The sequence below is a fragment of the Hypomesus nipponensis genome, chromosome 3 (genome assembly GCF_054491055.1).
Source record: "Hypomesus nipponensis isolate SF chromosome 3, ASM5449105v1, whole genome shotgun sequence".
Lineage (NCBI taxonomy): Eukaryota > Metazoa > Chordata > Actinopteri > Osmeriformes > Osmeridae > Hypomesus > Hypomesus nipponensis.
In genome coordinates, this window is record NC_140363.1 from 16,706,923 (window position 1) to 16,845,964 (window position 139,042).

The window sequence follows — 139,042 nt, forward strand, 5'->3', positions numbered from 1 at the left end:
TTCACATGTTCTCTAGCAGACCTCTGGTACAAAAGCACCCTTCCATTTCTCCAGCCTGAGTCCTACAGCCCTTTCCTGTGAATATTGATGCTCCGTGTATTTTTAATCTCTGTTAGCTTGACGTGAGAGTGGGTTTTCTGTTGGCTTGACGTGATACTGGGTTCTCCTCACATGTTGTCCTGCTTCCTCTCAGCTTCCTCATAAAGGATCCATGAGCTCTGGAGGGGGGGGGGGGGTGGAGAGCCCAATATGTCTCAGCAAAGAGGGGGGGAGCACACTTAAATATGAAGTGCTACACCAGCTTAGACTAGCAGGGCACTTTGTCGAGGGGAAGGGGTGGGAGGGGAAGGGGGTATAGTCAGGAACATCTCTCAAGGCTTCTGTTGACGTCGTCTTGAATGACCTGACATGTAACTTTTGCCCAGGATCTGCTTTTGTAATGAAACTCCCATCCCGTTTTCGCGGAGTAGCATCAATAAGTAAGCTCTCTCTCTCGCTCCATCCTTCTCTCCTCCCATCCCTCCTTCTCTCCTCACCCTCCCATCCCCCCGACCTCCAGGCTGAGAACTTGCTCCTGGACGCCGACATGAACATCAAGATCGCCGACTTTGGCTTCAGCAATGAGTTCACGATGGGCAGCAAGCTGGACACGTTCTGCGGCTCTCCCCCCTACGCTGCCCCGGAGCTCTTCCAGGGGAAGAAGTACGACGGGCCTGAGGTGGACGTGTGGAGCCTGGGGGTCATCCTCTACACGTTGGTCAGCGGCTCCCTGCCCTTCGACGGGCAGAACCTCAAGGTACGCCAGCAGACGGGCCGGAAGCTTCCTTCCTCTGAAGATCCGCCTGTGGGTCACCACACCCAGTCACCAGTCCATAAGGGACACTGGTGGTGTTGAAACGCGTGCTGACTGTGCTCCGGTGTGATTGGACAGGAGCTTAGGGAGCGGGTCCTGAGGGGGAAGTACCGCATCCCCTTCTACATGTCCACCGACTGTGAGAACCTGCTGAAGCGCTTCCTGGTCCTCAACCCGGCTAAAAGGGGGACTCTCGAGGTGAGGGAGGACGCCGAAAACGTAAATATACCTCCAGCTTCTTACCCACTCTTCATCATGTGACCACGCGCCCACCTCTTCCCCCACCCCCACCCCTCTCATGCCTCCGCCCTGCACCTACCCCTCTCCCTTCTTCCTCTTCGCTGTTGTGACCATGAATAATTCACCCCCACAATCTTGTTTTTCCTTTCATGTTCTCTGGGTTTATCCAGGCAGACAAGGGAAAAGAGGGCTCCGTCCCCCAGTCTACTGCATCAGCCTCGGCTGTTCTGCTGGCCACGTGCTGCTCTGTCACCCCCTCAGAGACTACAGGTCTAACCTCATCCCAACTGACGCTAACTGATCCTAACCCTTTCCTGTCCTCCAGCAAATCATGAAGGATCGCTGGATCAACGCCGGCTCAGAGGAGGACGAACTGAAGCCTTTCATCGAACCAGTACTGGACATCACTGACCAGAAGAGAATAGGTACTGGAAAAGCTCTTGCTTGCTAGCCTTTAAAACAAGTGTGTGTGTGTGGGGGGGTTGCAGCAGCACTGAAGCACGCTGTGTTTAAACCCAGCCGAGAGCAAAGAGATGAAAGGCAGCAGTGAGCCAGCGCTGTTTCAGAGAGCCCCGGAGAGGGGAGGAGGAGAGGAGAGGAGAGGAGGAGAGCGGAGGGGGGGGACACATGAGACGAGAGGAGCCTCCTCATCGTGCCCTGGATGAAAGCAGGAAGAGGGGAGGGGGGTAGAGGGAGGAGGGAGAACGAGGACTCTGCGAACGATGTGTGTGTGTGTGTGTGTGTGTGTGTGTGTGTGTGTGTGTGTGTGTGTGTGTGTGTGTGTGTGTGTGTGTGTGTGTGTGTGTGTGTGTGTGTGTGTGTGTGTGTGTGTGTGTGTGTGTGTGTGTGTGTGTGTGTGTGTTGCGTAACAGCAGCTGGGCTCTCTGCCGGAGCACATGTGTCTGAGTCTCTCTCTCAGCACAGAGGGGCGAGCGAGGGAGAGCTCTCACATGTTTCCCCCCACCAGCCCTCTGCCGTTCCGTAGAGAGGCAGAACACGTTTTCCAGGGTCCCCCCCCCCACACAAACACACACACACACTTTCCCCTGCCTGCATGCTGGAGGAAACGTCTGAGCCTGAGGCGACCAGAACACTGCATGTTGGAGGAAACCTCTGAGCCTGAGGCGACCAGAACACTGCATGTTAAAGGGAAACCTCTGAGCCTGAGGCGACCAGAACACTGCATGTTGGAGGAAACCTCTGAGCCTGAGGCGACCAGAACACTGCATGTTGGAGGAAACCTCTGAGCCTGAGGCGACCAGAACACTGCATGTTGGAGGAAACCTCTGAGCCTGAGGCGACCAGAACACTGCATGTTAAAGGGAAACCTCTGAGCCTGAGGCGACCAGAACACTGCATGTTGGAGGAAACCTCTGAGGCGACCAGAACACTGCATGTTGGAGGAAACCTCTGAGGCGACCAGAACACTGCATGTTGGAGGAAACCTCTGAGCCTGAGGCGACCAGAACACTGCATGTTGCGGCAGACTTGATCCTAACAGAGGGGATCCTCTGCTTGTGTGGAGTGTGAACTTACTGGAGCGGCTAACACTCTGCTAGCATCCCTACCTGGCATGCTCCTCTCAACGTGAGACCCCTCCCTCCCTCCGCACCGCACCTGTCCTCCGCTGAGGGGGGGAGAAGGGGGAGGGGGGGGTGATGATATTACCTGGGCTCAGCCGCTGACACCCTCTCATCCTCTCTCACAGAGGAGATTGCTGGATTTAAAGGTCATAAAATGACTTTGGTGATCAGCTGAACCACCCAGATGAGATTGGGTTTGTCACGATCAGCAGAAAGGTGTTTATCAGTCAGGTCCTTTGTCCCAGTGTGTTCAGCTGCCTCGGTTCAGCCCCGGATCTGAAATAGGAAGCCAATGCATTGTGCCTCTGTCAACTGACGGATGACAGAAAAAGGTGTTCAGAAAATGCTAACGCGTGTGTGCGCGTGTGTGCGTGTGTGTGTGGTGTTCTCCCAGACGTTATGGTGGGGATGGGCTACACCCTGGAGGAGATCCAAGACTCTCTGGCCAAGATGAAGTATGATGAGATCACCGCCACCTACCTTCTGCTGGGCAGGAAGTCACCCGAGGTACCAGAACATGACCTTTCACCCCCTAGGCGTCTAGACGTACCCAGTCAGAAACACTCCTAACAACCTGCCACGGTGTTTCTGTGCTGCGTGTGTTTCCTCCCAGATGGAGGTTTCTGACTCCACCTCCAACAGTAACCTGTCCCTGGCCAAGCCCCGGCCCACGAGCGAGCTCAACGGCCAATCGCCATCGCACCTGAAGGTCCAGAGGAGCTCTTCCTCATCCAATCAGAAGCAGAGGCGCTACAGCGAGCAGGGTAGGTTGAGGTGGCCTCACCTTGGGCTCGCTGTGTTGAGCTCAGGAACCCAGACTGGAAGGAGGGCAGGGATATCACAGGCACCTCCTCCATCCATGATGTCTGTCTCTCTCTCTCTGTCCTCCAGTTGGTCAGAACGCGGGGGCGGCTCACCCCAAGCGGAGCCAGACGGCCGTGGCAGAGAGCAGCATCAAAGAGGAGGGAGGCGTATCGCTCCGCAAGCCCAGCACCCCGGGGGGGCGTGGGGGACCCCCCTCCAGCCCCCTGCTGGGCAACGCCAACAACCCCAACAAAGCAGACATCCCAGACCGCAAGAAGGGGGCCGCCACGGGCCCCAACGTAAGACACCTGACGGCCTCTCTAACAGCTGGACATGATAGCTGCATGCATGCTGATGTTCTCCTGCTCCTCTGTAGAACACTACTGATGTTCTCCTCCTCCTCCTTTCTGTAGAACACTACTGATGTTCTCCTCTTCCTCCTTTCTGTAGAACACTACTGATGTTCTCCTCCTCCTCCTCCTTTCTGTAGAACACTACTGATGTTCTCCTCCTCCTTTCTGTAGAACACTACTGATGTTCTCCTCCTCCTCCTTTCTGTAGAACACTACTGATGTTCTCCTCCTCCTTTCTATAGAACACTACTGATGTTCTCCTCCTCCTCTCTGTAGAACACTACTGATGTTCTCTTCCTCCTTTCTGTAGAACACTACTGATGTTCTCCTCCTCCTCTCTATAGAACACTACTGATGTTCTCCTCCTCCTCTCTGTAGAACACTACTGATGTTCTCCTCCTCCTCTCTGTAGAACACTCCTGATGTTCTCCTCCTCCTCCTCCTCTCTGTAGAACACTACTGATGTTCTCTTCCTCCTCTCTGTAGAACACTACTGATGTTCTCCTCCTCCTCTCTGTAGAACACTACTGATGTTCTCCTCCTCCTCCTCCTCTCTGTAGAACACTACTGATGTTCTCCTCCTCCTCCTCCTCTCTGTAGAACACTACTGATGTTCTCCTCCTCCTCCTCTCTGTAGAACACTACTGCCTCGGCCGGCATGAGCAGGAGGAACACGTACGTTTGCAGCGACAGGAACAACACGGACCGTCTGTCAGTCATTCCCAACGGGAAGGAGAACAGGTAAGAGGGTGCTGGGGGCCCAGGGGGGGCTAGCTCACCTGCCAGAGCTGTGTTTTACATCTGCTCACCCTTCAAGGGCCTGAGGAGGGTCAAGCTGCTGTAACTGCCCCTGCACTGCAGACATCCCCATCACAGTGCACAGATATGCGTTACCATCTTGCTCATGTACAGTGTACATCAATGCAAGTCCAGTGCCCTGTTACTCACATCCTGTCTGCCCACGTGGTGACGCCGCACCACGGCCACAGCACGACCCAGATGTCTGCGTGTGCGACCGGTCTCTTGTCGGCCTTTGCGCCCCAGTTGGCCGCCTCTTCCAGCTCCTTCCGCCGGGAGCACCAGGGGGCGGGGCCTGTGTCTGCCTGTCTCCCAGGCTGGGCCTCCCAGCCCCACTGCCCTCTGGACTTCTACACGGCCAAGTAAGACGACCTGGACCCCAACCTCCATCATGCCTCGCCACCCCCCCTCCTCCCTGTAGAGCAGTCTCATGTCCTTTTCACTCTAACTCCCCCCCCAACCCCCATGCCATGGACCACATCTCTAACCAGAGTGAGGATGCCATCTGTCTCCTCCTCCCAGGCCTTGGAGGAAAACACTCCTCTGCTTTTCACCTCATCACAGCCCCCCCCCCCCCCAGGGTTGACCTGTGAACCCTGGCTGAGGCCTGCCTCTGTCTGGACGGTCCACGGGCCACTCCCCTCTCAGCTCCTCCTTTTGATTCCTCCTAGCTGGATCACAACCCCACTCACTGTCTTCATTAACAAGAATCAGGAATCTACCGCCAACGACTAGGTTAATATAGATGTTATATAATATAGATGAGGTTCAGCTGCGGCCGTTTGAAAATTTAAAGTAACAAGCTCTCTGCAGTGTTTCAGTGCTTGAAGGTGAGAACGTAGAGGGAGTTTAGCTCTGCTGTTTTTAATCTTTGTTCTCATTGCCCTCCTTTTCTCCCTCTCTCCACCCTCCCTCTCTCCACCCTCCCTCTCTCTACTCTCTCTTACCTCTCTACCCTCCCTCTCTCCACCCTCCCTCTCTCTACTCTCTCTTACCTCTCTACCCTCCCTCTCTCCACCCTCCCTCTCTCTACTCTCTCTTACCTCTCTACCCTCCCTCTCTCCACCCTCCCTCTCTCTACTCTCTCTTACCTCTCTACCCTCCCTCTCTCCACCCTCCCTCTCTCTACTCTCTCTTACCTCTCTACCCTCCCTCTCTCCACCCTCCCTCTCTCTACTCTCTCTTACCTCTCTACCCTCCCTCTCTCCACCCTCCCTCTCTCTACTCTCTCTTACCTCTCTACCCTCCCTCTCTCCACCCTCCCTCTCTCTACTCTCTCTTACCTCTCTACCCTCCCTCTCTCTACCCTCCCTCTCTCCACCCTCCCTCTCTCTACTCTCTCTTACCTCTCTACCCTCCCTCTCTCCACCCTCCCTCTCTCTACTCTCTCTTACCTCTCTACCCTCCCTCTCTCCACCCTCCCTCTCTCTACTCTCTCTTACCTCTCTACCCTCCCTCTCTCCACCCTCCCTCTCTCTACTCTCTCTTACCTCTCTACCCTCCCTCTCTCCACCCTCCCTCTCTCTACTCTCTCTTACCTCTCTACCCTCCCTTTCTCTACCCTCCCTCTCTCTACCCTCCCTCTCTCTACCCTCCCTCTCTCCACCCTCCCTCTCTCCACCCTCCCTCTCTCTACTCTCTCTTACCTCTCTACCCTCCCTCTCTCTACTCTCTCTTACCTCTCTACCCTCCCTCTCTCTACCCTCCCTCTCTCTACTCTCTCTTACCTCTCTACCCTCCCTCTCTCTACCCTCCCTCTCTCTACCCTCCCTCTCTCCACCCTCCCTCTCTCCACCCTCCCTCTCTCTACTCTCTCTTACCTCTCTACCCTCCCTCTCTCTACCCTCCCTCTCTCTACCCTCCCTCTCTCCACCCTCCCTCTCTCCACCCTCCCTCTCTCCACCCTCCCTCTCTCTACTCTCTCTTACCTCTCTACCCTCCCTCTCTCTACCCTCCCTCTCTCCACCCTCCCTCTCTCCACCCTCCCTCTCTCTACTCTCTCTTACCTCTCTACCCTCCCTCTCTCCACCCTCCCTCTCTCTACTCTCTCTTACCTCTCTACCCTCCCTCTCTCTTACCTTCCTCTGCTCTCCCTCTCTGCCCTCCTTTTCTCCCTCTCTCTACCCTCTCCCTCTCTGCCCTCCTTTTCTCCCTCTCTCTACCCTCTCCCTCTCTCTTACCTCCCTCTCTCTCCTTTTCTTTTCTCTCGCTCTCTTCTCCCCTGCCTCTCTGTCCCCCCCCTCAGTGTGGCTGTGCCCCCTGCCCAGCCTAACCCTGTGGCCTCCACACACAGCATCACCAGCTCCACCACGCCCGACAAACTACGTTTCCCACGAGGCACGGCGAGCCGCAACACCTTCCACGGGGGCCAGCTGAGGGACCGTCGCACGGCCACCTACAACGGGCCCCCGGCATCGCCCACGCTGTCCCACGACGCCGCGCCGCTGTCCCAGACGCGCAGCCGTGGCACCAGCAACCTGTTCTCCAAACTCACCTCCAAACTGACCCGCAGGTAGGTCCAGGGGCCGGCCGCCAGCCCGACACACCCAGCTCACCTCCCCAGAGTGGCCAGGAACTACTGTGCCTTGCAACCAGGGTTAAAGGTCAATTTCTTCAGTTTATTTTATACTAACTTGGAAACACAAACCTCATCACTTTTCCCAAATCAGAACCAGTTTGTTTCAACTTTGGAAAACCAATTGAAAATCTGTATTTCCTGATTTGGTTCATCAAAATGAAATGGCTCAACCCTCATTGCAATAGTAGCATCATAACAGGAACGTCAAGCCTAGGGTCAGCCAGAGAACTCTGCTTCACGCTCTCATAGCTGTAGCCTGGTGCACATGAACGCATGAAAGGTCAACCTGAGGTCATTACTGAAGGTCACTAAGGGTTTGCTGAGGGGAGTAAAGCAGAGCCTCTGGCAGACAACCAGGCTACTAACAACAGCTCTGAGACCAGCCATGACTGACCTGAAATGAGGAACTGAAAATCAACATCTCATTAAAAATCCCCCCCCCCCCTCCTCCATCATCAGCTCTATTCATGTGTGTTGACTGTGGACACTGCTTCTCCAGCTCTCCCTTCAGCATTCTCACTGTGTCTTTGTCTCTCCTGATTCTGTTGTAGAAACATGTCATTCAGGTTTACCAAAAGGTAGGAACCCCCCCCCCCTCCCCTTGATGCCTTCAGCGTGTGCTAAGTAATCAACTAAACTCTTTCAAGCCTTCGCTGGGCGCTTCACTAACACCCCTCTGTTTGGTGCTCCTTGTGGCTGGGGTCATTTCTCAGTCTGCCTGAGTTAGACAGCGATGGACTGGGCAGTCAAGACCTTTCAAGCAATTAAGTGAAAATCCAATCAAGTGCTGGCTAACTACGTATCAATGGCATGCATGACGCGGGGCTGGGGCTTGTCTCACTAGCTGTTGACTGCAATCTGGGTTCTTCTTTTTTCCTTAGATTTTCTTCTTTTTAACTAACAATTGAATTGATAGGCTTTGACTTTTCCATGTCAAACTAAACTGTCTACCATCTACATACACTTATCTCTACTGGTCTGATAGCTTTGCTGCTCTAATGGAATTCTGTGGACTTTTAAAGGTAGTGACTGTTGGACTTGGTTGTCCTGGAGACAGGATGTGCTGTGTGCTCTGGTTGCTCTTTTTAGTTTGAGAACAGAGTATGTGTTGTGGGGAGCCATTAGAATTCCAACTGCTGAGTCTTGAGCTTCTTTTGGAAGTGGTGGTGAATAGTAAGATGTCCTTTTGCCAATTCAAGTGTAAACTGGGGGTTTAAAACCCGTTTTCCGGTTTGATAAATCAACTTGTAAACCAGTTACTGTGCTCGCCTGCCACATTTGACTTTTCCCTGACCAAGCTGAAGGGACAGAGCGCCATCTACTGGTTGCCGAATGTTGGTCCGCGTCACAGGAAATCCCAACTGAGTAGCGTCATCGATCAGAACGCTTCCATCCCTTTCCTTTTCCTTGTCTATGTCCTTGTCTATGTCCTTGTCATGTTAATCATCTGTTAACTCCTCCACCTTCCTGGAGTCCGTTCAGGGGCTGGAAGGAGTTTTTAACCCTCCTGGTTGTCCTTCTCTGTACAAGATTGTGCGGTTAGACCCATCTGTCCACCTTCACCTGTCTCCTCGGTTCTACTATGTGCCAATGTCTCCCTAACCGTGATGTGCCCTTTAACCCTCGACCTTTCACTGCTCTTCCTCCTCTCAGGGTCAGTATTGACCCGAGCAAACGGCAGCCAGCTAAATCAGGGCCTGCCGTCCCTTCTGCCCAGGGAGCAAAGACTCTTAGTAAGTCTTCTGTCCACCAATCTCTCCTCTTCTTCCCTCTTCCTCCTCCTTGTCATCCTGGCATTTGGTGCTTGTGATCATGTCTTACATCATTTTCTTTTCTTCATGATATGGTGAAATATCCGCTTTTCTCAGAATCCATCTTTTCTTCCAGATTCAGGAGCCGACGCTATAGAGAGTTGTAGGAAATCGCAGATGGAGATCTAGAGTAAGGGACCGCTTCCAACCCCCCTCCTATACCCCCACAAGACAGACCCGTGTCAAGAGTTGAGGGGGGTCAAGCTTCTGTACTCCCCCAGCATCAGAGTCTCTCTCCTGTGTCTGTAAGACACCCCTGGCCCCAGATCCAGCCCTGGCCCCAGATCCAGCCCTGGCCCCAGATCCAGCCCTGGCCCCAGATCCAGCCCTGGCCCTACCTCCCCTTTAACCATTATTCCCTGGGCCTTCACCATCCCACAGGCCACAACCCTTTCCTCCTTTTAGAAGCCACATGTCCCTCCCCCCACCCCAGTGTTGACTCCAAGGCTAGCCTGCGTAGTCTGCATGTGTGGACTGAGGACTGGGCTGAGCCTGTCTGTAGTGCCTTTATGTCACCCACAGTGTCTGATTGTTAAGCCCAGCTCATGGCCCGTTCTAGGGAAAGGGACAAAGAGGGACAGTGGCCCTTTTGAACCATGCCTCGCCTCCTTCAGGCCTGTAAAGTCCCAGAGTAGACCGCATGTCTCCTCCCACACCAGCACTATGGTCAACATGTGGTGTCTGCATGCAGTGGCTGTAGTTTACTGTTTTGTGTGCGTGCGTGCAGACCGGAGAGTAACTGCTGTGTATTGGTGAATCTGTTCATTTGAAACATTTCCATTCTTTGTGTTCCTGGCTTTCTATGGTCTGTAGAAACTGAAACGTCCTTGTTCGCTCGCTCTGGGGGTTTATTTGTTGTTAAAGAAGCAAGAACGTTGTACCACCAGTGATCAAGTCAGTACGATCAAGTGGTTGGTAGCTTTTCATCTGAGCTTCATCAATATTCCACAGAACACTCACAACACTCAGCTTTCCATTGGCTTGGTGGTGGCTTTCTTGTTTTTCTAACTAAGCTTCTTGGTCCTCTCTCTCTCTCTCTGTCTCTCTCTCTCAATGAATGTATATGTATTCAGTTTATCAATGTTGTCTTTGATCTCAAATTGGAGCTAAGTCCTTTTCTTTGGGAGTCTACATCTGCTTTCTGTTTGTCTTCTTTCCCGCCTCCCACCCTGTCTTAGAGTCTCAACCGACTTTGAGAGAACCGGGAGATTTGAGGGCTCAAGGTGAGCTGCGCATGCCACACAGGCATTCCTTATCCCCCAGTCTGACGTCCCTTTCTGCACTGAATTTGACAGTCCAACCAGAGAGTATTGTACGGCGCTGAAAGTGTTGGAGGTCGTTGGAATTTAGCCAGGTGTAATAATACTATTGTTGTGCTTTCTGTAGATTGCATGTTGCTGGACAAGGTGCCACCTTTTTTACTAGACATGCTAAGCATGCTCACTAACCTAAAAGGACTTCTTAAAAACAGGCCACAGTGTATTGCATGGGTTTAGTATGTTTTGCACAAAAGTCAGTGAAAAGGGTTTTTCTTTTCCTTCAACTGTCTCCATCTCCTCCCGCCAGTCGCCCTGTACCTGGGGATCAGAAAGGGGAAACTAAAGCCGATAGACCCCGCTCCCTCAGATTCACTTGGAGTATGAGGACCACCAGCTCCATGGAGGCCTGCGACATCATGCGGGAGATTCGCAAGGTGCTCGACGCAAACAACTGCGACTACGAACAGCAGGACAACTTCCTGCTGCTGTGCGTCCATGGCGATGGCCACGCGGAGAACCTTGTCCAATGGGAGATGGAGGTGTGCAAGCTTCCACGACTGTCCCTCAACGGAGTGAGATTCAAGAGGATATCAGGATCATCCATCGCGTTTAAAAACATTGCTTCCAAAGTTTCCAACGAGTTAAAGCTATAAAGAAAGGGGCAAAACTATCTAGAAGTATTTAAAGCTGTACAATCAAGTAGCAGTTTCCAAATGTATTTCTTTTTTTTTTTTTACAAAATACAGACTTATGTATAGAGTAATGCTTTGGCAATAATCACTGATCTACTTACTAATATCTGCAGTATATTCTGGTCACGTGGCCATCATAACGAGTTGAATATGATTTGTCATGCTGTGAATGTGGACAAGAGCATTTCCTGTGTATTTATTTCATTATTTTCTCTTAAACGTTTTACGAGTAGCGTATTGTTCAGTGTAAATAATGTACCTTACTTTAAAGACAGCTACACAATTTACTTCATTTTATATTGTTTAAAAATATAGATGGAAATCATGTAAATGCTCAAGGTAAATCACGTGTCAATTAAAATGTCTAAAACCTGAATTGTCTTGTGGCAGAGTAAGAACAAAGCAAGTCGTCATATGGATCAAAACAGTTTATTCTCATGTTTAGATTCCAATAAGTGTTCTTTTAATACATTGTGCATTCCAGGATAGTGTCACACATTCATTCAACTGACATGGGTGGAGGAGGGGGTAATAGGGAAGGGTTGGGGCAGCAATCAGAAGTGTCACTTTTGGGCGGGCATGATGTCATCGATCGACTGGCCCTTCTCCAGCTTCTTCTCCATCTCCACCAGCAGCTTGACTCCGTCCACCACCATCTGGACCAGCTCCACCTCAGAGAAGCCCAGGCGGTCAGCGTTGGAGATGTCAAACACTCCGCCCACAGCAGCCGTGTCCACGCCACCTTGGGGAGAAACACAGCATCAGATGAGCCGAGGCCCTGTGGCTGACGCAGCCCTGACGCCAGAGGGTGTGACTGTCTCTCTCTGTACCTGTCCCGCGCTTCTGCAGCCTTAGCCTCTTTAGCACCTCCTCAAACTTGGCGTTCTTGCTGAGGTTGGGCAGCTTGACGTGGACTCCGGCGCGGAGCCCGGTCCCCAGGTTGGAGGGGCAGGTGAGCACGTAGCCCAGGTGCTCGTTCCACATGAATGAGTGGCCCTTTTCCTTGAACAGGGTCTCAATCTGTGACAGGGTGGGGGGGGGGGGGGAGATACAAATCAAGTCCAAACAAACGGTAGGCTGCTCTAAGGTGAACCCTTCATTTTCCCTGCCCCATCACATTCCGTTCCCGTTTCGTTCGTCTTACCTTGGTGAGCCCAGTGCAGAAACGGTTAAACACTTCCTTCATGTTCCCGCCCTGCTGCATGGAGATGACGCGGAGGTGATCCTCCTCGTTCACCCACACCAGGAAGGTCTTGGTGTCGTTGTGCCTACAAGGACAAACATACAGTTAGAATGTAATGTGCCTGTGGTCGTCAAGGCCAGGCGTCCCAAGAAAACATTCCCCCACAAAAGCCTTAACCCTGGAAACCCCCTCTCACCAGATGCCCCTGCCATCGGGCCAATCGCGGGCCATCCCTGAAGCCAGCAGCAGGGGAGAGACAGGCTTATCAAACAGGAAGTGGTCATCAATCAGCTGCTGCTGCTCTGCGTCTGTCATGTTTTTCAGAGCGTAGTACTTCCCCTTCAGGTCGCCTGACAGGGAGTCGAGGGCTGCAGGAAGGGGAAAGATGCATTAGCGTGGTCTGAAATGCTGAACCAGATAATGGGGGAAAGACTCCTTAGTTTAGACAATACAAAAGGACACCATAGGTCATGATCCAGATTTCAAAGTTGGCTAGCGAAAGAGGTTAAAAATAGTATTGTGCATACTGGTACTACCAAAGGCCACATTTCCCCTCTAGTCTATACCACCATTACCACAAGCCACTAGAGGGAGCCATCCACACAGTAACATGGTCTGAACATAGCTCCACGCCCCACTGCAGTGTTGAAAGCAGAACTAAAAACAGCGATCGATACCTTCAATGGAGAGTGTCTCAACACCCCTTCTCTCTCCACGGCTGCAGTGGGGGGGCAGGCAGAACCCTCGGATGCTCCTGCCTGTTCGCACGCGAGAGCTGAGGACGTAGTTGGAGTCCAGATCATCACCACCCTACAGGAAGAGACACCAAAGTCAAGTCAAGGTTCTTCACATGATGTCGTGGAGAATCCAAAGGGTCTCCCAAGAGACGGCGATGGGGCCTGGGGCACCTTCAGGTTGCTTGGGTTGAGGTCCGTCTTGTGCTTGTCTGAGGGCTTGTACCCTCCATGTCTGTCCTCGATGATGGGGTCCAGGAGCTCCTTGAAGACCTCGTAGGTCTCCTCGTCCCCGGCCACGCACCCCACCGTCATGATGAACGGGTGGCCTGGAGGGGGACGCCCACAAAACGAGTCAGACGCCACCGAGCGGGAACATGAACCATGACATGACGACAACAAGAAAACATCCTCGCTACACTGAACTTAGCTGAGGAGGAATATGTGTTGAATGCTCAGTCTACTGCCTTAGGATAGGTCTGCTTTACCAGGATTGTCAACCCCTGTCTGGATGACACCATCTATGGTGAATCCGTTTGGAGTGGCCCGCTCTCGTAGGGTCTTGTACATGTCCTTGGTTAAGACCTTGGCCATGTGATTGTTGTGCACACTAAGATCAGGGAACTCCTCCTCAAGCGAGAGCCGCTTGATGGTCAGTTTGGACATCTTATCATTTCTAAACAATAACAACAAAACACACATTCTACAGGGTGAGGGGAAGCCAACTGTCATGCTCTCACATGCACAATTCAAGTAGTCGTTGAGAGTTTCTATTATATAGTAAGGAGTCGCAGGCTTCTCACGATTTATTGAGTCCACTGTTTAACAGGTTCGGTTTTGTTTTCATTCGAGTTCTTACTGCTTATGTCATTGGTGGGCCTCTTATCTTTAAATTGGCAAGATGAAGCCATTGGCATCATTCAAATGACTCGCGTCCCTCTTTATGAGAAGTCATGCAATGACATGTCACATGCCTCGACATATCAGCAAGCTCATAATCCCAAAGGTGATCCCTCCCTGAGGTCGGAGCGCTTTTTCCGATTTTGCTCGCCTAAACGCCCTGCTAAACGCACTTTGAGACGCAGAGCAGATGGCTTGATGGTTGAAAGCCGATTGGGTCATTACCTGGGTTATCAATCCCGGTTTGAATGACATCATCCACTGTAAATCCACTGGGCGTTTGTTTGCTCCTCAGGCGCTCGTAGATGGCCGGAGTCATCACCTTGGCCATGTGATTATTGTGCTGGCTCAGGTCGGGGTACTCCTTGTCGGAGGCGTACTTCAGCTTCATCGCGTTGTGGGTATTACCGAACGGCATGGCTGATCCCTGGCAGCCCCAGAGAGTGAGGGGACAGTTTGTGAAATGTATGTTGTGGTGCAAAATCCACACAATCACACGGTCGTGAAACACGAATTTGGTTTTTGATGCGAAATCACGTGAATTCTGTTTTTGGGTAAAGGAATGCGAATAAACCACAATCATGATGTAATAGTCTACTATGAAATATGCAAGTCTACTGAAAATACAATGGGTGCGTTTATTCAAAAAGATAGCCTAATGAACACTTCGGTACACAAAAGAAAGATTAGGACTATTCTTACAGGAGATGCCTGTAAATACTTAGCTATATGTTAAATGTAATTAGCATGCACATTAATGTAAAATAAACAGAATATGGTAGGTTAGAGGCAATACGCATCAGTCGCATTACACTTTTATAGATTTGGTCAACACACGGTTTTCTAGGCTACAGACAAATTGACGTCTCAGATTAGTGATTTGGGGTTAACGGGAGCCAAATTTCCGTAGTTTACTCAGAAAAGTGTTTAACAATTAACTAAAATAAATTGTCCTACCGTTTGTTGCTGCTGTTGACTACTACTACTAGTGGATGATACAAAGATCCCTATTTTTCCGGTTGTTGGAGCGAACACAAACTATCCTGCGGCTCTGATGGGAGATAATCTTGAGATGTTTTTTATAGTAGACCAACTCTGCTCCCATTGGCCAGTATATGTAGTCCATTCATTCTATTGGATGACTATGCAAGAAACTTGCAAACATTTTCCAAGGCTTCCACTCTCTTTCATATTGACGACCAAACTTAGACGTTTTTAACTCAATTGCATCTCATGTGAATGTAATTTCTTTAATTGGTCCAGATAAAATGTTGCAGCTCTAAGTTACCCGCTGTGGATGCACGCATATGCACAGTTGGCTTTAATACAGGTTTATTCAGTTGATGGAATTTTACAACTGATGTATTGCATGACACTCATGTGTTTTTTGTGGAGGTACTACTATCCAGTGAGACTCGTTCCAGTGATTACAACGTCATCATTCAGAGACAAAATTCACTTTGACAACGTTTAAGCCCATCCTCACAGCGCAGGGTTTGCGCCATTAGCAGATTTACACGACATCTTTACAGCCTAACTGGCTGATCTACCTCGTTAAAAGACGCAGAATGGTCGTAGTTTGAATCCGCCTTTGCTCAGTTACCACGCTCCTCAACAAGACCACGTGTGTGAGTTTAGAAACCATTCCATTCATTTCCCCCTGTAAATACAATATATGTACCGAGTCTTCAGAAATAGAACCTTGCTTACTAGCTAACGTTGTCGTAGGCAAGCTCATCATTTTCACATCTGCTTTTGCATAAGATCTTTTAACACGGTGGGTTTTTAAAATAATGCGAAGGTTACAGTAACTAGCTAGCGTTAGGCAGCAAGATGAGATAACTAACCTAGCTACAATAATAGTACGGTAGTAGCTACAGTAGCTAACGACTTTTAACATACATCTCTTGGCTATTTGGAACCAGCATTTGCAACATAAGCTTGTAAACTATTCGCTAACTACAGTACTAGTAGCTAGCTGCAACAGTGTTAATGTGTTACTTGTGATTACTATTAGTACAGTACTATTTGTACTGAGCTAACGAACTGTCAAGATATTGTAAATGTTTTCTATCTGGTTAAACGTAGTTACAGTCATTTTGACGTAAAAAGACCGGGTACGTAACGTTTTTATTCGGGAGGTCAGTTTCATCAAACCCATTTAATCTAATTTTCTCTACAGAGTACTGTAGCTGGCTCTACACATATTAGCTACTGCAATCAAAAGTTGTTTTAAAAGAGGGTTAGCTAGCTTACTACTTGTCCAGCTGCAGTACAGTACCTGACAAATACAAATGGATTATAGCTAGACTACAGTACTGTAACTGTAGACCGACAAGACGAGTAGCTCTAGAGCTAGGCTTATTAAGTGTACTGTACAGTGCTGTAGCCTATTCAAGATTGGTTTTGAAAACGTTGACGTGAATTACATAAGCAAGAAATCGCTGAAGTATGTGAACTCTACTAATGAATTTCAGTTATTCACTTACAGTTTCTCCATTTGGCTTGACATGGCTGCCTTTCAAGTAGAAGAAATCAAATCACAAAGTGAATTCCACATTGAACATATGCTGGGTGGTCGAAATTGAATGATGCGTGTTTCAATTCAAAACAAGAAATGCGCGTGGCACATTCTATTTAATTTTTTAACACCCACGCGAATGTTCTGGAAAACGGCCTACTGTGTTAGAACTCTTGTCTACAGTTAGGAACAACTTTACCATTACAGCTGTGACATTGTACCCAGCTCCATAAAAAAAAAAGATAATCATTTATAATAAATGACTGAAATGCCAATCAACCTCTGTCGATCAATACAATTCAACCTCTTCTAAGACTGTAGAGATCACTGATCATATTGCCACTGGAGTGAACCATTGACTCTTTCATTTGCTTTCTCAGTAGATCGAAAGTGGCACAAGGCATGCCATGAGTTTCGTGGAGTATTCAGAGCTCATCAAGGAGGGGGATGTTGCCATCATCTACCTGGGTCATGAATCCATGATGCCAGTCCGAGTACAGAAGGGTGCCCAGACACAAACACGTTATGGAGTCCTCCGCCACTCAACAGACTTGGTTGGCCAGAGATTTGGTTCAAAGGTCACCTGTAGCAAAGGTGGCTGGGTGTATGTGCTGCACCCCACGCCAGAGCTGTGGACCCTCAACTTGCCCCACCGCACCCAGATTCTTTACACTACAGACATCGCAAACATAACCATGATGCTGGAGCTGAAACCAGGGTCGTTTGTCTGCGAGTCAGGTGAGGGAAACTCGAAAATGTTTACTTTATTGTATAAAACATCTTTATTCTTTTGTTCCCTACAATCATAGGAAGGCTAGTCCTGATGTCATCTCTTCAACTCTGCTAAACCCTCTCACCCTAGTAGGCACTTAGCCTTTTCTGTCCACAGACCTAGTGATTATTTCCACAGCCAGTCCTGACCTCCAGACACCCACTTGTCTACTCGAAACCCGCCCTGTGTTAAAATTATTCCCCCGAGGCAAGAGATGGTGTGGGAAGGCATGTTGCAAGTATCACAGCCATCTAACGGTGCTTGCGTACATTTTTTCCGCAAGATTATAATCAACAACAATAATCAACGTGTAGTCAGATGGCTGAGCGGTTAGGGAGTCGGGCTATTAATTAGAAGGTTGTTGGTTTGATTCCCGGCCGTGAAAAATTACGTTGTATCCTTGGGCAAGGCACTTCACCTAACTTGTGTCGGGGAGAATGTCCCTGTACTTACTGTAAGTCACTCTGGATAAGAGCGTCTGCTAAATGTCTAAATGTAACAAGTTTATGCATAGTTAGCTCGTTCTAAAAGGTTGCCTGTATGGCAGGAGTTTTCCGTGTTGCGGATGTCTGGATGCTGCATGTGCCGCATTGCTCCCCCCTCCCCCTCAGCATGGAGGTTATTGATGGGATGCTGTTGAATGTGTGTGTGTGTCCCAGACGTGATGTCAATGAACAAACTGCCTTGTCAGCCTCCCCTCCCGGCCCTCCCTCCCGGAACATGGGGGGCCGCAACATGTCTGCAGTGATGTCACGTTTCCTCTGCCTGCTCCGATGCAGATGCGTCCGGTAAAAACGCTGGCTCATGCCTCGTTCACACCAGCAGCCTGGCCGACGCAGAGTCTCTGTGTCACTTTCTGACGTGTTTGGAGTCCTGAAATGGATCTCAGAGTTCCGCCATCGTCCTGTTAATGATCCTTGTAAATGCATTTAGGCTCCATGATTCTTATTTGTGAAAGCCCGTATTATTACTAGAGTGCTTGTCTCGTTAGATCTTTTATTCTTTTGTTCTTTAATCTTCACCCATTATCTGCTCACACATCAAATTTAATGACCGAATTCAACTGGTAATTTATCAATTAAATTCTGCACTGCGGTATTCAGGAGGTCAACTTAAATTAGGTGGTCTTGGATTTATTGCGGGAGCTCTCCAGATGCACAGTGCTTAGCTGTGATGAGCATTTAGAGGACACAGTGTTGAAGTGGGCAGGCATAATCATGTAGACAACCCAGCGTCCCGTTGCATATTGCTGGCTCTGCTGACTAGACTACCAGAGCCTTGAGAGGAGAAGCCCTCCTGCTACCCTAGTCTGGTGGCATTCCTGTGGGGCTGCACATGGATCCGAGGGAGGTCCTGTGTGTGAGATGGGAAGACACTGGTTCTAGTTCTGCAGACTCCTCAGACGGTTAGCCTCACAAACGGTGTCGTCTCTGTTTCTGTCTTAAATGAGGGTATGAGGCTTTCCCCCTGACTGAAAGAACTCTTGTTGTAGCCACTGGAGAGGAACATTCTGCTGGAAACAGGCCTACTGTGTCCTGGGTACAGAGACCCATGGAGCTGTGTGTTGTCCTGGGCTTGGTCAAGGTTGCAGGTCTCCATGGGAGACGATGGAAACCATGTTTGGAATTTTAGTACTCGTACTAAAGTCCCCTCTCCTGCTTGGTTTGTGGTGTGTTGAGGACGAGCTGCCCAAGTAGTCATGGATGAGACTAAGCAGAGTTGTGTGACTGTCTTTGCCTGCCAACTGCGACTTTATCTGAAACCCACACAGAGACAGATTACTCGGCCTTTCCGTTCCTCTCATATCTCACTCTTGTCTCCTTGTTACAGTGTTCTCTCTTTCTCCCTTACTTTCTCTCTCTTTCCCTTACTCTCTCTACCTTTCTCTCTTTTCTCTCTCTCCCTTACTCTCTCTCCCTCTTCCGTGCCCCTCAGACTCTGACGTCAGTCATCCGGTCGAGTGGCATGGCGTTTAGCAAGTCAAATTGGCGCTGTGGGATAAACATTGGCTCCTTTGTTGCCATGAGAACAAAAGCGGCAGTGACGCAATATCAGGAGGGTGAGGAGGAGTATGATGGGGCGCTGTAGCCTGTCGCCGTTTCTCCCTGCTCAGACCGCTGGTCATGTGACCACCTCAGAACCATACACGCCAACACAAGGACAGGTATTGTCCTGGCCTTACGGCAGCGCCGTGAGGTTCACCACATCAGATGTTGCATTCAGTTTTGCCCCGATCATGTGACGGTACCTGTAAATATGTTGGCGTGATTGTCTCTCCTTAACGCTCGTAAACCCAGTTTGTCTGTGTCTTGTGACACCTACCAATAACTAACCCAATGCCACAGGACTGTTGTAACAGGTTTAGAAGCTGCCAAATGCTGCAGGACCAAAGAACTGTGTATCTGTGCCTGTTACAATCGGCAACTTAATGTGAAGTAACCCAGAGACTCTGGTTGGTCCACAGGTACGGGCAGCGGGTCGCTGTCCCACGCCATCCTGCGGACCATCGCGCCCACGGGCCACCTGCACACGGTGGAGTTCCACCAGCAGCGTGCGGAGAAGGCCGGCGAGGAGTTCAGGGAACACGGCGTAGGTCACCTGGTCACCGTCCGCAACCAGGACGTCTGCAAGGAGGGCTTCGGAGTGACGGGCGTGGCCGACGCCGTCTTCCTGGACATCCCCTCCCCCTGGGAGGCCGTCTGCCACGCCCGGGCCGCTATGAAGAGGCAGGGTAAGAGTCTGTGTGTGTGTGTGTGTGTGGGGGGGGTGTCTTGTTTTACCCTTGTAGGGACTAAATGTACTCATAAGGACAGTGAAACATGAAAAACTTGACCTTGTGGGGCTCTTTTGCTGGGCTCCACAAGATGCTTAAGATGCTTTTTTTTCTGGGGGTCTTGGTGTTGAAGTTTGAGTGAGCCTAAAGTAAGGGTTAAGATTAGGGTTAAGGGTAATAATGTTTGGAGAGAACCACATCTATATGAGAATGATCGAGCCCCACCAGGATGGAAAAACAGCACCAGCCTCTGGACGGGGATTCAATTATTTTGACGTAATTATGAAAAAAGAAAAGAATGCGACACTAAATCCTGGTTACACTGGAGCAGAGCCCTGCCCTGTCTCTGGCTGGCACCTCAGCCCCCACGTCCAAATATCGATCCAGGTCAGCAGAGCTCTCGTTAAATTTGCCCTTGAATCGTGTTCCTCTCCCTGGGACACGGCAGGGTGGCCAGGCTAAGGAGCACGCAGTCCTCCGCTCGGTGGTCTCCATGGAGACCAGGACCCACAGTGCAGTGGAAGGAGGCCTGGGCAGGTTGGCGGGTCAGTGGGTGGCGAAGGGTGGAGAGTTATGGGCCGTAGATGGTTACCTGGAGAGAATGCACCGCCTGCTACCAGAGGAACAGTTCCCTAGCTGCAGTTCTAACACACAGTCTCAGTGGTTTATGAACTGCCCAGCCATAGCCCAGGACAGAGTTCATGTTTGTAATCCCGCAGTGAGTAAACAGACTGAATCTGATTAAGCCGAAGCCTCAGTTTGACCAGGAATGTAAGAGCACAGCACAGCAACGTTCCCTGTGCCTCCCCTTGTTGGCATACGGTGGAGTTCTCCCTTATATGGCTTTGATTCTGCGTTCTCTTTAACCACCAAACCCCTCCTTTACTCTCACATGCACATGCGCAGACACACGCACCACATGCAGCCAGATTTACTTGTAGCATCAGTCCCATGACCATACAGGGCTGTGTCGCACAGGGAGAAATCTGGAGTCTTCCCTCAGGGGAAAAACTAGGTTTCCCCATGTATAGAGCTTATAGGACGCCCCCCCCTTCTCTGGAAGGGAAACTATTTAAGAACTGTTTCTACTCATCAACATTCACCTGTTAGCATTAGCTGTCCAGCCATGGCCTGTGTGCAGCCAGGTGTTTCTATGGGAGGCAGTTCATCAATTTCATCTCGTAGGGTTAAAGTTCTTTGAATGTTCAGAGAATGAGGCGCCGGAATGGGCAGAACATTAAGATGAGACAGTGGAAATTGCGTTTGCCCTCCTTTTTTTTTTCTTCTCTTTTTTCCCCTCTCGCTCCCTCATTCTTTTCATTTTTGGCCAGAGGCCGGGCCCTCTATTTAGAGTAGCTGTATGGAGGGCTGAGGGGCCTGGATCCTGGTACAGCTCTCTCTCTACTCTCTCTCTCTCTCTCTCTCTCTCTCTCTCTCTCTCTCTACCCTCTCTCTCTCTCTCTCTACTCTCTCTCTCTCTCTCTCTCTACTCTCTCTCTCTCTCTCTCTCTCTCTACCCTCTCTCTCTCTCTCTACCCTCTCTCTCTTTCTCTCTCCCCCCTTCCCCCTCTCAGGCCTGGTTGCCAGGAGACCAATGGGCTGTGTTCTGCTCTGCAGACAGTGTTCAACTGTATTGAAATGTTCAACTGTATTGAACATTTAAAGGTTCCCAAATGCTTCGGATACTTCAGTTAAAAATAAGGACTTTTTAAACATGTAAAGATGTAGTGTATTATTTGGTGTATTAGGTGTATTATTTGTGCACAAACAGGACAGGCATCGGTAGGGAAAAATATCAGGTGAAGACACAACTGCCTCAGCGAGATCAGTTATGTTTTCTGTCTACGGTCCTCTGTCACTATAGAAACCTCGCTCTGACAGCAACCCCTGTGAGTCCCCTAGAGGCCGAGGGCCTCAGCAGAGGGGGAGGAGATGCTGGGGAATCCTGGGCCAAGTGGATCTGCTGTGATCCTGTGTGAAGTCAGGCCTGGAGGGTAAACGACACTCATTACTGGTGTCTCTCCTTGGCTCTCTCAGGTTGTTACCACTGGCCCTGGTCCAGGTCCAGGAAGGCCATTCTCTTCTGTCCCAGCCCAGCTTCCCCGTTAACCTGATTAGCCTTCAGCAGCCTACTCCCTATCTTAGGGTGGCAAGTCTGTTGTCCCATATGATTGGTGTAGATGTGGTTCGGACGGATGAGGTGCCTTGATTGAGTGTGTGGCCACATCTACCAACACACATGTAATGGTCAAATGTGAGCTGTGAAAGACTGACATCGGCCATGGTCCTTTTCTCTACCCTCAGTCCTGTGTTAATTTATCTCCCTTTTTTCTCGTTCTTTCTACCCCTTTCTCTGTCTACCTCTCTCTCTCTCTCTCTACCTTTGTCTCTCTCTCTCTACCTTTGTCTCTCTCTCTCTACCTTTGTCTCTCTCTATATATACCTTTTCCTCTACCTCTCTCTCTCTCTCTCTCTCTCTACCTTTCTCTCTCTCTTTACCTTTCTTTCTACCTCTCTTTAACCCTCTCTCTGTCCCCCTCTACCTCTCTCTACCCCTCTCTGTCTACCTCTCTATCTCTCTCTCTATCTCTCTCTCTACCTCTCTCCCTCCCTGCAGGGGGTCGTGTGTGCTCCTTCTCCCCGTGTATCGAGCAGGTGCAGCGGACGTGCGAGGCGCTGGGGGAGGAAGGCTTTGAGGACATCAGCACCTTGGAGGTTCTGCTCAAGGTCCACGACGTCCGCACCGTCTCCCTCCCCCTGCCCGACTTCGGGTCGGAGGCCCCCCCCAAGATCTCCTCTGACCCCCCAGGAGAGGGGCCCCCGCCCGTGGCCCCCAGCAACGCCTCCGTCTTCTGTAAAACCACCACAGCCCCCAGGGAGATGCCGGGTCACACTGGATACCTCACCTTCGCCACCAAGCCCAGAGGGTAGAGATGGGGGGTGGATGATCCGGAGCAGGGAGGCTGGGTGTGGGCTGGAGAGGAGACAGAGGCTGGGTGTGTGGGGGTCCAGGGAACCCCAGAAGCCTCAGAAGGACCTGACCTCTGACCTCTGACTCAAGACTCACTAATGTGTACTTGCCTTTGCTTTCTCAGCTGGAACCCTGTTGATGTTCATTTGACTGCTCACTTCCCTCACATAAAGGAATGGTGGCCAATTCATATATTTTTGTGGTGTACAATAACTAATTCAGGGTCTATTATTAGCATCTTACTAGACTCAAACATTTTTTTATAGATATATATATAATTGAATTTTTTATTGGATTTCGCATAGTGCATACCAATATTCTTGCTATTTTGTATTTGCTTTGTCTTTGAAAAAGATAACAAACGAGGTTGATCAGACTTTGGTTTAACTGTAATGCTGGATGCAGCTCTTCTGTGAGGAGTGTAGAGAAGCTGAACACTCGACTGTCCTTCCTACCGCTCTTCATCTTCTCTGTTCTGTTTCTGTCACGGCGTCTGCCTAACATCACCGCTGCTCCACGCCATAAAAGGCAGAGAAATGGCAGCCGTTCAGCCTAGGCCAGAGAGGAGGAGGAGGAGACAGGAGGAGAGAGACAGGAGGAGGTGTGTATTTTCCAAGTGCAGACATCCACAATGTCTGGATACATGCTACTGTCGATGGGAGACTGTTGAAGTGAACTCTCCTTTTCTTTCTAACTGAATCATGTCAGCCAGGTAGTGTCAGGGAGATACATTGAATAAAGACCCTTACTATATTTATATGTTGTGTTTTGTATTTGTGGCAGAGGAGGGTAAGTGATGTAATCCTGAGATTACAGGGGGCTATATGAACTCCAGTGCCGACCAGGGCCGTTGTGTTAAGGCTGACCCACCGTTCATGTGTCAGGGAGCTGCCCCACCTGCAGCCCCAGGGTCAGCAGCCTGTCCTGGGCTACGGAGGGTCTAATCTGGACGGCCCCGGGCTGGGAATAGCAGCTCTGAGCCCGTGGAATCCTGCTGCTAATCAGCTTGTCATCTGTCCTGAGCTGAGCTGTGCACATCCCTGGACCACAGCATCGCAGCGTCCAGGAGGTTAGAACCCAGCACAAGTCACATGGGCAACATGACAACTGTCGCTAGGGAGGTGCGGGCCAGGGGCAGGAACAGTAAGTGAGATGGCTTAGAGATGGCTAAGAGGTTTGAAACAGTGGCCCTCGGGTAAAAGACCAGTGTGAGGACATTTAAGGCAATGTCACATGTATAATGTAGGTTCATTTTCTTGAATGGGTTAACCGACAATCTACGTACAATTGCAGAATCAAACCAGGGCCAGCTAAAGAAACAGCGAACCGCTATTTCACAGGTCAGACTGCAGAATAATCTATACACACACATACACACCTCTCCACCTTTATGAATTCTCCTCTTGCCCCTCTGTCGTCCTGAGATTCTAACCCCTTTTAATCTTGGGCTTGGTGATTTAAAAAAGAAAAAAAAACAAAAGTAGTTGATGAGATTACAGCAGGAAAGCGACTCAGAGAAAAGCTGTGTCTTCTTCATGGTACTTGTGGCTATTAAAGCCCTTACACAAGCTGGTACGGTCTCGGGTCAGGACAACCACCTCAGTATCAGTGACTAAATACCTTGAACCCAGTCATGTCTCACTGGGAACAACACCTTTGTCACCTGACCACCAGCAACGTTTGTGTACAGTGTCTACAAGGCAACATACATACAAGTCCCTCGGGTTAACAGAATCGAAAGCTAAACTCTTAGTCTGACGTAATTTCTATGAGAGCATAATGATTGTTCAAGCAAGAGTTTTAGAAATGGACTAGGTCTTATTGACTTTGTGTTCACAGAACACATTAAGTGAACACGCACTGTCCATCTGTTGTGATAGTTTACAGTGTTGTGTGGTCAGCCTGGGAGGGGCCTAGATTGTTTGTTTTGGTGGGTACTGTCAGTGGGGAAATTGAACATGGTTTTACAGAAGCTTTTTCCCATAGACCTTGATAAAAATAGGGCTAATGACCACTGTAGTCACAGCACATTTTAATCATACAACACTGGTCTTCGGGGATTTTCCAAATGGAAAAGGGAATTTATGTTCAACTTGGTCACTCATTAAGTGACCTGAGTTTGAAGTATCATGACATTGTGATAATTCAATGTTACATCTCTCAATTACGTCCCCGCTTAACAGTGGATCTGACCACCATGTTGATGTTTACTCTACAGTCACCTGTGTGGTCACTCTGAGATGAGGTCAAACAGGTTTACTCTCAGCTGCTTGATTAGATAAGCCAGACCACAGCTCTATATTGTTGCGTAGCTGGGTTCAGTTCGGTATGGCATTTAGGGCCTTTGTTAGGCAAGACATTGATTCAGGTTATGTCCAAACTATTCCAAGCCCTCGTTAATTCAATATTGATCCGTTTTGTGATGGACAGTCATTGCTAGTTTGACCTTGGCGTTTGGTATCTCATCGGTCAGTTATCAAGTCATAACGGTTAAGACCCGAGCTATAAACTTTTCATTTTGTACTTTTTCCCCCAGTCAAGTTTTTTGTATTGATGCAATTTACATCGAGTCGCCACAACAAATTAGGCACATTTCAAATGATTGCGTCTTTTGAGTTACAGATGCATCCATTGCATGACAAACCCCTTATAAAACAATGTACCATCACTAAACACACACAGACACACACACACACACACTGCAGAACATGAGAGCACGGCAGGATGGTGCAGTCTGCAGAGCGTAGTCAGCATAGCCTGGTCTTACAGCTGAACTGACGGATCTGTCATCCCTGGCTGGCAGGCATCCAGGGCAGGCATGCAGCCCTGCGGGCAGCGCTCCAGCAAGGCCAACAGAGGGCTGAGCTGGGCTGCCTTATAGTGGCTCAGGACCTTGGGGCATGGTACCTGCTGGGCGGCCTTACAGTGTCACAGGGCCCTGGGGCATGGTACCTGCTGGGCTGCCTTACAGTGGCACAGGGCCCTGGGGCATGGTACCTGCTGGGCTGCCTTACAGTGGCACAGGGCCCTGGGGCGTGGTACCTGCTGGGCTGCCTTACAGTGTCACAGGGCCCTGGGGCGTGGTACCTGCTGGGCATCCTCAGCCTCTACCAGGGGAACACTCAAGCTTGTGTGTGTGGGTGTCACCGCTCTCTGCACCGCGTTGGTGTAAAGTGTGTGTGTGTGTGTGTTCATCTCTCATGACTAATAAAGTCGTCTTCTCATCCCTGGGATCTGGTGAGAAGAGAGAACACCTGTAGGGGAAGACACGATCGTGACTCAGATCACGCCATGAAGGACAGACAGGGTACTGCTGTAAATGAGCATATCCATATTTACTTCCAGGTCGATGACACTTGCGAGTGTGCAGAACAAGTGGTGTCCCAAAGGCTGCAGCGGCCAGGTGTGTCAGCGAGCACAGAGAAAGGACTGTAGCGTCAGCCGTGCGGCAGCTGTCTCTGAGGGTCAGAGTTGCTGCTCTGTTGTGTTCTCTCTTACACAGAGATTTACATTTAGTCATTTAGCAGACACTCCTATCCAGAGCGACTTACAGTAAGTACAGGGACATTCCCCCCGAGGCAAGTAGGGTGAAGTGCCTTGCCCAAAGACACAACGTCATTTTGCACGGCTAGGAATCGAACTGGCAACCTTCTGATTAGCAGCCTGATTCCCTAACCGCTCAGCCACCTGACTCTTAGACGTCCCAGATGTCACAGTGGTCCTGCCAGCTAAACAGCAAGGAGTTCAGGCTGTTATCTACTCTGAAAATGTCACATTTTCCTTCTGGGACTTCAGGGTTGCCCAACACTACTGAGTCTGATAGGATACTTCATATTCCCTTTTGCCCCCCCCCACCCTCATGCTGCTCTGTGAAAAGGTAGGTTATCTTCTGTTGAAAGCTGTTGAAAAGACCTCTGTTGAGGACTTGTAAATAATCTACATGAATTCAAATGGCAACAGAACATCCAGATGAAAGATTAGGATTGACTGTGGCAGACTGGCATATCTTATATATGTACTCTGGCTGCAAGTATAGGCCTCACTTTCATTCGTTTTGTTTGTACAGATTAGATATTGTATCAACTTGCTTTCCCCTTTGGTCCTTCCATTTCCATGAAAGGCAATGAATGAATGGCTAACCAAAACCATGTCTAATGCGGATTGGCTGCCAGTGATGTGATAAGGAGCATGTTCAAATGTTGTGCGCTTTGATGAAAGGATGGTAAAGTTATAAAATATTAAAATCTTGTTTCAAACATGGCACCTTTCGACTTTGGTCGCGCTGAATCTCCTTCCACCTAATCTGTCCTCAGTGGGTTAACAAGGAGAGCCCTTGTTTGATCACAGCTGACCTTGGAACGACAGAGGGCGTTTGAGACTTAGTCTCTCTGCTTAGTTTCTTTGTGGAACAGGTTTGTAGAATTGAGGAGGTCTCAACAGCCACGCTAAAGGATCTTATCAACAAGCGACAGGCTATGTGAGATGACGTTTGTGTGAGTTGTACTACAACGTTTCATTCTCTTTCAGAGACCTTGGAAGAAAAGAAAGGATCTTCTTTCAAATGTCGAAATAATATGCCAAGCAACACTTTTACGGCGCTTTTTGAAGACAAAAGGAAGTTAGGGCAGTTTCTGACTCTAGTCATGGGCTTGCTTGGCAGTACCCAGGCAGAGATTACCCACCTCGCACAACTGGGTTTACAGGGCAGTTTACCAGCTACCAGATCCTAGGGGCACTTTACACTCTGAACAATCAGAGCTACAGTACACAGTCCTGTTTTTTGATGTGGTAATTAAGGCGGTGTTGATGCACAGTGGATTTGAGTCACAACAGCTGAACATAGCTATGCAGACATGACTCTGAGTCATGGAATAAATAAATCCAGTCACCCATTCTGCCCTTCTCAGAAAGAGGAAACAGAGAGACATAGAGACAAACCCTGACTGACCAATTCCACAAAGAGACAGCTGACATCCAGCCGAGAATAGCAGTAATATTAACTTTGCATTAGTAAGGAGTGGAGGTATTTGTTTTTGGTATCTTCAACTTTTTCTCTTTGCAAAGACAGATAGGTGTGTCACATTCTTCTGGAAAGTCACAGATAAACCTAGTTTACAAACATGGAGTCGAGAACGTGACTTAAGGCAGGTGGATAATGGAGTCACACTGCACCCAGGGCGAGACCCACTAAAGACAAACAGTCTGCATCACCTCCGACACAGGAAGTCTGTGTTACCTACCAGACCCGCAGTAGTGTGTCCAAACAGCATATAGGTTTTCCATCTGAAAAGCAGACAATGTTCAAGGTGAAATGACTCCTCAGGCTATACGATCTCAGAAATAGATGCCATGATGATGGACTGCCCTCTAGAGCTTGAATGAAAATTGTGCCACGACCAGCTTGCCAAGACATTGTGCCTAAATTGGAAAGCTCTACAAAGAGCTACTATCTTTGTGATGGTGACTGATCTCAAAATGATTGTGTCGGGAGGCTGAGAGTTAGGATTAGGAGGAGGAGGGAGAGGTAGAGGAGGAGGAGGAGGAGGAGGAGAAGGAGGAGGAGAAGGAGGAGGAGGGAGAGGTAGGGGAGGAGGAGGAGGAGAAGGAGGAGGGAGAGGTAGAGGAGGAGAAGGAGGAGGAGGGAGAGGTAGAGGAGGAGGGAGAGGAGAAGGAGGAGGAGGGAGAGGTAGGGGAGGAGGAGGAGGAGGAGGAGGAGGAGGAGGAGGGAGAGGTAGGGGAGGAGGAGAAGGAGGAGGAGGGAGAGGTAGGGGAGGAGGAGGAGGAGAAGGAGGAGGAGGGAGAGGTAGGGGAGGAGGAGAAGGAGGAGGAGGGAGAGGTAGGGGAGGAGGAGGAGAAGGAGGAGGAGGGAGAGGTAGGGGAGGGGGAGGAGGAGGAGGAGGAGAAGGAGGAGGGAGAGGTAGGGGAGGAGGAGGAGGAGGAGGGAGAGGTAGGGGAGGAGGAGGAGGAGAAGGAGGAGGAGGGAGAGGTAGGGGAGGAGGAGGAGGAGGGAGAGGTAGGGGAGGAGGAGAAGGAGGAGGAGGGAGAGGTAGGGGAGGAGGAGAAGGAGGAGGAGGGAGAGGTAGGGGAGGAGGAGGAGAGGAGAAGGAGGAGGGAGAGGTAGGGGAGGAGGAGGAGGAGGAGAAGGAGGAGGAGGAGGAGGGAGAGGTAGGGGAGGAGGAGAAGGAGGAGGAGGGAGAGGTAGGGGAGGAGGAGGAGGAGAAGGAGGAGGAGAAGGAGGAGGAGGGAGAGGTAGGGGAGGGAGAGGAGGAGGAGAAGGAGGAGGAGGGAGAGGTAGGGGAGGGGGAGGAGGAGGAGAAGGAGGAGGAGGGAGAGGTAGGGGAGGGGGAGGAGGAGGAGCAGTAAACTTGCTGGAGAGAGGAATGTCTGTTTACAAATGTTTTAAACACAGATGGATACAAACAACAGAAAATTTGATGTGTCTATCTATGGCTCTGCTACAAAGACACAACCTGCTATGAGAGGGGCAGCAGAACACTGTTGGTCACCTCGTACCCTGTTAACCACCAAGAGATTAACAATCCACATTAATAATCCACTCTCATCCACACAAGGTGACTACTCTCTAAAGGACACTTACGGCTGCATGTAAGATTTCCCAAACGTCTGTTGACTGGGTTTCAAGTCTGAATGGTAAACGACAGCAGGCCGACATACTGTCACATCAGTGGGAGCTTCACGCACAACATCCTCAGAGCCACGAGGGTGGAGTAAGTGAATCCCGTTGCTGTGGAAACCACCCAACTGCCACGTCAACAGTCGTCATTTAAAAGTCTTGCAGCTCTGCACTAGGGGTTCTATCAATGAGCAAAATCATACATGCTAACAATTTAAATCATCCAGTCATTCCTTCGTACCATCGAGGGTTATGTTTTTTCTGAGCAGAATGTTTTTTTTCTTTCTGACTCAAAGACTGCCATGGCCATCTGAGTCCCTCCAGTTCTACCCCTGTCTGACTTCAGCCCTGGCTGTGTCATCGTTTCTGGAAACCCACAGAATTTCTCACAGGGACAAAGCCGGGGGAAAATGAATCTCACAGCTGTCGTGCTTCAGTTACATGTTCCTTTGGCAAGGTTTCTAGCAAACTGGTCTGAACTCAATTAATGACAGATGTAGCTCGGCCTGAGTTTCAACCTTCCAGTTCTCTGGAACGTCTCGAGGACTTCACCCCACATACGCCCTAGTTCTTTATTTGCACAGAATATTGAGGATGATCACATAACTTGTCTTATTCTTCTCACACTCAAGAGTCTGTTTAGAGGCTCATTTGTGTGGGCTGCAGTCTTTTTATAAACACAACAGCGAACAAATCCACAAGCCCACACACCGCTCGTTCATCCGTATTGACTTGAGGGATAAAGACAGAAAACGGAGAACACGTTTAGTTCTCCTGCTCCTGATTCTCCGCTTCCCAAGTCGCATCCATAGATTTGCAGCAATGTGCCAGAAACCGCCTCACCCGGACTCCAGGCCAATAAAACCATATTTGAAAGGATTCAAGCCCACTGTGTAGTCCTTGTGGAAAGCAAGAGGGAGGAGGACAATGTGTGTTTCTGTGTGGATGGTTATGTCACGCAGCAAGGCTTTCTGTGTGGATGGTTATGTCACGCAGCAAGGCTTTCTGTGTGGATGCCAAACTAATGGCGCAGAAGGGAGTAGGGTTACATAACCTATATCACACCACCCTCCACCTCCACCACCACCATGGGAGAGATGAGCCTAGGGGGGAGGATTGATCCCACTTAGCAGCTAGCTGGGAGCTAAGAGGGTTGGAGACGGGTTAAAAATGACTGTCAAGCCATGTGACAGCTGCCTTAGAGTCACCAGGCTCTTTATTGATATTGATATTGACATCCCTCGGAGCAGGGGGGGTACGATGACCTATGTTCTCAGGAACCCTGAGTTTTTGCGCGTCAGACGTTACTGCTAATGCAACGGTTGCAGAGACGTGAATCCCCGAACCCAGTAAAGGGTATAAAGGGTGCAGTCGATGTGTGAATGAGCCTCGCCCCGAACAATGGAACAAGCACACACGCCTCCACTGTCTCTGTGGACGTCGAACAGGGTCAGGAATGCTCACTGCTAAGCTTGTTCCCTAGCACTCTCTAGTGGCCAAGCTAAGGCATGGCGGTGGGCCAAACTGAAACAACAGATTAACACCCTGGCATGGCGTTTGTCAAATCATCCAGAACAGAGCCAAACAAAGCATCTGCCGGATATCTTTTCCTGGGCCAGAGTAACAGAAACGGCTCGGTCCAGCTCGGTACTGTAGGAGGTGAAGGATGAAGCGGATGTGAGTTTGTGATCCGAGTGACCCTGGCGTGTGAAGGGTCACGACCCCACACATGGAGCCTCTCTGCTGGGCCGGCCCAGCGGGTCAGTGCCCCGGGACGGGACGTGTTCTCCAGCGTGTCCCTGGACCGCGACGGGTGTCACTTCTGGGTCACTGCTTGAAATAGCCTCTCGCTGAAAGTCTACTTCTGTGTTTGTTTGTGTGGGTTTGGAGTGATCCCTTTGGTTCACGCTGGGTCTTCAGGGACACGCGGCTCACGGCTCACACAGTCGTCTGGAAACAGCCTTCACTCTTTTCCCAGATTTGACTCGACAGTCAAACTCCACACACTGGCTGAAAGCTGTACTTATGCCCTTGACGAAAGGCACGGTTTGCCAGTCAAGGAACACATTTTCCGCTTAACCAGTTCTCTGCTGTAATACTTTTCCCATATACACTATTTGTATCTTGAGGTTTCCAGAGATTTTAATTGGTTATAAAGAGGATGTCTGCATTTCCAGGTGATCTCATGGGAACCGTATCCAGAAATAAACACAGACCGTTCCACAGACAGGGTTGAGACACACCCTCTTTATTTCAGAGTGGGAATACAAAGTAAAACAAACCTATTTTTGAAGCATTCACACATCATTTCAACCTCTGTGTGCTTTTGTACAAGCGCATCTTGCATGAGAAACAGCACAGCCTGTCACAATCAACGTAGTCAAAGGCGACTGAAGCAAACCTTGGATGGAGAAATGCAAGTACCTTCGCCATCAAATGAACATAAACATTCCTGCCACTTAAAAAGGCAAAATCACACGGTCCAACACTGATATAGAGGAATCTTAGAAGTGTGCTTAAAATAAATCAGCTTTGGTACTTATAAGAAAACATAAGAAAACATTCTTCAAGGAATACATTCAAACCCTTCAGCATAAAAAGGTAATTTGTTGCATGATCAGGGTTGAACTGATGGTTGTCATGTAACAATTACTGTCAAAATGCATTGGATCCAAATGCAATTTATTCTTTTATTTTTTTTAAGCAAGACCCTTTAAATTAGGCCTTGCAGTGTTTTAGCCAAACAGACATCTGCTACATTCCTCATATGGGAAGCCTTCACTCAGGCATTAGAAATCTTGGTTATGTGAACATGTATTGATGGCTGGCGTTAGCAGAGGCCTGCACATCTGACATGAGCTACTGTTCAGCCCCCCCGTGTACAGGAGCTGTCAACCAAACGTCTGCACTGTCAGGGCAACAGACAAGACCTAACCAGAGTCTATATGCTCAACAGTGAATGTACAATAATGGATATATAGGCTAGGAATGTTACATAGGGAGCCGAAAAGGGGTCAGAAGAGAATATTAATTTAATCCAGGGCTGGTTTCAAAGACCAATAATGTTTGAACTGTGTAGCAGAGTTATTGCATAAGCATCACAATGTTTGAACATTTGAGATTGGACATGTCTACTTTAATCACTGCCATATACTGGATAAGTCAAGTCTGGGCTGTGAAGCTTTCAAATCTTTCTGCCATATGTTTCCTTCCAGCAGCTGAGTTGAATAACCCCAGTCAGATTCAGAGCAGTGGGAAGAGACCAGACCGTTTCTGCTCAGGTGTCCTATGAGGGAGTGCAAAATCACCAACAGTGGCAACACAGCCCTGGGTTCCTGTTATCCACCTATTGAGTGCTTTTCCATGTCTCCGTGTGCAAATCCATCTATAAAAAGGGACGACACCCTTTTTTCTGGGAGACGGGGAGACGGGGGGAGGGGGGGGGATACTCGACGATCAAAATGCTTGAAGGGGAGGATAAAAATAAAGGCACAGAGAATTGGGCTCCATCTCACGACGACTCGATCCTCGGTACTACAACGCCCTGTCGACTCTGATCACCGTCGCTGGGACTCCCCCCCGCAGGGCTCTCTCACTCTCTAACCGAGGAACACACCGACTCAAAGGCTAGGCCAGCGACAGCCTCCTCTTCCCACCTCTCATGTCCACCCCTGACAGGGTCCAGCCAAGCAAACACACAGTCACACACACAGCCGACATAAGCTATACTGTCGCACACATAACTAGGGGTAAACGCGTCGCTTAAAGGGGTTGTTGTGCTCATGTAGGAAGGGTCATTCTTTACAGGGAAGCGGAACTGGGTCAGATCCCCATTCTGCTCGTGTTTGAAGCGGACGAGCCTAATGATGACTACGGTTTCACTGGGGACATTGGGACACTTCGACAACACAGTTTTCCACAAAACAGAATCTACGAGGATAACTGAAATCTTCGTCATTAAAGCCAGTTTAACACATACCTAACAAAGCACACATTGTGTAAACTTTTTTTCCCCTCCAAGTGATTTTTGTGACCTTTATTTTTTATTTTTGTTCTTTTTTTATACTTGAAAATTAAGTCCTAGCCAACGTCAAAAGGAGTTTTCAGGAGCGACTGATGAGTGCAGCAATACTGTTTGGTAGGACACCCACCTGTTATGCTAGTCCAGCAACATCTGCATACAGCCAGGGCTTTTGGAAGGTTTGCCACTAAGCATTACCAGAAACACACAGACAATGACACATTCACACAGGAGCAGAATAAGACAGTAACATGCCAGGTGGTTTACCCCTACTGTCTCTGTACGTACGTACTTACTTAGACATTGTTTGGCTGGGTTCATTAACAGGTGACACTCAAAGTAATTAAGCTAGACAATAGATGCTATTTCAAGGATTATCTACCCTTTTCCCAATTCCTCTTTTATAAAACAGATTCTTCCGGAAAGACTCCAATCACTGTTACATACATCTTCAGTGCTTTGGCAGCAGGCTTTTCAACCACACACCAAAACAAGAACACTAGTCACAACTCACACACACACACAGCATTTCAAAAAGATGTTCTGTAAACTTTCAAAAAAGCACATAAAATGGTACACTATTCTCCAAAGTGGGTTTCACAAAAAGGTTCTTTGTTGACTTTCCCGCAGGCCAGCGACAATGACAACAAAGAGACGAAAAGCGCTGCTGCAGCGCATTCTGGGATTTAGTCAATATTTACAGTACCCTTAACCTTCGGAGCAACAATGCACAGATTTCTATACCAATTGCTCATCCCACTCCAACCCAGACAATCCCAGCGTGTATGGCAGCCACGTCCAGATGAACCCGCTCCTAGTCCAGGTGTTCCCTCCATCAATACTCCCACTCGTCTGTCTTCATGTCCAGGTAGCTGAGGATGTTCTGGGCGAACTTGACGGCTTGCTTGCGGGCCACCTTGGTGTTCTCGTCGCCCTGTGGGTCCACGGCGTCCAGGGCCAGCAGCTGTTTGGTCAGAAGCTCCTCCAGTAGAATGTAGCTCTTGTCGGCCCGCTTGCCGTCAAAGCACAGCACCTGGGCCTGGAGGTCCGACAGGCTGCCCAGGACCAGCCACACGGCCCTGTGAGCGTGGGGCTCGGCCGGGCCGGGCTGACGGCGAAACAGGGCCTCGCGGAGGTCCAGGAACATGATGACGGCCTGGACCTCCAGCACGGCGCGGCGGCGGGCCTCGCGGATGCAGGGGTTGCGGGCCGTGTCCACCTGGTCCAGGTGGGTGAGCATGCTCTGGAGCTCCGCCTTGTGTCTGAAGCTGAGCTCCCCCATGCCGCTCTGCCTCAGCACCTGCCCGAGCAGGTGGTGAACGTGGCTCCGCACCGCCTCGATCTCCCGGATGGAGTCGTTCTGAGCGAGGTCGTACCTACGGGAACACAGAGCGCACCAAGCAAACACGTCAGGCCCAAGTTTGAACCCTGAAAGAGGCTTGACATCAGCATCTACCAGTTTTCAAATGTGGGTGGAACAGATTTTGTTTTCATAACTGAGGATGTGACTGTTTATCTTAAGAAATGTCCCACCCATATAACGAAACCTATGCCCCTAGTGTTTACTAATATACTGTCCACGTCTTTGGGCGTGTCGACGGGAGGCTGTCCCCGGTACCTGCGCGTGTCGTCTCCCTCTCCCTCCAGGTCCAGGTGTTTGAGCAGGCCGTTGATCTCCTCCACCACCTGCTTGCGGTAGTTCCTGATGGCCGCGTTCCCAGACACGTCCAGGGCGTCCAGCTCCACCAGCAGCTCCGTGAGCACGCGGGACAGGTGGGCGCAGCTGTCCCTGCCACTCAGCCCCATGAGCAGGGCCACCAGCTGGCTGCGTGCCCCGCTCACCTGCACCATCACCTGGTTGATGCTCTGCACGGCCGCGTGGGTGTCCTCCGACAGGGGCAGCGTCTGCTGGCGGGTGCGGCCCTCGATGACGTCCTGCACGGCGCACACGCGGGTCAGGGCGCGGTAGCGGGCCTTGCGCAGGGGCACGCGCCCGCCCGTCTTCACCTGGGTGAGCCGCAACACCAGCTCCTGGACGGCGTCCACCAGCTCGTCGCCGATCTCCGCCGCGCCGCCCTCGCGCTGGGGCGCCACCACGCCCTCCTCCACCAGCCGCTGGGCCTCGCGGCTCAGCTCCTCGATGGCCAGGCGAGAGGGGTGCGTGGCGTTCTCCTCCAGGTAGCGCAGCAGGCCCTCCACCTCCTGGGCGGCGCGCTTGCGCGCCCCCTGCAGCTCCGCCCTGCCCTCCGTGTCCACCTGGTCCACCTCCAGGAGCAGACGGGTCAGCTCGCGCTCCAGGCGCTTGTACTCGCGGTCGCTCTGCAGCCCGCTGTAGGTGCACACCTGGGGGCCCAAGGAGGCCACCTCCCTCTGGATCTCATACAGACGCATCATGGCTGGGTGCTGCTGCTGCTGTGGCTGGGGCTGCTGCTGCTGGTGGTGGTGGTGCTGCTGATGGTAGAATGGCTGCTGGTGCTGCTGGCTACCATGGTCCATCCTCTTCCCACCATCAAAGGGCTTCCCAAACAGGCTGGAGGAAAAACATGGCACATCGCGTTCAAGAACAGTACGCAACCGTTTCGATTCGAGCGACGCGGTTTTAGAACGCATGGTCTGTGGTGGATTTATGCATTGTTTGTTTATCGCGACGATTGAATCCTAGAATACTGATGTAAAATATTAACCTGTTTGAGGATTTTCCTAGATAACGTTGTTAGGGAAATGTTTGCATTGTATTAATAACGTGTTTCCTGTTGTAGATCTAAGTTCGTTGGTAACCATGCTTCACCCAAAATGAACAAGGTATTTCACACACACCCTTTTCTCCACAGACAAGGAATTATTACAAAGTAATAGTCTTTCAGTGGTTAGTTGTTGTAGTAGGTGTGAGTCCAATACAGTTATAAATAAATTGAGTCCAGGCTCTATCTTGGAATGTTAGCACTATCATACCAATCATTCAGCTTAAAATACAATGATGTTAGGCTGTTGTCACTTCTGACATGTCTATTCAATCAATACCATGCACCCAAAACTCTACTGCACTGACAGCACAGTTGTTAAACAAACCTGGCGTCAAATGTAAAATAAATGAAACTGCTCAATTTGACCAACTTCCTAGTCAATTCATTCAGTTCTTGTTAGACAATCCAAATGTGAAATCATTTATACCACAAAAAATTACTTACACAAACTCCTGAGGTAACGCCTAATTGAGACAAAAGAAGTTAGCAATGGCCTGAGATAGAGAATACACCATTTAAGTTAGGCTACGCTCCTGCCATCAGCCTCCAGCCTCAGCAGATTGAAAGCCTCTCAAAATATGTTACTGCTGGTGCTATTCCACAGCGATATGTCTGTGATGTCACAACGGACACGCCATTCTCTGGACGTTTAAAGAGACAGTCACTCCTGTTTGGGACATGACAACGATTTTTAAGAGGATTATGGTGCGAATGCTGATTTGGCAAGGACACAGCGCTACTGTATGATATTCTACAGTATCTAAACCCTTCAGACCCGCTAGATAATTTTGCAATACTTTTCATTAACACTGACACAAAAGCCAGTTATTTTGTTCTCAAGTGCTCTGCTTTAGAGACTTAAAATACCATCTTGTGGATTAAAATCACAACCCGAACAGTTGTACCATTTGAAACACCATGTGTACTCAATCTAAAAATGGTCTGTAACCTTCCTTATCACTACTGTAACTTCTCACTTCAAAATATGTCAACAACAAAGACAATTCGCCAATGCCACAAAAGTCATATGCCTGTTTGATGGGCAAAAACATCAGCTGGGTTTAGAGTGCTTCTTAGTTCTCAAAGTTATTTACAAACGGCCTATTCAGTTATCATGCAAGACTTAGACCCTTATCCACAGAAATATACAATTTAATTTGTTTAATCCCCAAGCCTTTTAGACCTTACACTCAAATTAAAGTAAACAAATTACATGACGCTTGATTCCAGCATCCTGTGCATTCCAGGAATGATGCACCAGAGCTCATCACCCATCTATGTGACATGGTCATTCCCCAAAATATTACACCTGCAACAACACTTAGGCCAATCTCTCCACCCATGAAAACATGCATGAGCTCACACAGCTTTAACAATTATGTCATCGATGCAAATCTCATCATATATTTAGCTAACTGACAACAAGCAGAAAAGAATGTCAGTGAAGACAACGTTAGCACCGTTGAATGTTTGCAACCGTCCATATACCATTACAGGGTCCTAGCATGCACCCTCTGCCTTGCAATATCTCACTAAACATAAATGATCCGGTGTCAGTTGCTAGGCTGCTGTTTCAATGTAACAAACGCCAGCAATGTCGCGGCACCTTCCCAGATGCGCATGAAATGTCTCACCTTTTCAAAACTCCAAATACGTTCGCGCACATTTCTATAACTGTCCTTTTCCATCAGCTATGGCAACGACGTAAATAAAAGGTTGTAGTCTAGTCGTATCCCCAAAAAATATTTAGGTTGTTAGACCTCCGCTCGCAGCACTGATGTTTTCAATGGATGCCTTGTCGTCACCGTGTTGCCAGTACGTACTAGCAAGCTAAACACTGCTGCAGTCCACTCGGTGTCGCCCCTCCCACACACAAAGAGGGTTTGTTCGCGTACGTCAGATACCTTTAAAGAGCTGTTAGCCTATATTGTGTGGTCATTTTGAAATTAAACTCTAAATGTGAAGGAAAACCAAACAGGCCTATATTCAAAACCAACTAAAACGATGCTTGTAAAAGTGTCAACATGAAAGATAAGGTGATGCTTTGGCCGTGGAAGATGTAACTCTCTTGCTCCTCCTGCATCATCAGGATGATCTACTCCCCATCTTGATGATCTACTCCCCATATCTACTCCCCATCTTGGAGACTCTGCCCCCCCCCCCCCCCCCCCCCCCCTTTGTCCATCATCAGACCTTTGGGTCTTGTTTGCCCCCCCCCCCCCCTTCTCATCAGATCCTTGAACTGCCCCCCCTGAACACCTAATAGGATAACCACATCCCTTCCCATGGTCTTCTGACCATTCACCTAACAAACCCCTACCTCTCTTTGGGGGTACAAGACCTGTCTCCCAGTGAGAGGTAGAGAGAATTGGGACTGGGCAGAACTCTCTGACTTCTGTCAAGACTATTCTCACAAAGGCCTTTGTCTACTCTACTATATGAAGCGAGACTGGTAACATTGACTGGTATCGCCGATCCAGACTTAGAACCTCCTGGTGTGTATTCATTGTTGATTGCATCATTTATTATCAATAAACTACAAACAACTTGGTTTGGCTTTTAACCTTGAATCCTTCTCCTGATTTGAACCTCAACACTATCTAGAACTAGGTAAACGGGACGCGGCCTAGAAAGCCAGCGATTTAAGTGGTATAGGATGCAAACAGCTGTTTACTGTGTGTGCCACAGACATTTCACCGAGCAATGACCCAAGCTCCATAACTGTCAACTGAATTTTAAATAAATAAGACTGTAATAGTTTGTGAGTGGACTAGGTTTTATTCATCTGTCAAAAGTATTACCGAATTTTGGAATTCAGCCCAATAATAAGCCAAATTGAAGAGTGAAACTGCGCTCAAATATTCTGAATAGTCACTCTTTTTACGTTGGCTAGCTGGTACTAGTAGCTTAGCCAGAAAGGGATGTAGCAAGCCGACAGTGACCTATCGATACACAAGACCTAGCTCTACGTTGTTTTTTGTATTCTTCTACAAAATGCCACATACAAATACACCAATACAAAACAAATGCTTTAACTCTTACCTGCATAACCAACGCACAGCCATCGGAACGCTTTATGAGAGCTAAGCAATATGCAAATAACATTACCATTAACAGCTAGATAGCTACTGTAGACTAGCTACAACTGTGACGTCCAGACTTATATTTTTAGAGGAATCATCGCGCCGAACATCATAATGCTGCGTATGTTCTTCAAATGGCCGAGGGAGTTGAATAAACAACTTTTTTCTTAGATAACATCTGTTTGATATTATAGTAGTTACACTGCGAATATGACATTCAATATATTTTATGTAAACTTGTCTTGGTATAGCTATGCTATTTATTTAGACAGCGGTACTATTCAAATCGTGTAAGATGTTGGTCGTCCAACAATTTTAGTGTAGGAAAAAAAAGGTGCCTTCGTTTAGGTTCACCCGGGTGGAAGCCATTCAGGTGACTTGGCTCAACCGTTGAGGGGAGCGCCCGGTGCGCTGCGCACCAGACAAGAACGCTGGGGACTGAACCCGTTCAGAGGCAAGCTACTCCGCGTGACTGCCCGGGTATACTAAATACATGTTATACCGATGTGGGTGATGTGTGGAACCGAGTATGTGTAAAGATTGCTAACTGTACCTGTTCCAAGATGTTCCAAAATAACTCCCAAGGCGAAGGTCTATCTAGCTGTACGTATATCCTGGGGTTATAAAATATCTGTTGCAGATGACTTCGAAAAGGTCCGTATGTTTATCATGGAGGTCACTCTATCTGTCTTATCGTGCACGACCGCCTAGTTCAATATTTACCAGTCGCCAATGCCATTCCAACCAAAGGAGCCACAACGGGACATTTGCAAAGGTAGGTGACAGTCAATTTAGTAAAAAATAGTAAATTTCACTTCACGACAACTTTTAAATCAAGTTTGTCTGTGACAGCCGCTTGTTTAAAAGATATATAACATCACCGTAAATATTTGGCCTTACTTGTGACCTAGCTAGCACAACCCCAAACTCACTTGAAACAATCTAAATGAGCCAGCCATGGCTTTAGAAATAACAAGAACTTCTTGTCATTGTGGATATACCGGTACCTTGCCTTCATTTGATTCATCTGCCGTAGTTTCTGCTCTCAGACTAGTCATCACCATCAGGAGTAATTATAGGCTAATGGTAATTAGCATACTTCTCAGATCAGATGACTCAATTCACGAGTGGAATAAACCCACATTCTTTTGTTTTTCTCAGAGATCTGAGTTCACCCCATCAGCTGATTCTAAGCATGACTGGATGGGTCCACCAGACAGGTTGTCAAACCTGCGGCCAATCCTATATCACATACCCGAGAATGAGACAGAGCTGGAGAAGCTATTAAGAAAACTGAGGCAGGACACAGAGGACTGGAACCATGAGTTCTGGGCGAAGCAGAATGTCACTTTCAACAAGGTACTTTCTCCGAGAATGGCAGTTGATCAGTTTACAGTCTTTTTTCTTCTTATGTAGATCAATGTATTTCCCGCCAGGTGGCAGCATTGCATCGGTAATTCAGATAGACATAAGAAGAAACAGAAATAAATCTATCAGCCTAGCCAATACTAGGAATCTAATCATTTACACAACTTTTTTTTTAGGAGAAGGATGCCTTCATTGTTTCAAAGCTACAAGCACAGGGCTTGTCTGAGAGAGACGAGAAAGGTAAGAGGGAATACATTTAGAAAGTCGCTCTTATCCAGAGCGACTTACAGTAAGCACAGGGACATTCCCCCGAGCCAAGTAGGATGAAGTGCCTTGCCCAAGGACACAATGTCATTTTGGCAACCTTCAGATTACTAGCCCGATTCCCTCACCGTTCAGCCACCTGACTCCCTGAAACCACATCTTCCTGGTGATTATGAAGGAGGACAGGAAAAGATCAGTCTAAAATAACTTTGATTTGTTCTGTTAATTTTTTTCTAGGGCGAAAGAGGGCTCTTAACAGTGAAGAAATGGCCGTGTTTTACAAAAGCTTTCTGGACACAAATCGAATAAGACATTCAATTTACAATAAGTAAGTTTGTAAGTAAGTAAATTGTATACGTGCAAGTTAAAGCTGATTCTCTCATCAGTTGATCCTGGGCTTAAACACAGCTCTCCCAGGATGTGACCACAAGATGTGTGGATAAAAAATACATTTTTTGATCATCGATCAATGATTTCTGCTATCATTTGATGCATTTGCGCCCCCCCCCCCCCTTCTCTTACCTCATTGGCAGAGAGTGGTACCGACGCAACTTTACCATCACCATGCTCATGGGCAGAGTGGCCCTCATCAACATCTGGAAAAAGATAACAGAGAGAAGGGGCAGCAAGACAAAGGGAAAGGACACCATATGATGCTCAATAAAAAGTCTCTCCGACTCCCACTATGTCTCTTTTATGGCATGTTGATATGTCCACGTTTTGATTGTGCTGAAACAAGTGATGTACAAAATAAACAAAACAGCAACAACATAAACATTAAGGCGTGGTCTCAGGTGCTGTTATACAACGTGATGGCTGTCAGTACAGTACCTGGGAGCTCGAGGCTGTGGCTACAGTTTCTCTCCATCTGCCACCGGTCATCACAGACCAGACAGAAGACGAAGACGGATAAGTAACACCTGCACTGGAGAACCTAACTGACTCAATAGCTAAACAATGTTTTTCCAACGATTTATTTCGCATTGTACTAATTCATTACATTTTTATAATGGTGCTGATTACTAATATTGCATGGTAAACGGTCTGTGTAGAGCATTATTTTCCACATTTATGTTTAGGGATTACACGTTGAATGTTTTTTGTGAATTTAAAGGGCTTTGCTGTAACTGAGCAAAATACACTGGATGTCAAACCACCCCAATATTATTGTTACTTCTCCTTTAATCTGAGTTGGATGACATCATTCTAGGAAGAGTGGTCGGGGCGCGAGGTAACGCCATTTTCGCTCAGCAGTCGGTAAACTGCAGATGGACCGACGAAGTGTCTGAAGTGTCATCTTTGTAGGTAGTGAGTCTATAAAAAATAACCATAAATTGTGTCTGATCATGTAACAACGTAGAATACGATAACGATTTCGTTTATCACTTTCAGTTTGTAATCTGATAGCAAGGTATGCAGTATTCGTTGTTGATGCGGTCAGCGATAACAAGCAATCAAAGCTTCCTTGACAGCTAGCCTATCTGGGCTACAGTCAGTCAGTATTCCCCGGACTGGAGCGGAAGATAGGAAGTAGGAACGTTTCTCGCTATGAATATTTGTTTTGGGATCCAAGTTCATACTTAAAACTAAATTTTAATTCACCAAATATTGCTTGAATTCCGTTTTAGTGTAAGGACTGGAAACTGGAATTAAGTCTGTATAGCTTGCTGGTAGCAGTCTGTTGTTGGCAACGGATGTCCTATTGAACGGTAAGGCAATGCTACTTGCTGTGTCGTGTGTCTAGACTACATTAAGAGACCGTATGTGTAACATTAGCTAACTACGTTGTGGTTTGGTGTACACAATCCTAGCGTACTTGCTGGTAAATACAATTATCATTTGCGACTCCACACCTGTGAAAGTTTACTTGTAAAAGTGCAGTAGGGAACTGCGTACTTGAACTTATAGGCTATCTATCTAGCCTTACGTCTTCGAATGATGCGTTCAGCTACTATTTCTGTGTGGTCAAGCTGAGGCAGATCCTTACTGGAAGTGGGATGGTGAGGAAATCGATTCGTAAGCTAATCAACATAGTTAAATAGCTAGCCAGCCTCAGTCCCTCTGATGTCATTTCATAGTTTCATAGACATCAAGTAATGTGTATGATTTCATTGGCTTTTTGCCTTTTTAAAACGATTGGCATTCATTGATATTCAGGACAGGATGAGGTCTGTGACGACATGAAAGCTGCCAGTGTCGAACTGGAAGATTCAGGCTCTGTCCAGCGGCCAGGGACACTAGAGGCCCAGTGTACTGAGCTCACAGCTGGGAACTTGATACGCAGACTCTGCCGCAAGGTGTATGAATGAATGTATTAGTCTGTTATTGTAAATGAACTCACATGATTGCATAGATGTAGCCTTTAATACCAAACAGATGTATCATGTGTAGTAATGTCAAACTTCAGATGACTTCTCCCATTATTCTCCTTAGTTTACCCAATGGGATACTGATGCTTGTTGGTCATGTTGTCAAGTGGGTTTCGCAATGCTTGGTAGCTTAAAACTACCTATCAGAGAAAAGGCATCTTGTATGTTTTTAACGAAGGTGAGCTAAAACTGTGAGTATTAGAGAACACAGTGGGGTTGATTTTAAAGTTAATAATGTCTGACTTTAATGTCACTTTCGAAGAGCCAGCCAATGCAGTTGACAAGACTTATTAGCTTGTGTCTCTTTTTGTCTGTCTCTGTATCCGGGGCTGGTGTGTGTTTTCAGCTAGCCGTGCTCTAGTCTACACACTGCTTTTAAAGAGAATAGTATTAGACTTCTCTGTCTTCAGTATCAATCATATATCTTGTTACGGCGCAAAGACCATGAAGACTCTGTCCTTGGACCTAGTTGATGTCTAGTTGATTTCAGTCTGGGGCCTGTAGCATGCTGGGGTATCTTGGAGTCACGACCAAGGGCATTCACTTCAGACTCTCTCTATTGAGTCAGAGTTCATTAGTGTCCACATTACTGACCAACCCTGTGAGAACAGCCCCACCAGCTACATCCACATGAAAGAAAGTCAATCAGCTCAAATAACTAGTGCTTGTTTCCACTTGTAGTTTTTGTTGTTTTTCCTGTGTTAGGTAATTACACTTAGGTTGTATTCATCATTCTTTGATGGGGGACTTGATTGACTACGACTTGTTAGGTTTGTCAGGTTCGGGCTGGGAGTGTATTCAGGTTAGTCTTGTAATGTTGGTTAGGCAAATTTTGTCAAACCTTTTTAAAGTAGTAGGATATTTCTTTCCTTGTTGTCATGCAAATCCCCCATTCATTTCTTATTTTGCAATAAGTTTTGCCTAACCCCTGTTACTTCATCTACAGCCGTTCCAATTTCTTATTTCAGTACAACAATAACCTGAATCTTTACTATAAATTGTGCCTTTCCTTTGAGGGAACCACCTCCCTAAAGCATTGCTGTAAACCCCATATTTAAATTCCAAATGGTAATCTCAAAATACCTCACTTTCACTCCCTATGGAGGACTATTTCAGGTTTCATCTGAAGAGAGAAATGAAAATAGTTAAACTGGAAGTAAAGAAAAATAAAGATGTTGTTTCAGTTTCCCCATAATCAGCTTGGTGCGTTTCATGTTGTTGTGAGTGCTAGGGGGAGTGTATGTACCCTACAGCCTTGTCTGTCTATTTGTTCTTGTACCAGCACAGTTGTAGCCTGTTACTGGTTTGCCCCAAATGCCCTTGTACCATCACATGCCAGACAAGGCCTAAAGGATGCTTGCTGAGTCACGTGGTGTATGTATTTGGGGGGTAGTTTCAACCTTAAACGTTTTTGTAAATGTTTTAAATTGTAGCCGTGAAAGCAAACAGTTTGGCTCCCGTGGTGTTGTCGAACATGTTTGATAAGCACAACTCAAGTGAACAGATGTGTTGGGAGGACCCAATAACGTTTGAGCTACGCAAGTGGGCTGCAAAGTGTAATAGGTCGGCAATGACCTATCAGGATTTCTGTGCTCTGAATGAAGAGATGCATTGTGGTCCGTCTAGTCTGGTCCTTCACATAGCGGTGAGAGTGTTGCTTATTTCCTCTGACTGGCTGAGTGCGCAGGCAGAGGGCTAGACCAGCCTGCTGCGGCATGTTCATAGGAAGGCCTCTGGCTCATGTAATCCTCTTATGTGACCTCACCTGGAATGAAATGAATATCAGAAGAGACAGGAAGGGAAAATACAGGATATGGGGAGAGTGGAGGAGGTGAAGAGTATTGCAGAAAGGGAGTGAGACAGGAAATGGCCCCTCTGGTGAAAGACTTGAGCAGCGGCCTAGGGCCTGCTGTATTCACAGGAAGGACATAGTCTGAAACTGAAGTAACCACATGACGGCTCAGGCATCTGGGCCTCACGTGATCATTATTGAGGATCCTAGACGGTCTGTGACTCCCTGTCCTGTCTGCTGTCTGTCTCCGGACCCATTCCAGGATGCGTGGGAACATGTCCACCCTGGTGTGTGTGAAAGACGAGGAGGACCCTGGCGAGAAGCTGTCCCAGGATGAGATCATCTCGCGGACCAAGCAGGTGATCCAGGGCCTGGATGCCCTGAAGCAGGAGCACCACTCCATCCTGGAGGGCCTGCTGGGAACCCTGCGCTGCTTGAAGCAGGACGAGGAGGGAGTCCTGATGGAGGAGAAGTCCCACATGATCCGCAAGTCCCTGGAGATGCTGGAGCTGGGCCTGAGCGAGGCACAGGTCAGCACACACACACACACACAACTACAAACACGCCTACACACACACAGCCACAAACACACCTACACACAACATGCCTACACATGTACACACTTACACCCCCCCCCCCCCGACCTCCCCAGGTGATGATGGCGCTGTCGGGCCACCTGAGCTCTGTGGAGTCTGAGAAGCAGAAGCTGCGGGCCCAGGTGAGGCGTCTGTGCCAGGAGAACCAGTGGCTGAGGGACGAGCTGGCGGGCACCCAGCAGAAACTGCAGAAGAGTGAGCAGAGCGTGGCCCAGCTGGAGGAGGAGAAGAAGCACCTGGAGTTCATGAACCAGCTCAAGAAGTACGACGAAGACCTGTCCCCCTCGGTGAGTCCTGGCTCCGCCCCCTCACCCCCCAGCCTCCTCAGGGTCCTGGCTCCGCCCCCCTCCCTACTCCACCTGCTGAGGCTCCTGGCTCCGCCCCCCTCCCTACTCCACCTGCTGAGGGTCCAGTGATTAACCCTGCTCTCTGTGTCTCTCTTCCTGCCTCGTAGGAGGACCGGGACTCAGACTCCAGTAAAGAGACTCTGGATGATCTGTTCCCTGACGACCATGACGACCAGCCCCCAGGCAGTGAGTGTCTTATCCCTGGACTTGCTGTGCCTGCTTACTCAACCCTTTCCTCAACACACACACACACATGAACACTTGATACCGTGTCCCCTCCTGGTACAATCTCTAACCCTCCCATCCTTTTGCACATCTTGGCCATCTTCCATCTTTTTCCTGACCAGATTCCCTTAACCTCCATTCCCCAGCACAGCAGCTAAGCTAGCTTTAAATACAGTAAGCTTAAGTGATATCAGCCAGAGCAGTCCTGGAACCGTGCCAAATGGAAATAGACCCAGTTAGTCCGAACATGCTCCTTCCACCGGGTCGAGAGCAGGAGGGGCTTGCTGGAGAGACTGAACATAAAGATGTAGGAGCAAAATGAAAGATGATTCATGCCAGGGGTCGTATATATACATACATTATTATATGGCAACGACAGTAGAGCGTTCTGATTGGCTAATGGGTAGTCATGCCAGCCGCGTATTGACCTCATGGCCGGCCTGCGGTCCGATACGGATACTTATTGGCCTCCTCTGATGTCATCTTCAAAATGAGCGAGATCGAGGAGTTTTACTATGAAGACATCGACAGCAACGAGGAAATTATTAACTTTCTAAAAGCGCAGAAAAGTGTGAACACGGAGAGAAAGACGACATGCGCTAGGCAGATTGCTAGGTTTGGTTGCTTAGATTTCAGATTGGTTGCCATAGGCAACAGCTGAAACACACCGTGAGAAGACTTGAGAGCTGAACAAAATGCATGTTTTAAATGAAAAGAGCTAAAAATGCCATATAATAAACAACTTACTAACCTCGACCGTTTGGCTTTGCCATATCGACCAAGCAAAAGCGTGCGGTTGAAGCCTCAGTTTGATATTTCCCGGCATGACCTCACTCTTGGTTAGTTAGTAGTTAATACAGTATCCTGATCTGATAAAGAAAGCACTGTAGGTAATTACATTTTAAAAAGCCTCAGTTCATCTGGCGTTATTAGAATATTGCTTCCTCAGCGACTTAACGAGATACAGTTACAGATAGAGGGAAAGCAAGCGTGCGGGGGAGTATCCTGTGGTTGCATTGTTCTGTACTACTTTCATTTAAATCAGCATTTCTGTCTGATTTTGGTCTAATCAGTGGGCCTTTTGAGAAGGGTGGAGAGGGAGAGTGAAGGAGAGGAGGAAGGGATCAGAGGGATGCGTGGGTACTAGCAGGAAGCTATATACAGAGCGGGGGAGGCTCGCATCATCAAACGGCGCCGCTGTTTTCCTCTCCTGAGTCTGACTGAGCGCGCTCACTGTAAGCCCGTCTCTGAGCGCAGAGCTGGGCTGAGGTGGGGAGGTCAGAGGAGGGCCTTGAAGGGGATTAGACTTGGCACCTGTTCATGTTGTGTTACCTGACATGCTGTTCAGTCCTCTTTAGATATTAAACTCGTTTTCAATTTGAAGACCGGCCATCGTCATATGCCGTCGTCATTTTAAGCGGAAGACAGCGTGTGATCATGGAATGTTTTTCTTAGAGTACGACAGTGTCTGATCCGAAAGTCAGCTAGTGCCTTCTAGAATAGTCTTCGCTGGTCGCCTGGCGAGAGCGCTTTGAGCACCTGGCAGCGGCTCTCTGCATGGCGTTCTCCGGCACTTCCTGTATGGTAGGGAGGGTTATTACTGTAGAGCACCACTCCTTCATTTACCCAGCAGCCCCTGGCCCTGCTTCAGAGTAAATATAGACTGTTGGGCTTTTAATGAGAAACCCAATCAGGTGGTTTCCTGACCTCTCCCTCAAACACCCACACAGCCTCATAGCATGGTATGTGAGGAGGAGGGGGGGGGGAGGAGGCAAAACAATCGGAACCAATCCCACATGCATGTATCTGTGGTGTTGATACCACAGCAGCAGTCTCTCCTGTGTGTGATGTGATTGGTTCTCCTCCCCGGCTCCGTGTCTCCAGTCCAGCAGCCTCACAGCAGCGCGGCGGCCGCCGCCCAGCAGGGGGGCTACGAGATCCCGGCGCGCCTCAGGACCCTCCACAACCTGGTGATCCAGTACGCCTCCCAGGGCAGGTACGAGGTGGCCGTGCCCCTCTGCAAGCAGGCCCTGGAGGACCTGGAGAAGACCTCCGGACACGACCATCCCGACGTGGCCACCATGCTCAACATCCTGGCCCTGGTCTACAGGTACGATATCAGGCCCCCCCCCGCGCGCTACGGTCTCAGGACCCGTTGAGAACCCTGGTGCCCGGCCCCAGTGCTGTCAGACGTGGCTCACAGGAGACCTGCTGGAGGTCTGTAGAGGCCTCGCCTGTAGGTGTTTGTGTTGTGGAGACGGCAGTAACAGGCCCCATGGCTCTCTTCCCCTCCCCCCCTGTCTTCCAGGGACCAAAACAAGTACAAAGAGGCGGCCAACCTGCTGAACGACGCTCTGTCCATCAGGGAGAAGACCCTGGGCAGGGACCACCCAGCCGTAAGTGTCATTCCTAGCAACCCCCCTCCTCTCGGCACGACAGCGACGAGACCCCAGGTCTGCTAACTGTGTTAACCCCAACAGGCTACTGTGTCTACTGTGAGCAGACCTCCGTACCCCACAGTGCAGAGCAGAGGTTAGCCGCCCCCCCCCCCCCCCCCCTTCCTCATGTCGCTCCTGCCTGTCACACGGAGGACAGCTCTTCCCGACCCCGACCCCCCCCAGTCAAAATCAACGAACAGAAGCGCATGTGATCCCCTCCCTTGAGGGAAGCCCTGAGTGCACGTGGTGGAGATTCATCCCGCTGATTGGGACGTAATCGCAGCCCAGTAATCACTTTGTGTTTCCTCTTGTCTCCGTGTCTCGCTCTGTCACAGAAAATTGTTTCACCATTCCGGATCAATTGCACTCTGCTGCTGTGGTACAATCCTGTGGTCACGTCCTGTACACTCGGGCAAGGGTGATTGAACTCAGACCAGAGCTTGTCTGCTCTGAATTAAATAGTGTGTTCACGTGTGTGTCTGTGTGTGTGGTGTGTGTGTGTGTGTGTCTCAGGTTGCTGCCACCCTCAACAACCTGGCCGTGCTGTATGGGAAGAGAGGGAAGTACAAGGAGGCGGAGCCTTTGTGTAAGAGAGCTCTGGAGATCCGGGAGAAGGTGGGTCAAGGGTCAGGAGTCATCACAGGGGATTGTGGGTAGGAAACGGGGGACACGCTTTGTTGTTCAGACTTCTCCTTTCTGCACTTTTTAGGAGTGGAAACTCCTAACTTTGTCACTTTGAATACATATTTCCCCTTGGAAACAGTGTTCTCCAATAGTTTACTATTGTTCAAACAGCCACTGACTGGGGAGAGTGGAGTCCTAGAGGGTTTCATTATTTCCGACTCTGTAATGGGATGCTGAATAATAAGCTTGGATGTACTGAAAGCACACTCTGGATTTATCCCTCTCTCATTCCGTGTTGCTTCTTCCTCACGCTTCCTCTCCTCCCCTCTGCTGAGAGCGAGTTGTTGCTCAAAGCCGGGACGTTTTATTAATACACATCCTCAGTTCAAATGACACAGCTCAGAGTTAAGCTGAAGGATTTGCCACCGAGCTCTCAGGGAGAGGTGGAGGAAGAAAGCGTTGCTTGCTGAATCAGGAGTTTTTCTTTTTTCCTGCAGTTCTTTCTTTTTATAGCCCAAGATTTCCCTGGTGTGTGTGCTGTACTTGTCGTGGGTTTATCCTGAGGGATGAAGATTAGAGAGGAGGAGGACTAGGACGACTAATGCTGTGCTCACACCAAACGCCAAGCCAGTTATTCGTTGAAATGAAGCAAATTTTCGCTTCGTGTTCATTTGCGCGAATCGCTAGGAGCCAACCGTTTAATTTTTTTGGTCAACCATGTCCGAAATGACTACTACAAATGGATATGAAGTAGTGTCGTAAAGCACAACATCCCCACGCAGCTATAATACTCATAAAATGTCAGTGACATCTCAACATTGATCATCTTTCGCAAGTTTCAAAGCAAACTTTCAACTTTCCCAGTGTCTGTAAAACTTCAGACTTCAGAATAATCTCCCATCAGGTCTCACAGTCGATATTTGTCCCAGACCCTGCAAGCCTATGTCCCCTGGAATCCGTCGATGCTAATGATGCTTAAAGTAAACATGTCAGATCCACTCATAGAGGAAGTAAGGGAGGGATGAGCTAAGAGGCTCATCGACAGAGCAGCCGCGACAGCTTTGAAACCCAAACGGCTATTGATCGTGTACGCAGTGAGGCGGAGAGTGCCACAGTGTCACTCCGCATCAGGAGGCTTCCCACATGCAGGGCTCCCACAGCCAGACTGCTCTGAGGAGGAGAGGCCTTCTCCACTAACGAGCACTAACCCTCTCAGCTGGCTCTCTCGCTCTCGCTCTACCTCTACACCTCTCTCGCTCTACCTCTACACCTCTCTCGCTCTACCTCTACCTCTCTCTACCTCTACACCCCTCTCTCTCTCTCTCTCTCTCTCTCTCTCTCTCTCTCTCTCTCTCTCTCTCTCCCCTCTCTCTCTCTCTCTTTATCTCTCTCTCTCTCTCTCTCTCTCTCTCTCTCTCTCTCTCTCTCTCTCTCTCTCTCTCTGTGTCTTCGTCAGTCAGACGAAGACAGAGTGAGCCCTCAGTGGGGCTCCACAGTGCATCTCTAATGAGCCTGCACCCCATCCAGTCTCACGCCCACACGACAACTCCCACTCTCTCTAAACCCAAACTAATGCCTCTCTCCTTGGGATAAACTCTTCTCACGTTAACAGCTCGCATAGGACTTGTCATGCGTCGCCCCTCGCTGTTATTGCTGTGTGTTTGGCCTGTGTCTGTGGTATTGTCTCACTGTGCCGCCCCCCTCTCCTCCCCATGCAGGTTCTGGGTAAGGACCACCCTGATGTGGCCAAGCAGCTGAACAACCTGGCTCTGCTGTGTCAGAACCAGGGAAAGTACGAGGAGGTGGAGTACTATTACCAGCGAGCGCTGGAGATCTACCAGACCAAACTGGGTCCCGACGACCCCAACGTTGCCAAGACCAAAAACAACCTGGTGAGGGATGGGCTTTAGCTGTTAGCTTTAGCTGGATGGGCTTTAGCTTTAGCAGTTAGCTTTAGCTGTTAGCTTTAGCTGGATGGCCTTTAGCTTTAGCAGTTAGCTTTAGCTGTTAGCTTTAGCTGGATGGGCTTTAGCTTTAGCAGTTAGCTTTAGCTGTTAGGTTTTGCAGTTAGCTGTGTCGGTATGGACTTTTACAGTAATTGTATAACATTTCCCACTCCTCTCTCCCCGTAGGCGTCTTGTTACCTGAAACAGGGGAAGTTCAAGCAAGCTGAAACTCTGTACAAAGAGATCCTCACCAGAGCACATGAGAGGGAGTTTGGCTCTGTAGATGGTAAGAGACACACGCACAGTGCTCTTAGTCTTTTCCCTCACAAACACACACGCACATGAACATACAGATATGTTCCGGTGCGTATGCAAAGGTTAATGTCCCAGACTGCTTTAATCATCTGAATGGAAATGTTCCTGAAAACAACAGTGACCTTTCGGTTGAATGCTCCAGTGCTCTGCTCTAGACGAGACCAAGCACTTAAAGCACCCCTGCTACCTAGCTGCCCGTCTGCCTGAATGTCATTCAATATCTGCTTGTCCCTGTGTGTGTGTGTGTCTCCTGATTGCGTGTCTGTATCTCTCTCTGCAGATGAGAACAAACCCATCTGGATGCATGCTGAGGAGAGAGAGGAGCTAAGCAAGGTGAGGGGGGGGTGGGCTGGGTGTGCTGGCGTGAGATAAAAAAAGAAAAAAAGGAAACGAAAAGGGAAGTGTCCACTTTCGCAGGATTTAGATGAGGCACTGGGAGTGAACCGCCGCTAATGCCTTGGCTGTACTTGAGGCAACGCATAGGAGAAGTCACGCCATAAAAGGTTTATCGATTTAGGCAAACCGGCAAGTAAATCAAGACCAACTGTAGGGCTGTAGACGTCTTCGCTTTTACATCTTTGTGTTAACGAGGCCTGAAATCGAGTCATTTCCACCTGACACGGTATACTGAGCTCATCTCATTTGAATGGGTTCATGTCCAGTTGTCTAGACTTCAGTAATGAAAGTTGTTCCTTGTGAATGTCGTGCTGATGTTGTGCTTTTTCTCTAGGGAAAGCTGAAGGATGGCTCTCCTTTCGCAGAGTATGGAGGCTGGTACAAGGCCTGCAAAGTAGACAGGTTAGTCGCGGGTCTCACATCCAGGACACTAAGCTTCCTGGACCGCTCGACCATTCCTTAATGCATCGATTCACAAAGTAGTCCCATTATGATTCTTCTTCTCTGCCTCCAGCCCCACAGTCACCACCACCCTGAAGAACCTGGGCGCCCTCTACAGGCGGCAGGGGAAATTTGAAGCCGCAGAGACTTTGGAGGAGGCGGCCCTGCGTTCCAGAAAGCAGGTGTGGTCGCTGGAGATACTGCTGTTACTGGTCAGGCTCTGCTGGTTCTGCTGGTCACCTCGGGGCTCCTTTTCAGCTCTGCTGTCACACTCTACGTTGCATCACAGGCCTGTCGGTCTGGGGCGTTATCAGTTGCATGTATGTGACGACAGAGCTGGCGGGTAGAACAGTGCTGTCTGGCCGAGAGACATAGAGAGAGAGCTCACCGTTCTAGCAGGTTCCATTTCGACTTGAATTATTCATCCGTTGGGTTCAGTTGAACAGGAGTTTGTGTTTCAGAATGTACTCGAATGTACAGTACAGTTAGATCTTATCCAGGGGGTATAGACTGACACTGTAGATGCTGGCAGGCCACAATTACGTGTGTTCGTGAGTACATTTACATTCAGTCATATAGCAGACGCTCTTACACAGAGTGACTTACAGTAAGTACAGGGACATTCCCCCCCCGAGGCAAGTAGGGTGAAGTGCCTTGCCCAAGGACACAACGTCATTTGTCACGGCCGGGAATCCAACTGGCAAGCCTCTGATTGGTAGCACGATTCCCTAACTGCTCAGCCATCTGACTCCTCAAACGTGTGTGTGTGTGTTTCAGGGCCTGGACACGGTGCACAAGCAGCGGGTGGCGGAGGTCCTGAGCGAGCCGGAGGTGCGAGAGAAGCAGCGCAGCCGCGAGAGCCTCGTGTCCGACACGGTCAAGTACGAGAGCGGCCCTGACGGCGGCGAGGAAGTGAGTATGGGCGTGGAGTGGAACGGGGTAAGTACAGGACACAGCCCAGACCTCAGGGGTAGACAGACCACACACACACACACACACACACGCCTCCTCGACAGAAGCCACTCCATCTGCTTTAACACAGTTGGATTGTTTTATTATTCAATATATTCGATATAATGGGACTACAAATCTTTTGTGACTTGATTGTGGTGTACATCAATCTCCAGATTATAAATTGATTACCGTTCGATGGAGACAAATCAAAGAAAAAGCAGATCTATTTATCTCATAATGGAGTTTGAGTGAACGGTGGCTTCTGTCGTGGAGGATCTCTCTCCGTCCAGGTCTGTTAGTTAGACTTCCAGTACAGGAAGTCCCTGACATCATCATCCTGACTGTGTGGGACCCAAGTGGGAGCTGTTCAGTCATCCCACTTGGTTTCGAGGTTCCATTCCTGGTGCTAATTGACTGGGAGACCCCTGCTCCAACGCTTCCAGCTGGTTACTGCTTGTTCACCTCCCTAACGCAGGATCACACAAACACTGCTGGTTTAACTGCCATAAATATGATTTCCAAGCTGATGGCTGTCCTTTCCTGACACTTACTAGATGACCCTCTGCAGATAACTCTGCCTCTGATCTATCATATCAACCATCCTTTAACTTGCTGTACAGAAAACCCTCAACTCACACATATAGCAACTGTGTGCTATTCCCACGCCCCTGCAGTAAAGCCTTGTTGATCACAGCTCAAATAAATCACATTACATCAAAACACCCTCTGCTGTGGTTTGCTGTTTAGAATAGTCCTGCTCCCATAGCAACAGCAGCCGTAGTAGCTTGAGACAACCAATCAGCATGTGTTGCTGGGTCTCTGCTGCCCTGGGCTGTAGCTGCGGTAGGCTTGGCTTTGCCCCGGTCTGACGCTGTTAGTACACATCCTGTAGCACAGCCCCTCTCAATTACACAGGAACCAACCTGTTTGTTCACCTGCCCTGCAATGTAAACAAGCCATATCTCCTCAACATCCATCTCTCCATCTCTCTGACTGACTTGGGCTCTGTGCTGTACTCCGTCTGTGTCTTGTGAAAACCTTCATATGTGTTTGTGTGCTGGTGGTGTGTTTACTGGGCTACATGTGTGTCTCCTGTCAGCTTCCATCTGTGTTGATGCATGGAGGAGGTGTGTGTGTGTGTGTGTGTGCCAAGTGTTCTCCCAACACAGATACCTTCAACACACACGAGCACGGACGACGTAGAAAACAGGCTTTGTTTACGGTCCAGTTGTCCTGTCTGCCTGCTGTGTCCGGTGCTTGGTGCAGCTGGAGGGAGGGGGTGGCCAAGATGAACTCTCCCCAGCCCTCTGGCTGCTCTCCTGGGGCTGCTACCTGGACTCTCCCCCCTCCCTGTGCATGCCACTGTCAACTAATCTGTCTCTCCTCCGTGTGTGTTGCAACCACAAGTGTGTGCCTTACTGTAAACATACTGAGGTGACAGTCCCTCCCAGACACAGTATCTCTCCAAGGCTCGTCGCTCGCCCCTTTTTCTGCTCCTGTCCCTGTTTTCCCCCTCTCTCTCTCAAAGTGTCATCCTCTATAGCTTCCTTTGTCCTCTGTTGTTGTTTTGTTTCCGGAGCTTTCTCTTGGTTTGCCCACGGCAAGAGTGTGTGGTTCTGGACTAGGCAGTGGAAAATAACCCATGGCTTGACTGACGAGATTCTATGATAGCAACCAGACTGTGTTAGAACACACTGGCCCCAGACAGGAAACTGGGCTTGGGTTTCTGACGACGTGGCTTTATTTGTGATAGATTTTTGTTGTAAAAAAAAAAAATATATAAATAAAATAGAATGTGTCTGTTGAATTAGTCAAGGCTGTTTAATCGTTTGTGTGATAAACTTTCAAATTTGCCAGTCAGTCCCTCATACTGGCCAGAAATACTAAACTTGCTGCTGTTTTGGATAAAACCTCATAAAGTTACAACAATTCGAGGGCTTGTAGTTCGTTTAGCTCCAGTCCCCTCTGTCTTCCTTGATTAGGTCGTATTAGAGAATTTATCGGAAAAGACAAATAAATGGCATAACGCTTTGCTTTCAGTCATTAATGCAGGAGTATTCTAGATTTGTTTCATTTGACAATTGAGTTATGCCAACGTTTTCTGCTATTATAATTAATTGCTGAAATTACTGTTGATAACTTGGAGCACAGCACCAGAGCCTTATTTGGAGAAATACTGTCTCTGATGGGAAAATGTGTGGCTTACTGCATCTGTCTTACTGACTTGGTTTGTTTCTCTTTCATCTCTCTCCACCTCTATCCCTTTGCTTTTTCCCCCCTCCTCTCATCCCTTTCTTAAACCACCCTTTTAATTTCACCCCTTCCATCCACATCAAACATTCTCTATCTCTCTCTCTCTCTCTCTCTCTCTCTCTCTCTCTCTCTCTGTCTCTCTCTCTCTCTCGGTCTCTCTCTCTCTCTCTCTCCATACCCCTGTCTGACTGACAGGCATAACGCCAGATGCCTTGTTGTGGTTCTTTAAACGTGTCTCCTGCATGACGGACACCTGGCCACGCCCCCCTGGCCCCGCCCCTTCCAGCTTTGCGGTTGTGTCCTCTTCTTCACCTTTTCTTCTCCTCCGGGCTTTGGTGGGAACTCAAGCCAGAACCACATCCCTGTCCCCTCCGGTCTGTCACCGGGACCAGGAAGGGACAGGGGGGGCGGGGTGTGTCCAGGCCTGCCTCCTCCTGCCTCCCTGCTCTTCTGCTCCGCTCTTTAAACCACTCTTCTGTCTCTTCCAACCCTCAAGCTGGAGGCTGTGTCTGTCCATCTCTGTGTCTGGACTGTTCTGTAACATGTCCAGCATTTACTATTTGTCTACTATCAGTAACTCACACCGGATAGCTTCATCTCCTCGTAGTGACCTTTAACATGCTATAGATGCTATCATTTGGTGGCATGGTTGTACGCTTCTTGGAGCACCATTGTGGCCCTAGCAGCTACTGTAGAGTTTAATAGTATTCTGCTCCACACGTTCATTTTCTGATGTCAAACAGAACTGTGTTGTGGTCATGACTAGGAGGGCACACCTAAGACTAACAAGCTCAGTGAACTCCTCTAACATGTTACAACATGACAGGTGGGGGGTTGGGGGGGGGGCGTGGATAGAAGGGAAGCGGGGAAGACACCTTGCCCTGTGTGAAATCTGGATTCTCTTCAATCTCCTACTAATCGACTCCTGTGTCCTGTCTGTTTGTGCTTCTGTCTTTCTTAACTTCTAATAAAACGTAACTCTCTGCTTACCCACACCTTGACTGTCGCCTTTTTGTGTTCTGCCTCTCTTTCGCTATGTCGTGTATGTGTGTGTGTGTATGTGTGTGTGTACAATTCTTTGCGGTGGTTGAGGTGGGGTCCGATTTACTCCAGGATTGTAGCGTTGTATCTCCCTCCTGAGGTGAGGTGAGGTGACGTAGACAGGGAGAGGACATGGGTTGGATTACAGTGAACCACAGGAGACGAGACCATATGACCTGAGCGTTTCACTCCCCTGACTAGGAGCATGTCTGGATAGCAGTCTGTTCAGGCTCCTATCTGATCTCAGACTGTGATCAGCCACACGTGCGAAAAACAAAAAACCTTTACTCGCAAACACGACGCACACAGATGGTCTGGAATGTTTTTTGCTGAATCAGATCTTGGTTGTGGGTGGGTGTGTTTAATCCTGCACTTTGCAGATGCATTTGGCTGCATTTTGGATGTGAGTTTGTGTATATTTCTCTGTGTGTGTGTGTGTGTGTGTGTTTGAGAGAGAGTGTGTGTAACATTGTGGCTTCTCTCATCAGGATGGTTCTGGCTCTCTGAAGCGAAGCGGATCCTTCAGTAAACTCCGTGCTTCTATCCGCCGCAGCAGTGAAAAACTGGTGCGCAAGCTGAAAGGCGGCGGCTCAAAGGACACTGATCCTAAAAACCCTGGGTAACTATTCCTGTGACCTATGACCTCCCGACCCTACTCTTTGCACTAAGACCTTCTCGGACACAAATCCACGGTCGGTTTTCTGACTTGAATGTAACGAGAGAAGAGAATACTTGGCTGGTGGTTAAAGGGGTTCAACTCTGATGCTCTGGTTCGCACAACTAAGAAACAACGAGCTGTTGGGACATGGAAGGCGGCTTCCACTTGCACACTCTTGAACTCACGACGCGCGTCGAAGCTAGCGTTCGCACCCCTCTGAGAGGGCTGGATCGTAGGGATTCTAGTTTCAGTTGGCCATCATTCTGTGCCACGTTTTGAGTGTTACTCTGTCGGGTGCTCCTTCTCCCGACGCTGACAATCTGACTTGAGGTGGACGCTGGGACGGATAAGGGGTCGTTCTGATGACCAGAGAACTATACCACTAACTGTCTGCTTTGAGATGCCTGTCTGCTTTTCAGTCTACCAAACCCATTCTCTTTGTGTGTGTTTTTTTACTGGATTTATTTTCTGGACATTTTTTTTAATAGCTATTTTAATTTCCATACAAAGAAATCTGGAACTTTATCTCGTAAATTATTTGTCTGCATGGGCATTCCTGTTTTTATTTTTTGAATGTTTTATACATCTATCTGCCATGTTGTGCTACTATTTAAAATAAACGTTTCCATGGGAATGGCTTCTGCATGCTCTCATCTTTTCGCTGACTTGTCTTCCTTTTGCTGTGGTTTTTCTTCCTGTCACTCCATAGAACAGTTTGCATCAGACGCCAGTAGAGCACGACCCCCGTAGCGACCCCCTTAGCGACCGATAGACCACCTATCTCAAGCTCCTACTCTGATCAGTACAATAGCATTGTACATTAGCATGGACGGTAGAGGGAGGATTGGTTCACGTCCTACGGTGTTCTTAGTGCTGCCAAGGATCAGATCATGTGACCGACTGGGGAAAAGCACAGCAACAAAAACCTCTTCAAAAAACATAATTTCTCCTCATTTAACTTGACGGATTCCGCCTACAGTAGCTCGAGTAACTATATGGTATATGCAGCAATAGTTATGTATTCATTGTGTGTTTAATCTCACTTATTTTGTGAAACTAACCCTTTGTGTAAATATCATTGATGTCATTAACCCCCATACCATCTCCACTGGGCACCCCTCCTCACCCTCACTCCCTCCTCACCCTTCCCCTCACTGCCATCTCCTTTGCATGTCACTGTTCTGGGTGCAGCATGAAGCGAGCCAGCTCACTGGGTGTTCTAAACGTGGCGGAGCAGCCTGCCGGGGACCACCACCAAGTAAGGAGTCCAGCTGTCCCACTTCTCTGGGTCTCCTCTTCCAGGCATCTACCATCCTCTTTTTCCTTTCCTCTCTGTAAGCTTCCACCTACCTCCTTCCTATCTCACTTTCTCTCTGACTCCTCTCCAGTTCCTTCTTTCACGATGCTTGAATTCTCACCTGCTCCCTGGGTTATGGTTGTGGTCAAGCCGGGTTAGATCCATCTCAGACATTGGTCCCTAATATTGTGTGATAACAGTACAGTGTCTCCCACAGACTAACCTGTCGTACCCCATTGTTTGAACTAATTTGTGCAGTAACCTCAAACCACTAAACGGTGTGTATAAAACTGTTCAATGGCGTATAGGGGTTGAACACAAGTAAGACCACTATTTTCACCTGGCTCATACAGTAGGCCCTACCTGACACAAATCCTGCATAGGATTATCACCACCGAACATTCACTCTCAATTAGCTCTCTGCTTCCCTCTGCAGGAGCGAAATAATCGTCTGAGGAAAAGTCGAGACCTGAGTGCCAGCCACACTGACCTGGCGCATTGAAAGTCTGACTCAGAGTGACCACTGGAAAGCGCCGGAAGGGGGGTGACTCCGAGGTCAGATGGTCAGCATCCTCCGTCCGCTGTTAAAGGAAATGTTCTTTTTCCTCTCCAGTACCACCATGTACATAGCTGCTTGTAGTCACCATTTCACCCCCCCCCCCCCCCCCCCCCCGCCAAATACCCTTCTCAACCATACACTACCAATTGTTCATCTGGAATATTTTAGCTGTTCTCCACGCACTTATGGCTTGTTGTCTTAGAGTGTAGTTTAGTGTAATTCTCTACCTACTTTTTATATGTGTAGTATATTGTGGAACATGAATCGTTATGAACAACATTTCTTGTATGTTCACTTTCGGAGTAATTGTGTGTTAGATCTTGTACTGTATATAACTGTGTGCTTTATCTTGATGTCCATATGTGAGGTTGCCTTCATACTTTGTGCGTGTGGTCGCTCGTTTAGGCTTTAGGTCTAGGTGTGAGGATATACTTAACTTGCTCATCACTTGAATTCAATAGGTGGGCTGTATGGCTACTGCAGGAGACCTGATAGATACGATCCATTTTCACTACACGTCCAAATTCATAACCTGTGTATATTGAGAAGCTATTCATTGTTTAATGAAGGTATATGTTTACATTTGGAGGTTTGTAGATTATGATTTTCCTACGCTGCTCTAAGGATGTTTTTAAATCTTGGCTTGGCATTCTAGGCCTTGAAACTGGTAGTTGTGTCCTCTTGTGGTTATGTTACTGCAAGCGAACAGACTGCTAAGATGAAACAGAATCTATGTATAGGCACGTGCTGTTTCATTTTCTCAGGATTGTCAGAAGTTGGCTAGAGATGCTAGTTTTGGTAAAACACTGTCTGCACTAGATGTATGTAATGTAAGCCTGTCACAATCAAATGCTTTGTCCAGTCACAAGCAGGATGATATTGTTACTATCTTAAGTTGTTTACCAATTTTACCTTCACTTATTTCTAGGGTCACCACTTGCTAAAACATGCTTCATTTGACATTACACTGACCGGTTAATATAAATTAAATACTGTACTTTGAGATTAAAAAAAAAAAAAGAAAGAAAAAGTTCTAATTTACTAGCATTTAATTTACAGTAGTTTGTATGCCCCATTCTTAAATTGATCTGATTTTATACTTACTGAAATGCTCGTACCAAATCAGGGTCGTTGTTACGTGGCGTTTATAGCGTCCCCTGGCTTGTGCCTTAGTGTGGTCTAAGCCTTCACACACTAGTGGAGTGTCGAAAACAAATTACATTTGACAATGTACCTTTTAGATCAGTGTGTATTCCCTGTCAACATGTTAGGTGTACTACCCTATGACGTCGGTTTGGGGATACTGGTTTGGGTGAGAAATTGTGTTTTAATTTATAAGGCTTTTAAAAGACAGATATCTGTTACATAAGAATGAGACAGCTTTTCGACCAGTAGCTGATTGAACAGCCAGGGAAAAGTTTGGGATTTGTACTGGAAAGGATTTCATTACGTAACATTTTGTTTACTAAACATCGGAATTTATATTTTGTTATTGAAGAAAGGAATAGTGGCGATTGCAATAAGTCATCGTTTTCTATGCAGAATGCATTTCTGACGACAGGTATCAGGTTAAATGTTCAGATTTGTTCTGTGTGCAATATGTTTTTAGGTATCAGATGTAATAGATCAATTTGTTGAACCAAAACAAATGTCTTAATGTTACAACACCCTGTACATCTTTTTAGTCTTTTTCCCTCCCTCTAGATCATGCAATTTAGGCATTGTAACTATGGTGAATGGATGTGGATAGAGAATGTTCCGTAGAAAAACGTTTAGGCGACTGTTGATCAGTCTGTCAATCATCAACCTGTTGTGTTTTTGTTGCTTGTCTGCACAGATACCCATTTATCCAACAAATTGAATTAGGATGGGCAATGTAACCTTTGCATTTTTGTCTGAATGAAGGAACTGCCATTTATTGTCACCCCAAAAAAATTTAAGCCATTTTTTATTTGCCCAAAATTATTGTAAAAACATCCACCTGACAACTATCTGATGGGTAGTCAAGTTTTTTTTTTTTTTTTTTTTTTATTGTTTGGTTATATGTCCGACTGGGAAGAATCACAATGAAATACATGTCTATGCAGTAATTTCATAAACAGCGATAGATGTGCATATTATTGTCCCAGGATAGTTAGTCATGAACTCAGCCCTCTGAACTCTGAGCCGCTGAAACCTCTACATGACGTCATCCTGATGACGTGGAGCTCTTCTTGTGTACCTGCTTTCTACTGCCCATCTAAGCCATCATCACTGTCCCCATCCTATAATGTTTATGTTGCTTTACTGGCGGAATTGTCTAAACTGTGGTGATGTGTTTTTTCTGAAAAATATTTTATCGCAAGAAAATGTACAAATGTTAAAATAAAAGGATCAAATGCTTGTCTTTGTTGAGCTGTATTTCTGTCCATAAAGTGGGTAATAATGAATAATGTATAAGAGCTGATTCCATTACGGGGTGACGCAAAATAAAGTTAATATGATCATAGTTTTATATTTTGTATATTACATTTGACCAACTATTGTAAACTTTTTGAGGGGACAAAAAAAATGACAGACAGTCGTTAGCGCATCCTATTGGATTTTGGCTGTAGAAACACTTCACATAAAAAGGCCTAGGCTTAACACACGCATTTTTATATTTAATATTTTGGCACCAAGTAATCTTGAGTGGCCCGTGCTGTTATTAATGTTTTAAGTTGCAAAAGTGCAGAGCTATCACTTTTGTGTAGTTTGGAAATCAAAACAAGTTAATCACATGACGTTTTCAGCGCAATTTCATTTGTCCAAAGCTAACGTCTATCAAATTGATGGGCGTGTTTTTGGAGTTTTATGGACAAGGAGAAGATCTGGTAGTGGAAAAATGTCTGTGCCTGATGGCAAGAAATTGGTGCGAAGCCCCAGTGGACTTCGAATGGTGCCGGAGAATGGAGCATTCAACAGTCCATTTTCATTAGACGAGCCTTTATGGGTCCCTGATAAAGAGGTGAGTATTCATAGTGTTCGTAAGAGGGCGGTGAAATCCCAGCGACCACTCGGACATCGCGGAATTGGCCCCCGGAATGGGCGTTGCATACCTCGGCTGTTGTCTTTCAGATAGCTGGACTTGCTACACCGTACAATCACGAGCATTGTTATAAACATTGCATCCTCATAGATAACTACTAGGTAATGTGCTGTATGGGGACAACAGTTTTGAATGTATTCACTATTTGCTAGTTAGCTGGCTAGCGTATGAAATGGCTAGCAAATACTCATTCTAGATTAGCATGCGGAAGCTAGACATGGAGCTCAGTTAGCTAGTGGCTAGCGACATAAACCACGCGACAACTGTTTTTGTAGCAAGTTTAAATAGTCCTGAATGTGTCAGTGGAATGTGTACTGTCCTTTTATTTGTACGGTGTACGATCTATTTCTGGTGGCCAGACAGGGTTAATTGACATGTCGGTGACAGCCACACCGTCAAGAACGTGTGGATTTGAGTTGGAGAACAGTAAAATTGGGTTGGGCATTTTACGATGAACCGTATTAAAACGATCTGTGGCCTCTTGAACACTTCGCCGGCTCTATACCCATGTCTTTAGTTAGCTAGAATGGTTTCCACTGCAATTACCACTGCCTAGTTGCATTACAATCAGAGGTTGGATGAAAGGTCTCCCCATTGTCAAATTCGTATCAGAGGTTTTTGTCCTGGGCATTGAACTTGAGTGATAAATACATTAAATAATGTCCTGGTCCTGTTGCAGTGCCCACGATGTATGCAGTGTGATGCCAAATTCGACTTCCTCACCAGAAAGGTTTGTTGTGCTTCATTCATTTATTCAAAATACATCAGGAATGATGTAGGAATAAGAAACCCAGAGATTAAAGCTCTCCCTGCTCTGTGTTGGCACCGTGCAGCACCACTGTAGACGCTGTGGACGTTGTTTCTGCGACAAGTGCTGCAGTAAGAAGATGGCCTTGCCCCGGATGTGCTTTGTGGACCCAGTGAGGCAGTGCGGAGACTGCAGCCAGGTCTCCCAGAAGGAAGTGGAGTTTTACGACAAGCAGCTGAAAGTGCTCGTTGGGGGTGAGTTTGAACAGATTTCATCAGTAGTTACAGCACAAACACTGGTACAGGCTGGTCTGTGTGTGCAGCAGACAGTCCGGATACAGTCTGTCTGCCTGCGGGGGGAGGGCATATACTGTATTTTACTGTCCAGTTCATCCCCTTCTCACCCCAGAACGCTCTGCCCAGGTTGGAGGGTTGATGCTGGGATGTAGGGTGGTCAGTCTAGTGTGGTTATAAATAGACTCTTCCGCTCTGCATCACTCAGCCAAGCCCTAAATGAAAAATCCATTACCAGCATGTTGGGTCTAGGTCTAGTGTCAGTTGGAAATGAAATGCTTGGAGCATGTTGGAGCCAAGAGGTTGTGGCGGCATTATCAGTGCCCGTCAGTGTAGGGTCTTCATAGTAGAAGGGATGCCATATTAACTGTGTGTGTGTTAAGGGGTCTCTTGTTCTGTCCTTGTCAGGTGGGACATTCATTGTCACTTTAGGCACGTCAGAGAAGTCTGAGGACATGATGTGTCGTCTCTCCAACAACCACAGGTACGGTGAGAGTTTGAATTGTAACCGCTTCTCTCCTGTCTTCTCAAAGCACAGAGGGGAAATGAGCAGAGCGCAATTCCTGTTGACGGGGAGATTAGCTTGGCAGACGGCGTTCCTCCAGTTTGACGTCCATGTTGACTTAAGCTTTTTGACTCAAGTTTCTTTTTCGTGTCTGCCTCAATTACTCTTGTCTTTTCTTCTCAGGTATCTCTTCTTAGACGGGGAAAGCCATTTTGAGGTGGAGCTGTCTCGGATTTCAAGTATGCAGGTGTTGACTGAGGCAACAACACCAGGAGGTAAGGCACTAGAAACGAAGATTTTCCATGTTTCCATATACTAGACATGGCTGAATCTCTGTAAAACATCAACAGTACAGCTCACAGTACATTGCAAGTTGTCCACATGCGGACACTTAGTCAGACTATCTAAAAGAAATGTTGAAACAGTCATATATTTCATAACGATAGGCATGTAATAGGTAGGTCGCGTGTGACACAGTTTTAGTGAAGTGCATGTCGTCTGCAGTAGAGAATTGCTTCTACTAAGTAGTTAATTGGTATAATAGTTTATTTCTGATGACTTAGTGAATGTCTTATATCAGCCCCTGTAATATATCTAGCAGTACAGGTGTCTTGCTTTCTGTATTTTCTTTGTATTAACACCCTCTTTCCCTCTCTCTCACTGTTGGTGGCTTGCCTTCTCTGTTGTGGGCATAGAGATTGATATTCTCACTTACACCAGTCTGCTGGACAGTCAGTATATCTCGGAAGGTTAGCTGGATTCATCTCTGTGTCCTCACATCCCTCCCACCTCCAGTTCAAGTGGTTGGATTGAACTTTGCCCTGCATGCACATGTATAACATTTACATTGAGACATATGGCAGACGCTCTTATCCAGAGCGACTTACAGTAAGTACAGGGACATTCCCCCCGAGGCAAGTAGGTAGGGTGAAGTGCCTTGCCCAAGGACACAATGTAATTTGGCACGGCTGGGAATCGAACTGGCGACCTTCAGATCACTAGCCCGCCTCCGTAACTGCTCATCCACCCGACTCCCATAAACTCTACATTTAATCAGTACTGTAGGTCAAAACCCATCTCCTGAAAAGCCTCACGCATGTTCTCAGTTGCATGAGGGAATCGTGTATGATTGTGAATCTCGAGATAGACTTTGCCCAACGGACTCTTGTTTTATCCGTGTTTCAACCTAAATGGATCGAAACAATCTCTTTTTAAGGTCATTGTATTCACCTTGTTCAGAAACTCATTCGATTTCCTCATTGCTGTTTTGTAGCATGTGACATTGTAGTTCATGGCATGTAACGTTAGTCTGTGTTTGATCGATTTGTAATTGTGTTCATCCTGTGATATGTGAAATGTCATCTGTGTAAGTGTCATCGTCGATGTATGTCAGTTATGAACCTTAACGACAGATACCGTAACCACAGTTGTCTGGCCCAAAACGTGATCTCATTTGTGACTTATCGTTTCAACCGATTGGCTGTTGTTCTCAGGGGGAAACACCAGAGTCTGTGGCATGCTGCTCCACTACAAACCCACGGGCTCCCAGGACCCGGAGCAGCTACGCATGGAGGTAGCCGACGACAAGAAGACTGCCTCAGCATGGCTGGCTGCCATGCACAAGGTACAGCCCCTTTAACCAGGATTTGTTTGTGTCTGTACATGGTGGTGTAACGTTACCTTTGCAGTGTTCTCAGGTTATCTTCTAGCAATAATTAGTTACCTTATCATCGTTGCTATCCCAGGGTGTATCTCTCCATGATTCATTTACAATTAGTCATTTAGCAGATGCTCTTATCCAGAGTGACTTACTTACAACTTGATACAGGGACATTCCCCCCAAAGCAAGTAGGGTGAAGTGCCTTGCCCAAGGACACAACGTAATTTGGCACTTGCCCGGGAATCGATCTGGCAACCTTCAGATTACTAGTCCGGTTCCCTAACCACTCAGCCATCTGTTCCCTCCATCCTCACTGTTGATTCGTGACTGTTTGTGTGTCCTTGTGCTCTGTTGACAGGCTGCCAAGCTGCTGTATGAAGCTAGGGACCAGTGAGGTGGTGAAGAACCCGAGAGAGAGAGCTCCCATCTAACAGAGTGGGGGGGGGCAGCACAAACCCAAGTCTTTCCTTTCCTCCAGTCTGACAGGATCTCCTACTGCCTAAAATACTTTACCTTTGGTCACTCGCTTGAACTGCAATGGTCAGTTTTCCCTTCATGACCATTCAAGTGAAATAATGTTCCCATGTGCTTGATGTAGGATCTGAGTCACATGGTTCAAGTGAAGTGTCTTTTGTACATACAGTCTATACTTAGCTTTCAGCTACACATTTGCAGATAAGCCATTAGACCACCAAGTCTAAGGGAACCACAGAATATTCACTGATTCTAGTGAAATGTGTACACACATACACACTTTAATAAATGCTTTAAGTGTAGCCCCATGTATTGAATTTTGTATGAATTATTTTGTTAAATATTCCTATTTTAACACAAAACGCTGTCTATGTATGTATGTACTTTTTACTGCTAAAGTATTACTATCGTTTTTGTAGCACTTGGGGACAATACATCCTTTTTTCTTACACTAAAATTATGATGTGAACATTTTGTTTCTATGTCAGCTGGTTTACTTACCAGTTGTGTAACTGAATTGCACAGCCACAAACCTTTTTAAGAAAGTCCTTAATTTAAGTACACTAAAGGAAGGTCAATGAAATGTTTCATTATTTTGGTTTTACAGCTTTCACCCCACTTTTGTCATACTATGCCAAAAAGTATATAAGTTCCATAAGATAATTATTTCCAATATGATTTTTTATTTATTTTAATAGTGCATTGTTCACCCACTACTGAATGTACACGGTTTTGGGTTTTGTCTATTAGGCCCATATTTCTGAAGAGCGATACAACTCACATCCATATTTTGATACATCTCTATCAAGGCTACATGATTCACTTGTATGTGTGATGACTATGAGTCCTAATCATACACTGTATGTACTTAATGTTCACCTGTGTCTGAGTTTGAAATGTTGCACTTGACAACAATGTCAATTTGATATATTCGGCAAGTTTTAGTATTACTGCACTTTATGGTCTCCCTTTATAGAGTAATCGTCTCTCCATTTTTTTTTTATCAATGAAGAAAGGTTTACACCGTTTGATTCTAACAGAATAAAAGTGTTTGTTACCACAATTTGTTTTGAAACGTGTCCCCTAGAGATCACACGTTCAGATTACGCTTTTAAGTGCTGTGACCAACACTAAATATTACAGGTGTTACATACTTCTACCCTTTGAGACATTCATAAAAGCATTGTAAACATTGCAGTGTGGACCTTTAACATTGCGTTAGCCGTCGCTGTATACATTCATCGATTTAAGTAGGGGAGCTTGTTTTAACAATGTCATGCCGTGATCGGCTTTTGTGTAATTTTGGTCATCACATAAACACATATTACTTGATGCACACACACACACACACACACACACACTAATCTATCAGATACATTTGTATGTCTATATAGGTTGGTTGAAGTAAAGAACCACCTTTTTAAAATGGTCTCACCCTCGTCCAGCTTATTGGACTGATCCACACAGCATGAAAAAGCACATGTTGGGCGTATGTTAGAAGTAGTGAATCGCTAACAACTGGTCTTTAACTGCAGGAAAGCTACAATGCTGTGGGTTATTATGATGTAGCAACATGCTACCTAACCATCTAAACACACGAGTATGTTAACGTGTATACGAATATCACATACGAGTGACAATTAAAGTAAAAGAGACAATCCGTTCAGAGAGTACAGGGAAGCTTCTGCGAGTCTGACACGCGCTTGGAATTCAGCTCGGGAGGCAAGCTTCACTGCAATCCTGTACTGTACGTTTGGTGCGTATATTTAATTTAGCTACACGAATTGCTTGTTTTAGCATTTCTTAATTAGCTAGGATAATGCAAATCACTATTGCAGACACCCTGTCACCACGCATGGTTTAGCTACATGACTTAGGCTAGAAGTTAGCCATAGCTAGTGGGTGGATATCTTTAACAGGCTGTCAGTCCAAGGTAGAGTATTCATTGGTTAGTTAGCCAGCCAACTTGCTTGCTTGCTTTATAGTAGTGGCGTTAGTTAGTCAAATTCAAAGTTGAGTCATTCATATTAACGTCGCTAGAGACTGGAGAAAAATAGGATAGCTAGCTAAGCTAATGTTATGCTGTCTGTGGCTACCACCAGACTGCCCACCATTGCCACGTAGCTCGGAGTTAACAAAACGGTTACCCTAAAACTGCTACTGATGACAGAATCTTTCCCAACGCTAGATGTTTAATTCCCACTCATTTTATCCAGTCAATGTAAAATGCTGCAGGGTAATTTGTTACTCATGTATCGGCATTACTCGAATAACTCACTAAATAAAATCATCAGCGTCATCTTGATTTTTTTCCCCTTCAGCAAAAGCCTAGCAATACTGTTGTCTACAACAATCTACACCAGCCATCCTTCTGTGCCTCCTCTATCCATCTCAAGGAGGTTGGTCTCTCTCTCACCAGGCTGAGGAGCGTGACCGACCTCGTCTCGCCATGAGCTCCAAAGTGTGTAAGAACTGTGGGGGCTCCGACATCGATGTGGACCAGTCCAGGGGCAATGCGGTGTGCATGGGCTGTGGGTCTGTCCTGGAAGACAACATCATCGTCTCCGAAGTGGAGTTTGTGGAGACGGGAGGTGGAGGCTCCTCTGCTGTGGGGCAGTTTGTTGCTGGAGACGGTGAGTCTGAAGTTCTGTGTCTCTTTGGCATTTGATACTTTTTAGTCTCTCGTTAGAGACAGTTGAAGGTTGGAGAGAGAGAGACACAGAGAGAGAGAGACACAGAGAGAGAGAGAGACACAGAGAGAGAGAGAGACACAGAGAGAGAGAGAGAGAGACACAGAGAGAGAGAGAGACACAGAGAGAGAGAGAGACACACAGAGAGAGAGAGAGAGACACAGAGAGAGACACAGAGAGAGAGACACAGAGAGAGAGAGAGACACAGAGAGAGAGAGAGAGAGAGACACAGAGAGAGAGAGAGACACAGAGAGAGAGAGAGACACAGAGAGAGAGAGACACACACACAGAGAGAGACACACACAGAGAGAGAGACACACACACAGAGAGAGAGACACACACAGAGAGAGAGACACACACAGAGAGAGAGACACACACACAGAGAGAGAGAGAGAGAGACACAGAGACATGCAGCAAAGAGGTCGACCCGGATTTGCTACCTGGATGCCCCAGTTCTCACTTTTAACTGATATCATCAACGCTCTAAATAAACGTGAATCAAACCAGCACGCTATATGTTGTGTCTTGCTTTTGACTCTGTAAAAAAATGCTGACATCCCCTCTACAACCATATCCTCAGTGATGTGGCTCAACCCTTTAACCTTTGGGGGCTTCTCTTTTTAGCTGAGGCTGCAGAAGTCAGTGAGTCAACTCAGATGGAGACAGATTGTGATTGGTTTTGGGAACTTGCAAATGTGCTTGCACTTCTTTCCAACTAGAGGGCAGCGCTGGCTAATTTAGCGTAGATCCACATGAACTCCATGGATGTGTCTGTGTTTTATTAGTCGCATGCTCCGAGTAGCATAGCGTTATCAGGAAATTGAACTTTTTATGACCTAGCAAGCATCATCTACAGTACACAGTTCGAAATATATATAAATAAATACATATGTATCCATCTTATAATATCTATATGATGTCCCTGTTTCTTCTCTGTATCTTCTGTAATATTTGTATTTTATATTGTAAATTACGGCAACTTTATTGTATATTTTATTTTAATTCTATTCCATTTAGTATTGCTAGTTTATTTACCCTTAGTAAAGGTTAGACCACATATGTTTATTGTATGCACTTTCCTGCCAAAGCAAATTCCTTGTCTGTGCAAACTTTAATGGCGAATAAATCCCTTTCTGGTTCTCTGTCTCTAGCTACTGGAAGGAACCCCACCTTTGGAGAAGGGTTCTACACTGGTGTTGGCAGGGAGTCACGGGCCCAGACATTACAGAATGGTGAGTCCGCAATATTTATTTTTATAGCGAAGTAGATTTCAATCACTCTCTGCTCTCATAGTCGTAACAATAATACAAACTTAAGCAGTAATGTCTTATGTCCAGCAAGAGCTCAAGAGCTTTGAATGGAAGGAGCTTGAAGGTTGAAGAAATGTATTTTAGTCTGGTTCGATATTACTACTATCTACTTACCAGGAATATTGAAAGAATGATTGGAAGTTAGTGTATTGATTGGAGGCTTATACTAGGCATGTGGAGGGGTAAAGGTCTGTTGGGACACATTTTAATATGGTGCCTTTTGGCTGCTGAACACGTATGTATGTGAGACTGAGAGACAGACAGACATGTGGTCAGGAAGGAGGAGTGTACAGACCAGGGATGGGTCCCTGTCATGCCTTCTGGACTGTCTATAGGCAGATTTACAGCGTCTGAGCCTTTTCTACCGCTGTTTGAACCAAATCAGTGCTGTGAGAGTCCTCATCTGCTGCGTAAACATCTCCAGGCTCCAGACACCCTCCCTCTCATTCACCACTCCGTGATTAATGTCCCTGGAATCTCCACGAGAACAGTCCACCAGGTTGCTTTTCTCATTACTGGACAAGATACCATATGTTCTGCTGTGGTTGCCCTAGACGTGGTTACCAGACGTCATACATGTTGGCCGGACGAGGACTTGTAATTTATCCGAGTTTCGCGGCCGTTTAAAGAATTTGTCTGTGTTGGTCAGGGTTTGAGATTGTGTCTCTCCAGAGTTTGTGAGAGAGTGGACGAGAGAATAAGAGGACTAGGAGGAATCTTGGAAGGTATTGGTTTGAGGAAAAAAAAAAACTGGGATTTTCAGTAGTGCGTGAATATCAGGAAAACAATGTTTTCTTCTTGTCATGGTCACCAGGTGTAAACACAACGCTTGGGGACACACCTGCATCTGTGTAATTCCAAGCCTCGGGATTCAGTGTTGAATCTGTCATTGTTATAAGTTCTTTGTTCACATGTTTGTGGATTGTACAGAAGCTGTGTGTGTGATTTTTGTCCCTGAGGATTGTACAAAATATGTGAATGTACGTGCACACTTTTTGGGTTTGTAATATCGTTCCTTTTGTTTGTCTCCAGGGAAACGTCAGATCATGTCATTGGGTCACCAGCTGCAGCTGAACCAACACTGCCTGGATACGGCCTTCAACTTCTACAAGATGGCTCTGGCTAAACGCCTGACTAGTGGACGCAAGTCTGCCCATGTGATCGCAGCCTGCCTGTACTTGGTCTGCAGGACCGAGGGGACCCCCCGTATCCTTGTCCACACGGAGGGGGGGGGGGGGGGGGCGGGTGGGGGGAAGAATCATGATTTTATCGTGACCACTAAAAGCTAAGTCACTTGCAGCAAAACAGAATGGATCCAACGGCGAACGATCTTCCTTTGATATCACATCGCAAATGTTGAGCTCTCACAGCGTTGTGTCGGGTTGAACTTTGACCTCCCACCCCATCGCCCATGTCTGTCGATTATGTGACGTTTGAGTTTCACAAGCAGGGCGGTCTATCTGCAGTAAGAGGGATGGAAAGGGAGCCTTCCAAGTGCGTTGTCTGCTGGACTGCAGGAGAGTGTGGAGGGGGAACGAGAGGGACGTGTTGACAGATAAATATAGCGTTCCTGACTTCCTTTAACTCAGCTGGGTCTTTAAGTCTGTCTGCAGTGCTGTCGAGAGGGAGGGAGGGAGAGGGGAAGGGGAAGGGGAAGGGGAAGGGGGAGAGGGAGAGGGAGAGGGAGAGAGGAAGAGGAAGAGGGGGAGGGAGAGGAGAGGAAGAGAGAGGGAAGGATAGAGAGGGAGGGAGAGGAGAGACGGCGTGTCAGTGCCGATGTAAAGGCCTCCTTGAAGAAGGCCCCTGAGAAAATCTGAGACAGATGAGCGTGCTGTCTGTTGTCCCTTTTTTCTGTAAGCGACCACAGTCACCCTTCACCAACGTTCCCCAATTTGAGGACATGTGCAGAGGGGGCCGCTGTGTTCCCGACTCTGAACGAATGAGTCATATGTAATCTCCAGGCTGTGTGGGATTATCTTTTCCGTCTCATCAGTGACGGTAATCCAGTTTTGATGCGTTAAGAGGGGCGTTTCTGATCCTGTCTGCCTTCCTGTGGACAGGTGTCACGACAGACTGATCCATGTAGGTGTGTGGGATGGGGGTGGGCTCCTGCCTGCCTTCCTCAAGGATAATGGGGTCTGAGGCCAGGGGGGGTGGATGTGGAGGGGGTCATAGAGCAGTCAGGTCAGCCACAAACTGTATTTTTGGGATATTTAGAATGCTTTGACAAATGTAATGACTTGCAATTGTGTGGATTTATGACCTTGACCCTCCCTTTAGACATGCTGTTGGATCTCAGTGACCTCCTTCAGGTACATTTAAATCATGTATTTTATTATTATAATCTGCTATATATGTTTTTTTTTTTTTTTTTTGCATATAAAAACATTCCTATACATCGAGTATCCCTTAAATCAAGCTACAAAGCTACTCATTCTGTGCCGTTGACCACAATGACTACATCCAACCACACAAAGACTGGAGGCTGCAGTCATTGAGTTCTGCTATGCAACTAAAGCAGATGACAGCAGATAAATTTAGGCTCACATTTGTCTGCGTTTTTAATGGTTGCAGATCAAGATTGAGACTGGGGCGTGGTGGTGGTGGTGGTGGGGGGGCATTTCTCAGAGCCACAGCTGGTCAGTTGTTTTATTTTTATGCTCCCAGCTGTCTTTGGGGGGGGATGTCTCCCCTTCCCCCGTCATTCCCCCACGCTATGGGGAGGCTGGGGAATGGATTGGAGGGATGTGTGCCTGACCACGGTTGGATTAATGGTGCTATGGCTAGATATCCCCACCAAACCCAGCCACTGGGGCCCCACCCAGGCCTGTGGCCGTGGCTAATGGACCCACTCCCTTTACAAGGCAGTATGACCCACTCAGGATCCCCACCGGCCGCTAGACTAGACCAGGGTTCTACTTTGCCCTATTGGGCAACATCTACCCTCGTCTGGGGTCCTGGTAAAAGGTTCCTCACAATACAATCTGAAAAAACCCCACCTTGACTGTGGGAATGATGGTGTCAGAGTAGCGACACATTCCTTCACCACCACCTTGCTGTTTTTGTGTCCAAATTCCTGAAGGGGGACGTTCCTCCCAGAATAGCATGGGGTGTGCCCTCCTGGCTAGCGCCCCAGGAGGGGGGGCTGAGAGGGAGAGTGTCTGGTGGGGTCCCAAAACCTCCAGGGAATGAAGTCCTCCTCGCCTGTCTTCTCTGTCCTGGAGAGAAGCTGTGCTCCTTTTGAATCCCTTTCACTCTGTTTATACACCTTCAGATTGCCCCCACATGTTTCAGTGTCTAGTGTGTAACTCAGGAACTTGTACTTGATGGGTGACGCACGGGCGAACTATTTAAATCGGTTTGTTTACACACACGCATACATTACCACCCACCCAATGTTTGTTCTCGTTCCCCTTACTCCCTAATCCCTCCATCTGCTCCCTCCCTTTCAGGTGAATGTTTATGTCCTGGGTAGAACGTTTCTGGTGCTGGCCAGAGAACTCTGCATCAACGCTCCAGCTATAGGTAACCACCACCTCTCATACTGAACTCATGTCTGTGACCAGGTTGTAGTTCTCCTCAGCTCGCCTAGAGGGCGCTGTTACACCAGAATCATCTCGGCAAGAACTGGCTTGGAAGAAGCGTAATGAAAAGATTTCACACACAGATGAGTTTTTATAACAACGAACAGTGACATGTCTTGGCCACATAACTTTTATGATTTTGTTCAAGTTGGTTGCCTCGTACATAAACATCTGAGTTTACCAGCTTCAAGCTGTAAACAAGTCAACAGCAATTTACAAAAGAAGCACAACATTGCAGAGGCCGTCCACTTAATTTCGCACATAGGACAACTTTTTGCAGTGTCAATAATTAAAATAAAAATACATTCTTAAATTAAATAAGATAAAATAAGGTTCCTTCACTTGAAAATAGTCTTGCAAGAGTATCAGTCCTTTTTTTGTGAAATATTCTACTGTCTTGATGCTACGTTATTTAGAAGTGTGTGAGGTTTAGATCCATAGTTCATCTCCTCTGTCCACCACCTTGAGTCTGGACCAGTCCAACTCATGCATAGAACACCAGTTCTGGGATCTGCCCCCCCTGCACCCCGGTGCCATTGGTACTGTCCGAGGAGCACTGGAACTGAAACGTCACTTTCCCGCACTGCACTTCCGTCATGCCTTCCTGGCCAAAATAACTGAGTTCGTTCCCATCTAGGATGGCACTTACTGTGTAGAAGGCATCTTGCTCCACCTGAACCGGGTGCTCGAACCACACAGGGAACGTGCTGCTCGACCCATCAGACACAAACCGGGTCATGTTCTGCGCCAGGGTCACCCCCTGCCTCTTCAGTTCAATCTTCACGTTGTACTCTGCCTTGCCTCCGCTGGAGCCGTACAGCCCGAGTCCGGCGATAAAAATCCGCTTGTCTACCGCGAACTGGATGCTATCGCAGCGTCCACGGTAGCGCCACTGGTTGCTGCGGTAGGCCGAGGACTGGAAACGGTGGCACTTCTGGGGGACCAAGCCCTTCCTCTGAGGCAGGGGGAAGTCCAACTGGGGCTTGTTGGCTGCCGTGTACCACAGAAACACGTTGTGCGTCTCCTCCAGGGTCAGGATGTCGGACTGCGCCGCCCCGTCCGCAAACTCCTCCAGCGTCATGGTGGGGACGCGTACCAGGTACAGAGCCTTGCCCAGCACGGCCCTCTTGTTGCCGGAGGTCGCCCCTAGCCCCTGCCTCTTGCACTCGGACGAGGCCCAGTTCATCACGGCCTCGAACACCACCACCTCCTTGGTGTTCAGGGTCTCTCTCTGGAGGATGATCTCCAGAGTCTGCAGGTCGATCTCGCAGAAGCCCTCCGAGCCCAGGGCCAGCTCCGCCTGGGCGTCGATCACCTCCCAGCAGCGTTGAGTCAGATCCGGTTCCTCAAACAGCCGGCTCTGGGACAGCAGCACGCAGGCGTTCCTGGCCTCCAGGCTGGTCTCCAGGAAGGTGACGCATGCCTTGGCCAGGGCCGGGACGATGTACTTCTTGGCAGCATACAGGGTGGCCAGCACAGTGTCAGCCTCCAGGTCAATCTCGTCACTGTACATGTACCTGGGAGAGGCAGGGGGGAGGGTGTGAAAACTGTCGTACTGGCAGAAGGCAAACCAACAGGACGACAAATCACTGCCCTGTTGCTTCTCTGTCTACCAAAATAGAAACGGCTTACTTGGCACAATCTCAGTCTGCCAAAAGAGGACAGCTAACTTGGCACTACCATGCTGTCCTTTCAAAGGATAAAAGAAAACGGCCATGTTCTATTTCATTGCCTTGAAATTACAAGTGGTTACAGAATCAACAATGGAGAAACACTTTGTCCCTGCTCCCTTGATGAAAATTGTTATTCGTGTATTAGAGAAGTGTTTTCAGGATGAACAAAGGGCAAGGAAAGCAGCAATTACAGCTCTCTATGCTGCTCTTCATAGCCTCTGGCTCTCTAGTATTTTGGCTTTTCACTCGTCTGGCTTTGGATGAGTAATACTCTCCTTTGAAGTGACACTGGGTTGGTCATTCACAAGGTGGGCCTGCGTGGGGGTGAGTGGCTTACTTCAGCAGAATTAGAAAAGCAGCAGGTTCCACGTCTGGGATGTGGATTTCGGACTCTCCCTCGGCGAGATCTCCGTAGAACATGGCGCAGAAGACTGAGCTGCCCACTGCCAGAACATACTGGAGAGAAGAACACCTGAATGAATGATCTGGTGTATGTGGACAGTATGGTTGTCAAACGTGTTTTTCCAGATGGAGTCGAGGGGTTTACCTTGTGTGCTGGCAGCCTCTCTGAATCTTCCAGGGGACCAACAATGAAATGAACATCAGCCATGAGCTCATTGTTAAACATCAAGGCATTCCTATAGCAGAAGAGAAGTGTTAATACAACACACTTTCTATGGTTGCTCTTCTGACAATTACAGCTGTCATTACAATTTTTGTACACACTATGACTTGGCTTGAAAGCACACTTTAGCTCTGGGGAAATCTGAGTCTGATGTTGAAAAATCTCTACACTGCTGCCATTACTACACAACTGTATCGAACAGCCACCTGTAGTCGTTGCAGATAAAAAAAAATGCTTTACTATCAATTCAACATCGGCACCCATAATTAATTAACTGAACGTCAGCAAAGAACTTAATGGGCCACAGTACCTCTCTCGTAACGTGGGATGGCTGGACTGCCAGCTCGTGGGATCGATATTGTTGTTGTTTATGTTCTGTTGGGTCGTCGGGGTTGTCGCTGTTGTGGTTGCCGACTGGGTGACCTGCACATCGTTTTTCTTGTCAGTAACCGTCACTGTGGTTCCGTTGTTGGGTAGGTTGGTGTTTGCGGTCGCTGGGTACAATTCTGCAGCCATCTTCTTCTTCGTCAAGGACAGTGTTAGAATCTCATAACATACTGGGAGTCTTCCCGAGTGTTTACCAGTCTTTTTAGACTTTTTCAGTGTTTCTGGAAGTAAAAGTAAGAAAGTCAAACACTTCATGATCCGACCATGATGGAGCAACCTGCAATCTGCCGTTGGCATCAGCACCAAGCGTTGGTCACACTGCAATAAATAATAGTAGCCTAACTAAGATTGTACTGTTGGTGATCGAAATCGTCTTTTTATATTTTACAAGCAATAACTAGGCTATTACTGTTTTGATACCGATTGTCTACTAACCCCGAATCAATTTTAGGAGCAACATCTAAATATCCGTCCCGGGGAGTTATATTCCAACTTCATGCAAAATATACTTTTTTTCTTTCTCGTCTCATCTTCTGTGCATTGCCTGTCCTTTCGCCGGTCCTTTTGCCGGTGTTTGTTTTTCCTTATCGAGCAAATGGTAAATCCAAACAATCTTTGCTCCGCTTGCAGTTTTAGTCCAGTGATTTTTTTTTTTTTTTTTTCCTCTGCAAATCCTGGCAGATGTTTTCTCCCCGAAAGCTCCTTATCAACGCAGACTAGGCGGGGGTCCTTCGTGGCGGCTGTGTGGATACAATGTGAATAGTAATTTGTCGTGTGCTGAGTTTTGGGTCCCGTCTATTTTTTATTTGTGGTGTAATCCTCTCGGACGCCCATCTTGCTGTTAACAAATCAGATTTACGGAAGCCGTTAACGTCAGAAGCTTACAAGCGCCTCCCCGGACGCTCTGCATGGTGCGTCTACCAATCTGAATCAGCGCACCCGCTGCAGTCACTGAAAATACTTTTGTTTTGAAACGAAACGCATATATATATATATATATATATATTCAAATTTGGCGGTGTGTTGGTATATTCATCATATATGTTCAAAGTGCAAACGTGTTTGCAAAGTAAGGCTGACTAATGACTGGTGTTTTACTAACAAGCATGAGCTAGTGGCGAAAAGGGTCTCGACAACAAAATACGAACTATTTAATCTAAATATATTGAATGATGTTGTGTCAAAATAAGTAATTAGTTGATCGTACGATGACAAGAATAGATGCACAAAAACGGCATTGAGACAACTTTTAAATCGAAACATTTTAAGTTCATTTTCCCCCTCCGTCTTGTTCCCCCCCCAGACCCGTGCCTATACATCCCCCGCTTCACCCAGCTGCTGGAATTTGGAGATAAGAATCGTGAGGTCTCCATGACGGCCCTGAGACTGCTGCAGAGGATGAAGAGGGACTGGATGCACACCGGAAGAAGGCCTTCAGGGCTCTGTGGCGCAGGTAACCAGGGTGACGACAAACCCCGGGTAACACCCATTGGCCACTCACATACCAACCTGTCTGTTTACTCAAGCAGTCTGTTATTCAGAGTCACATTTGGTCATGGTTACTGGATTACTTATGGCAGTCAACGGGTCCACACAGGCTTAGAAGACTATCTGAAGGTTCATGACGCTATAAAAAAAATGTTTTTTATATTTTATTCTGACTGGTGACAATTATTATGAATTCATCAGTTTACTTTTTCCTTTGCTAAACCACAGAACATTTACATTTAGTCATTTAGCAGACGCTCTAGTCCAGAGCAATTTACAGTAAGTACAAGGACATTCCCCCGAGGCAAGTAGGGTGAAGTGCCTTGCCCAAGGACACAACTTCATTTGGCATGGCCTGGAATCAAACCAGTGACCATCTGATTACGAGCCCGATTCCTTATCCGCTCAGCCATCTGACTCCCTATGATCTTCCTCCAAGACATCCTGAAACTAAATAACCAACTTCCTCTGACTTGATGTATATTTGCACCCATGGTTTGACTTTTCTGTCTTCCTCTGTACCTCGCCACTGCAATATCTGAATAATTAATTGTTTATCATCAATCATTTAGAAGGATTCACTAACACACAGAAAGGAAAGGTTTGGAAGAACATGCTACTCGATATAAAGGGATTACTTTTGAAATCGTCTGTGACATAACCACAAGCTAACAGCTTGAAATGAACAAAGAAAAAAGAGAAATTACAGCTGCATGTCGAAACCAGTATCCATCAATCTTTAATAACACAGTGAGAGTTATGTAACTTTAATGCACTCTTGACATGGTGTTCGGTTGGCTCCCCTTGACGTCTGGTCCTATTCGCAGCTTTGCTGGTGGCCGCTCGCATGCACGAGTTCCGGCGCACCGTCAAGGAGATTATCGGTGTGGTGAAGGTGTGTGAGGCCACGCTACGAAAAAGGTAAGAACTGGCGGAGTAGATATTGTGGCACCCAAGAGCCCCCCCCCCCCATTTATTTGAGCTGAAAGAGTTTCTATAGGAGAGCTATATTATACAAAATGCCATCTAGTGTAGCTAATCCCAACCCTGGTCCTGGAAGACCCGCTGACCTGCTCGTTTGAGATGTTTCCCTACTCTAACGCACAACCTTGTCAAGCTCTGCAGAAGCTTGGTAACGACCCATTCGTTTGAATCCGGTGTGTTGAAAGAGGGTCAAGAGGCTAACCTTCTGCATCTCTTCTCTGTCATGTCCCTGGTTCAGGTTGAATGAGTTTGAAGAAACCCCTACCAGTCAGCTGACCATTGAGGAGTTCATGAAGGTGGACCTGGACCAGGAGTGCGACCCTCCGTCCTACACCGCAGGACTGAAGAAGAAGAGGATGAAGGAGGTACGGAGAGAGGATGGATCTGGACGACCACGGCTCCTTATCCTTCATGAACATCTTTCCCCACCTGATGCTCCACCACACCTTTGAAATGTTTCAAGGAATGCGTTTCACTTCTGGGTGTTTGTTTCTGCAGTGTGTTCCTTCTTCCAAGCATCACTGTTTTTGCCCTCTGTCCTTCTTAGCTTGAGATCGAGTTGGAGAAAAAGATCGAGGATGTTCAAGGTGTGGTTCAGCTTATCCAATTCAGACTTTTGAAGGAGAAAGAGGAAAAAAAAAAAAATCTGAACGTTTTGGTTTATTTCAGTTGTGGAGTTGACTGGTCGTTCTCTCCACAGGCGAGGTCCACTGCTACCAGGATGAGATTGAGATGGAGTTGGAGATGAGCAGGCCCAAGTTGAGAGGGATGTTTTCCTCGTATGCCAAAAGCGGTAAGCTGCCAAGGGGCCCCGTTGAGTTTGGCAGCCATGTTCTCCAGCTCGGGAACCCCCTGGAGAGAAGCTCCAGAACCCAGCTCTGGTTCAAGGAGAATCCAGCTGACTGATGCACATCCCTGAAACTTTGAGATGGTCTTTGATAATAGATTTTTTTGAGGCACAATTCCATTTTTGGCTGATATATAGATGGAGATCTGATGATAGTTTGTGGTGGCTATCTACATGGTCTACATTTCCCAACCATATTTCCCCCTCAAGTTCCCCTTATCGCAGCAAGGCTCAGTGGGGCGTTTACAGGCTGGGATGCAAGCCTGTTGGTATATTATGAACACTATAATGGATGTAATTATTGATACCGGAGTGAATCATTGCTATTACATACCTCCAATTGAGATGCCATTTCAGCACAGCCTGAACAAAAAGACTCTAAATGTCAGTTTTGATTAGTTGACATTCTCCGTCTCCTTCGACATTGTCCTTGGGTGTCACGTGTCTTTTTGTTAACGGCCAACTGTCTCTCCCGCTCGTCTACCAGACCCTCTGAGCAACGACGACGCGTCTGCTTCCGAGGTTCCTGATTCGGACGACCTGGAGGACGAGGAACTGAAGGCTGTGGCCCAGCACCTCAGCCAGGGCCTGTGTGACCAGGCTGACTCCGGAGAGGACCAGGAGAAGGAGGACGACAAGTGCTTTCAACGTCAGGGCCCTTCTCTGGCCTCCATTCTGGGACCCCTGCCCACCGCGGCCAGCCTGGGCCTCGACGAATCCATCACAGAGTGCATCGGAGAGGGGCAGGAGAATGGTGAGCTAGGTTACTTGGATTCATTCCTGTTTTTAATGTATTTATCGAGTTTTTTCCTTCCTCCTCACATTTAGATATTTGCTTTGTTCACACACTTGTCCCTCCCCTTCCCCGCGTGTGAATGATCACTTCCTGCCTCTGACAGGGTTTGGAGATGTGACAGACGAGCCGTCAGCTCTGTCTGTCCAGATTGCGGGGGATGGTGTTCATGAGTAACTGAGAAGTGATGTGAAGGTAGGAAGGAAGGGTTTATCAGCTGCGTTTAGGAGACGCCCTGTGTAAGACGTGAGGGAGGGTCTAACGTCACAGGCTCAGACGCTGTGGTCACACCAACCGTAGGAAGGAAACATCACGACTCCTCGTGACGTCACCTTGACCTCCGCCAGGGGAGTAGATGAGGTTCAGAGAGACGGCACCATCATAAGATTAAAGATGATTCACAGGCCTGAATCATATGCTTTCAGATTAATGGAGGGTTTTTATTTTTATGTATACACATGGTACCATAGGTTTGAGTCATCAGATCTCCATGCATCTTTGTAGTGTTGAACTAATTCTTCACTCACTCAAACTAGCCTGTCCGTTGTGAACCTGGAGTCAGGTTCTTCATTAGGTCGTCTGGGTTCCCATGTCCAACCACGTCCAGAAGGCTGATTAGAGAAAAGCAATCCTCTGTTAATGTTTCTGTTTGTGTTCGGTGCTGCTTTCATGGCTCTGTGTCTCACTGAGGTCTGGTGGAGGCAGGCAGACAGCTTGTCATCCTCTCCTAATTGTGGTGCACAAGGGAGGGGCAGAGATCCTAGGCCTCCTTCAGATCAATGTTTGAAGTATTAAGTGGACAGAGTAGGCTACCTTTTCATTACAGCTCTGTCTTTCATCTGTGCGTGTGTGTGTGTGTGTGTGTTTGAGAGCGCCTATGGTTTTTCTGTGGAGTTCAAACTTCCAGTCTGTGTCAGATCGTATGGATGAGGCGTCTGCTAAATGAATACACTAAATATCTGTAAAATGCTGTTTTAATGTACATGTTTATCTGTAAAAACAGCTACAGCATTGTTTGCCACGGTCTGAACCACTGTCTGCAACTTTAGGACAGTTTCAGTAGGTCAGTCTCAGCACTGGCTTGTAGCATTTAAAGGCAGCATTGATTGAAGACCTGTGTTTTCAGTATGGCACTTAGTCCAATCAATGACATTTGCCCTGACCTTAACTGCCTGGGCAAGCATTATCCCCTCCTGGCACTCTGGCTTTTTATAGACTGAGAATGTGAGGACCATTTCAAGTGTGAAGCACTTTGATTTTTGACCAGCCCTGTACTTTGGAGGGGGCTTGCTGGGCTGTGAACCTACCTGGTGTCACACCAGATGTAGTCATTTGAAAGGTGTAGCTGGAAGCTCATATTCAGCAATTGGCCTTATCATTCAAGTATTCTAGACAGAGTTCCCTTCAAACAGAACATCTTTGGACACATTATATAGCCGTTACACAAACCGAGACAAACAGCTACGTGTTTGTGTGTGACTGCTCTTGGCAGACCAAAAGCCTCTCTGGTGACTCAGTTGTGGCCTTAAAAGTTTGAGACTGATGGCTACAGAAAGTCATTCAAGGTTGTAAAGAATGAAATGCTTCTATGGTATCAGTGACAGAGCGACTGAACACTGCCACCTTGACAAGCCTGGGGAGGCTGGAATTACTAACACAACGGCACAACGCAATAGCAGCAAGGTCAGGTCCCAGCTAACCTCGTCACTCACACACACACATACACGGCTGGAGCTCATTCCATTCATTTACCCCCGACTTTCCTCTGGCTGCTGGAGATGTCTGGGAGGGGAGGAGCTGATGGTGGTGGAGGGGAGGATGGAGGAGTTGGTGGAGGAGCAGGTGGAGGTTGAGAAGGTGAACGGATCTGGAAGAGCAGGGGAAGGCAGAGGTGGTAGAGGAGGCAGTTCTGTACGGGGTCTGGGGTGGTACAGTAGGGTGGGGCAGGCATGGCAGATGTCTGCATGACCAGCCCCTCTGGGGAGGCCTGGGGTGGAGACCCCCAGCCAGTCACCCCTCCAGGTCACAGTAAAACAGGAGATGAAGCCATGCTACCCTCCCTCGGTGATCCCCTGTGACTTGGCCGTGATGTTGTGAATTCTGCATGAGGACTGTCTGTCTCTGTCTGTGTGTGTGTGTGTCTCTGTCTGTGTGTGTGTGTTTGTGTGTGTGTGTGTGTATAAGGAGCATGTCCCTGGCCAGACGCTGCATCTCTGGCTCTGACACACGTCAGACGAGCCACAGATGATTGGATATGATCCATCTCCCAGGCCGGCTGACTGGAGGGGAAGGCTGCGAGTCTGATTGGAGGTGACGCACACCGTTTACTGGGCTGGAAGTCATGCCCCCTCCCCCTTCCCCTGGTGTGACGTCACAGAGTTGAACCCCCTTCCACATCCTCCTGGTCTGGCCACGGAGCATGGATGCATACTCTACCAATGCTGTCATGGATATTTAACGAGTGATTCATCCACAAGGCTGCTGGTGTGAATAATGACTTGAGTGGTGTGTGTGTTCTAATGTACATGCTTGGGTAAAGTGTACTGTACACATAACGCTGTACTCTTAACTGTTGGACTTGGTAACGCAGGATGGATTTTCTTTATCACCATTCAAGGTTAGGAACTGGAGCTTGAGAACAGTGTCTGGTGAATGATTACCCATCTCTCGCCATTCCTCCTTCTGTACCTCCCTCTCTACTTCCCTCTCTCTCTTTTTCTCTCTCCCTCTTTATCGCTCCCTCTCTACTCCTCCCTCTCCAAGTCCCTCTCTACTCCTCCTCATCTACCTCCCACTCCAAGTCCCTCTCTACTCCTCCTCTCTCTTCCTCAACCTCTGTGTGCCTCTCTCTCCCTCTCTACTAATTTTGCTCTCATTCTCTACTCCTCCTTCCCTCCCTCTAACTCTCCATACCTCCCTCTCTAACTCTCCATACCTCTCTATCTTTCTCTCACCTCCCTCTCTAACTCTATCCATACCTCCCTCTAACTCTCTCTCCCTAACTCTCTCCATACCTCCCTTAAACTCTCTCTAACTCTCTCTCTCTACCTCCTTCTTACTCTCTCTTCCCCTAACTCTCTCCATACCTCCCTCTAACTCTCTCTCTACCTCTCTTGTCCCTCTGTCTTTGGCTCGGGGCAGTGGAAGAGGCTTGAGGAGGAGCAGGTGGTTGAGTGGGAGGAGGGTCTGTCTGGGCGCTGTCGAGGTCAGGGAGGTCACCTTTTAATGGTCTTTTCCCAGTCCTCCTCCCGTGGCAGCCTGAATATCACACTGCGTTTATTTCCTCGTCTGTTCAAGGAACAGAGCAAGATCCAGTCCTGTTTTTCCTATCTAGTCCTTACGCCTGGCGGACAGGTTTGAACTTTGAGAATGACGCGGCATGTCGTGTTGCAGGTTGGAGGGAGAAGCGGTGTTCGATATGGAGCTACAATAGGAGCGCCAATACCCCGACTTCAATCCCTTGAAGTCTGGGTACTGGTGAGGGTGAACACCATGTCACCCTAATGATTCATCCTAGGATCACACAAACTATTGAGTCTTTGTTTTCTTTGAGTCAGAGGGGGGGGGGGGGGGGCACACAGGTGCAGAGTATCAGCAGACATAAACTCTTGACATTCCCTCTAATTTGCTGAATCTGGTAGTTTTTTCTTCTTTTTTTTTTTTTTTTTTTTTTTTTGGTCTGTCTTTGTTCTTCTTCTGAGAACACTAAAAATGAAATCATCAAGGAGACAGGATCAGTGAACTCCTTCGTTCTTCTTCTCCCTCTGTGTTTTCTCTCCATGTTCAGAAGGCCAGTTCCACCTGGGGGAGCTGCGTCCTCGGGGCACTCCTGGGTTTCCCCCTCGCACACCTGCACGGTCACGCTCCTGTTCTCTGACCACATCACTCAGGAAGTCAGCTGGGACGAGGCATTCTGTGGGGGGGGTTGGGGGGTCCGGGTGGGTGGGGGGGTGGGTTAGAGGTGTGGGGTAGGGGGGTCCTGGTGGGTGGGTGGGTTAGAGGTGTGGGGTAGGGGGGTCCTGGTGGGTGGGTGGGTTAGAGGTGTGGGGTAGGGGGGTCCTGGTGGGTGGGTGGGTTAGAGGTGTGGGGTAGGGGGGTCCTGGTGGGTGGGTGGGTTAGAGGTGTGGGGTAGGGGGGTCCTGGTGGGTGGGTGGGTTAGAGGTGTGGGGTAGGGGGGTCCTGGTGGGTGGGTGGGTTAGAGGTGTGGGGTAGGGGGGTCCTGGTGGGTGGGTGGGTTAGAGGTGTGGGGTAGGGGGGTCCTGGTGGGTGGGTGGGTTAGAGGTGTGGGGTAGGGGGGTCCTGGTGGGTGGGTGGGTTAGAGGTGTGGGGTAGGGGGGGCGAGGTTGGGGGGGGGGGGTGGCTGGCGCTGGTTTCATATTTCTTAGAACTGTAGTGAGATATGGTGTTTAGCTGGTACACACACACACACTACCCCCCTCGCTTTGGTTTGGGCAAGGTCCAGAGGGACATTCTGTAGAAAATATTCAGTTCCTTGGAAAGCGCAGGCTGTGTGATGGTATCTGCACAGCTGAGATGTTGCCAAAAGGGCTGAGGCTTCCTCACTCAGCCCAGCCCTGCAAAGGCGTTACTGGGGGGTGAGGGGGAGGGGAGGGAGAAGGACGACAAACATGCTATTATGAGAGCTTTTAATGAGCAGTCAGTAAATCTGCCTTCCAACATGTGTTTTGATGCCATTTTTGCGTGTGAAGATCTGTCAGTGAAACGGTTACTGTTGTTGTCTGCTTTCTATCCTCACAACGGTTTGTCCCTCTTCTATTCAGGGACTGTCTGATATTTGTGTCATAGCAACAGTGTGTGGTGCTCCTCTGTAGAGATGTGTGGTGTGCGTTTTTTCTCTTTAATCTCGGCCCCTCTCCTTTGGGCAGTGTGTTTCTGAAGGCTCGTAGGCCTGGTCTCTCCCTCTTATCACCTCCCCACAGTCACTGCACTGACGGAAGCTACTGCACAAGCCTGTCCCTGGGAGATTGTGACCTATCAGTGGAGTCCATTTGAGAGACTTCTCTTAAGAGAAAATCTTCTACGGAAATGAATGAACTCCTAGATTGCTGCCAAATCCTGTTTCTTATTCTCTCATGTGTGCGCTCCTCCTGTCTCTCCTTAATTAACTACAAAAACCTGTGTGTGGAAGTGTGTGACAGATGTTTGATGTGCGCTCCTGTGGGGAGTTGGTGAATTCGTGCAAGAAGGGCCTTCTGAGGATGTCAAAGAACGAAAACTGACTGAAGTTAAACGACCCACATCAACCTATCGCCTGCCATCACACTACCTCTCATGATGGCTTGTTCCATTTGATTAAGTTTGATGTCTGAATGGTTTATCAATGAGTGATAATCTACAGGTAAAAAGCTAGTCATCTTTTTTTCGAGCAAGCCAACCATTCAGTCCTTTTGTTTCCCTTATCAAAAGTAATCAGGTTTCCTTTGTGAGAATATTTTTCCCTTCCTTTATTTGTGTGATTTCAGGATCCTTCTGACTCAGATAAACAAACGCTGTTGTCTCACTCTTTCATTCTGGAGTAATCAAGGAGAGAAACAACCTTGAGAGTACAAAATGGAAATGTCACGCATTGTTTCATGAAAATGGTTGCTCAGCATCTGAAACTAAAGCGAGCAGCAAATCTATAAAGCATATAAGAATTGAAAAGAGGCCCCTTAAAAGTAGACAGGCTTAAACCTGAGTTAAGCCTATTAACTGTTCTTATCAGTTTTTATTTACTGCAAAGAAAAAAAAAAAAAAGTGAAGTTGACGTCCTTGAACAAAATTATTCTTGTGACTTTCTCTTTCAGATGGAGCCACAGAGAACGGAGACTTGGACCTGAGTGGAATTGATGACGATGAGATTGAGCTGGTGTGTATCTGAGGGGTCACTGGGCAACGCGTCGTCTTCACAATACCCACCTGCGATAGGTTCACTGCACAGGCGGTAGAAAACACCTTTTAAAATACTAACCCTGCCTGGTTGGACTTCCCTCTCCCCACAGTATCTCCTGAACGACAAAGAAGTCAAAATCAAGACTGACCTGTGGATGTTGCAAAACAGCGATTACTTGAAAGAGCAGAAAGGTACATTTCCTTCTGTTGTATGACACTTTTTATATGCCGCCCAACCGACTCTCTGCCAACTTTAGCAACGCTGGCATTTTGACTTTCAGAAAAAGCGGAGAGGATAGCCAAGGAGAAGGAACTGGGGATCTTTAAGGAGAGGAAGGTAAACCTCGTCAGTGTTGGTGAACACCCCAGCAGAAAGACAGGCCAAGCTCTGTTCTGACTGGGGGCGTCTTTCTCTACTTAAAGGGGGTATTCTCTGGTTTTACATCAAAACTTTGGCAGAGCGGAGGCCCTTTGTTGAGGTCTAACATCTGTTCACTGTTTTTAACTGGTTGGATTAACTGCACCGCAACCAGTATCTAATAAAGTGAACAGGCTGTGACAGAGCTTAACCAGCATCCGTATGCTGTTGTCTTTTCGGGGGGAAAAAGCGTTTTTTATAATGAGCCCCTTTTGTTTACCATCATGAGATTATCCTGTTACAGTTTACTAGGATTATTTAAACTATACATCAATTCCAACGACGATTGTTCGATTTTAAATGGATGTTGACTAATTAATGATACTTTGGGACTTAACAAAACAAAAAAACGTATTGACCTCAGACCTGATGCCCTTTAGCCCAAGAAGTCCTGCAAGAAACGGACTGAGATCCGAGCCAACACCGCTGACGAAGCCATCGAGAAGATGCTGGAGCAGAAGAAGATCTCCTCCAAGATCAACTACGACGTCCTGAGAGACCTCAACGTCAAGCCCTGCGCCAGTCCTGCCCGGCAACAGGCGGAGCCCCAGGGTGGAACCAAGAAGCCGATTGGACGAAGCCGTAACCCGAACGTGCCTTTGAGTTTGGGCACGCCCCTCAGCAGCCTTGGCAAGAGGTTAGTGGTCCTCTTCATATCTCAACACCAATTATCTTAGCATGTTGGACTGTATTTACGGCACGGTGCTCACTCTGAGTATTGGACTATTCAGAGCTTATTGGTAAATATCAGAAAGTATGAGTCAGGATTCAGTCATGGTTGGATAATCATTGCACAGCTAATTTCAAGGTCCATCTCGAGAGAGAGAGAGTGGACCCTATAATAACGCTCAACGAGTACAACGAACCCTCTGGGTGTGACCAGAAACGCGTTGACGTGTGAAGTGTGACACACACACAGACACACACACAGACACACACAGACACACACACAGACACACTGCTGCCCTGTGAGTGGGTTGCCGAACAAGCTGGACCAGGGAAGATTCTATCCTTCCCAACGCGATGGCAGCCGTTCCTTCTGTGAGCCGTCTTTCGCCGTGGGGACAAGCCTAGGGGCATGTGAAAGCTGCAGCTTCTCTTAGTAGTGATGATGGTGCACTTTTACCCTTGCCCAGGATAATGGCCCGAGTCATGCAGAGACGGATGCTTCCTCTTTCCCTGCAATGCCGCGTCCCCTCTGGTCTCTGATCGCCCTGCCGTCCTCCGCCGTTCTTTTTCACTCCTGTTTACTTTCACGCTCGCAGGATTTACTCCTCTGGATTCGCTGTTGCTCTTTCAGGCTCTTGTTTACCCATAACGCAGTCATCACCCGTGATCCATTGTGAGGTTGTCAGTCTTAAGTGGACTGGTTCCTTCATCTTTTATTGAAAGTTGTTTTTGGTTTTCTTGCTTTTGGAGGACTAGGTTTCAGGTTTTTTTTTCGCTTCATGGTTAAAGATCGTAGGAGATTTTGACGTTGGCCATCTACTGGATCTAGTGTTCTGGAAGAAAAGCTTCACGCATTGTTTGCTCTGTATAACTGCCATTGTTTTCAAGGAGCATGAATGATATGAATGTAAATATGAGAACATTTTACATTGTGTGTGTGTGTGGTTCAGGTCCCTTTTGCTAAGGCAGAAAAACAGCCAGAGCACAAGTTATCATTGTACTTTTAATACACGTGACTAAGTTGAACTTGAGATGATCCATCAGAATTTAGAAAGTAAACTTTCTGTAGTTAGTTTAGAACAATCTCCCTGTGGCTCCAGCATTCCCTTGGAGAGCAGGTCCAGGCAAGATTTCATACAAGCCTCGGACAACTCCATTTATTTAAGAATGGACATTCCTCCTCAAACTGTTCCTCGTAAAAAATTGAAGTGCATTCATGTCCTTTCAATGAATCATTCATCTGCATCCCTGTTATTGAATCATTTATCGTCCACTTTTCACTCCCATTTTTACTGAATGGAGCAGTTTGTTAGGAGCTTTTAAGCCTTGAATTTGTCTGGAGAGGCCTGAACTTTGTACTTCACAAATGCTTGCTCAACCATAGCACCATGCACTCTTTTCACATACGCACTGCTGTGTAACAGTAGGATAATACTGTGGCATCTCTTCTCCCATCATGCCAAGCAAAACGTGGCATTTGAATAGAGAAAACACAGCCTTGACCGTTGGCCACAGAAAGGACCCATTCACTGGTGGAGGAGAGGCCGTTTCTCCGGGCCTGAAAAGGTTGTTGTGTGGTTATTTAAAAAGGACAGACATGGTGTCAGGGAAACCTATGAAAGTCTAGGAGAAGGGTGTTTGACAGTAAATCCATTGTGCCTTGTTATAGGCTTTACTGCTGCCTACACTGCAGCATTGTGCTGCTTTGCCCCTTCCTCCTGCCCCCCTCCCCCCCCCACACCCTCCACTGGAGGACCCTCCCCTAGACACAGGGAGTTCTTTCGTGTCAGACCTGCCCCCCTCCGTACCCCTCCATAGTGTCGGGTGCTCCGTCCTCCAGGTAAGAGGCCCTCTGCTCCGCCGTACCCCCAGGTCCTCCAGCGTTCAGTGGCCAGGCCTGTGCGTTACAGCACAGCTTTGTGGTCCCACCTTACCCCTCCCCCCCTCCCTCCCTCTACCCTTCTCCACGCCTCTCCAGCCAGCTGCCAAACAGGGCCTCCCTGTTCCATCGGTTCTTACTGGACGATGGAAAAGCACTCTTCCAGAAATAGCCCAGATAATTGCCCTCCAGTGTTTTTTCTCCCCCCCCCCCCCTCCCTCCTTCACTCCTTCATCAGTTTCCCTATTTTCCCATTCAAAGCAGGTTCTCTTTCTTCTCTCTTTTTAAAGCCGTTTTTCCCATTTCAGAATATCGGAGGGAAAATTCTTGACTGCATATTTCACTTTCAAGGGAAGCAGAGTGGAAATGGTTTTAGACTCATTTGGTTTTCGAAATATTAAATCCGGCCCGCAAGTCACTCTGGAAAACCTCTGTGTCACCCCTCTCAGTTCATCGAGTTTATGTCCACAGAGTACTGCTCATGCTTGTGTAGGAGACCTGGCCCGTCCGAGCAGGTGTCTGAACAGACATCACACTTTGTACCGCCCCCACATGTCACACTACAGTGTTCTGCTTTCTGAGCACTTGAATAAAGACATTCATGAGTAATATTACCAGCTGTATTAAGACAGTAGTATTTTCCGGCGCTTGGCGGCCCCTCCCTGTGGTCTGATCTGCGCCTCAGCAGCCTCTGTGACCACTAAGTGTTTCCTCAGCCTTCCACGACTCCTCCGTTCTCACAGGAACCGAGAGAGAGCGAGCCCATGCTGCCCGTCCGCTCCTCCTGCGGCCTGCCCACACCAGGAGGCATGTGCAGCTAGGCGGGCAGGACTGAGAGGCTGGGAGGCATGTGCAGCTAGGCAGGCAGGACTGAGAGGCTGGGAGGCATGTGCAGCTAGGCGGGCCAGGACTGAGAGGCTGGTAAACCAGGCCATCCTCCGTCCATATGGACGGCCGCCGCTGTCCTCATCCGCTTCCTCCTCGCTGGGTTTAACAAACTGCCTTCAACGGCCAAACCTTTGTTCTCCTAGCACCTTCCACTGGAGCTAATTGTGCCACGGAAGGATGGAATTGAGATGAGGGTCTGCAAAGTGGGCCATTTGGAGCACGTCCCAGCCTTTGTCCCTATAACCGGGCCTCTGGTGCTGTTCATGTAGGCTAAAGAGGGATGATATCCGGTGTTGGTAGTTCTGGACTCCCTCTGTCTGAAGCCATCTCGGTTTGCGATGAGCGCGGTTTCATGCTGGCAAAAAATAATTTCTAGAGCATGTTTTGTCGTCTTTTCTACCGTTTTTCTTTTGACAAAGCAGCCCTCAGTCTTTTAGAGGAGATCTGTCTCAGCATGGGAACATGTATGGCTCTATTATCTGCCATAGAAGTGTTTTCCCCGCTCTCTCTGGCGTTCTGGAAACCCCAGGAGGAAAAGGACTCCCAGAATCTCTTTCTCCATTGTCAGCATGTCCTATTTCGACGGTATTAAAGTACTCTCTCATTTTGGATTTTGTGAATTATCATGCAGTGCATGGTAAAGAACTTTCATTTGTCATGTTTCTATTTAAACACGTGCAAGCGTACCTGGTCGTCTAGTCTGTGAAAAAGGCCTGTGTAGCTTCCTGTCTGTTTCTGTGTACTGACTCATTCTGACTCCTCTCAGTCCGTCAGTCTTTCTCCTCCTAATTCATCGATACCATCCCCCAGCTACAGCCAGTTGTCAGCCACTGGCTAAACTACTTCCCTAAATCGCCTTTTCAGCTCAGGCTTAGTCTCATTGGCAGTAAGCTGATTAGAAACGTGCAGCTAAGCCAAGCAGAGACTGATAGTCAAACAGAGAGGGAAAGCAGAGGAAGTGAAGAGTGTTGGTGGAGAAGAGGATGAGGGGCTGTGTCAGGGGTTTAGCTGGGGGGGGGGAGGAGCGACAGGGGGGTGGGGGGGCTAGTCTCCCCTGCCTGAGGTGAAGTGGACGTCAGCTTTCGGAAAGGAGGCGTAGCTCCACGCCACATATGGCCCCTTTTGTTTTGTTTTTGTGGCCGTGTGATTTATACCTGTGGCATGGTCGCTGCGTGAGGAGCCACTCCCTGCTGATGAAAACAATCCTCCGTGGGGGGGCGTCGCCAGCTCAACCCCACGGTGCACTCTGACCTTTGACCTCCAGGCTTGTTGTCTCGGAGCGCTTGCAGATGTGAGGGAGCTAGCGTTGGAGGAGTGGTGTTGGATGGGGGTAGGTTTCTGTTTGGGGTTAGAGTTGGGATCAGGTTTGATGAGGGTTTAATCGGGATGAAGCGGCTTGATTTGGGATGCGGACCAGCAGCTTTACACACACACACACACACACACACACACACACACACACACACACACACACACACACACACACACACACACACACACGAGCGAGCAGTCAGCAAGCCAGTCTGTATCTGGGGGCAGGCGCCTCGGAAAGTAGAACTTATGTCTTTTCCTTCAGGTTGGTTCAGATAGTCTCTGTTAGGGTTGGTGTGTGGTTGGGTTAGGGTTAGGGTCCTGGTGGGACCAGGTGAGCCCCTGAGACACAGCTGTCCCCAGCCCTGACGGCTCCCTGTCTGGCTGGGCGGACTGGCCCGGCTGCAAGGGGGTTACACCATAGGACTGGCACTCCAAGGCTACAGCAATCGGTGACTCCCAAACCTGCTCAAACAAGGTCAGCGCCTGGCAGCGTCAACATTAGCCGGCTTACTGACGACGCCCTCTTGCACTCCGATGTTGCGTCGTCCGTGGCGTCCAGGCTGGCTTCGGTTCCTCCGGCTCAGACAGTCCCGTTCATGTGGACCCCTGGTCTGCCTAACCCCCCTGATGGTGTTTGTGGATGGATGAATGGAAAGCTCTGGAAGGATGTGAGGTGGGGGTGACAGAACCTGGGTACCATCACCGGGAGGGGAGGGGGAACAATCATTCCCTCCTCTTCTCCTGCTGCCAGGAACTGCTCCGTCCCAGAACGCACTGCGGGGTGAATGGACAACATCCAGCCAGAAGTGCCACACAGCAGTGAGGGTGGTGTGTGTTGTGTTGGCAAAGAAAGGGCACCTCGGTAATGTGGGAAGCTTTCTGATTATTCATGATTGGATTGTAAGGAGAGGACGATGGTGTGGGGGGAGGGAGGGGAAGGGGAAGGGGGTTTGCCTCCGAGATTTCAAGCCCGGCCTGGAAAATTGAGTTTGAAGTCCTGATTATTATCATCATTTATTTATATCAGTGCTCCTCATATCACTAATTTCATTCAAATCCAATTTGCATATATTTAGTTCCTATTCCCCCCCCCTCCCTCCTCACAACGCTGAATAGATGAGCGGTTCTGCAGGGCCTGGAAAGGTAAGCGTCGCTCCCTGTTGTTGTCCGCCAGTGGGGAGGGAAGGTCCAGACTCCGTCGCCCGGGAGACGGAGCCGGCCGGAGCGCTGGGCGGCGAAGCTGGATGCTTCTCTAATGAGTGCTGCCAACAAAGGGACAGAGGACCCCAGGCCTGGAGAACACACATCACACGCCCTCTCACCACCCCCACCCCCATCGCTGCTAAAGCAGATTCATTAAAAGTTCTCTCTCTCTCCCCACACTCTTATCGAGTGTGAGTAAAGTACTTACAGTAAGCCCCCACAGGAAAGCCCCTCTCACTGGGGTGGGCATGGGGGGGGTAGATGTGCTCATTTAAACACCAGAGATTTTCCCCAGGAACTTGTCCTGCTGCTTCTCTCTGCATGTTCACTCGCTCCCAGACAGACAGACAGATGAGTCACAGCTACTGCAGTCGTACTGATGTAGATACATGATGTAGATGTTGTAAACATGATGTAGATACATGATGTAGATGTTGTAAACATGATGTAGATACATGATGTAGATGTTGTAAACATGATGTAGATACATGATGTAGATGTTGTAAACATGATGTAGATACATGATGTAGATGTTGTAAACATGATGTAGATACATGATGTAGATGTTGTAAACATGATGTAGATACATGATGTAGATGTACGTCCATGGTTCTGATCAGTCAGGGCTCGTTCTGTTTTGCAGGTTACAGCCCTTCATCTCCGGACCACCCCAGAAGAAGATGGCTCTGGACCAGGTAGGCTGTCAGACCCTTCTCTGCTCCACACACACAAACACACACACACACACACACACACACACACACACACACACACACACACACACAGACTCCATTCATCCGCTTTGTATGTTCACTGCTGAAACAATACCTTGAGACAGACCTCACATGGTTCTTTGTCTTGGCAGTGACATCCTGGTGTTGACTTTCTCTGCGAGGCTGGCTCTCTCAGGGAGCAGAACACAGACTCTGCTGCCCCAGCAAGCTGACTAATGGGAGAGGAATGTGTCCCACTGGGTCCTTCTGATGCGCTCAGCCCATGTGTGCTGGGAACATTTCTCTCTCTCTCCACGTCTTTATCCTCACACCATCCCTTTGCTGCCACCTTGTTCATCCTCCTCCCTCCATTCTCTCTCACTCTCTCTCTCACTCTCTCTCTCACTCTCTCACTCGCTCTCTCACTCTCTCTCTCACTCTCTCACTCTCTCACTCTCTAACTCTCTAACTCTCTAACTCTCACACACTCACACACTCACACACTCACACACTCACACACTCTCTCTCTCTCTCACTCTCTCACTCTCTCACTCTCTAACTCTCACACACTCACACACTCACACACTCTCTCTCTCTCTCTTCCCTCCCTCTTCTCTGTCCTCCCCCCCCCCCCTCTCTCTCATGTGGTGCTGGCAGCCATGAATGGAATCTCACAGCACAGGCTCCAGCAACCAGGAAGAAAACATTGCCACGAGGGGCCGGGTCAACAAGGCTTGTTACTTAGCAACCCCTCGCTCCCCCCTGGGAAACAGAGTGAAATGGTTCCGCTGATTGGCTGAGGCCAGGTTCGCTTGGAATTCATGTTACGTAATGTTGTCTTTTGCTCCAGATGGAAGCAGGAGAGAGAAAAGAGATGTGTGCTTTGCTGCCGCTCTCGTAGCCTCTCTGCGTTTTACCTTGCATAGATGAACTCTTCTTCAAACATCTACAGCAGGTCTTTGTTCAGCACTATTATTAAAGCCTTGGGAAAGGGTGGAGGTCTGGAGGGAGGAGGTCTGGAGGGAGGAGGTCTGGAGGGAGGAGGTGTAGAAGGAGGATGTGTGGAGGGAGGAGGTCTGGAGGGAGGAGGTCTGGAGGGAGGAGGTCTGGAGGGAGGAGGTCTGGAGGGAGGAGGTCTGGAGGGAGGAGGTCTGGAGGGAGGAGGTCTGGAGGGAGGAGGTCTGGAGGGAGGAGGTGTGGAGGGAGGAGGTGTGGAGATGTGGAGGTGTGGAGGTCTGGAGGGAGGAGGTGTGGAGGGAGGAGGTGTGGAGGTCTGGAGGGAGTAGGTGTGGAGGGAGGAGGTGTGGAGGTCTGGAGGGAGGAGGTGTGGAGGTCTGGAGGGAGGAGGTCTGGAGGGTGGAGGTCTGGAGGGAGTAGGTGTGGAGGTCTGGAGGGTGGAGGTGTGGAGGGAGTAGGTGTGGAGGTCTGGAGGGAGTAGGTGTGGAAGGAGGCAACGAGCCTCCCGTTTCCAACACAGACTGGTCACCTCCTCTTCTCCCGCTCACCATCATCTCACTTCCTGTCCAAACATTCCTTATAAGGACTCGGGGAGCCTCCAACATCACTGGTTAAACACCAGTCACCTTCCAATCATCCAGAAGACCCTTATTTATCCATTTCCTGCTTTCACTTGATCCATGATCAACCATCTCCAGCTGTAATTAATGAAGAGACAAGGCTAGGCTCAGCAGGGAGGGGGAGGGAGGGAGGGAGGGAGGGAGGGAGGGAGGGAGGGAGGGAGGGAGGGAGGGAGGGAGGGAGGGAGGGAGGGAGGGAGGGAGGGAGGGAGGGAGGGAGGGAGGGAGGGAGGGAGGGAGGGAGGGAGGGAGGACGGGGGAAGGGAGGGAGGGATTGTGGGGGGAGGACGGGGGAAGGGAGGGAGGGATTGTGGGGGGAGGACGGGGGAAGGGATGAAAGGGAGAGAGAAGGGAGGCAGAACTGAAGTAGCACTACATGGGGCTCAGCCGCACTGTTGCTGGAGGGGAGCTGAAATGTGGCTGCTTCACCTGCCTGTCTGTCAGGCTGCAGCCCCCTGCTGCCTCCACACTGCCTCCCCCACTGCCTCCCCCACTGCCTCTTGATACTGCCTCTCCTCAACCCCTCCCTTCTCTCATCAGCACCAATCGGCACAGCTGTTGCCCAGGCATCACTGACTCAGAGTGTGATGTCCTCTCCTGCTGTTTCTGTGTCTCCAGCTGGCCGGCAGCACCCCCCTGCCAGGGCCCTGCCAGCCCCCCAGCGCCCCCCTGCCAGGGCCCTGCCAGCCCCCCAGCGCCCCCCTGCCAGGGCCCTGCCAGCCCCCCAGCTCCGTCCTGGTGGAGGAGGGTCCCGTGCTCTACGACGACGGGCCCGACGAGGAGGAGGAGGATGAGGACGAGGCCTGCGTCAGTGCCATGCAGCTGATGGGGAGCAGTGGTCAGTGGACGTCCCCGGGCCAGACCGGCAGATGCTGTCAAACTCAATTAGAAGAAGAAATAGTTTGATTGTCGACAGCATGCGCAGGTGTGATTCTCGCTGTGTTTCTTAAACGTTTCTCTTGCAGAGTACGGCTGTGAAGGGGACTACGAGGACTGAGCGCGGCGTCTCCTCTCCTGGAGCCCGCCTCCGGGCGGCGGGCTCCACTTGGCGGATCCAACTGCCACATCCACGCCCGTTTAGTTTTGTGTCTTGACGTCGGAGGTCGTCTGAGGGACTATGAGTGGTTGGGATTAGGATGAGGTCCAGCTCGTCTAAGGCTGCATGTTGACAGATGGGGTGGTATCGATGAGGTCGTCTGGGTCTCTGGTGAAGACGAAACAAAACGACACTACTGCTCCATTCCTCTTATATCCAGCGCTCTGCCCAAACCTGCTAGTCTGCTTCCTACATGTCAACAAGCAGAGCTGGTGTTCCGCCTCCCACCAAGGAGACCTGTATTAGTCCTCACATCATGGAGGAGGTAAAGGGGATCAGTGGAACCAGTGTTAGGAATATCTCAGCAGCGTTGCAGAGAATAAATTTGAAAGCTGCTGTTTGAAGACATTGCTATTAAACTGCCTTGAATTTGTCAAACTATCATAGTTTTTCCCTTAGTTAAAAATGTTTGTTAGGAAGAGGTTTGTTCAGATAATAATATATAGACTTGTTCCTGTTTTTGCCAAGGCTTGGCTAATTTGATTGTTAGCCAGTTGTTTTGCTTGTGACTGTTGTCGCAAAATGTCAATAAGAATCATTCTTATTGAATGCTCTGAGTTCTTAAAAAAGGGTATTCACTTTAATTTGGATATCATATATGAATAATTGATTACTTGCTATGCAGTTAATTGATTCTAATTCAATGGGTTAATTGCAGCTGTGACATGGTTTTGTTACAAAGCTTTTACTGTTTTATTTTTTGGTGGAGTATTCCCTGTATTTAAGGAGTCGAGGATTGTGACCTGCTAGTCCCTCAACACTGCTGCTACTGTACATATATCACAGGTTGAAAAGTGTTGTTTGTGTGCTGCCACAGTAAATACCACACTTACTGAGAGAATCGGTCTGACGTGTTTTCTTTACCTTGCGAAAAATAATCATTTGCGATTTCAACCAATGGCGTCGAGAGCCTGGAGTGACCGTTTGACGATCGTATCTCCTTACGCACCAGAAGCTTCTACGTCCTAAAGAGTGTTGGCTTTCAAGGTTATCTAATATCTGTCTGGGTAGCGTACGCCAAGTGGACACGCAGGAGAGCCCTCGGTGTGTTGTGCTCCCCACGTCAGGCCAGGGGGGGAAATCTGACACACCGTGTCTGGCAGGCCAGCCACGAAAGAGAATTACCATACCCATCATCCAACTCCTACACGTTAGGGACAAGAGGGGAGCTAACCTTGAAGGATAGACAGGGGTTATGGTTCCATTGTCTGAGGAGAGATCCAGTTTATCCTCCAAAGCCTGAATAGTTTTGGTTTGATGACTTAGTACCTCGTGGTTTTATGACTAGAGATTCACCCTGTGTTTAATGTCTAGGTCACCCAATATCACGCAGTTTTGACATTGATATCTGCCCTTATGTTTCTGTGGAGAGTGTTTCATTTCTTCTCTACGGCACTTTCAAGGTACAGAAGTATTCTTCTGGAAGTTAATTTTTGTGACCTCGCTGCCTTATCCCACCAGCAACGGACTCAGAGAAGCCTCAAGGACTCATTCTTACGTCATGCCACTCAACAAAACTGCATTATTAAACTTTTCTTTCACATGTTCCCGTCCTTTGGCAGTGCTGTGAAGTAAGTCGATTTTTTTTTTTTTTGTGTGTGTGAAGAGCTCCCCTCTCTTCGTTCCTCTCTCACACCACCCTACCCTACCCCGGGTGAATAGTCATACATGAAGACGGCAGCATTAGCAACAGCATGCCCTGCCCCTGCCCCCCCCCCCCCCCCCCCTGACAGCTGCAGTTTAGCCAGGGTGCTAACTCCACCTCAGGGTTAGCGGCTCAAAGGCACCTTGCTGGGCGAGGGCCCGCTCGGACGCTATAGCACTCCGCTGGAATCATTTCCCTAATAATCCCACCTTCCTTGAACTCCTCCACGCGCCGCATTTGCCTGCATCAGCACTTTGATTCTCTCCTCTCGCCCCCCCCCCCTCCCCTCTGGCTTCCTCACCCCAATTATTTCCCGGGACCTGAGCTTAAAGGGATTCTTTCACCCTTCTCTCTTTGTAATCTTATTCTGCGTCAACCTCCCTGCTTTAGGCTCTGGTGTCCATTGTCTAATATGTATATGGGTGTATTCTGTTGCTCTGAATACCCTTTCTGTGCATTGTCAGCGGAAAGAATGAAGACTTTCGTGACGGGTAGCTGTCAGACTTGTTTTTCGAAACCATGTTTCTATGCCGGTTGACCTAGGCAGGATGAGTTATCTGTGATCGAAGGAGAATGTGGAATATCTGTGTGTTACTACTGAGCTCCTAGCTAAAACATCTCAAGTGTTACATTTAGCATATTTAAGACTGTTCAAGTCTGAAGGGTACTTGGGGGTAAAGGCCTTAAATCTCTTTAGTTACAAGGACTCGACTGTGGGAAGTGAAGTAATGCAGTAATGCAGTAATGAATGCAAGCCACACACTTGACTTCGAGATGTAGAATGGGATTGACTCCTCAAACTTAAATCCTCGTAAAACTTGTAGCTTGTTGCTTGACTCGGTAAACAACATTAGGAGGAGTAGGGGCTAAATAGTCTCCAGCCACAGATGAGTGTGCCTTCAGCCCTGGGGCCACATTTGATATATAGTCCCATCTCTATAATTGAATTCATTAAGGGATTACTGAACCCCATCTGTGGAGACAACTCCCCTGGTAGCCCCCTATACACGTCACACACGCACACACACCTCTCTCTCTCTCTCTCTCTCTCACTCCTGTCACACTCTCCTCTGTCTCTCTCCCTACCTCTCCCTGGCTGGACTAACCCTGACAGGGTGTGTGTATGAGGAACAAGCAGCCCTGTGCCTGGGAAGTCCCCTGAGGTTCTGTGTTCTGTTGTGTTCCAGGAGCCCTATCATTATCTCAAGTCAGATCTGGGTCTGTAGCTCGGGTGGAAGACACAACATTTAATTACAGGGTGAAAGCCTTGCACAAGCCCACCTGTGTTCAGGAGAGGGAGAGAAAGAGAGATTAGGGGGCAGACAGAAAAAGACTGAGATGGATTGAAAGAGACAGAAGGAGAGAGAGAGAGGCAGAGCAGGTTGAACACCTGGCTCTTGATTAGAGGGCTGGAACGGAGAGAGACGGAGGGATGATTCAGATTAAACACACCGTGCGAGCCCTGTCCTCTCTCTGCTGCTACCTCATCCATCTCTCTCAGGCTCTCTGGGGGAGGGGGGTCCTCCTCCGTCGTCTCCAGGGGCCTCGCGTCGATACTAACGGCAAGACCTTGGAGCAGCACCAACGACACTCGGCGAGTGGCGTTGCCTCCGATCCGGGAAGCAGATCTCTCCGGCCCAAACCCAGGACCGCAGCCAGGTGTGTGTGTGCTCCTGGTGGCTCATCTGGCGGTGGTGTGAGAGCCAGAGATCATCAGACCCTTCGTTTGCCAGGACCCATCCTCACTTCCACCCCTACCACCCGCTGGAGTCTGGGCGGTGAGCCCCACTGCCACACAGGTACTCAGGCCTGGAGAGCTCCCTCCCTCTCCCCCCCTTCCCTTCCCTACGAGCTTCCCGCCAGCTGTGTTACCCATTAGACACACGCTCACACACACACCCCGCTCCCTTCCACAGACACTCACAGCTGATAAATCACTTATCCCAGGCCAGGCACCAAGCCTCCACACCACACCCTCATCCATTCTGACGACTGCGCTCGTATGCTTGCCCCTTTGGCGGATATTGGTTGTGAGTTCTCTACCCTCTGCGTAGATTTAAGAGATACAGGCGTACACCTCTTCTGATGCTCAGTTGTTCTGACATCCGGTAATAATCCCGGTTACCTAAATCATTCCCTGTTGTGTGGAGCACCTGTTATCTCCCTGAAACACAGGGAAGTGTCTGTCATGTAGTCTGCCAGCATACATTAAAACAGCAGCCAGCAGCTAACCAGCTGTGGTTATTTCCCCCCAGCCAGCTCAGTTCCTCCCCTGCCTCTTTGTCCAGTGGCCTGCCCAGGCTGTACAGCACGGCTGGCCTGTCTCTTATCCTCCATCCAGCCCTCTCTCTCAGAGCCCCTGTTCCTGGTCTTAGCAGGGGCTTATCAAATGGCAACCTGCCATTCGATAGCAACAGCCCCACCTGCCCCTGACTGACCTGGGGGGGCCCTGGGGGGTAGGGGGTGGTGGTCAGACACTGGTGGAGGCAGGAGAGCAACGTGAGGCCATGCAGCACTGAGTTTCGCCCGCGGCGAGGACCCTGGTGGGTGTCCTCTGTTGCTTGTGGGGAGGACTGGTCTGTGGGGAGGACTAGTCTGTGGGGAGGACAGACCAGCAGACGGCTTGTCTAAACCAAGACTAAACCAATGGCATGGTTAGGCTAAGGTGAGGTAGCAGAACCAAGATCAGGATTAGTTATAACCATAACCCAAGCCCTAAATCTAACCCTAACCCTAAATTCAAAAATTAGGGTTAGGGTTAGGGAAACGACTGACCTTAACACTAAACCAACGACATGGTTACATTACGGTGAGGTAGCAGAACCAAGGTCAGGATTAGTTATAACCATAACCCAAGCCCTAAATCTAACCCTAACCCTAAATTCAAAAATTAGGGTTAGGGTTAGGGAAACGACTGACCTTAACACTAAACCAACGACATGGTTACATTACGGTGAGGTAGCAGAACCAAGGTCAGGATAAGTTATAACCATAACCCAAGCCCTAAATCTAACCCTAACCCTAAATTCAAAAATTAGGGTTAGGGTTATGGAAACGACTGACTTTAACACTAAACCAACGGCATGGTTACATTACGGTGAGGTAGCAGAACCAAGGTCAGGATTAGTTATAACCATAACCCAAGCCCTAAATCTAACCCTAACCCTAAATTCAAAAATTAGGGTTAGGGTTAGGGAAACGACTGACCTTAAAACTAAACCAATGGCATGGTTAGGCTAAGGTGAGGTAGCAGAACCAAGGTCAGGATTAGTTATAACCATAACCCAAGCCCTAAATCTAACCCTAACCCTAAATTCAAAAATTAGGGTTAGGGTTAGGGAAACGACTGACCTTAAAACTAAACCAATGGCATGGTTAGGCTAAGGTGAGGTAGCAGAACCAAGGTTAGAATTAATTATAGCCATAACCCAAGCCCTAAATCTAACCCTAACCCTAAATTCAAAATTTAGGGTTAGGGTTAGGGAAACGACTGACTTTAACACTAAACCAACGACATGGTTACATTACGGTGAGGTAGCAGAACCAAGGTCAGGATAAGTTATAACCATAACCCAAGCCCTACATCTAACCCTAACCCTATATTCAAAAATTAGGGTTAGGGTTAGGGAAACGACTGACCTTAAAACTAAACCAATGGCATGGTTAGGCTAAGGTGAGGTAGCAGAACCAAGGTTAGAATTAATTATAGCCATAACCCAAGCCCTAAATCTAACCCTAACCCTAAATTCAAAATGTAGGGTTAGGGTTAGGGAAACGACTGACTTTAACACTAAACCAATGGCATGGTTAGGCTAAGGTGAGGTAGCAGAACCAAGGTCAGGATTAGTTATAACCATAACCCAAGCCCTAAATCTAACCCTAACCCTAAATTCAAAAATTAGGGTTAGGGTTAGGGAAACGACTGACCTTAAAACTAAACCAATGGCATGGTTAGGCTAAGGTGAGGTAGCAGAACCAAGGTTAGAATTAATTATAGCCATAACCCAAGCCCTAAATCTAACCCTAACCCTAAATTCAAAATTTAGGGTTAGGGTTAGGGAAACGACAGACTTTAACACTAAACCAACGACATGGTTACATTACGGTGAGGTAGCAGAACCAAGGTCAGGATTAGTTATAACCACAACCCAAGCCCTAAATCTAACCCTAACCCTAAATTCAAAAATTAGGGTTAGGGTTAGGGAAACGACTGACCTTAACACTAAACCAACGACATGGTTACATTACGGTGAGGTAGCAGAACCAAGGTCAGGATAAGTTATAACCATAACCCAAGCCCTAAATCTAACCCTAACCCTAAATTCAAAAATTAGGGTTAGGGTTATGGAAACGATTGACTTTAACACTAAACCAACGGCATGGTTACATTACGGTGAGGTAGCAGAACCAAGGTCAGGATTAGTTATAACCATAACCCAAGCCCTAAATCTAACCCTAACCCTAAATTCAAAAATTAGGGTTAGGGTTAGGGAAACGACTGACCTTAAAACTAAACCAATGGCATGGTTAGGCTAAGGTGAGGTAGCAGAACCAAGGTTAGAATTAATTATAGCCATAACCCAAGCCCTAAATCTAACCCTAACCCTAAATTCAAAATGTAGGGTTAGGGTTAGGGAAACGACTGACTTTAACACTAAACCAACGACATGGTTACATTACGGTGAGGTAGCAGAACCAAGGTCAGGATTAGTTATAACCACAACCCAAGCCCTAAATCTAACCCTAACCCTAAATTCAAAAATTAGGGTTAGGGTTAGGGAAACGACTGACCTTAACACTAAACCAACGACATGGTTACATTACGGTGAGGTAGCAGAACCAAGGTCAGGATAAGTTATAACCACAACCCAAGCCCTAAATCTAACCCTAACCCTAAATTCAAAAATTAGGGTTAGGGTTAGGGAAACGACTGACCTTAAAACTAAACCAATGGCATGGTTAGGCTAAGGTGAGGTAGCAGAACCAAGGTTAGAATTAATTATAGCCATAACCCAAGCCCTAAATCTAACCCTAACCCTAAATTCAAAATGTAGGGTTAGGGTTAGGGAAACGACTGACTTTAACACTAAACCAATGGCATGGTTAGGCTAAGGTGAGGTAGCAGAACCAAGGTCAGGATTAGTTATAACCATAACCCAAGCCCTAAATCTAACCCTAACCCTAAATTCAAAAATTAGGGTTAGGGTTAGGGAAACGACTGACCTTAACACTAAACCAACGACATGGTTACATTACGGTGAGGTAGCAGAACCAAGGTCAGGATAAGTTATAACCATAACCCAAGCCCTAAATCTAACCCTAACCCTAAATTCAAAAATTAGGGTTAGGGTTATGGAAACGATTGACTTTAACACTAAACCAACGGCATGGTTACATTACGGTGAGGTAGCAGAACCAAGGTCAGGATTAGTTATAACCATAACCCAAGCCCTAAATCTAACCCTAACCCTAAATTCAAAAATTAGGGTTAGGGTTAGGGAAACGACTGACCTTAAAACTAAACCAATGGCATGGTTAGGCTAAGGTGAGGTAGCAGAACCAAGGTTAGAATTAATTATAGCCATAACCCAAGCCCTAAATCTAACCCTAACCCTAAATTCAAAATGTAGGGTTAGGGTTAGGGAAACGACTGACTTTAACACTAAACCAACGACATGGTTACATTACGGTGAGGTAGCAGAACCAAGGTCAGGATTAGTTATAACCACAACCCAAGCCCTAAATCTAACCCTAACCCTAAATTCAAAAATTAGGGTTAGGGTTAGGGAAACGACTGACCTTAACACTAAACCAACGACATGGTTACATTACGGTGAGGTAGCAGAACCAAGGTCAGGATAAGTTATAACCACAACCCAAGCCCTAAATCTAACCCTAACCCTAAATTCAAAAATTAGGGTTAGGGTTAGGGAAACGACTGACCTTAAAACTAAACCAATGGCATGGTTAGGCTAAGGTGAGGTAGCAGAACCAAGGTTAGAATTAATTATAGCCATAACCCAAGCCCTAAATCTAACCCTGACCCTAAATTCAAAATGTAGGGTTAGGGTTAGGGAAACGACTGACTTTAACACTAAACCAATGGCATGGTTAGGCTAAGGTGAGGTAGCAGAACCAAGGTCAGGATTAGTTATAACCATAACCCAAGCCCTAAATCTAACCCTAACCCTAAATTCAAAAATTAGGGTTAGGGTTAGGGAAACGACTGACCTTAACACTAAACCAACGACATGGTTACATTACGGTGAGGTAGCAGAACCAAAGTCAGGATAAGTTATAACCATAACCCAAGCCCTAAATCTAACCCTAACCCTAAATTCAAAAATTAGGGTTAGGGTTATGGAAACGATTGACTTTAACACTAAACCAACGGCATGGTTACATTACGGTGAGGTAGCAGAACCAAGGTCAGGATTAGTTATAACCATAACCCAAGCCCTAAATCTAACCCTAACCCTAAATTCAAAAATTAGGGTTAGGGTTAGGGAAACGACTGACCTTAACACTAAACCAACGACATGGTTACATTACGGTGAGGTAGCAGAACCAAAGTCAGGATAAGTTATAACCATAACCCAAGCCCTAAATCTAACCCTAACCCTAAATTCAAAAATTAGGGTTAGGGTTATGGAAACGATTGACTTTAACACTAAACCAACGGCATGGTTACATTACGGTGAGGTAGCAGAACCAAGGTCAGGATTAGTTATAACCATAACCCAAGCCCTAAATCTAACCCTAACCCTAAATTCAAAAATTAGGGTTAGGGTTAGGGAAACGACTGACCTTAAAACTAAACCAATGGCATGGTTAGGCTAAGGTGAGGTAGCAGAACCAAGGTTAGAATTAATTATAGCCATAACCCAAGCCCTAAATCTAACCCTAACCCTAAATTCAAAAATTAGGGTTAGGGTTAGGGAAACGACTGACCTTAACACTAAACCAACGACATGGTTACATTACGGTGAGGTAGCAGAACCAAGGTCAGGATAAGTTATAACCATAACCCAAGCCCTAAATCTAACCCTAACCCTAAATTCAAAAATTAGGGTTAGGGTTATGGAAACGATTGACTTTAACACTAAACCAACGGCATGGTTACATTACGGTGAGGTAGCAGAACCAAGGTCAGGATTAGTTATAACCATAACCCAAGCCCTAAATCTAACCCTAACCCTAAATTCAAAAATTAGGGTTAGGGTTAGGGAAACGACTGACCTTAAAACTAAACCAATGGCATGGTTAGGCTAAGGTGAGGTAGCAGAACCAAGGTTAGAATTAATTATAGCCATAACCCAAGCCCTAAATCTAACCCTAACCCTAAATTCAAAATGTAGGGTTAGGGTTAGGGAAACGACTGACTTTAACACTAAACCAACGACATGGTTACATTACGGTGAGGTAGCAGAACCAAGGTCAGGATTAGTTATAACCACAACCCAAGCCCTAAATCTAACCCTAACCCTAAATTCAAAAATTAGGGTTAGGGTTAGGGAAACGACTGACCTTAACACTAAACCAACGACATGGTTACATTACGGTGAGGTAGCAGAACCAAGGTCAGGATAAGTTATAACCACAACCCAAGCCCTAAATCTAACCCTAACCCTAAATTCAAAAATTAGGGTTAGGGTTAGGGAAACGACTGACCTTAAAACTAAACCAATGGCATGGTTAGGCTAAGGTGAGGTAGCAGAACCAAGGTTAGAATTAATTATAGCCATAACCCAAGCCCTAAATCTAACCCTAACCCTAAATTCAAAAATTAGGGTTAGGGTTAGGGAAACGACTGACCTTAACACTAAACCAACGACATGGTTACATTACGGTGAGGTAGCAGAACCAAGGTCAGGATAAGTTATAACCATAACCCAAGCCCTAAATCTAACCCTAACCCTAAATTCAAAAATTAGGGTTAGGGTTATGGAAACGATTGACTTTAACACTAAACCAACGGCATGGTTACATTACGGTGAGGTAGCAGAACCAAGGTCAGGATTAGTTATAACCATAACCCAAGCCCTAAATCTAACCCTAACCCTAAATTCAAAAATTAGGGTTAGGGTTAGGGAAACGACTGACCTTAAAACTAAACCAATGGCATGGTTAGGCTAAGGTGAGGTAGCAGAACCAAGGTTAGAATTAATTATAGCCATAACCCAAGCCCTAAATCTAACCCTAACCCTAAATTCAAAATGTAGGGTTAGGGTTAGGGAAACGACTGACTTTAACACTAAACCAACGACATGGTTACATTACGGTGAGGTAGCAGAACCAAGGTCAGGATTAGTTATAACCACAACCCAAGCCCTAAATCTAACCCTAACCCTAAATTCAAAAATTAGGGTTAGGGTTAGGGAAACGACTGACCTTAACACTAAACCAACGACATGGTTACATTACGGTGAGGTAGCAGAACCAAGGTCAGGATAAGTTATAACCACAACCCAAGCCCTAAATCTAACCCTAACCCTAAATTCAAAAATTAGGGTTAGGGTTAGGGAAACGACTGACCTTAAAACTAAACCAATGGCATGGTTAGGCTAAGGTGAGGTAGCAGAACCAAGGTTAGAATTAATTATAGCCATAACCCAAGCCCTAAATCTAACCCTAACCCTAAATTCAAAATGTAGGGTTAGGGTTAGGGAAACGACTGACTTTAACACTAAACCAATGGCATGGTTAGGCTAAGGTGAGGTAGCAGAACCAAGGTCAGGATTAGTTATAACCATAACCCAAGCCCTAAATCTAACCCTAACCCTAAATTCAAAAATTAGGGTTAGGGTTAGGGAAACGACTGACCTTAACACTAAACCAACGACATGGTTACATTACGGTGAGGTAGCAGAACCAAGGTCAGGATAAGTTATAACCATAACCCAAGCCCTAAATCTAACCCTAACCCTAAATTCAAAAATTAGGGTTAGGGTTAGGGAAACGACTGACCTTAAAACTAAACCAATGGCATGGTTAGGCTAAGGTGAGGTAGCAGAACCAAGGTTAGAATTAATTATAGCCATAACCCAAGCCCTAAATCTAACCCTAACCCTAAATTCAAAAATTAGGGTTAGGGTTAGGGAAACGACTGACCTTAAAACTAAACCAATGGCATGGTTAGGCTAAGGTGAGGTAGCAGAACCAAGGTTAGAATTAATTATAGCCATAACCCAAGCCCTAAATCTAACCCTAACCCTAAATTCAAAATGTAGGGTTAGGGTTAGGGAAACGACTGACTTTAACACTAAACCAACGACATGGTTACATTACGGTGAGGTAGCAGAACCAAGGTCAGGATTAGTTATAACCACAACCCAAGCCCTAAATCTAACCCTAACCCTAAATTCAAAAATTAGGGTTAGGGTTAGGGAAACGACTGACCTTAACACTAAACCAACGACATGGTTACATTACGGTGAGGTAGCAGAACCAAGGTCAGGATAAGTTATAACCACAACCCAAGCCCTAAATCTAACCCTAACCCTAAATTCAAAAATTAGGGTTAGGGTTAGGGAAACGACTGACCTTAAAACTAAACCAATGGCATGGTTAGGCTAAGGTGAGGTAGCAGAACCAAGGTTAGAATTAATTATAGCCATAACCCAAGCCCTAAATCTAACCCTAACCCTAAATTCAAAATGTAGGGTTAGGGTTAGGGAAACGACTGACTTTAACACTAAACCAATGGCATGGTTAGGCTAAGGTGAGGTAGCAGAACCAAGGTCAGGATTAGTTATAACCATAACCCAAGCCCTAAATCTAACCCTAACCCTAAATTCAAAAATTAGGGTTAGGGTTAGGGAAACGACTGACCTTAACACTAAACCAACGACATGGTTACATTACGGTGAGGTAGCAGAACCAAGGTCAGGATAAGTTATAACCATAACCCAAGCCCTAAATCTAACCCTAACCCTAAATTCAAAAATTAGGGTTAGGGTTAGGGAAACGACTGACCTTAAAACTAAACCAATGGCATGGTTAGGCTAAGGTGAGGTAGCAGAACCAAGGTTAGAATTAATTATAGCCATAACCCAAGCCCTAAATCTAACCCTAACCCTAAATTCAAAAATTAGGGTTAGGGTTAGGGAAACGACTGACCTTAACACTAAACCAACGACATGGTTACATTACGGTGAGGTAGCAGAACCAAGGTCAGGATAAGTTATAACCATAACCCAAGCCCTAAATCTAACCCTAACCCTAAATTCAAAAATTAGGGTTAGGGTTATGGAAACGATTGACTTTAACACTAAACCAACGGCATGGTTACATTACGGTGAGGTAGCAGAACCAAGGTCAGGATTAGTTATAACCATAACCCAAGCCCTAAATCTAACCCTAACCCTAAATTCAAAAATTAGGGTTAGGGTTAGGGAAACGACTGACCTTAAAACTAAACCAATGGCATGGTTAGGCTAAGGTGAGGTAGCAGAACCAAGGTTAGAATTAATTATAGCCATAACCCAAGCCCTAAATCTAACCCTAACCCTAAATTCAAAATGTAGGGTTAGGGTTAGGGAAACGACTGACTTTAACACTAAACCAACGACATGGTTACATTACGGTGAGGTAGCAGAACCAAGGTCAGGATTAGTTATAACCACAACCCAAGCCCTAAATCTAACCCTAACCCTAAATTCAAAAATTAGGGTTAGGGTTAGGGAAACGACTGACCTTAACACTAAACCAACGACATGGTTACATTACGGTGAGGTAGCAGAACCAAGGTCAGGATAAGTTATAACCACAACCCAAGCCCTAAATCTAACCCTAACCCTAAATTCAAAAATTAGGGTTAGGGTTAGGGAAACGACTGACCTTAAAACTAAACCAATGGCATGGTTAGGCTAAGGTGAGGTAGCAGAACCAAGGTTAGAATTAATTATAGCCATAACCCAAGCCCTAAATCTAACCCTAACCCTAAATTCAAAAATTAGGGTTAGGGTTAGGGAAACGACTGACCTTAACACTAAACCAACGACATGGTTACATTACGGTGAGGTAGCAGAACCAAGGTCAGGATAAGTTATAACCATAACCCAAGCCCTAAATCTAACCCTAACCCTAAATTCAAAAATTAGGGTTAGGGTTATGGAAACGATTGACTTTAACACTAAACCAACGGCATGGTTACATTACGGTGAGGTAGCAGAACCAAGGTCAGGATTAGTTATAACCATAACCCAAGCCCTAAATCTAACCCTAACCCTAAATTCAAAAATTAGGGTTAGGGTTAGGGAAACGACTGACCTTAAAACTAAACCAATGGCATGGTTAGGCTAAGGTGAGGTAGCAGAACCAAGGTTAGAATTAATTATAGCCATAACCCAAGCCCTAAATCTAACCCTAACCCTAAATTCAAAATGTAGGGTTAGGGTTAGGGAAACGACTGACTTTAACACTAAACCAACGACATGGTTACATTACGGTGAGGTAGCAGAACCAAGGTCAGGATTAGTTATAACCACAACCCAAGCCCTAAATCTAACCCTAACCCTAAATTCAAAAATTAGGGTTAGGGTTAGGGAAACGACTGACCTTAACACTAAACCAACGACATGGTTACATTACGGTGAGGTAGCAGAACCAAGGTCAGGATAAGTTATAACCACAACCCAAGCCCTAAATCTAACCCTAACCCTAAATTCAAAAATTAGGGTTAGGGTTAGGGAAACGACTGACCTTAAAACTAAACCAATGGCATGGTTAGGCTAAGGTGAGGTAGCAGAACCAAGGTTAGAATTAATTATAGCCATAACCCAAGCCCTAAATCTAACCCTAACCCTAAATTCAAAATGTAGGGTTAGGGTTAGGGAAACGACTGACTTTAACACTAAACCAATGGCATGGTTAGGCTAAGGTGAGGTAGCAGAACCAAGGTCAGGATTAGTTATAACCATAACCCAAGCCCTAAATCTAACCCTAACCCTAAATTCAAAAATTAGGGTTAGGGTTAGGGAAACGACTGACCTTAACACTAAACCAACGACATGGTTACATTACGGTGAGGTAGCAGAACCAAGGTCAGGATAAGTTATAACCATAACCCAAGCCCTAAATCTAACCCTAACCCTAAATTCAAAAATTAGGGTTAGGGTTAGGGAAACGACTGACCTTAAAACTAAACCAATGGCATGGTTAGGCTAAGGTGAGGTAGCAGAACCAAGGTTAGAATTAATTATAGCCATAACCCAAGCCCTAAATCTAACCCTAACCCTAAATTCAAAAATTAGGGTTAGGGTTAGGGAAACGACTGACCTTAACACTAAACCAACGACATGGTTACATTACGGTGAGGTAGCAGAACCAAGGTCAGGATAAGTTATAACCATAACCCAAGCCCTAAATCTAACCCTAACCCTAAATTCAAAAATTAGGGTTAGGGTTATGGAAACGATTGACTTTAACACTAAACCAACGGCATGGTTACATTACGGTGAGGTAGCAGAACCAAGGTCAGGATTAGTTATAACCATAACCCAAGCCCTAAATCTAACCCTAACCCTAAATTCAAAAATTAGGGTTAGGGTTAGGGAAACGACTGACCTTAAAACTAAACCAATGGCATGGTTAGGCTAAGGTGAGGTAGCAGAACCAAGGTTAGAATTAATTATAGCCATAACCCAAGCCCTAAATCTAACCCTAACCCTAAATTCAAAATGTAGGGTTAGGGTTAGGGAAACGACTGACTTTAACACTAAACCAACGACATGGTTACATTACGGTGAGGTAGCAGAACCAAGGTCAGGATTAGTTATAACCACAACCCAAGCCCTAAATCTAACCCTAACCCTAAATTCAAAAATTAGGGTTAGGGTTAGGGAAACGACTGACCTTAACACTAAACCAACGACATGGTTACATTACGGTGAGGTAGCAGAACCAAGGTCAGGATAAGTTATAACCACAACCCAAGCCCTAAATCTAACCCTAACCCTAAATTCAAAAATTAGGGTTAGGGTTAGGGAAACGACTGACCTTAAAACTAAACCAATGGCATGGTTAGGCTAAGGTGAGGTAGCAGAACCAAGGTTAGAATTAATTATAGCCATAACCCAAGCCCTAAATCTAACCCTAACCCTAAATTCAAAAATTAGGGTTAGGGTTAGGGAAACGACTGACCTTAACACTAAACCAACGACATGGTTACATTACGGTGAGGTAGCAGAACCAAGGTCAGGATAAGTTATAACCATAACCCAAGCCCTAAATCTAACCCTAACCCTAAATTCAAAAATTAGGGTTAGGGTTATGGAAACGATTGACTTTAACACTAAACCAACGGCATGGTTACATTACGGTGAGGTAGCAGAACCAAGGTCAGGATTAGTTATAACCATAACCCAAGCCCTAAATCTAACCCTAACCCTAAATTCAAAAATTAGGGTTAGGGTTAGGGAAACGACTGACCTTAAAACTAAACCAATGGCATGGTTAGGCTAAGGTGAGGTAGCAGAACCAAGGTTAGAATTAATTATAGCCATAACCCAAGCCCTAAATCTAACCCTAACCCTAAATTCAAAATGTAGGGTTAGGGTTAGGGAAACGACTGACTTTAACACTAAACCAACGACATGGTTACATTACGGTGAGGTAGCAGAACCAAGGTCAGGATTAGTTATAACCACAACCCAAGCCCTAAATCTAACCCTAACCCTAAATTCAAAAATTAGGGTTAGGGTTAGGGAAACGACTGACCTTAACACTAAACCAACGACATGGTTACATTACGGTGAGGTAGCAGAACCAAGGTCAGGATAAGTTATAACCACAACCCAAGCCCTAAATCTAACCCTAACCCTAAATTCAAAAATTAGGGTTAGGGTTAGGGAAACGACTGACCTTAAAACTAAACCAATGGCATGGTTAGGCTAAGGTGAGGTAGCAGAACCAAGGTTAGAATTAATTATAGCCATAACCCAAGCCCTAAATCTAACCCTAACCCTAAATTCAAAAATTAGGGTTAGGGTTAGGGAAACGACTGACCTTAAAACTAAACCAATGGCATGGTTAGGCTAAGGTGAGGTAGCAGAACCAAGGTTAGAATTAATTATAGCCATAACCCAAGCCCTAAATCTAACCCTAACCCTAAATTCAAAAATTAGGGTTAGGGTTAGGGAAACGACTGACCTTAACACTAAACCAACGACATGGTTACATTACGGTGAGGTAGCAGAACCAAGGTCAGGATAAGTTATAACCATAACCCAAGCCCTAAATCTAACCCTAACCCTAAATTCAAAAATTAGGGTTAGGGTTATGGAAACGATTGACTTTAACACTAAACCAACGGCATGGTTACATTACGGTGAGGTAGCAGAACCAAGGTCAGGATTAGTTATAACCATAACCCAAGCCCTAAATCTAACCCTAACCCTAAATTCAAAAATTAGGGTTAGGGTTAGGGAAACGACTGACCTTAAAACTAAACCAATGGCATGGTTAGGCTAAGGTGAGGTAGCAGAACCAAGGTTAGAATTAATTATAGCCATAACCCAAGCCCTAAATCTAACCCTAACCCTAAATTCAAAATGTAGGGTTAGGGTTAGGGAAACGACTGACTTTAACACTAAACCAACGACATGGTTACATTACGGTGAGGTAGCAGAACCAAGGTCAGGATTAGTTATAACCACAACCCAAGCCCTAAATCTAACCCTAACCCTAAATTCAAAAATTAGGGTTAGGGTTAGGGAAACGACTGACCTTAACACTAAACCAACGACATGGTTACATTACGGTGAGGTAGCAGAACCAAGGTCAGGATAAGTTATAACCATAACCCAAGCCCTAAATCTAACCCTAACCCTAAATTCAAAAATTAGGGTTAGGGTTAGGGAAACGACTGACCTTAAAACTAAACCAATGGCATGGTTAGGCTAAGGTGAGGTAGCAGAACCAAGGTTAGAATTAATTATAGCCATAACCCAAGCCCTAAATCTAACCCTAACCCTAAATTCAAAATTTAGGGTTAGGGTTAGGGAAACGACTGACTTTAACACTAAACCAACGACATGGTTACATTACGGTGAGGTAGCAGAACCAAGGTCAGGATTAGTTATAACCACAACCCAAGCCCTAAATCTAACCCTAACCCTAAATTCAAAAATTAGGGTTAGGGTTAGGGAAACGACTGACCTTAACACTAAACCAACGACATGGTTACATTACGGTGAGGTAGCAGAACCAAGGTCAGGATAAGTTATAACCATAACCCAAGCCCTAAATCTAACCCTAACCCTAAATTCAAAAATTAGGGTTAGGGTTAGGGAAACGACTGACTTTGACACTAAACCAACGACATGGTTACATTACGGTGAGGTAGCAGAACCAAGGTCAGGATTAGTTATAACCACAACCCAAGCCCTAAATCTAACCCTAACCCTAAATTCAAAGATTAGGGTTAGGGTTAGGGAAACGACTGACCTTAAAACTAAACCAATGGCATGGTTAGGCTAAGGTGAGGTAGCAGAACCAAGGTCAGGATTAGTTATAACCATAACCCAAGCCCTAAATCTAACCCTAACCCTAAATTCAAAATTTAGGGTTAGGGTTAGGGAAACGACTGACTTTGACACTAAACCAACGACATGGTTACATTACGGTGAGGTAGCAGAACCAAGGTCAGGATTAGTTATAACCACAACCCAAGCCCTAAATCTAACCCTAACCCTAAATTCAAAGATTAGGGTTAGGGTTAGGGAAACGACTGACCTTAAAACTAAACCAATGGCATGGTTAGGCTAAGGTGAGGTAGCAGAACCAAGGTCAGGATTAGTTATAACCATAACCCAAGCCCTAAATCTAACCCTAACCCTAAATTCAAAATTTAGGGTTAGGGTTAGGGAAACGACTGACTTTGACACTAAACCAACGACATGGTTACATTACGGTGAGGTAGCAGAACCAAGGTCAGGATTAGTTATAACCATAACCCAAGCCCTAAATCTAACCCTAACCCTATATTCAAAAATTAGGGTTAGGGTTAGGGAAACGACTGACCTTAAAACTAAACCAATGGCATGGTTAGGCTAAGGTGAGGTAGCAGAACCAAGGTTAGAATTAATTATAGCCATAACCCAAGCCCTAAATCTAACCCTAACCCTAAATTCAAAATTTAGGGTTAGGGTTAGGGAAACGACTGACTTTAACACTAAACCAACGACATGGTTACATTACGGTGAGGTAGCAGAACCAAGGTCAGGATTAGTTATAACCATAACCCAAGCCCTAAATCTAACCCTAACCCTAAATTCAAAAATTATGGTTAGGGTTAGGGAAACGACTGACTTTAACACTAAACCAACGACATAGTTACATTACGGTGAGGTAGCAGAACCAAGGTCAGGATTAGTTATAACCACAACCCAAGCCCTAAATCTAACCCTAACCCTATATTCTAAAATTAGGGTTAGGGTTAGGGAAACGACTGCCTTCGGAGACGGCGTGTCTCTGCGGGCCAGGAAGAGGAGGACCTGAAACAGGACCGGGGAAGATGTTTGTGTTGAGGTCCCCAGTCTAATTGCCTACAGTGTGTGTGTGTGTGTGTGTGTGTGTGTGTGTGTGTTTGTTTATTGCAGCAGCATGCTAGCAGACCCTGGAGCCAAGGTCCTTATTTGGAAAAAAGAGATGGAGGGAGGTTCCAGTAGAGAGCGTAGCGATTAGCCCCCAACAGCACCTCCCCTAAACACAACACCCGGGACATGCAATCAGCCATGATGACTCACCTCAACAACATGACTCCCACTCGGGACCAGTTCCCAGCACGCACCAGGAAGACGCCCGGTCTCTGATTGACACGATAAGGGAATCCGTCCACAAAGCATGTTGATTGGTTGCCAAACCCACAGAGACAAATATTATTATACCTGGGACTCTATCACCTGCAGATGGCACATTACATTCCTTTAGGCTTTTATGAAATGATAAGCCAGCACGAGTCAGTTATCAAACACGTGAACTAGATAACGGTTGTTTCCAAAGTGCACAAACACACGCACGCTCAAACACGCGTCTATAAACAAACAATGCGTAAAAAAACAGACACCTTCTTAACACATGTAATTGTACTTTGTTGTCATTGTTTTAAATAAATAGCCTACTATTAATCAATACATTACCCAGTAGCCTAATTTTTTAACATGGTTGTGTCAGGAAAATGGAGGATGTAGCCTATGGATTTAGGTTTGTTTTGCAATTATAGACTACTGTTAACAACTATATAGCTATGATAATTACACTTGGATAATTTAGATTGAGATAGGCCTATGCCTGATGCCTAAACATTTGAAATCACAAACAAGGCTAGCCATAGGCTACGTTTAACTTGGCGTGTATCAAATCATTGTTCATCATCGTTTTATGCATTAGGCTAAATGTTGTTGCCTATGTAGGCTATTTAAGTTGATTTTCTATCAATGTTGAACATATTGAACTGATGAGATTAAGAAAATGAGAATATCCATGGTAAATCATCGTTATCCCGTTTGGTCAGTGTTACAGGAAGGTCTGGTTAGGCACCAAGTTACACTAAATCTGACAGTTGGCCTGCCCCGGACCAAACTAGTTTTGCAGCCTAAGTTGCCATAGTAACTGAGTTTGAACTACGTTGAGCTAGCTTTATGGAACCGAATTAACTACAAAATGAGTCAGACTAACTGACATAAGTCTGGCTTATTCGGTAAACTCGCTTTATGGAACAGGCCTCTTTTCTCGAAAACACAAACACTGCCACTTTCTGTTCCATCAACACAAACACTGCCATGTCCTCTTCCATCAACACAAACACTGCCACTTCCGGTTCAAACAAAACACAAGCACTGCCACTTCCTGTTCTGACAACACAAACACTGCCACTTCCTGTTCAAACAAAACACAAGCACTGCCACTTCCTGTTCTGACAACACAAACACTGCCACTTCCTGTTCAAACAAAACACAAACACTGCCACTTCCTGTTCCGACAACACAAACACTGTTCAGACACAACACAAACATTGCCACTCTCTGTTCAACAAAACAAAGACTGCCACTTCCTGTACAAACAAAACACAAACAATGCAACTTCCTGTTCCGACAACACAAACACTGCCACTTCCTGGGGCCTGTTCCATAAAGGCCGCTCAAACAAGTTGGACTTTAAGTCATAAACCAGACTTGAATTACCGTAACAAGTCAAGCAGGGCTAAAGTGGTTCCATAAAGGCCTATTTCACCTCACGCAGTCCTACTAATTCAAGTCAGATTTACGTAGTCAAGCTAATTGCGCGTGCACCCTATTCTTAAGCAGCTCGAGAGGTAAAACAAGGATCATACAATCCACCAAGGCAAAAGCAATGCACACGGCCACATGACTTCTTCGAGAAAGAACGTTCCCTTTAAGCCTTGACAGCTCCCTCATCCACCGCTTCATCAAAATGATTCTACACGCCATGATTGACGTGAACGATAAGCTACGTAGGTCAATGTCTTTTCTTTTAGACCTTTAGTTACTTGGTTGATTAAGGACACCGTGGGACTGTTGTTGTTGTCGAGCAGCATCAGGCCGTCTCTGAAGTCCTCCCATGTTCTCTCCACGGTCATGAATATTTACCAACATGGTATTTATGGCTGCTAATGAATATTCTGCTGTAACTCTGCTTTGCATTGTAGAACAGGAAACGGGATTGGAGAGCGGGGAACTGTTATCTGAGAAGCTGCCAAATCAGCTAGCATCGCCCTGGACAGTCTGCCATAATGACTTACTACCCTGCTAGTATTCCCAACCAGGCCTTTCAATCAATAGCTGTAAAGTTGCCAGATACATTTCGACAGAATGATCCATATTCAGTATTGACTACATGACAGAAGTCAGATAAACCAATCTTTTGCCTGCTTGGGGAGTCTGTGGAGGCAGTGGGTGGGTTCTCCAGTAGGCTTTTGGTCTGCTGGTACAATAGGGTGGACACTCAAGGACATACTTACACCCACACTAGGCTCAAGACTACTGTAATCCACTTGAACGTAATATTTAATCATGCCTATGTTTAGCCGCTCATTAGCAGGTATCCCACGCTGAACACACACACAGGCAATATTATGGAAACATCAAAATTAGACTAATTGGCAGTTGTGTCATACGCTCAATTTAATTGGAATGTTTTAATTCTAGATTTGCAGCCCATGCGCCACTAATTGCATTTTATATAAATAATCAGGTGCTGCTGTAGGTGCCAGTCACAATGATTACAGAAAAGTAGATTTGACTCAATATTGCGTGTGTACAAGGTACTGTACATACTTCCCTGTTTGTATCACTGTACATTTGTTTGATTATTGTGTAGGCTATAAATCCTTTCAGTAATGAGAGCAAAGACAGTCTTCTGACTGGAGAGTAGAAGCTGTGTTTGTGGCCGGCCTCCAGTGAGGGCAGCCTCCAGTGAGGGCCTGGCAGGGTGAGACCAGCTCTGACCCTGCCCTCCCTTCCTGTGGGCACAGCCCTCCTTCTCATCTAACTCCTGGTTCATTATTAGCTCCATTAATATGGAGACAGTCACACAGGCATCTGCTCGCTTTGTTGGGAACAGTGTGGAAGTAAACACATTTGCTCGTTACCATCTGTCCAAGCTCAGATCTACATGGGAGCTGGCATAGCTGATGGAGAGGAGGGAGAGAGAGGGAGAGAGAGGGAGAGAGAGAAAGGGAGAGGGAGAGAAAGCGGGAGAGAGAGAGAGGGAGAGAGAGGGGAGCAGGCTACATCAGTAGTCCAATGTCAGTAGAACGAGGGGAAAGAGATTGAAGGTGAGAAAACTCAGGGTGAAAATGCACCCTGCGCAAGCTGTGTTTTAGCTGCCAACGTGACACCGTTTTCCATCTGTTTCTCTTCCTTCCTGTCTCTGTAAATGTTAACTTATTCGTTATCTTTTGTTGGAATCTGTTTGAGGACAGGAATTGCTCTGGATGGTTGGTGTTTCCATGGCTGGATCCTCATCGATGAGAGCCTGCCTTACTGTCCTTTAGTCAGGCCAGACAGCACCCCAGCAGGGGGGGGTGGGGGTGAACAGCTGAACAGCTGTTGTAAGAGTCTGTAAATAATCAGGTACGCACTCATATTCAAGGAAAGAGGCAGTAATTAATTAGAGGAGACTGGATCTGGCTGGCTAAATGTTATTTTTTATGTGCACAGCTGCTGAAGCTGAGGAGGGAAGGAGGGGGGAGTCCCTCCTTTTCTTCTCAGAGGCATGAAAGTCTTCTGATGAGTCTACTGGCCTGGCCTCACTAAGACACAGTCGTTCAGAACAGGACAAAAACGAAAGATGGTTCAAATATAAACCGTCTGGCCAGAACTCGTCACACAACCTTAGAATAACCAACACTACATATCTCCGTACTGAAAAACATATCCCTGTCTGGAAGAGATATCATTTAGTCTGTTAGTAGAATATTTTTTGCAGTCAGAGGTGAAGTCTTGGCCAACAGCTTCCCCCGGAGTCAGTCTGTACGATGCTCAGACGAGGAGACCTCCATCTTCACCCCTAGAAACAGCCCAGTGTTGAAAGAGGTGGGTGTATCCAGAGATTGCAGCAGCCAGGGGCTGTTTAGGAGAGATGCACCACCCTGCAGACTGGACCTGCAGACTACACTACCCACCATCCCTCCCACGCCTGTCTGGAGATACCTGGGGCCCCTTGGCCTGCCAGGGTTTTGGATATAAAGGAAACAGAGAGACAGAAATAGGCGTACCGTTGGTTGAAATCGTGATTGTTTCTCCGAGACCTTGAAATATCAGTCAGAGAGTTTGTTTTCACAGTTTATACCAGTAGCTCTGGTCCCGGGGGAGCAGCAGTCGGTTTGCCCAGAGCTTGGCCTTTCCCTGGTCCTCCCAGCGGGTCCATGGGGACAGGATTCTCTCTCAGATCCAGTTTATTTAGATTCAAAAACGCTTTTTACAAGTAGACAGGAGGATGATGGTTGTGAAAGACAATAAGGTGTCTGGAACAGTCTGCAGGCAGGCAAGGAGGGGGGGAGGGAGGCAGGGGGGAGGGAGGCAGGCAGGCAGGCAGGCAAGGAGGCAGGGAGTGAGGCAGGGAGGGGTGGTGGACCCTCAGGGGGACGTCTGGGAGGAGGGCTGTGCTCAGCGGCGAACAGCTTCCCACAGCTCTCCAGGATCGTGAGAAAGGCGGCAGGATTTGAGCTCCCAGTACAGAGAGTGGGCAAATTGATTGGTGCTGTTTCTGTTGGGGATTTGCCTTGGTGGTAATTAGCCATGATTCCAAGAGCGTTCCAGCTGCAATCAGACACTGTGAACACAGACAGGTTGAGGTTAGGGAGATTCTCCAGGGGAAACCAGACCCGAGGACATTATTACCAGGGTGATTGGTTGTGGAGGAAGTCTATGGAAGCCAAATTGCCACTTACAATGCTCCTAAATGAAGCTTGTTACTTTCCAGCGGGCAAATCAATGAGTCACTCTTAGTGTGGCTGTGATGTGGGAAAGTAATACACAGGAATTAACTGTAGCGTTGTGTGGGTAGCCTGTCACCCCTGGCAGCTGGTAAATGGCACTTTCAGAAGCATGTGTGTGACCTGTGCTTCTGCTCTGCCTACTGTGAGGAACTGGCAAGCCAAACATGGACAGGAGCAGGCGTGGGCTCACACACACACACTCACACACACACTCACACACACACACTCACACACACACACTCACACACACACACACACTCACACACACACACTCACACACACACACTCACACACACACACTCACGCACACACACACTCACGCACACACACACACACACACACACTCACGCACACACACTCACACACACACACTCACGCACACACACACGCATAGAACTTTAAGAACCGCAGTTCTGACCATGTGAAATTTGGCAACCCTCCTCACCTGGCTCTGATGCTCATTGACCTCTAAACCTGCTAGTGAGCTCTGACCATCAGCAGAGTGTTTTGCGGAACACGAGAGAACGATCTAGCAAGTCTCTCGTCGGAGTAGAGTGAAACGGCTGCGCTTGCCGCCCAGTCGGAGACAGAAGATTGTGTCTGGTTTGATTGTTGGTGAGAAACTCATCAAGCCTGACTTCCCACATCTAAATCTCTCAATTCCTCTGTCGCCGCCATGAAATATTCATCTCATGCATATTTGGAGAAAATACATCAAACAGCTTTTGAGTATCCCCCATTAAAACAAAACAACGCTGTTGTCGCCTCACCCCCCCCCCCCCCCCCCCACTGTTTCAAAACCAGAAAAGATTCGGGGACGGGGTCCTGTTAGATATCTCCATATCTCAAAGTCGGAGACACTCCCCTGTGACTGGTCTTCATGATTGCCTTGATCGAATGCAATATCCTCACTTGGATTCAGTTCTCTTCCCTTCCCCGTCTGCTGAGGGTGACAAACGAGCAGACTTCCCTCACACCTCACCGCAGCAGGAGCCAGAGTGCTCATGCAGATGGGGCATCAGAGTGACAGTTCTGACGTGTTCATTTGTCTCAGCCGGCTGGCTTGCTCATACTAGCCCAGGATGACTCCACACTCTGTCCCGTTGCACTGTGTGGGTTTGAACACGCCGGAGGGGGGAGGGAGGGGGGACATGAAGATTCTGCCTGCACAATGATCCGTAAAGTGGAAGGAAGGTGTGAACAATTAACAGTGAGGAATGAATTTTCATTCCTCTCTCCATCTCTCTCTCTCTCTCTCTCTCTCTCTGTCTCTCTCTCTCTCTCTCTCTCTGTCTCTGTCTCTGTCTCTGTCTCTGTCTCTCTCCCCTCCCTCCCTCCCTCAACAATCCAGTACTGCTTAAACAGGAGATGCTGTCTTTCTGGGGGGAGGGTCTGGCAGGAAGTTGTGAGCCACATGCAGTCCTAGACTTCCTGTGGATGTCATGACTCCCCCAAACAACAAGTCAGGATGAAAAAAACAGATTTGCAGACTTCCTGTGGTGCTCCAGTTAGAGGAAGTGATGATTATCTGCTCCATGACATTTCTCTGCCTCACAGGGAGAGCTACTGCACATATCTCTGCCCCTGGGGACAGCTCTCCCTCTCCCTCTGGGGGCTCCTGCCTCTGATGTCTCCCCTACCCCCTGGCCTCCTTCCGTGGGCTTCAGCCAGGACCAGCATCAGGGGGGTGACAGGAAGTCTCTGGGAGTGAGGTGATGACAGGAAGCGAAGGCCGGCGGAGGCTCCAGCCACCTTGGAGACGGACAGCTATTGTGTCCAGAGTGATGTGTCTGTATGAAGGCAGAAGCGGCGGTGTCCCCTGGCTGTTCTCATGTAAATGTGCACCGAGTCTGACACCTCTCCTGGGGCCTTTCCCTCCCTCCCTCCCTCCCTCCCTCCCTCCCTCCCTCCCTCCCTCCCTCCCTCCCTCCCTCCCTCCCTCCCTCCCTCCCTCCCTCCCTCCCTCCCTCCCTCCCTCCCTCCCTCCCTCCCTCCCTCCCTCCCTCCCTCCATCTCTCTCTCCATCTCTCTCTCCCTCTCTATCTCTCTCTCTCTCTCACCCTCTGAAGCTTTGCAGCAGAACATGCTGAATTCTGCTTTGACACGGAAACACAGCAAGAAATAGCTTGGTCTGTCTTGTGAAGTTCAAGAAGCCTTCTAACACAGATCACCTCCTGTCCCCAATTGACACTGGCACTGGCAATTGCCACCGATGAGTGTGAACTGACAGCCAATGAGATCTCACCGGTGTTATGACACGTCCGCGTGGTTCAAGTGGAGAGGAAGGATACCTCACAGTCCGCCTCGCAGCATTCTGACACGCTCGCTCCTTTTTTTTTACAGCTGTGTCATGAATATGCATGACGTGTCTCCAACGCAGAGAAGTTCCCCTCTAGCAAGTACTGTAAAATCTCAGTACAGTAGGGCAGACACCACTGCCAAGCCAACAGGCCTCAGGTCTCTCACTCGCTGTTGTGAGTGACATCATGCAAGAGAGCCAGCATTAATCATTGATGTGTGTTACTGTACTAGTGTGGATGAATAATTCAGGCAGATGGAGAGGGAACAGCAAACAGGGGAGACCTGTAGTATTGTACTGAACTCTATTGTACTATACTATTCTCTCTTGTTCTGTACTGAACTCTATTGTATTGTGCTGAACTCTCTTGTCTGTATTGTATTAGGCTGTGCTTCATATGAGACTTCAGTCCTCTCTCCTGGGAGAGCCCTCATCTGACTGGAGCGGACATGTTGGATCTGCAGAGGGATTCTGGGTAACGCTGTGTGTGCTGTTACAGTGCTCAGTGCTGGTTCAGACTGCGTGCCGTGTGACCGGTCCGGATGAGTCAACACCACAGTGACTCTGTTGTCTGGGCCGGATTTGTGGGGGTTGTGACATTGCACAATCACGTCTTCTGACAGAACGTGTCGCTCGTTTTAAACCTCAGATTAGAGAGAATTTGTCCCCCTTGTTTGATTACACATGCCCAGTTCACAACATGCCCCTCAAACTAATCCTCGCCTCTCCCCCACACCCCCCAAAATTGCTGTTGTCTGAGATAAAATACTGAGTAACAGACAGACATTTGTATCATTGGAGCCTTTGGAAATTTCATCCATTTGGTTATGGACCTGTCTAAGTGGGATCTCAGTTTCCTATTATTACTCCACATTGTGAGAACCTGCTGTACATATTGAAGGTTACCAGTCTGCAAGACTCCATTATGAGGGTTATTTCAAGCATTTAGACTGTCAACCTTGGCTCTAGACACATCAGAAGGGGAGTGGTTTTGATGTGTTTCAGCGCTTCACCTGTGTCTAGACAGCAGCGGTGTTTGTCTCCCGTCACTGTTGACAGGAAGCAGAATCCCCTCATACATCAGATCTGTCCACAACAGCACTCCTCAACACCTGTTTAGCGTACACCCCTCTCTTCATCATCCCTCTCTCGGTCTCTCCCCTCGCCCTTCTCCTTCCTGTTGTCTCTCTATCCTTTCCCTGCTCGTGACTCTCCTCCCTCCTCTTCCTCATCTCTCCCCCCCTCTACTTTCCCCTCTTTCTTCTGCCTCTTCTCTTCATATTTACACCCAGACTGGCTTGTCCCATGAAGGTCACCTCCAGATAATGAATAGGTCTGTAGAGGAAATGTGTTGACACCCCATGATCTTCACTCCTTTCCTCCCCCCTTTCTCACTCACTCTTCCTCCCTCCCTTTCTCACTCGCTTACCCTTCCTTCCTTCCTTCCCTCACCTTCGGTAATGATCATCATTGTGTTATCTTCAGAGCCATGCTGAGCCCCCAGCCCCCCCAGTAGATTATCAGTCTAGGCCTGGAGGACACAACCCCCCCATCTCCCTCCCCCTTCCCCACCCGCCCCCAATCATCCTTCCCTCTTTGGCCACCCCTTGTTTTCCTCCCCTCTCTTCACTGCCTTGGGTTTGGTCTCTATTAAGAGGGCTCATTAATAAGACCCAATATCCTTTGAATTCCACATTAAAGGAGTTTCTCTGGGATTTTATCTGAAAATTACCATTTTCCTCCCAGAGGCAAAGGTTGTTTTCTGTGTTTGGGTGGAGAGAGGTGGGGTTGCGGAGTGTGAGAAAAAAGTTTGAGGTCTCATTTATCATGTGCTGGTCCATACCCGTCCCCACACAAGCACACACATACACACACATAAGCAAAGACACACACACACACACACATACACACACACACACACACGCTGTAGGTGGTGCCTCATGTCCCTTGATTGTTACTGAGTTAGCATCACACATGGTTATAGCGTGGAAATCCTCCCATCTGGGCTGTTTCCCCACCCAGCTCATCCTCATTATCACGGCTCCCGTTGATAACAGTCTGCTTTTAAAAGACGGAATAAATTATTCAGTAATTAAGAGCTTTAGACTTGGGAGTTTATTAGGGGATATTATGCTGGGAAATATGCCCAGCCTGCCACCTCCTCACTAGACTACTGCCTGCTACTGACAACTGCTGCAAGGCTGAACTCACAAGACAAAGCTGGTGAAAGTATTGGGGAAGTTGGGCCTTGATGAGCTCAGCACTCTAACCCTTCTTCATTTCTCTCTGCATGCTGCAGCTGAAAGCTTTGTGGCTCCATATTGGATTATTTCTGTCAGCCTCTGTTTCCCTCTTCTTCTCTCCCTCCCCCTCCCTTTCCTTCCCCTCCCTCCTTCTCCCCTCGCTTCCTCTCCTTCTCCCCACCCCCTTACCCCTTTCTCTTCCTCTCCTTCTCTCCCTCCCCCTCCCTCTCCTTCTGCCCTCTGTTTGAGGTCTGTAATCCTTTCCCCTTTGCCCTGTGCAGTGATCATGGTTGACAGTGATATCTGAGCTGCAAAGGTCCGCTCCCTGGGCACCGAGCCGAACACCCTGCTTCCCCGCAGCCAGGGTGGGGCTGAGGGAGGGAGGAGGGGAGGGAGGAGGGGGGCTGAGGGAGGGAGGAAGGGGGGTTAAAGGAGGAGGGAGGGAGGGCTACTCCCTGGAGTGGCTGTTATGTAACCCGTTTGTGCTCTGATGTGATGCATGGGGAAGTGTTTAGGCGGCTAGCTCAGACTGGGCCCCTTGGAGACGCATGCACACTAATGCTGCACACACACTCTTACAGACACAGCACACACACACGCACACGCACACGTGTGCATGCTTCCACACATGGACATTTGTCCACACGCACACACACGTGGCAAACACTGCTCGCTTCCTCATGGTTCCCGTTAACGAGTCTGTCATTGAAACGGCGGGACACGCGAAGGTGTGAAGCAATGGTAGACAGCCCTCCTCCCTCTCCTCCTCCCTCTCCTCCTCCCTCTCCTCCTCCTCCCTGCTCCCAGCCCACCACCCACACTTCTCAGACATGCCTGCTGAACAAACAGAGGAAACCATGACTGTGTCCTCCTTGCTACTATACGCCTGCCCTCCAACAGTAATGGCCCCATTAGTCATGTACAAACAGACTGTGAGTGATTAAGAGCACTCAAATTGCACAGACCACTGCAAAATGGTGGAGAGGGGGGCTGGGGGGGGGGGGCTGGGGATCAGTGAAAGACCAGAGTGATTTGAGTCTTTCGCCATAATTGGACTGCCTAGAAAGGTTAATTAAGTCATTACTATGAGACCCCTCCCCAAAAATGATGTATTGCAGACTGTCCATACATGATATATATCAAACGAGCTGGGTGTATTTGGCTATAGGTAGACTTTGATACGGAAAACTCTGTCGGGCCTCGCTGGTAAGGAACCTAATTTGTCACTATCAGCCTAGACCCGTAATGGAGATCCATCACGAGCAGATCGAGACAGAGGGCGGGAAGGCTTCGGAGAACCAGCCCATGAAAACAATACGGTAGCCATAGCAACTGCGGGCCCCGATACGCTTTGGGTAAAAATACCGGGTTTTTGAAGAGGTTGTACTCGTTAATGAGGTGATTATCTTTAATTATGCTGAATTATCTCTAATGATCGGGTCAGTGTTAACTAGGGTGGGTTACGTTCACTCTCATTACAGGCCACAGAGTCAAAATACACATCATTTTACAAATCTGTATGCACACCACATTGCAGAACACTGTTTATGGTGGATTTACTCTCAGTGGTTTGACCTGAACAGTACTGGAGCGGCAATCTTTCAGTTCAGCAGCCAATTCAGCCCTAATCCCATCTGTATACTAGGCCTTACTATAAACAATATGTAAAATTGTGCTTTTCTTACCTTTAAATTCATACTTTCTTCAGTCTAGAGGAGCAAATATGACAACAAAAAAAGCCCTCTATGAACTACACCGAAACAATTAGGCTAATTACCGGTGTTGGTCCAGGCAGCTGTCATGAGTCTTATTTGTTTTCTGATTCATTTTCGGAGGACCATTTGGCTTAATGGGGTGTATTAAAACAAACCTCTCTCCCCCTCAGTTCTCTCTCTCACTTCCTCTTTGGATCGCTGAACACGAACACGGGGATGAAACAGTGGCTGTTGAAGTGAATGAAAGCTGTTTGGAGGTAAGAGGCTAATTGAACAGCAGAGATTAGCTAGTCACTCATCAGTCTACAGCTAATTATTTATAATCACAGTATCATATACACATTTACAGAGAAAGCTGTTGACGGTGGTGTATCAGTATTTTTATTCAATTGTGGCATATTTTATTGGACAAAGTACCAATCATACAACACGTGATGATGTTTTATTTTATTAGGCTACGGCTCGTGCCCAAAACAGCAGGTTCCAAACCCGCTGTTCCTGAACGGAGATCGTTTATTCAAGGTCTAGCTGGACAAGCAGACTTTTGTATTGCGGTTTACTTGATCAAGAGTGATGTGAAGAATTCAGGTCAAACTGTTCATAACCATATAATCCCTCCACAAATACATCTTTGGAGTGTGAGTGTTGAGCTCCGGGAAAGTTAACAGCCTGGCAGGATGATTCTGTCTTCTCCAGGGAGGAAAGCTGTCCCTAAGTCTAATTGGATCCGCTGTCTCTTCCTCCTTCATCCCTTTCCTCCTTATGTTTCGCTGAGCCTGCACGACTCCCAGGTCGGAGACTGGCGACGGCTGCCGCAGAGGTACGGCCCAGATCGGTCGCAAACACAACACGCAGCACGTCTGAGCCGCTCATGCTCTACTGAGGAAGCGTCAAATTGAATTTGCTGAGGAAAAACAGGTGCCTCTGAGTCAAACTGAGCAGCAAAATTGCTTAGGCTTCAATCTGTCTTTCTGTCAAACACGCGTTGACTAAGTTAAAACGACAAAAACTCTATTAAACTAACAAAACGTTTTTTCTTTGCCGTAGTGCACTTGTCCCTTGCTAACGATTTCCAATTTAGGCCTATGGCATGACTCAGTTTATCCCACATGATGCCCACAGGAACTAAGCCAAAATGCAAAATAGATTTGCTGTTTCAAGTTATCGAAAATGTGTTTTTTATTAGAAATATTTGTGCATGTCTCATGTCTGATATTTTCAGCAACGTTGCCTGCTTGCTTACCTGTTTAGAATATAGGCTAATACATGCACATTCTTTGCTTATTTAGCCTGTGGGCTACAGCATACAGATACTTTATGCAGACTGCGCTATTTCTGTGGATATCATCATGAACAATTGGGATACCGACTGAATTCCTTTGTGTCTGAATGCTGTTGGTTTATTTCTATGATGGACGTGGGCTTCCCGGAGAGTAGGGGGATGGGAAATAGGAGTAGGAATGGAAAGGTTCTACTGCACTGAGCGTTTGTTTTGTTTTCAGTTTTGGTGTTAATGTCTGTGTACAATACCTCAGTCGATCAAATCAGGGGGTTGAGAGAAGCAAGGGTAAGAGGGCCCCTTTTATAAGATTTTTGTCCTGTGTCCCTTTTGTAGCTGTGAAGACGCTTCTTGTTTCCCCACACAAACAGTAAATAATAGATTGCAGAAAGGATCAGCTTTTCACACACTCAATTACCGTGAACGTCAGATCACTCAGTCAAACATTTGCCAAGTTAGCTTCTGTGCTCTACTCCTGCCAATCAAAGCTCACACAACCCTCAGCTTGCAGCTGTGCACCGGCCAATCCCAGCCCAGAGTTAAGGTACAGCACTCTCCTGAGTGATGGAGGGATAAAGCTGCCATTAGTCATTGTCTGGACTCCAGCATATGGGATTTGTCATGTGCTCATGAATGGAGTGTGGGGGGGGGGGGTGAGAGGGTGAAGGGAGAGACTCATTCCTATGACCTTCAGTGTCCTTGAGTCCTGTCTGATGTGGTTGGAGCTGCCCTGCTTCAAAAGACGCATGAATATTCAACACGGGCTTCTGAATGCGTTACACTACGGAGTAATCCATCATTCATAAACATTCCCGCATGCACTAGTGGATGTAGCTGTTAGGGGCTCAGTCAGGGCTGTTTTCGAATGGTTAAAAAAGAATAGAAAAAATATTTTGGCAAAAAACTTTTGAAAAAATATTTTGAAGGGTTTAACAATATTTGTGATTTGTTTTCTAAAATAGGTTTGCATCATTGATGAGTACTTGATGAGGACCCTACTATACTATATTGTGCTCTATTGTGCTCTGCTCTGATTTACTCAATTATGTTTTAGGGCTTCTCTGTTTTCCTCTCTCATTTCACTGTGTGTGTGGAAAAAAAACTTTGAGGTTGAAAAGGTTGAAAAATATACATTTTTTGAACTTTTGAAAAAAGATTAGAAAGGTTAAAAAAATATGTTCGAAAAAGAAGTTGGGAAAAAAAAAAACTTTTGAAAGGTTGACAAACAATTATTCAGTTAACTACTGGGGCAACCCAGAAAACTTTTAAAAGCTCTAAAGTAAGTAATAGTCCCTGAATCTTAATGAGCTATAGCTCGTTGCCAGATTGACAGGTTTGTTGGAAGCCTGAACAAAGTTAATACAGGGGAATGCCCCCCTGGCTGTTCCTGAGCACTCTGAGATGTGGTTTATGTTTCAACAGAGGGGCTTCTGAAGACATGGGGCTGTCAGGACAGGGACAATAATGTGATTCAGAGATGAAAACCAATCCTTCACCTCATGAAAACCCTACCACACCAGCACCTGTCATTTTATCTGGTGACGAGGCAGGCCTTGGCTTGTGCCTCGAGCAGGACTGAAGGAGAGGTTGCTGTTCTTAGCATGATCAAAGTCCTCCTTCTGAACCAACACCCTAGCACAGGCAATGGAAACCTTCCCCCATAATGACTATGCCATGCCTCATTAAGTACACACACACACACACACACACACGTGTACACACATATCCGGCACTGGGCCTTGATACCCCACTAAACCAACCCCCTGAACCAGTGTAGCACAACCAGCTTCACCCAGCACCCCACCCCTCTCCATCTGCTTTGAATTAGAGTCACAGACCTGCAGGTTGGTGGAGAGTTGGAGGGGCTGGGACTGGGGGTGTTTGGGGGGCTGGGTGTGACTAAAGAGGGCTGGGGAAGGAGTGGGCTGGGGATGGAGTAGGGCTGGTGGGACTGGGGGGGCTTGGGGGGCTGGGACTGGGGGGGCTTGGGGGGCTGGGAGTGACTGGAGAGGGCTGGGGATGGAGTAGGGCTGGTGGGACTGGGGGGGGGGGCTGGGACTGAGGGGGCTTGGGGGGCTGGGAGTGACTGGAGTGGGCTGGGAGTGAGGGGGCTTGGGGGGCTGGGAGTGACTGGAGTGGGCTGGGACTGAGGGGGCTTGGGGGGCTGGGAGTGACTGGAGTGGGCTGGGGATGGAGTAGGGCTGGTGGGACTGGGGGGGGATTGAGGAGGGTTGAGGGAGGGGGGGCTGGGGAGGTGGGGGGGGGTGGGCTTCTTGATATCCAGAAATAGCCTCCAAGAGTCTGGAGCACCATAGACTGTGTATGAAGTACAGTAGGTTGTCTAAAGCTTCCCCTCAGGACTACTGTCCACAGCAGGACCACACCATTTTAAGGACTAGGACCAGCCGGTCTACTGTCCACAGCAGGACCTCACCAGCTCTAAGGACTAGGACCAGCCGGTCTACTGTCCACAGCAGGACCTCACCAGCTCTAAGGACTAGGACCAGCCGGTCTACTGTCCACAGCAGGACCTCACCAGCTCTAAGGACTAGGACCAGCCGGTCTACTGTCCACAGCAGGACCTCACCAGCTCTAAGGACTAGGACCAGCCGGTCTACTGTCCACAGCAGGACCTCAGCAGCTCTCAGGTGGGCCTGCCATCCATAGGAGCTTCAGACTGGAAACACAGGAGCTGTTCGGATCAAATTGTCAGGGCGGGCTTTACACGATGATGGACAGATGATCAACAGTAACGTAATCAACCACGTCACCAAAGAGCGCTTGGGTTGAATTAGTTTTCAACAAACAACATATTACGTCGCTCTGATTGGTTGTAGGTCTATCCATTTTAGCGGGTTCGGTTGAAACACGCTCCGTACTCAAAGCCCAACGGAGCGGTTTCAGACTCATATTCTGACTAGAACTATGAGTATGACAACGTCAGGCTAGGGTATTCCCCCTGGCACACAGAAATAGGTATTTTAGTGAATTAACAAAAGCTTCAGGAAATTCACTTTCTGTTGGATAAAAATAGGGAGACAAATAATTTGGTTAGACCAGTATGTACAGTCACTGAGGAAATGTTCCAGGGTAATTAGTCAAACTTTGTCCCTCCTCAGAGATCTGCTGACTATGTCCAATTCACCAGAACTACTTAAACTGGAGGCTCATATGTTGTCTTCTGCTCATGCTCTCTAGAGGAAACCTTGTCATTATAATGTGTTGAGTCTTAGGCCTTTTACAGACCCAGAGTTGACAGCCGACGGTCGATGGACAGGAAATGATGCTTTGCTGTGGAGGATATGTAACATATAAACACTGACTGATGGGTGATTTTTGTAAGAGAAAAGGTTATATAAGGACTCGATGTGTGTGTGTGTGCGTGTGTGTGCCTCACCATGTGCACTCTGCTGTGTGACTCCCCTGCCCTGTTGACTGGAGTTCTGTGTGTGTGTGGGTGTGTATTTAGAAGTACTAGAGAGTGAGCAGGGCTGAGTAGCAGAGAGAGAGGATTATTACTCCTCATTTCTTCTTCTGGGGATGATGAGGATCTGGTGAGGACTGACTTCAGAGCTTAGTCTCGTCCTGTTGACTCACTTATGTACAGACAGTAAACTGGTTCCTACACATACCTTCAGCTAGTCCCCATCGCCTCATCTGCTTCTAGACATGACACCATCTCTAGCAGCCAGCAGCCCACAGGAGAGAGGGAGAGAGAGAGAGAGAGAGAGAGAGAGAGATTGATTGATAGAGGATGAGAGAGAGGGCGATAGAGAGGGCGATATAGAATGAGGAGAGGAAGAGAGGGAGAGAGTCATTCTCGCTCCGTTCCTGCTGTAATGAAACCTCTCTCTTTCTCTTTCTTTCTGTCTGTCCTTCTGTGTCTTTGTGTGCCAGCCCTGCAGTACCTCCTTCTTCACATGATAATTACCAGCTCTATGATTATACACAGAGCAGCTCCAGAGAGCCAAGATGGCATGAAATGACACGCTCTGTCTGGGACTGAGCCCTAAAGTAGCAGTTCTAAAGACAGAAACTCTGAAATCGCTAGAAAGATGGGCAACCCACATACACATGCACACACACTCACTCACACACAGACTCACACACACTCACATGAACACATGCTGGACTGTAGGCACACATGCACTGAAGTATGCTACATGTCTTTTGTATTTCTCATTTCCTTTTTCACTCTCTTCTACTCTCATTTTTCTATCCTCCACTCTCTCTTTCTCGCTCTCTTCCTCTCTCTCTTTGTCCCTTTCTTTCTCTCTCTTCCTCTCTCTTTTTGTGCCTCTTTCTCTCTCTTCCTCTCTCTCTGTCCCTCTCTTTTTCTTTCTTTCTTTCTCTTCCTCTCTCTCTCTCTCTTCCTCTCTGTCTCTCTCTTCCTCTCTGTCTCTCTCTTCCTCTCTGTCTCTCTCTGTATCCTCCTCAGCTGTGCTGGCATGAAGCGTGTTGAAGGAGAGCGGGGCAGTGTGAGGGCTTGTCTCCCGCTCTCCTCTGTGCTGTCTGAAGGGACAGAAGGAAGACTGCGTCAGTCGCCAGTGTTTAGGGAAAGCAGATCTAACAGTCCTTATGTGGGACACGCGCTCACTCACTTTACACACAGATGTTCCTTACAGCATGAGTCACCCACACAGCCAAGTAATCATGGGTTCTCCTGTACACAAGCAGAGCAACAGGCAGCACTGAATGACAGGCCCCATGTCTGACGAGCGTCTGTCTGAGTGTCTGTGTCCATGTTGGAGTGATGCGTCACTCAGTGTGGTGTCCCTGTAGGTTCAGCTGATGTTGGAGTGGTCAGGAGGTGACCAGCCCTGGTCAGCTGATGTTGGAGTGGTCAGGTGACCAGGCCTGAACAGCGTAGTCCTGCTTTGTCAACTGACCCATCTGTCAGGGGCTCGACTGACCCTGCTGGGTGGGCAGGAGGGTGGACGGCCAGGGAGAGAGGGAGGGAGGGGGGAGGGAGGGGGGAGGGAGAGAGGGAGGGAGAGGGGGAGGGAGGGGGGAGGGAGGGGGGGGGAGGGAGGGAGGGAGGGAGAGAGGGAGGGAGGGAGGGAGGGAGGGAGGGAGAGAGGGAGAGAGGGAGGGAGGGAGGGAGGGAGGGAGGGAGGGAGGGAGGGAGGGAGGGAGGGAGGGAGGGAGAGAGGGAGAGAGAGAATGGAGCCCGTGCCTTCACACAAGACCCCTCACACACCCTCCAGCTGGCCCGTGCCTCAACAGATGCTCCTACAGAGCCCACGTCATACACACACATACACACACACACACACACACATACACACAGGCAAAAACACACAGACACGCACACACACACACAAAGACACAAAGACACACACTCTCACAAGCGGGTCCCTGTGGCAGCAGGCCGGTTCCTTTCATACCTCTATAAGTCAATCAGCCCCTCCCACCCAGGCCAAGTGAAGCAATTAAAGCCATTCAAAGTCAGCTCCCCCTCAAATCTCCCCCCCTCCCTGCCTCCCCCATGTCTCCCTCCTCCTTTGTTACCCTCTGCCCCGCACACACGCATTCTTATACACCTACAAAAGGCTCCACGCACAACTGGGCCCCAAAGACACGTCCAGCTATTGTGCTCTCACACACTTCCCTCCACATGCCCGCACGCTTGGCCGGACGCTAGCGCAAACTCACAGGTTTTCGCCTAGCCCTGACCAACAGTCAGACCAGTATATGCAACAACAAAAAAACACCGCAAAAACACGCAGTCAAAACCACAGGGACGTCTATGAATGTCAATGTTTTTCAGTACTTTAGTTCAGTTTGAACGTGTGTCCTTGCAAGTTTGTGTTTCACTATGAGTCCCGTGTGAGCAAGTGTGTAGAAATGTCTCGACTCATTTCTGGAGATGTGGAATACGTTAGAGGTAGGCTGCAGAGAGGGGGGGGGGTGTACGTGCCAAGCGTTCAGATCAGGAACAGCTACATGCGGGAGAGCAGCGAGAAAGAGAGGGGGGGGGGGAGGGAGAGGGGGAGAGAGAGAGAGAGAGGGAACGAGCTCATTGTTCCTGGAGCAGAACTGGATTCTGCTGAGTCATGCCACAACGTTCCCTGACCTGCTTCTCACTCCAATCCATCATGCCCTCCCATTGGCTATTCTCTGAAATGGGCCCTGAACATGTTAATACTGCCAGGATGTACTGAGACTATCTTGACGTGAGAACGAAGGCCCTGACAGACTGTTTGGCATTTTCCTTCTTTTTTTTTACATCTCTATGCTGAGAGTGGAGCGAATCAGGCTGACACACAGCATCTGCTGAGCAAACCTCACACATGCCTCATCTCTGCTGCACACTGCTTCTGATAGGAAGCAACTCTCTCTCTGTCTCTGTGTCTGTCTGTCTGTCTCTCTCTCTGTCTGTCTCTCTCTCTCTCTCTCTCTCTCTCTCTCTCTCTCTCTATCTCTCTGTCTGTCTGTCTGTCTCTCTCTCTCTCTCTCTCTCTCTCTCTCTCTCTCTCTCTCTGTCTCTGTCTCTGTCTGTCTGTCTGTCTGTCAGCCTCCTGTGTTGGAGCCAGCCACCTGTCAGTCAAGCTGGCCTCACGTCTCCACAGGGTGTGTTGGAAGACCTCCTCCGGACCAGTTAATCCTCCTCCAGCCCAGGACTTCTCTGTGGAGACTCGCTGTGGAGACTCGCTGTGGAGACTGTGGTGGTGGTGGTGGGTGGAGGGCTAGCTGTGGAGACTGTGGTGGTGGGTGGAGGGCTAGCTGTGTTCATGGAGAAGCTTAGGCGGACACATTGATGCAGTACCTGACTGACGTGCACACACATTCAAGGGACCTGGGGTTGGAGTGGGGGATGTGTGTGTGGGGGTGTGTGTGTGTGGGGGTTGGAGTGGGGGGTGTGTGTGTGTGTGGGGGGGGGGGGGGAGGTGTGAGCTGCACTCTGTTTCCTCACACAATAGGCCATAAATTCAAGACCCAAACACTCCCCCTTTTCGCCTTTTGTTGACACACTTTGAGCACACACACTTTGCATACACACACACACACACACGCACACACACACACCGCCCAGATGACAGGAGGAGGAGGTTCCTCTCCTTGAAGCCCCTAAACTCTGGACCCCCCAGTCCCCCTTGACCAAGATGACCCGACGACCCCCACACACACCCCACCAACACACACTTAGGCACCCATAACCCCAACTAACACTCAGGACACAAACACACACACACAACACACACACACAACCCTCCCACCTCATAAAGCATGACATCCTCCAGCATGCACACTCTCTTTCATATTTTGCGGGGGCAAAGCTGCTCTTTTTGTACTGTTCTCTCTTCTCTGCTGCCGGTCTTTCAGGGTCTTGCTGTCGGCTTGTGTCCTGTCTCTTCTGCAGCTGGTGTCCCTCTCTGCTACAGCCGCCCTGAGACGCTTGATACTGTGCTGTCATCTCTCATCCACACACAGATTTCTGAGGGTTGCCACGCTCGTAATTTTCATGACAGGCTGTTGTCTCACCTGCGTGGCCCTCTATAGCCTCAGTACACACACACACACACACACACACAACACACACACACACAGAAGACTGCTCCCCTAAATACTACATCAGAAATACCCACACACACACACACGTGTTTCCCATAATTATGCACACACGCTTCGGGGGAGTGCGAGTGGGTTCCAGGAGGGAGGGTTCGAGTGTGCCGAGGAAGGCAGATTGGCTCACCTCGTGGGGACACACTGCCTGAGACAGAACAGGAGCTCTGAGAGACTCCTGCTCTACTCACACATCAGAGGAGTCTGAGGAGGGATGAGGGAGGGAGGGATGAGGAGGGATGAGGAGGGAGGGATGAGGAGGGAGGGATGAGGAGGGAGGGATGAGGAGGGATGAGGAGGGATGAGGAGGGATGAGGAGGGAGGGATGAGGAGGGATGAGGAGAGAGGGATGAGGAGGGATGAGGAGGGAGGGATGAGGAGGGAGGGATGAGGAGGGATGAGGAGGGAGGGATGAGGGAGGGATGAGGAGGGAGGGATGAGGGAGGGATGAGGAGAGAGGGATGAGGAGAGAGGGATGAGGAGGGATGAGGAGGGAGGGATGAGGAGGGAGGGATGAGGAGGGATGAGGAGGGAGGGATGAGGAGAGAGGGATGAGGAGGGAGGGATGAGGAGGGAGGGATGAGGAGGGAAGGATGAGGGAGGGGTGAGGAGGGATGAGGAGGGAGGGATGAGGAGGGATGAGGAGGGAGGGATGAGGGAGGGATGAGGAGGGAGGGATGAGGGAGGGATGAGGGATGGAGGATGAGAGAGAGAGGGATGAGGAGGGAGGGATGAGGAGGGAGGGATGAGGGAGGGATGAGGGAGGGATGAGGAGGGAGGGATGAGGGATGGAGGATGAGAGAGAGAGGGATAGGGAGAGAGGGTTGAGGCAAGATGATGGCTCGAGAAACAGTGGTTGTGTTTGTTAAGTCGTGTCTTTTGGGAGGCAACGACCCAGAATCCATCATCTTTTAATCCTCCTCAAGATGAACACACACTTTGTTTACATACATTTGCCTTCAGAAAAGATGCCCTGAAATTAGCAGCAGAAAGTCAAACATTATGCAGATGCAGATCAGAGGGGAGTCAGCTTCCCTGACTGGAGCTGAGTTGTCACCCCCCCCCCCCCCCCCACACACACACACACACACACACATTTAATCTCTCTCCATCACTTGCTGCTACTTGTCCTGTGGTTGTTGAATAAGTGAGGGGTGAGAGGGAGGAGGGAAGGGGGGGGCAGGCAGGCAGGTGCACCCCCCCTGCAGAGTTCCTCTATTGTTTCCCCTCTCAAAGAGAACAGCTGTTCTGTCTCACACCCTCACCACTTCAAGACACGTGTGTATGTGTGTCTATGCATGGTTGCTATGGCGTTTCACTCTGTGAAAAAGTATACAGTATTTGCATGTCTCCTCCTGAACTAGAGATTGTTTGATTTTCCCTCATCAATGGGATCTTCCAAACACTACTCCTTCTATCACCCTCCCTCCCTCCTCACCCCCTCCCTCCCTCCTTCCCCCCTCTCCCTCTCCTGCTGGTCTGTGGGATGCTCCAGTGGTAACAAGCGTGTCCCGGGTCCCAATGAGCTCCCAGTGGATGGACAGTCTGGGCCTTTGTCCCCTCCCTGCAACCAGATGCCTCTCGGGCCACCCTCTCTCTCTCTCTCTCTCTCTCTCTCTCTCTCTCTCTCTCTCTCTCTCTCTCTCTCTCTCTCCTTCTATCTCTCTCTCTCCTTCCCTTTCCCCTCTCTCTCTCTCTCTTTCTCTCTCTCTTTCTCTCTCTCTTTTCCTACCTCCTTCCCTCCATACCCATCGCTATGACCACATTGGCATTAATGGAATGGCACACGGAATTCCTTTGTTTACTGGCACTCTCTGCGGCCGCCTATGGGGGCCTCGGATCTCCATAATTCAATCAATTCTTCCATGTGGAAAAACAGTGGCTCTATAGTGGCCAGCCAAAGTCCCAACAGACAGCAGCATGTGAGCAAGTTCTGAGTTTGTGGAGTTGGAAGGGGAGATATAAATCACACACCAAATGAAATACAATCCTCAAGGTCTGAAATCAAAAGCAAGGTTGGTTTATCCTCCCCACCTGCCTGTGACGGATATTGAGTCGTTTTAACAGAAGTACCAAGACAAGTCCCCCCCCCAAAAAAACAGCCAAGAGTCGCCTGGCTGCGTGGACGCTGAGCTCACAGTGCTGGCAGCCTCGCGCGTCCACAAGCACAGCAGCACCATCCCGGGCTGTTAGCCGACACAAACTGACAACCTTGAGGAGAGAGGGAGGGGAAGGAGGAGCCATCGGAAGAGTTTTTCTGGATGAACTGATAATCAGGAGGCTGTCAGGGCTGCCTTCAGGCTATGAATGGGTGATTAATGTATCTGTGATACGGAGCAAATCAATTTCTGGTGACCCTCTTCTAATGAGTGACCCAGAACGCTGGAGCGCGGGGGAGAGTGTGGGAGTCGGGCGTGGGTGGGGGGCGGGGGCAGGGTGGGGGAGTGGAGTGCGTGGGAGGAGGGTAAGAGGGGTCAGGGTCTCTCAGAGGAGAACACCAGCAGGGGGATCGTACCCCTGGGACAGTTCACCTCCATGGTGTGTGTCTTCTGGGCTGAAGGCCCTTCCCAGCCCTGTCGTTTTGACTCATGAGAGACAGAAACAGAAAGACACAATAGCAGTCAGCCTTCTGACGGTGACATGCGGTTGTGGCAGGTTAGCAGAAGGGCCGAGATGGTTCTGAGATCCTGGCTCGCGTAGAGAGTAGAGGCAGTCACTCTGCGGTGCCGCCACAACTCTCTGCCCCGCTGTGACCATTATAAATACAAGAGGATGAATATTTCATCTGGCACTTCTAAACCGCGACCCTGGGTCCCCTGTCCACATGCAAGGGCACAGACAGACCGGAACATTCTCTTTGTGCCCTGTGAGAATGAATGTGTGTGATTACAGGTGGGAGGGAGGGAGGGAGGGATGGAGGGAGAGGGAGGATTTATTCTGTGTAAATAATGTTCACAGAACACCACTAGAGAAGAGGTGTTCCCGGAGGAGGGTGGGTGAGATGGAGGTAAGGAGATGGTGAAGGATGAGGGAGGGAGGGATGGTAGGGGGGTGGTGGGCACCAGTTTTCTTTTTACACTTCCCATTTGCACTGTGTCTTAGCTGACAGCAGTAACACATGGTGAGACTAGAGGATGGAGAGTGTGAATGGGATGTAAATGATGTGTTAATTGCCTTCAACAAATCATACTAACTAACAATGAGCATTTATGGCTGGCCTATATTTTCACCCTGAAGTTACACAAAGGAAAGCAATGTTTTGATTGTGTACATGTACTGAACATAGATTACATGACCCAATGGAGCAAGAGATTATTATAAAGTCAAACAATGACACCTGCTGGTTGTGGCTATAAATCCTTCGACAACTTCTCCTCACATCTTTGAATTAAAAAACATCTTTAGTTCTTTAACGTATTTTATCTTCTCTTCCATCCACCTTCCTTACTGTGTTGTGAGCGAGAGTTTCAATCCCCCTGCTTCTCTGCTTGACCTTTTCCCCTCCTAACCCAGCAGTGGGTGAACGGCCCAGGAGAGAGGCCTTTAGCATGGGCACCACAGGGAACTCCACAGCATGGATGAGGACAGCCAATTAACGAAACCACCCCCACCACCCCCGCCCCACTGTGTAAGTGGTTCATCCTGAAGGCTCGTCCGAGGCTGGAGACCTCATGAATATTTCATGGAGGTCCTTGTGATCGTTAGGCTGGTAGGGAGGCTCGCTTCAGTCAGCGAGGCTCGTTAAGGGGTGGCTGAGGAGGCCCGGGGGGCTCCGAGGTGGGGGGGAGGGGGGAGAGGGGGCGTGGGAGGGGGGGCAGCGGGCGTTTGAAGGTGTCATGGGTTATTTCACGTTTCCTGTTCCTAAGTTGTCATGGAGACAACAGCTGTTGCTGTGTACACAGTCAACGTATTATACGTGTTTTGCTAAAGCGTTTACACACAAAGTGCTTATTCTTAATTTAAACGTTCCGTCGAACTTTTCTAAAAAATGTGTTGGGGTTTTTATCGTGGTGTCAGACTGTGGCGCTCACAGTATCCCAACTCTCCTTGTGTCGCGCACGACCGAGGGAGGCAGGGACGGCGTGAGTTTACTCAGAGTTTAGCAAACACGTCTTTGAGAGCTCCCTGCTCAGGCTTCCTCAGAGAGCATGCTGGGAAGATTGACAGCGCCACACTTCCCTCAAAGGCCCGGAGACCCCCCCCCCCCCCCGTGACTCCTCCGTCTCTTCTTTCATGCCGTCTCGGGACCCGTACGCTTTCAGTTTTCTTTTGCTCTACTTTTTTGTGCAAGACCATCACAAGATCAGTGTCGTTAAAATTCACATTCAAGCGGTTACTGCAGATGTTTTTGCAGCAGTGTTCCTGAGATTGTTGTTCCATGGTTATCTATTCCATGGTTATCTGTTCCATGGTTATCTATTCCATGGTTATCTGTTCCATGGTTATCTGTCGCCATCCCCTAGCTCAGTCCTCCTCTTTGTGGCTTCTCTCCAGGAGGAAATCTCCATTTGAAAGCCACGATGACTCCAGTTATAAGATGTGGACCACTGTGTATCAGGAACTGGGTGATATCTCCTGTCAGGGTCAGCAAGGATATCTCCCTGAGGAGTAGCTACTGTGTTCTTGTAAGGCTTTGTGTACATTTACAACAACATCTTTCCAGAGCCAGAGAGGGAGGAATTGTACCTGGATATTATGACACTACTCATCTCTCATCACTGGCTACCCATCACGGCCCGTGTCAGATTCAAGACCCTGGTACTGACCTTTTGAGCAGCCTTACACCCTCACCTGCCACCTACGGTCTTCTTCTGACAACCGCCTGGTGGTCCCACCGCTCAAGAGCACCCGGTCCCAACACAAGC

The 139,042-nt window shown here is 47.8% G+C and overlaps 9 protein-coding genes across 49 annotated transcripts in view; 6 read left to right on the forward strand and 3 right to left on the reverse strand.

Annotated features, from left to right (window-relative positions):
• Nucleotides 1–11,347, forward strand: part of mark3a (MAP/microtubule affinity-regulating kinase 3a) — an 18,144-nt gene extending 6,797 nt beyond the window's left edge. For 2 of the 18 annotated variants that reach the window (XM_084680034.1, XM_084680064.1), the window contains 12 exons: nt 560–796; nt 932–1,072; nt 1,419–1,518; nt 3,071–3,183; nt 3,290–3,440; nt 3,568–3,779; nt 4,471–4,574; nt 4,823–4,993; nt 6,877–7,143; nt 7,761–7,787; nt 10,199–10,243; nt 10,587–11,347. In XM_084680034.1, the coding sequence (XP_084536160.1) occupies nt 560–796; nt 932–1,072; nt 1,419–1,518; nt 3,071–3,183; nt 3,290–3,440; nt 3,568–3,779; nt 4,471–4,574; nt 4,823–4,993; nt 6,877–7,143; nt 7,761–7,787; nt 10,199–10,243; nt 10,587–10,932 (1,914 nt within the window). In that variant the 3' untranslated portion in view covers nt 10,933–11,347. Of the gene's footprint in view, nt 1–559; nt 797–931; nt 1,073–1,418; nt 1,519–3,070; nt 3,184–3,289; nt 3,441–3,567; nt 3,780–4,470; nt 4,575–4,822; nt 4,994–6,876; nt 7,144–7,760; nt 7,788–8,862; nt 8,943–9,096; nt 9,151–9,833; nt 10,244–10,586 lie in introns of all 18 variants that reach the window. The other 16 variants (XM_084680041.1, XM_084680079.1, XM_084680087.1 and 13 more) reach the window with 13 other exon arrangements.
• Nucleotides 11,348–11,384: 37 nt separating this feature from the next.
• On the reverse strand, nt 11,385–16,431 carry ckba (creatine kinase, brain a). Of its 4 annotated transcripts, none has more exons than XM_084680173.1 (8): nt 16,278–16,431; nt 13,377–13,564; nt 13,063–13,217; nt 12,832–12,964; nt 12,351–12,522; nt 12,116–12,239; nt 11,802–11,991; nt 11,385–11,713 (listed from the first exon to the last, which is right to left on the reverse strand). In XM_084680173.1, the coding sequence occupies exons 1-8, from the start codon at nt 16,298–16,300 to the stop codon at nt 11,535–11,537; spliced, it is 1,164 nt and encodes a 387-aa protein (XP_084536299.1). In that variant the 5' UTR covers nt 16,301–16,431; the 3' UTR covers nt 11,385–11,534. The 4 variants fall into 4 exon arrangements, with proteins under 4 accessions (XP_084536299.1, XP_084536318.1, XP_084536309.1 ...); XM_084680192.1 differs by lacking the exon at nt 13,377–13,564 and adding an exon at nt 14,014–14,215 and having other exon boundaries at nt 16,278–16,361; XM_084680183.1 differs by lacking the exons at nt 13,377–13,564; nt 16,278–16,431 and adding exons at nt 14,014–14,215; nt 14,746–14,845.
• trmt61a (tRNA methyltransferase 61A) lies at nt 15,277–23,582 on the forward strand. Of its 3 annotated transcripts, none has more exons than XM_084680222.1 (4): nt 15,277–15,416; nt 16,690–17,047; nt 19,546–19,812; nt 22,472–23,582. In XM_084680222.1, exons 2-4 carry the CDS (start codon nt 16,717–16,719, stop codon nt 22,783–22,785), a joined length of 912 nt encoding a protein of 303 aa, XP_084536348.1. In that variant the 5' UTR covers nt 15,277–15,416; nt 16,690–16,716; the 3' UTR covers nt 22,786–23,582. The 3 variants fall into 3 exon arrangements, with proteins under 3 accessions (XP_084536348.1, XP_084536339.1, XP_084536356.1); XM_084680213.1 differs by lacking the exon at nt 15,277–15,416 and adding an exon at nt 15,424–15,565; XM_084680230.1 differs by lacking the exon at nt 15,277–15,416 and adding an exon at nt 15,433–15,565 and having other exon boundaries at nt 16,693–17,047.
• An 8,095-nt stretch (nt 23,583–31,677) lies between these two features.
• bag5 (BCL2 associated athanogene 5) lies at nt 31,678–40,396 on the reverse strand. Of its 4 annotated transcripts, none has more exons than XM_084680258.1 (3): nt 40,315–40,396; nt 35,099–36,010; nt 31,678–34,856 (listed from the first exon to the last, which is right to left on the reverse strand). In XM_084680258.1, the coding sequence occupies exons 1-3, from the start codon at nt 40,332–40,334 to the stop codon at nt 34,316–34,318; spliced, it is 1,473 nt and encodes a 490-aa protein (XP_084536384.1). In that variant the 5' UTR covers nt 40,335–40,396; the 3' UTR covers nt 31,678–34,315. The 4 variants fall into 4 exon arrangements, with proteins under 4 accessions (XP_084536384.1, XP_084536375.1, XP_084536367.1 ...); XM_084680249.1 differs by lacking the exon at nt 40,315–40,396 and adding an exon at nt 39,267–39,603; XM_084680241.1 differs by lacking the exon at nt 40,315–40,396 and adding an exon at nt 37,859–38,202.
• coa8 (cytochrome c oxidase assembly factor 8) lies at nt 39,742–41,714 on the forward strand. 2 transcript variants are annotated; one of them, XM_084680288.1, is made up of 5 exons: nt 39,742–40,082; nt 40,469–40,666; nt 40,852–40,915; nt 41,177–41,275; nt 41,473–41,598. In XM_084680288.1, the coding sequence occupies exons 1-4, from the start codon at nt 39,948–39,950 to the stop codon at nt 41,269–41,271; spliced, it is 492 nt and encodes a 163-aa protein (XP_084536414.1). In that variant the 5' UTR covers nt 39,742–39,947; the 3' UTR covers nt 41,272–41,275; nt 41,473–41,598. The 2 variants fall into 2 exon arrangements, with proteins under 2 accessions (XP_084536414.1, XP_084536405.1); XM_084680279.1 differs by having other exon boundaries at nt 39,765–40,082; nt 41,177–41,267; nt 41,473–41,714.
• Nucleotides 41,715–42,153: 439 nt separating this feature from the next.
• klc1a (kinesin light chain 1a) lies at nt 42,154–59,294 on the forward strand. 10 transcript variants are annotated; one of them, XM_084680352.1, is made up of 17 exons: nt 42,192–42,244; nt 42,332–42,648; nt 45,363–45,630; nt 45,753–45,983; nt 46,151–46,229; nt 48,153–48,378; nt 48,577–48,664; nt 49,220–49,321; nt 51,049–51,222; nt 51,463–51,562; nt 51,872–51,924; nt 52,322–52,389; nt 52,502–52,610; nt 53,206–53,367; nt 57,165–57,295; nt 58,526–58,592; nt 59,068–59,294. In XM_084680352.1, exons 3-17 carry the CDS (start codon nt 45,364–45,366, stop codon nt 59,131–59,133), a joined length of 1,923 nt encoding a protein of 640 aa, XP_084536478.1. In that variant the 5' UTR covers nt 42,192–42,244; nt 42,332–42,648; nt 45,363; the 3' UTR covers nt 59,134–59,294. The 10 variants fall into 10 exon arrangements, with proteins under 10 accessions (XP_084536437.1, XP_084536462.1, XP_084536478.1 ...); XM_084680327.1 differs by having other exon boundaries at nt 42,332–42,469; nt 42,568–42,648; nt 58,526–59,294; XM_084680301.1 differs by having other exon boundaries at nt 58,526–59,294.
• A 2,654-nt stretch (nt 59,295–61,948) lies between these two features.
• Nucleotides 61,949–66,247, forward strand: zfyve21 (zinc finger, FYVE domain containing 21). 2 transcript variants are annotated; one of them, XM_084680398.1, is made up of 8 exons: nt 62,000–62,176; nt 62,937–62,987; nt 63,091–63,259; nt 63,707–63,782; nt 63,987–64,078; nt 64,499–64,552; nt 65,297–65,427; nt 65,822–66,247. In XM_084680398.1, exons 1-8 carry the CDS (start codon nt 62,054–62,056, stop codon nt 65,855–65,857), a joined length of 732 nt encoding a protein of 243 aa, XP_084536524.1. In that variant the 5' UTR covers nt 62,000–62,053; the 3' UTR covers nt 65,858–66,247. The 2 variants fall into 2 exon arrangements, with proteins under 2 accessions (XP_084536517.1, XP_084536524.1); XM_084680391.1 differs by lacking the exon at nt 64,499–64,552 and having other exon boundaries at nt 61,949–62,176.
• A 1,145-nt stretch (nt 66,248–67,392) lies between these two features.
• On the forward strand, nt 67,393–96,808 carry brf1a (BRF1 general transcription factor IIIB subunit a). 4 transcript variants are annotated; one of them, XM_084680427.1, is made up of 20 exons: nt 67,393–67,693; nt 68,357–68,570; nt 69,779–69,859; nt 70,970–71,143; nt 72,218–72,249; nt 73,390–73,462; nt 77,510–77,659; nt 78,522–78,615; nt 78,917–79,043; nt 79,226–79,265; nt 79,379–79,471; nt 80,013–80,279; nt 86,126–86,187; nt 86,321–86,402; nt 86,492–86,547; nt 87,009–87,265; nt 93,225–93,276; nt 95,490–95,502; nt 95,569–95,709; nt 95,837–96,808. In XM_084680427.1, exons 2-20 carry the CDS (start codon nt 68,387–68,389, stop codon nt 95,866–95,868), a joined length of 2,010 nt encoding a protein of 669 aa, XP_084536553.1. In that variant the 5' UTR covers nt 67,393–67,693; nt 68,357–68,386; the 3' UTR covers nt 95,869–96,808. The 4 variants fall into 4 exon arrangements, with proteins under 4 accessions (XP_084536553.1, XP_084536536.1, XP_084536545.1 ...); XM_084680410.1 differs by having other exon boundaries at nt 95,490–95,709; XM_084680419.1 differs by having other exon boundaries at nt 67,393–67,684; nt 95,490–95,709.
• Nucleotides 73,593–77,015, reverse strand: LOC146300082 (BTB/POZ domain-containing protein 6-B-like). Of its 2 annotated transcripts, XM_084680456.1 has the most exons (5): nt 76,642–77,015; nt 76,130–76,427; nt 75,742–75,832; nt 75,532–75,650; nt 73,593–75,038 (listed from the first exon to the last, which is right to left on the reverse strand). In XM_084680456.1, exons 1-5 carry the CDS (start codon nt 76,664–76,666, stop codon nt 74,006–74,008), a joined length of 1,566 nt encoding a protein of 521 aa, XP_084536582.1. In that variant the 5' UTR covers nt 76,667–77,015; the 3' UTR covers nt 73,593–74,005. The 2 variants fall into 2 exon arrangements, with proteins under 2 accessions (XP_084536582.1, XP_084536574.1); XM_084680448.1 differs by lacking the exon at nt 76,642–77,015 and having other exon boundaries at nt 76,130–76,616.
• Nucleotides 96,809–139,042: the final 42,234 nt, after the last annotated feature.

Coding starts and splice junctions, on each gene's coding strand:
- zfyve21 (XM_084680391.1), top strand. CDS start 61,949: ATGACGTTTTCAGCGCAATTTCATTTGTCCAAAGCTAACGTCTATCAA. Junction 62,177..62,936: donor TATGGGTCCCTGATAAAGAG/GTGAGTATTCAT, acceptor GTCCTGTTGCAG/TGCCCACGATGTATGCAGTG. Junction 64,079..65,296: donor TGAGGCAACAACACCAGGAG/GTAAGGCACTAG, acceptor TGTTGTTCTCAG/GGGGAAACACCAGAGTCTGT.
- LOC146300082 (XM_084680448.1), bottom strand. CDS start 76,503: ATGCCAACGGCAGATTGCAGGTTGCTCCATCATGGTCGGATCATGAAG. Junction 75,833..76,129: donor CATCCCACGTTACGAGAGAG/GTACTGTGGCCC, acceptor CTTCTGCTATAG/GAATGCCTTGATGTTTAACA. Junction 75,651..75,741: donor AGAGGCTGCCAGCACACAAG/GTAAACCCCTCG, acceptor TCTTCTCTCCAG/TATGTTCTGGCAGTGGGCAG.
- ckba (XM_084680173.1), bottom strand. CDS start 16,300: ATGTCAAGCCAAATGGAGAAACT. Junction 13,565..16,277: donor TCAAGCCAAATGGAGAAACT/GTAAGTGAATAA, acceptor GTTATTGTTTAG/AAATGATAAGATGTCCAAAC. Junction 11,714..11,801: donor GCTGCAGAAGCGCGGGACAG/GTACAGAGAGAG, acceptor TTTCTCCCCAAG/GTGGCGTGGACACGGCTGCT.
- trmt61a (XM_084680222.1), top strand. CDS start 16,717: ATGAGTTTCGTGGAGTATTCAGAGCTCATCAAGGAGGGGGATGTTGCC. Junction 17,048..19,545: donor GTCGTTTGTCTGCGAGTCAG/GTGAGGGAAACT, acceptor GTTGGTCCACAG/GTACGGGCAGCGGGTCGCTG. Junction 19,813..22,471: donor GGCCGCTATGAAGAGGCAGG/GTAAGAGTCTGT, acceptor CCCTCCCTGCAG/GGGGTCGTGTGTGCTCCTTC.
- klc1a (XM_084680311.1), top strand. CDS start 45,364: ATGCGTGGGAACATGTCCACCCTGGTGTGTGTGAAAGACGAGGAGGAC. Junction 51,563..51,871: donor GGAGTTTGGCTCTGTAGATG/GTAAGAGACACA, acceptor CTCTCTCTGCAG/ATGAGAACAAACCCATCTGG. Junction 52,611..53,205: donor CCCTGCGTTCCAGAAAGCAG/GTGTGGTCGCTG, acceptor TGTGTGTTTCAG/GGCCTGGACACGGTGCACAA.
- brf1a (XM_084680410.1), top strand. CDS start 68,387: ATGAGCTCCAAAGTGTGTAAGAACTGTGGGGGCTCCGACATCGATGTG. Junction 79,472..80,012: donor TTCCTCGTATGCCAAAAGCG/GTAAGCTGCCAA, acceptor CTCGTCTACCAG/ACCCTCTGAGCAACGACGAC. Junction 93,277..95,489: donor AGAAGATGGCTCTGGACCAG/GTAGGCTGTCAG, acceptor CTGTGTCTCCAG/CTGGCCGGCAGCACCCCCCT.
- coa8 (XM_084680279.1), top strand. CDS start 39,948: ATGACTTCGAAAAGGTCCGTATGTTTATCATGGAGGTCACTCTATCTG. Junction 40,916..41,176: donor GTCTGAGAGAGACGAGAAAG/GTAAGAGGGAAT, acceptor ATTTTTTTCTAG/GGCGAAAGAGGGCTCTTAAC. Junction 41,268..41,472: donor AGACATTCAATTTACAATAA/GTAAGTTTGTAA, acceptor CCTCATTGGCAG/AGAGTGGTACCGACGCAACT.
- bag5 (XM_084680241.1), bottom strand. CDS start 37,890: ATGTGCGCGAACGTATTTGGAGTTTTGAAAAG. Junction 36,011..37,858: donor GTATTTGGAGTTTTGAAAAG/GTGAGACATTTC, acceptor TTTTTCCTCCAG/CCTGTTTGGGAAGCCCTTTG. Junction 34,857..35,098: donor GAGGGAGACGACACGCGCAG/GTACCGGGGACA, acceptor GTGTTCCCGTAG/GTACGACCTCGCTCAGAACG.